At 37.4% G+C, this 110,165-nt stretch overlaps 2 protein-coding genes across 10 annotated transcripts; one reads left to right on the top strand and one right to left on the bottom strand.

Annotated features, from left to right (window-relative positions):
• Positions 1-13,074: 13,074 nt before the first annotated feature.
• On the top strand, positions 13,075-53,615 carry LOC108708387. Its single transcript, XM_018247042.2, has 12 exons — positions 13,075-13,309; positions 25,986-26,826; positions 33,001-33,186; positions 33,744-33,831; positions 35,984-36,159; positions 43,022-43,226; positions 43,541-43,631; positions 45,040-45,131; positions 46,584-46,709; positions 47,558-47,696; positions 50,627-50,857; positions 52,571-53,615. Exons 2-12 carry the CDS (start codon positions 26,044-26,046, stop codon positions 52,626-52,628), a joined length of 2,175 nt encoding a protein of 724 aa, XP_018102531.1. The 5' UTR covers positions 13,075-13,309; positions 25,986-26,043; the 3' UTR covers positions 52,629-53,615.
• A 3,860-nt stretch (positions 53,616-57,475) lies between these two features.
• On the bottom strand, positions 57,476-79,198 carry tab3.L (TGF-beta activated kinase 1 (MAP3K7) binding protein 3 L homeolog). 9 transcript variants are annotated; one of them, XM_018244757.2, is made up of 8 exons: positions 79,114-79,198; positions 72,220-72,420; positions 67,295-68,678; positions 66,096-66,256; positions 65,050-65,143; positions 63,306-63,395; positions 61,266-61,373; positions 57,476-59,908 (listed from the first exon to the last, which is right to left on the bottom strand). In XM_018244757.2, exons 2-8 carry the CDS (start codon positions 72,319-72,321, stop codon positions 59,769-59,771), a joined length of 2,079 nt encoding a protein of 692 aa, XP_018100246.1. In that variant the 5' UTR covers positions 72,322-72,420; positions 79,114-79,198; the 3' UTR covers positions 57,476-59,768.
• Positions 79,199-110,165: the final 30,967 nt, after the last annotated feature.

Here is a 110,165-nt window from a genome sequence, read left to right as displayed (position 1 = left end):
AGGTAAGTTAAATCAAAATAAAAACATTGAGTTGATTTTTTTCTGAATTTCCATAACATTTTATTACAAAGGCTAACTTTATTAAAGCATTGTAGTTTGGGAAATTTGGAGTAGAAAGACATATTTTGGATTCCATTGCCCTAAGTAAAGATACCCCTTGTCACCAACAGTGCCCCTTTGGGAATAGTTCATTCTTGTATGTGATTTAACTGCAATAAACAAACAAGAAAAGCAGGGCTGTCCGGCACTCAGAGGAATCCACAGGGCCAAAAGGATAAGTTAAAAAATGTTGTCTTTATTAGTCAAAGTTTAAAAATATATTCTAACATCTGGTTTAACTGCCCTGCAAGTATGAGTCAATTTATTTGACTAGAGGCTGCATAAAATAGTCCAAAAAGGAGTCATTGACTGCAACATTTAATCTATTCCTGAAACATCATGGTGGTCAGTCCATGGATTTGTATATCCTTGGTATGATATAGATTGAAGGTTTTTGTTGGGACCTCAGTGATTTAGAAAATGAGATTTGCATTGTGCTGTAGGATTGAAGGCAAGTTTCCTGTAGGTGTTAGTATCACCCAGTTGAGCTAGAGACTATGTAAAATACGACGGTGCTATTTCTCCATCCATATACACTGATTTAATATTCAGATTGGGGTCTGCTTTTAAGTTTTTATTGCTTCTTGCTCTTCCTTTGTGAGGTTCATATAGGATTTATTTGCTTAATTAAAGGGATACTGTTATGGAAAAACATGGGTTTTTTTTTCAAAAAAAAAATTCTGCACTAAAATCCGTTTCTCAAAAGAGCAAAAAGATTTTTTTATATTTAAGTTTGAAATCTGACATGGGGCTAGACATATTGTCAGTTGTCAGTTTCCTAGCTGCCCCCAGTAATGTGATTTGTGCTCTGATAAAAAGGACTTTTGCAGGCTCTCACTAAAAAAGGGAAAATTGCCAGCGTTTTTTTGGACTTTTTCCACTAAAAAATATGATGTAAGTAACAGAAGAATGAGGAAGATCTATGTACTCCAGTACACTTCGCCTGGTCTGAGCTGGCGAAGGCAAGTCTGGCGAAAGAGGTAACATTCAGTAAAATTCGCATCTTAGTAAATTTGCAGGGTAACGTCTATTCGCCAGAGTGAGAATTCACTTGGCGATAGAGTGCAAATCACCACTAGCGTCTATCTCCTTCGCTAGCGAAGTAACACCTGCACCCTTTAGTAAATCGGCAAAGTCCCTGAAAACGGTAACACTGGGGAATCTTCACCAGCGTGAGTCACTTCACCCTTTAGTAAATCTGCCCCCTAAAGTGCTGGCTCTTTCTGAAATCACATGACCAGGCAAAATGACCTGAGATGGCTGCGTACATACCAATATTATGAATTAAAAAAAAAAATACACTTGCTGGTTCAGGAATGACATTTTATGTGCTAGAGTGAATTATTTGTAGTGTAAACAATGTCATTTAGAAATAAAAATGACACCATAAAAATCATGACAAAATCCCTTTAGCAAAAATTTGCAGACCTTCAATACAGGGCTAAAAGCCAAAAAACATGTAGCAAATGTGTGTGGGATATACTTCTAGGTTGAAAAAGAAGTCCATACCTTTGAAAGGAATTTATGTCATAATATGGAAAATAAAAAATGCACTGACCTGCAGAAATTGTTTGAATAAACACTCCAGTGACTCCATGTCTATGTGTACATCAAAGAGCTATGATAGTTCACAGAAACGATGAGCATTGCAATATTGGATGACTGGTTAAAAATGATATATTCAATTTCTGAGCACTCACTGTTGAGTGTGTTTGAGAGAGGCCATAACCCATAACAAGTTGTCTATCCTCCTACACCGCTATTTATATTTACAGTGCATAAGTAACAAATCAACAAAAATGACTGAAGCATGGTGTTTTCAGGATAAGGGATCACTCTATAATTTGGATCTCCATACCTTAAGTCTACTAAAAAATAATTTAGATACTGATTAAACACAGGATTGTTTTGCCAGCAATAAAGATTAATTATATCTTAGTTTGGATCAAGTACAAGGTACTGTTTTATTATTACAGAGAAAAAGGAAATTATTTTTGAACACTTTAATTTTTTGATTAAAATGGAGTCTAAGGGAGATCATTCTGGATAATGGGTTTCCAGATAATGGATCCTATCCCTGTATTTGCAAACTTGATTTTAAAGTCATTTGAAAATATATATATTTAATAAATTTAACCATATGAAGAACAAGATTTATTTTGGTAGAAATACATTTAGGGGCACATTTACTAAGGGTCAAAGTGAATTTTTGAATGAAAAAACTTTGAATTGCGAAGTATTTTTTGGGTACTTCGACCATCGAATAGGCCAAATTCGACTTTGATTCGAATTGAAAATACTTACAATATTCGACCATTCGAAAATCGAAGTACTGTCTCTTTAAAAAACTTCAACTTCGACACTTCGCCACTTCGCCACCTTAAACCTGCCGAATTGCTATGTTAGCCTATGGGGACCTCCTAGAACCTATAGGCAAAATTTAAAAAGTCAAAGTATTTTTTTTTTGAAAATTGTTCGATTCGAACGATTTCTAGGATCGATCGAACGATTTTAATTCAACCGAAAACGGCCAAAAAAATCCAAAAAGAAAAGTTCGACTATCGAATTTGGCCAATTCGATGGTCGAATTTCGAAGTTTTTTAATAAAAAAGAAATCTGCCCCTTAGTGAAAAGCTTATAAGGCAAGGCATCGTGCAGTTTTGCAGATTCACATTTTCCTAACTATGCCATTAAGGACATATCAGCCATGTTTGATGAGCCAAGAATTAATGATGTGAGTAACTGCTGTGCCAGCACTAATGATGGGTGCCGGTGTGGTAACTGCTAAGTGATGAATTCTGAAGATAAGTCACTAGGCTGAGCAGAAACGTAAAATGTAGTGAAACAGTAGAATGCCTTATTGCCCTTATTAAGGGGCAGATTTACTAAGGTTCGATTGAATTTTCGAAGTAAAAAAAGTTCGAATTTTAAAGTAACTTTTTGGATACTTCGACCATCAAATAGGATACTACGACTTCGAATTTACTGCGACTTCGATTCAAAGTTAAAATCGTTCGAATATTCAACCATTCGATAATCTTCGAATTCGATATTCGAAGTTTTTAAATTCGATGGTCGAATTTCGAAGTTTTTTTGTACTTCGAAATTCGACTCTTGATAAATCTGCCCCTAAATGTACTGTGATAAAAGAAAGTTTAATGTATTTCAGATGTCCTTTCATCACCAGCAAATTAGTACATTTTGATAAATATAACTACAGGTATTTAGATTCTTTTAAATTAATAAGTTTAGTTTGGTCCAAATGTACCTGAAGTCTAGATTTAATACAATACAGAGTAAGGTTACCAGACCCCGTGAAAATCCATTTCTCACTGTTACTCAACCTGCATGCTCAGTGCTTCTTATACTTCAAAATTATGTTTGTAGTTTGCCATCTAAAAAGAAGTGTGTCATAAGGGCTTAATATTCAGCTACTATGAGCTTTATTGATTTGTTCAGATTATTAACTATTACCTTTTAAATAGGAATGCACACAATCCACAATTTAGACTTGGATCAGATTTTGGATTTCGCTGGATTTGGGGAGGCCAATTTTTTTAAAAAACAGAATTCCTGAAAAACAAATCTGTGACCACATTTGAGTGACTTCTTCCATGATCACTTAAATTCTTACACTTAAGTAAAAACATGAATGGGTTAATTGCTTGAATGCTCAGATACACTTCTCCAATGAATTTTGAAGAAATTCAATTTGTTTTTAACATGTTTCATTCCAGTTTTTTAGATTTTTTTCATTTGCTGAAGCTCGAGATTTGAGTTTGAAAAATTTAAATTTCGAACATATATTAAAGATTACATTTTATTGCCATAGAAATAAGGTCATCTGAAATTTGCCTAACTGTTCACAGATTATGCAATTTTTTACACCATTCATGGTCAAACTCCATCCTTAGTGTGTAGTCCCTTTGTCTATATGAGGTTGTGAGGGGTGTTACTACTAAACACTCATACAGCCCTGTTTGAAAATGGATGAAGATGAAGATTTCAAAGGGAGAAATTTGTTGAGCTTTTGGACCATTTAGGGGGTGTTATGAAGTATTCCACTAGGGAAGTATGCGGTATCATTTTAGCAGCCTGCATTTTACATAATAATGCAGTGGACATGGGGAATCTCCAGTTACCTGAAGCTATTGAAGGTGATCAACAACATGAAAATCCTCCTGTTCATCCTGCAGATGCAGATCAACATGGAAACCAGGTCCGGCAGAAAATCATTTGTTCACACTTCTCTTGTAAGTTCATTTAAAATGCTATCACACATGAAATTCTGATTGGTTAGTTTACAAAAGTCATGCTGCCTCATCTATGAACATGCTATTTTTCATTTGCTGTAGTTTATATCACACTGCATACTCTTGCCAGTTCCAAAAAGATCATTATATCTTTCGATGATAGCTGTGAGTAGTGCAACATTTTCTTCAGAGCTAAACCTGCAGCCTCGTTGCCTATCATCATCATCATCATCCACCGGACATTCGTGTGGTCTTACTGGATGTTGTCTTCTGACCTTGGTGGATTGACTTGGCTTGAAGAGCTCCTTGTTCATGGTTGTCTTGTGGGCTGTTAGAATGCACATGCAGGGCAGCGATCAGGGGGGGACAGGGGGGAGAGTTGTAGGGGGCCCCGATGGTTAGGGGGGGCCGGCCACGCCACGCATGGACGTTTAAGGGTCCCTGGCCACCAATTTTCTCATAATGTGGGGGAGGGGGCCCTGGCAACCAATTTTTTTTTTCACATGTGGGGTCCTAGCCACCAATATTTTTTAATGGGGGAGGCCCTGGCCACAAATGTTTTTTTTATGGGGGGCCCTGACCACCAATATCTTTTTATTTTTTATTAACATGTGGGAACCCTACCCACCAATATAGTTTTTTTGTTTTTTTACTTTGTGGTGGGGGGCGGACCTGTAGGTGGTACTCGCGGTGGGAGCAGCCCAGGGGGCCCAGGAAATTTTGTCGTATGGGGCCCTGCGATGTATACTTAGAAGGCAAAACATACCTGAAATAGCGGACTTGGAGCACAAAAGCACCTAAAGCATGGAGGGCAAAGGCGGTCCCATGAATCTTCCAGAACAGCAACTCCTTTTTATAGGGTTGCTATGTCTGGGTGTGGTGTATGCGTAATAAGCTTTGATTGGTTGGGATGAGCCAATAAAAGTGTTACATTTTAGAGGATAACCAGAAGATATTTTTCATCCAACAAATGAAAAAGTTAGGAACTTGACATATGTTGTATTTATGCGATTCTAAACGGAGGTTGAATTCCTCATGTTAAGTTGCGACATGATTTGCAAAAAAAGAGCAATAACACAAAATGGAAGACTAAATCGCAAACTGTGATAACACAGCACCGCTAAATTGAATATTTTTCACATTCACTAAATTCCATATAGTAATGAATTGAATTAGGTACAATAGCACATTATTTATTGCAGGTAAACACATCTTTTCTTTGTGCCGCATTGAATTGAATCTTGCCTATTGTAAGTAAGCAGAAGTCTACTTTTAGAAATAATGTATTTGCTATGTAAACAAAATTCTCTCCACTTGGAACATAGTGTTCACTTTTTCGAAGTCTATTTAGTTATGTCAACGAAATCCAATTTTATCCATTTTCTCCTAGTACATTGTTTACATTTTCCGCTCTCCAGGGCAGATGTTCTGCTTTAGCTGGTATTTCAATTATAATGGTAAAAAAATGCCCTTCCAGTGACCTTGGGCTTCATACAGTGCCAACTTTATGTTTGCAATATAGTTCTAAAGGCTTAATGACCAAATGCCAAGCCTCTGTTTATGTCTCTCTCAGGACACATCTTGGGTAATTGTCAAATGTTAATATTGCTTCATAACCGAACGAAAGAATATCTGAAAAAATACAGAAATATGTAATAAAATCTGTAATATGAAAAAAGGTTGTTTTGGTTCAAATTTTTTTTCTTACTTGCTCTTTTTCTGCCCTATCTATTAAATAAAACACCCTCGCGAAATAAGTAAGAAGCAACCCATTGAGCAGGACAATGCTTAAAGGAACAGTAACATAAAAAATAAAAGTGTAATACAAATATAATGCAGTGTTGCCCTGTACTGGTAAAACTGCCGTGTTTGCTTCAGAAACACTACTATTGTTTATATAAATAAGCTGCTGTGTAGCGATGGGGGCAGCCATTCAAAGAAGAAAAATCTCAAGTTACAAAGCAGATAGCAGATAAACTCTGTAGAACATAATGTTATCTGTTATCCATTATTTATCCTGTGCCGTGTTGCCATTTTTCAATTACACAGCAGCTTGTTTATATGAACTAGAGTAGTGTTTCTGAAGCAAACAGGTCTGTTTTACCAGTGCAGAGAAATAGTACATGATATTTTCATTACTTTAAAACACTTTAATTTTTTGGTGTTAGTGTTCCTTTAAAAGAGACCTACAGCCTGTAAGCTACAAATGATTTGGCTATTTTGCACTGTGATATTTTTCCTTGTAAATGTGACAGGAGAACCTTGAATAGTAAACCTCTCTTTCAAGTGTTAACAGTGCAATCATTGTTACTTCTACTACTTCTAGGCCTCCACTACTGCTTCCTGTAATATGCATCTACTTTCCACCCTCTATTTGTCCATGCAGATACATGGCATGTTAGCAAAATCATTATATAATGTAAACCATATTTGCAACCTTCCAGTTTCTGTTAACAATGAGTCTCCATGAAATTAAAGGGGTGGTTTAATTTGTTTTTAATAAAATCCCTGTTGCCAAAATAAGAATTGCAAATATATTATGTTCAGAGAGACAGATTATCTAGCCAAAGGGGCAAATGCTCTCAAAGAAGAATGTTTCAGGAAGACTCAATGCAGCAAGATCTTCTCTAACTGCTCATAACCTGGCTCTTCCTTGCTCATTAGTATGGCGTAAATCATATTGGTTGGCAATACCATTAATACTGTGCAGATGAATAAGGGATATGTGCAGTAGCAGTAGAAGCTTGTGTTGTGGTGTCAACTCTCGTTTTGCTAAAAAGTCACAGGAAAATCAATTGATGATAATCTGATCAGAGTTAATCTTTTAGACTTGACAGTCCCAAATATGTCAGTACATATGAGTGATCCTGTACTGTCTGGAGTGGAAAGTGTGGTGTTTCTTGCTTCCTCTGGCACCTGAATTGGTGCAACTTGACTATATGCTTTTGGGTCATTGCTTAGTCTGTCTTTGCCCGGCAGACTTAAGTGGTTGTAGATAATTGCTCTTTTGGAATATAGAGAGAACCTAGTAAGATTCTGAAGATCGTCTTCCTCCTAATAAACCTACTGTTCCCGGCTGGCTGCCTTGTTTATACAGAATGGCTGTAAGGGTCACTTGATGCAGCTAAAAACCTAGATTGATTCCATGCATATATGAATACCAAAACATCCATTGTCCCTTTAACATGCCCATAATATAAAAGTTCTCTAGCGGCTTCCTTAAACTGCATACTGACTATAGTATTCAAAGTAAATAACTTACAAACCAATGTCTATTTAATCACTATAGGAAAAGGCTTATTATTGTTTTTAAGAAGCATGTGGTCTAATGCTCAAGCTTTTTCCTAAATGTCTTATGGTATAAACCCTAGTAAATAATAATCAGGAATAGAAAGTAGTCTCATACGGACACATTTTTGCCATAAAATGATCATCTGGGGAGTGTTCCTTACATTCTTATGTGTTCTGCTAAGCTTTCAAGCTACAATTGCTGAAATCAAAATAAGTGCATCTAAGTAAACGAGGAATAAATGCATTCTGTAGATGCTTTGAATGTGACCTACAGTGCAAAGGAAAATACATACAGTGATTCTGTTTCATTCAACTTGTGGACTAAAGTAATTCAGGGTAATTGATTCCCCGCAGTACTACCTTCCTTTTTAGTTTGCTTGACTGAAATTCTCATTTGGTGAAGGTTTTGTGAAGTTGTGAACTGACTGCATCATTGTTTGGAATTTACGTTTTTTTTCCCCTACGGAGAATTCAATTTGGATTTTAAATGTAATTTCAGAGGAGAACATGAATGGTTGAAAGTAATGGTTTAAAGAAGCCATCATAGGTGAGAAATTATGATGGCGTAATGGTAAGTTACTTGCTTTACTATTTGTACTGTCTCTTTTTTATCTTTTGCACATGAAAGTATTAAGGGCTTCTTGGATCACAGGTGCACAACTAGCTTACAATATGTTCTGGAACGCATGCTCCTCATTTCGTTAATCTGCCTGAGAGGAATGGCTCATTACTGAAAAAAACTACAACACAGAGCACTAGTGTTACATGAATTAGTTCCAGGGAGGGTCTAAAGCACCACAGAGAGTCTGCCAGTTCATATCAATATAAGATCCTTTTATAAGGGCCAGACATGATCCAAAACATTTCAACAGAAAAGATAATAGGTAAGGGATCCGTTATCGGAAACCCGTTATCCAGAAATCTCAGAATTACAGAAAGGCCATCTCCCATAGACTCCTTTTCATCCAAATAATCCAGATTTTTAAAAATGATTTCCTTTTCCTCTGTAATAATAAACCAGTACCTTGTACTTGATCCAAACTAAGATATAATTAATCTTTATTGGAAGCAAAACCAGCCTATTGGGTTTATTTAATGTTTCCATGATTTTCTAATAGACTTAAGGTATGAAGATCCAAATTAGGAAGGATCCATTATCTGGAAAATTCAAGGTCCCAGGCATACTGGATAACAGGTCCCATACCTGTATATATATTTAGATGTAGCAAAAAAGTCCCAAATGAGTTGCACCACATTGCAAGAAATTATGTTGCTTTTTATAGAAACTATAATGTTATTTATACCTGACAAATGACTACCCTTGCTAAAAGTAGAACACAATCAGTTTCACAATTTACACAGTCAGCACCCTCACCTCCAAAAAAACTTTAGTATGATGCACGTCCAACGGTTTCCAGCCTCAATCCGTTCATCAATTCAAATTGCTGTTTGGGGTCAGAGCCTATGTCCCAATAAAGGCATTTTAAGACAACAAATTGATGATTGGTGCCGTCTATTACTGCAATTTAAAAGTAGAACACAACTCAGCACAAGACAGTGAAGTTTAAGAATAGGTCAAAGTAAATCTGTTTTTAGACTTCAAAATTAAAATATGTCAACGGGTCCCATACCTGTGTGTGTGTGTGTGTGTGTGTATGTGTATATATATATATATATATATATATATATATATATATATATATATATATATATATATATATATATATATATATATATATATATATATGTGTGTGTGTGTGTGTGTGTGTGTGTGTACATATATATGTATGTATGTATATATGTATATATATGTATATGTATATATATGTATATATGTATGTGTGTATGTGTGTGTGTGTGTGTATATATATATATGTGTGTATATACAAATAATTAGGGTGCAGACAACAAGCAATACCTTCTGCATTCTGCAGCCAATGTTGTACATTATTATTAAGAAGAAGAGAAATGCTGAAGCACTACGAGAAAACAACAGCATAATGTAAAGCACCTTTTTCCAACATAAAGTACAGTGGAGTCATTGCCTTTGAGATGTTACTTTGCATGCAATCAGTTTGTGATGAAAAATTCTGTATTTTTGGCAAAAATATTTTTGGGGGGGTCAGGACTATGTTACATGTTCCAGATCACCCTGACATTACACTGCAGCCCCTGAACCAAGAATAACAGGAATAATTTATTACAACTGATGTCCACTATTAATTCTAACTAATATCATTTAGGGAAGATTTCCCCAGGGGCATAATCAGTAGGTCTTAGAGGGATGCAGCATATTATTTGGTTAATTGTTATTAAAACAACACTGTTTTTAAGTTATGGTCTGTAATGGGATCCATGGGCTTGCAGATCTCATTGGTTTTAATAAAATATTTACATAGTGATATATAAATAATTATTGTGCTAGACAATGAATGAAGGCATAAACTTTTATTTTGTTTAATGCTGAGCACAACTAGTTTTCATTATAAAATAGTTTTGTTTCCTAAAGTTTAATGGGTCCTCAGCAAAACTGCCGGCACCACATAGAATAGAGTCTAATGCAAATATTTACTGATGGCAATATTTTATGCTTCTAAACAAGCAAATACTGTAGATCTACTTCATCTTGAAATAGTGAGGTGTGAATTTTACTGTGGCTGAATACTTTACAGTTTGTACTGTCCAACAATTAAACAAGATTAGGGACTATACTGAATAGGCTACTAGGTTCAGAATGAATTGTGAAAATTGATTTAAATAGGGAAGAAATTTGATAAAACTGAGGTGCAGATATTTGGCTGATCCTTTAACATGTACAATATTAATAAATAATTATACTAATTAATTAGCCTTTTACATGCATAAAAACCCAGCATGATGGGCGAAAATTAATTTCTGAAATGAAAAATGCTAATTTATTCGCTGAATGCTTTCATAATAACGGCATGCAGTCCCAAAGATCACGACTGAAAATGAACAATAGTTTCTTTAATTAATGCGCAATGTATCTTTACTTTAACTCATTTTTAATCTGCCAGATTGAGGAAGCATTAGCATATCAATGTTAATGCAGATATGCTTCTTAAATCTATAACCCAGAAAAATGACAAAAAAAAAAGATATATATATATATATATTGCTTATAAGCATTCAAAAAACGATTAAGCAATGTATGTAAGTGTCTGTATTTCATGGTTTTAATTAAAATCTATTCAAAGAAATAGTAATTCATAAAAACTGATAATTTAACAATGACAGATGGAGCTTAATAGGAAAGTACCCGTGCCTGATATATACATAAATTATTTAACATTACACAACAGGCCTTTAAGCTGATTTTCTCTGGATGGTTGGAGAATGTAAAACTTTAGATTGTCAGAATATATGACAGCTGTATTGCCCTGAAAGAGCAACTTTTATTGATAGGGAGAAATTAATAAAATACATTCATAGCGAGAGGAAGCCAACAACCACAGTGCACAGTATACTTAGCAGTGGATACTTGTGAACACTTGTTATGTGGTACATGGAGGATGTAAATTGAAATGCCTTGTTCAGGCAGAGAGTTAAACATCAAAACCCACTGATATAAGACCTGTTATACAGAATTCTTGGGACCTGGAGCTTTCCAGATAACAGAACTTTACATAATTTGGATCTTTATACCTTACTCAACTAGAAAATCATGTAAACATAAAATAAACCCAATAGGCTGTTTTTTCTTCCAATAAGGATTCATTATATCTTAGTCTGGATCAAGTACAAGGTAATAGTTTATTTTTAAACAGAAAAAGGACATCATTTTTAAAAAATTTGGATTATTTGGATAAAATGGAGTCTATGGGAGACAGCCTTTCAGGTTTGCAGCTAATAGAACCCATACTTGTACAGTACAATGGGCCAGTTGGTATCAATCTGTTCCTATTCTGTGCTATAGGAGCAATGCATTGTGTATTCCTGGAGGTCACTAAATGGAAGCACCCTAACCCTCACCAAAGATGATTTTTCCATCTGCGGATGGTGCTTCCAGATGAAACAAAAATAGACTAAATAGAAAAGAAACAAGAACTGGATAGTAGCACTCTGGATCTGTGTGTGATAAGCAATAAAAAGCAAAGCAACACATTCTGTTCCAGTGAGTCAGACACAATCATGAAGACACCCAGAATTGTTCCAACTGTGCCAGTAGGTATATTAATTGCAAGTATACAAGTACTACAATGTTGTGTGGAGCACAATGCAAGGATTCAAGAGCCCCTTGTTAAAAAGTAAAATTTGTTTGGGGATTGATGTAAATATGCAGACTCTGGGGGTCATTTATCAACACTGGGCAAATTGCCCATGGGCAGTAACCCATGGCAACCAATCAAATTGCTGCATTCATGGTCCTACTTGCAGCTGGCTTTAAAAAGCTAATCACTGATTGGTTGCTATAGGTAGCTGCCCATGGGCAAATTTGCCCAGTGTTGATAAATGAGCCCCAGTGATAAACTATGGTTTGTTGTTTCCTTCCACCACCCAATTTGCAGCCAAATGACATTGAATAACTGCATGCAGTCCCTCTTGCTCATGTAGGGGGTGTATATATATATATATATATATATATATATATATATATATATATATTAGCATTATAGTTACTACAGTTATGGGATCTGTTAACTGGAAACCTGTTATCCAGAAATCTCCAAATCATGGGAAGGCCATCTTCTAAAGACTCCATTGTAAACAAATAATTCACCTTTGTAAAAATGATTTACTTTTTTTCTGTAATAATAAAACAGTACCGTGTGCTTGATCCTAACTATAATAATAGGGATATATAATAATATATATATAATAGGGATTAATCTATAGAGAATGGACTAGGGGCTGTGGGTTTGCTATTGTAAATTTCACTGCTAATTATGTTGATGAGGTTCAAAATAACCTTATCTTATTAGGCAAACGGACTATCATTAGCATTTTGGTGTCTATATAAAATGTACAGGTTTAATTATTAGTAAATAATATGTTGTTATAGTTTAATTATAGCAGTATAGTAACTACTAATGTAATCTCTGTGGAAAACTGACTCCTGTATGTTATTGTTAATGGTCACCTCCAGTGTTAAGTCTTCATCTTATTCAGTGCTAAAAGACTGCTGCTATTCTACTTTTATTTTTTAAAAAAGCTTTCATTCCACACCCTAAAGTATTGGTATCTTGGGAAAATGGCAGCAAGTGAACGATAAATGCCAGTATACGGAATTGGGAATAAGTGGCTCCAGCAGTGCTTGGTGCCTGAGGGAGTTTGCCTTTGCTTATGCTGTTGCCTGGTTCTTTGTCAATACTGGCTCATGTAAACTTGTGTTACCGCTTGGATTTCAGTTATTTCCCTTGTGTTTGTGTGAGTGCTTTCTGATAGAAACCTGAGCCTGTAGGCAGGGCCTTCTCACTTTCTTTTGTACCTGCTTCATAGATAGGAGCTTTTTAGTTGTACGGAGTGAGGCGCACAGCCAACTGGTTAGTTACGTGTCAAACATCACAGCAGAAGTGACTCAAGAGTGTATTCCTCAGCAGGGCTTTATAGAAACCAGTGGATATAGATATAATGCCTACAGCAGGATCAGCTGATTCAATTTAACTTCCTCCACCTTGAAACCAAAGGGATACACAAGCACATAGGTATGGTGGCTATGGCTTTCATTCATTTTCCCATATATTCCCATAATCAATTTTCACACACCTTCTAATTGTGCAATTTAGTCAGTTGGAACATATTTTGCATTCAGTTGTACAGTTGAGGATTATATTTTGTTTTGCCTTTAAGTGAGCTGCATTCCAATGAGGAAAAAAAGTCTTCTGGTTTATCTCATGAAAACTCCTGTGAACTGGTATAAACTTGTTCAGAGTAGTCTGATCTCTGTTTTTAGTTTTTCTGAGATATAAGCAGTTGTATCAGTTTTATATTGCTAGGCTGGCTTGGCTCAACAGCTCTCTTTGAAGGCCCAGAGTGTCAGTGACACAAACTATGCATTTCCAGGATTCAGTTAACCCTTTGGTTGCTGACTTCCAGTTCAGCCAAAAGCCTGGTTTTAGCAGCCTAAAATATATGAATGTAATTTCCAGAAGCACTCTGATTCAGTTCACATCAATTAAGTTTTTGGGTTTAGATCCCCCTTTAATTGTAAGATGGCCAGACACATTAAGATCCAATTTGGTGAAACCCGGTTTGTCTACCTATGTGCAGGGCCAAATTGGGGCTGAAATTATCATTTTGTCCCAATTCAAGAATGGGATCATAACAGAGGCTTTTGCATGTCCATCAGAAGAGGATCTCAACAATGGGTTGATTTTTTGCCAGATAAAAAAGTTGGCAACCCTAGTTATGAAGAGTGTTGGAAAGGGCCCAAACACGAGCAGAAAAGCCAATGACTTGGTCTGAATCAGCATCTTAAATCTGCCTGTGTATGGATAGCTTTACTTTCCTGGTATAGTGCTTGTAATCACTGGATCCTGTTTTCCATGGGATACTGCCAGGATATCTGATCACCGTGTGGATCACATATTGTGTTATAGGGGTTCTACAAGTGGATTTATAGAATTCACTGACCTGACCAATCGGCCAGGCACTCTATTCTCTATTCTGGTTTGGCAAATCAAGATAACTGGCTGTTTCCATCTGGCAATCACTCCCACACAATAACCAGTGCTCTCCCAAATGCACAGATGTGGTCAGATTGTTAACGCTCATTCATTTTTGAGGATTCTGTGGGGTGTTAGGCTTCAGAACTGCCACTTATCACTAATGTTGCATAACACAGGATAGAGTTTAACTGCCCAAAGCAGCTGAACACATTCACACCTTCCTGACTTTTGCAATGTGGAAAAATATCAAAAACTACTGGGAAAGTCTCTAGATTCCTCAGTATTAGTAAATCTGTTAATTAGTCCCTTTACTTATCACTCCTGGATTTCCCAGCAGACAGCCCTAAGAGATATATTGAAGGAATGGCACAAGGGTGAAACTCATAAAGGTGTATTTACAAACACAAGGGTAAGTGCAAAACTTGGCACTTAAACATTATTAACAAAGGTACCCCCAATACTTACTTCTTACAGCTTGCATATACTGTAGCACTGGTGTTTGCCAGTTTAGATGAATTGTGTAATTGCATGCTAGTGTAAAATACAAGATGCAGAAACTCCTGCCTCCACAGGGTGTCACTTTCAGGGTCCCTTAGTGCAGTGTTCTCAAAACTGTGTGTATGGCTCACATGGGGGTGTATGACAGTTAGGGTAAGACTTTCTGTCCTAGATTCACCAAAGGCACAGTTTTAATACAATTTAGGGTGAGATTTGGGGTGAAAATGGGTTTCCAAGGGTTGGAATTCCAAGAGGGGTTTGGAAAATTCCAGCAACCACTTTCTTAATATGATGAACCTACACAAGCAACTGATAACTTAATGCTAATGATGTCACCAGAAGTGATTTGCACATAAATTCAGTAAGAGAAACATATGGTTTACCAGAATGACACCAATACGGATCCCTATTGGTAAATCCCAAGCAAATTGTAACTTAATATTTTGTGGTGACCACAATAACTCTGGACATGTTGGAATATGTGGTACTGTAGAGCCCATGACTGAGTGCCCTGAGTGGGTGCGAAATGCGTAGGGCGGATGAAGATGATATACATATTTCAACTTTGTATAAATAAAAATATTGTTTAACTAATTTTCTCTGGTCCTGTGGATCCGTTTGAGTGCTGGTCGGCACTCAAACTATTGTACTGTAGGTAAAAACATGGCAATTTGCATCCTTTTTTTCTTTTGACTGGATGAGTCCAGTTTTTAAAAAAATGACACTATATTGACTAGAAGGAAGGAGGATATTTATTTATATATAATATTTGTTATGAGTGCACCACCTGTTTTATATATATATATATATATATATATATATATCTCCGCACTCAATCTTAGGTAGAGTAGAGGTGCAGGATCAATATTCATAATATTTAGTGATAAAAGAAGTGTTTTTTATTGGTAACACAGCATTGTATCCGATGTTTCGGTCCCACCTGGAAATAAGAAGATACAACTTTAAACCAAGACAAGGCTGTTTTACAGTCTAATCCAGCTGCCATACTGATTACTCAGGATAAATTGTTTTATTTACAAAGAGAAAGTAGAGTCAGCTTTGAATGTGTGTTTTGCCTTCCTAAATAGAAATTATTCAGCAGCTATCCGCTGCAGTTCATCCACTCAAATATTCTCTAGTCTTATCAGCATTAAGAGTATATGCATACACACATGCACATTTATAAACACTTATTATTTGCTTGTTTGGCTTCTGTTTATGCCAATGTCTTTTCAGTTACAAAGAAAGGAAGCAATGAATTGACAGAATTGGTATTCATAATTCTTGATCCTAATTTTTTGTGATTTTAATCAGAGCTTTGCAAAGGATCCACAAACAATAATACTAATTAGGAAAGTGACAGTTATTCCATTGTATTTATAAATGAGGCAGTGGGTGTCTGTTACAGCTACACGTAGCAACAAGTCTTCTGTTTGGAAGGCTGATGTGTTTATCTTTAGAGCACCTAGAGACATGTCACAAAGTACTGCATTATGTATCCCATGCTTAGCTCAGTCAATCACCAGTTACTCATTAATCCAGGAAATATGTCTCCATCCATAAAATACATATTTCATTCCAAGCGAGAATCTACTGAATACAGCTTGAAGCCCATTATTTCTAGCTTATTTATTCAGTTAGAAAATACAGATATAGTTAATTAATCAGGATCATGATTTTGGCTTTTAACTAGGGATGATGGGAAAAAGAATTTAGAATTAAAAATGTTAAATGTGCCTTAAGGAAAAAATGTACATGTAGCCTGCAGGGTAAACAGAGGGATACAGAATTTAGGTAGAACTTTTTGAATTTACAGTGTACTATATATAGGGATCAGTTCAAGGGCAATTATAACACACGAAGGACTGTGGGAGATTAATAAGACTGTTGGGACCAACCTTAGTTTAGCTAAACTCACTGAGAAGCCCCAATATAAGCAATAGGATCAAAAGCTAGAAAGAAGCCCAGAGCTCTCGATGTTGTTAGATGAAGAATTATCTCTGCCATTCCAGCTGTCCATTCTCCAGCCACTTTCTGTCTGTTTGTTTGCCCAACTGAATGTGTCTCTAGGTCCACAATATGTTTATCTTTGTGTAATAGGGGCTTTATTCAATACAGCTTGGCTACAGTATCTGCTCTTCTAATTAGCCCTTGGTAAGACTGCCTATTCATACCCTAGTCTAGATTTCTATTTGTGGCCTGAGGTTGTAAATTGAAATAAAAAACTGAAAAAGGTGCCAGAAATAGCTGATATGGGTACACTCACTAAGTTGAAACGGTGGTCTAGTTGCACCAGACCCTCAGCTCAGGAGTTGGAATAAACCAACAGCAATACACTTAAAAGGGGCTTCAGTCACACTGGAAAAATCATGGGGCCACAAATGTAAAGTAAAAAAATCTCAGTTTACATTAAAAAATAAAATCTCCTTAAAGCCACTTAGGGTCTGGCCACACGGGCAGATTCGGGAAGATTAGTCGACAGGCAACAAATCTCTTCTTCTTCGCAGTGACTAATCTCCCCGATCTGCCTTCCCCTGCCTTCCGACGGCTAAAATGTAAATCACCTGGGGGCAGGCACACGGATCGCTTCATTTTCCAAAGTCGCTCGAAGTTTCCTCGTGAGGCATTTACGGGCGACTTCGGAAAACGAAGCGATCCGTGTGCCTGACTCCAGGCGATTTACATTTTAGCCAGCGGAAGGCAGGGAAAGGCAGATCGGGGAGATTAGTGACTGCGACGAAGAGGAGATTTGTCGACTGGCGACTAATCTCACCGAATCTTCTCGTGTGGCCAGACCTTTAGTTATAGGCTTTATTTGCTGAGGTTGCACAGATATTTCTGTGATCTACAATACTGGGTACCTGGACTTTCCCACTATTCTTATGCTAAGCATGAATGGATGGCATCTGGCAATATACCTCCAGGGCAATTTGGAATGAGGTGTTTATGTACAAATATAGTGGCTAGCAGACATCTTTGGTATCTGTTTGGGTTTGCATAACAGACATGATTAGCATCTGTTTGTGCCTCTTTTATATTATTATTTTGAGTATTGTTTGTGAACACAACATATTAAATCTTAGTACATCGAGACATGAAAATATTAGTAATTAATGTTCTTGAAAAACAGACATTAAACCAAATATTAAATGACATTGTATGGGCATGATTGCATTTAAATGCTATTTAAAGCATATCATAAGCCCTAAGAAATAATCCAAATACAGCACTCATACATGCAGCCATTTTTATATGAGACCCAGAGGAGCGTGTTTGCCTAGGGAAGATATTGGGGGAGCTTTGGGGGCATATGCTTCTGGTCTCATACAGCTAAATGTAACTATACCTCTTGAAATAAATAACACAATGAACAAAATGCAGAACAATATCTGTCATTTTCAGCAAATGACTTGTACTCCCTTGTGTGGCAGAAAAACCAACTTTCACCCAGCATTTGCATCTCATTAACTTGCTGTACATTTGAGAAACAAAGAACATAAACTGCACTTATCCCAGCAGTAAGCGCTCATTATGTCACAATTTCTACACTTTTTTGTGTTTATGCCTCAAAATCGCTGGAATTCATTTAAAGCGTATCCATTAGCTCTTATGCTAAAATGGTTCTGAACTGTGGCGACAAATAGAAATTGCCAGAGCCTGCTGTGTATGGAATACACTGAAGTGTTAAAGGGCACTTATAGTGACAACATACACTCTTCTGTACCTTTCTATTTCTTTATGTTTGGCTGGCTTTGCGCTGCATGCAGCTCCATATCTCCTTTATTTTATTTCTGACTCCTGCTTAACATCCCATGTGTTTGTGTTAGTCCTTATTAGCTTCACAGCTTATGCTTCCCAACAACTCCCTCCAATTTTTCAATTGCTGCGGCGGATCTCAGTAAATACTGGAAGCATAGTAATTTGCTGGAATTGACATTGTCTGTGTTAATGTAATGCAGGAAACAAGCCATGCTGGCAATAAAATGATCTTTCTGATAGAGACAGATATAAAACATATGCAAATATTTGGACACTGGATATGTTTAATTGTCATGAAAAAATGTTATCACAATTAACACCAGGGGTCCCCAAATTTTATTCAGACGAGCCACATTCAGATGTAAAAAAAGTTGGCAACCAGGCAAGCTTAGTGGCGCAAAATAAGGGCTGTGATTGGCCATTTGGTAGCCCCATGTGGACCTGCAGCCTACACGAGGATCTGCTTGGCAGTAAATCAGTTTTTTTTTTTTAAACAAAACAGGAATTCAAAAATAAGCACTTGCTTTGAAAAACTGGGAGCAACATCCAAGGGGTTGGTGCGCAACATGTTGCTTACGAGCAACTGGTTGTGATCACTGACTTACACCATGAATATTCCAAACAACTCTATGACCATGAAAAAGTGATTGAAAAGCACAAGTCAGGGGATGCATACAAGAACATTTCCAAGTCACTGAGAATCCCTTGGAATACAGGCCAATCATGTATTAAGAAATGGAAAGAGCATTGCACAGCTGTAAATCTGCCAAAAATAGGTGTCCTCCAAAAAGTGAGTGGCTAAGCAAGAAGGAGATTAATGAAGGGGTCAACGTGAGTTCTAGCACAACTCTGAATGAGTTACAAGCCTCAGTGGCTTAGATTGAGACTATGCATACAATAACAGTTGCATGGGTACTTCTCCCAATTTATGGGAGAGTGGCAAAAAGAAAGCCACTGTTGACTAAAACACACCTGACTGTTTGGTAGAAGACACATGGGAGATTCTGAAGTTAGTTGGAAGAATGTTATTTGCTCTTATGAGACCATACCTTTCTTTAGCCATCATCACTCACATCATAAATTCACCATCACCACCCTGAAGCATAGTGGTGGCACCAGCATCATGCCGGGGGGATATTTCTCTGCAGCAGGCCCTGCTTGTGCGGGCAGAGGGTAGAACAAATGCCACAAAATACAGTGAATTCCTGGAAGAAACCTGCATTTTTCTATTTCAAATAAGCCTTATTTGTCTTCCAGTGAGACAATGAGCCCAAGCATAAAGCCAAAGCTACACAAGAATGACTCAAAAACAACATTGCTATTGTAATGGCCAGATCTTAATTCAATAGAGTTTGTGGCACAGTAAGAACAAGCTCCTAGCAGGTAGTATCTTGGTGGAAATTGAACCTAGAACTCGAACACTGCAAGACAGCAATGTCAAGAAATATATGCCCAGAACTGAAGATCTGGAGGCCGAAGATTCCAGGCTGTCAGATCTTCCCTCATGCTCTTATCATTGTTGAGTAGAAAATCCCTAGCTTTCCCAGTCCAGTCCTGCCCTATCAGTAAGTGTGTGTCTAAATAGTAATCCCCATCCAGTAGCTCGTGAGCAACATGTTGCTCTACAACCCCTAGGATGTTGCTCCCAGTGGCCTCAAAGCAGCTGCTTATTTTTGAATTCCAGGCTTGGAGGCATATTTTGGTTGTATAAAAACCAGGTGTACTGCCAAACAGAGCCTCAATGTAGATTGACCATTGTCCATAGGGGATAAAAATGGCCAATCACAGCACTTATTTGGCACCCCAAGAACATTTTTCATGCTAGTGTTGCTCCCCAACTCCTTTAACTTCTGAATGTTGCTCACGGGTTCAAAAGGTTGGAGATCCCCTAAAGAGTGCAACAATGGTGAAGCTGCTGTGGTGGAGCTCTCTCCGGCGTGCAGCGTTCTCTTCCTGGTCGCAGCTATGACGAGACTTCAGGTGCTAGCCCCATACACTCTAGTCAAACTGAAAATGATCCTCGCTTGCAGCGCTGGCCATACAATGAAGGGAACACCAATGATAATATCTATCCGGCTTTATTTTGTCACACAGTGCAGAGTCATAATCACAGTGGGTGTGGTAATTCAAAACCTACGCGTTTCATGCCTCCGTGATCGGCACTTCCAAGTGCGATTGCTTCATTCACACAAATGTAATGCAGAATCATTAAAGGGTTGGTTCACCTTTCAGATAACTTTTAATATGTTAATCAACTTTTCAATTAGTCTTCATTTCTTATTTATTATAGTTGTTAAATTATTTGCATTTTTCTTCTTTCCAGATTTGAAATGGGGGTCACTGACCCCAAATAAAAACAATTGCTCTGCAAAGCTACACATGTATTGTTATTGCTACTTTATTACTCATCTTTCTATGCAGGTGATCTCCTATTAATATTCCAGTTACTTATTCAAATCAGTGCATGGTTGCTAGGATAATTTGGACCCAAGCAACCAGATTGCTGAAATTGCAAACTGGAGAGCTGCTGAATAAAAGGCTAAATAACCAGTGTTGGACTGGCCCACAGGTATAAAAGGAAAACTTCCCGGTGGGCCCAGGTGTCAGTGGGCCCTCCTGCTTCAAAACATTTGGCCTATTTCATGGTCATTCCTTATTTATATGAGAACAAAAAGACTAAATAGATTGAATAATAGATTATAGTATAAAAAGAGCAGACTAGCATAATAGAGGTTGCTTGAGGAGTGGAAGAATAATAGTACTGAGAGTGGAACCCTGATCTAAGGTCTTTTGGTGGGCCCCTGATCTAAGATTTTTGGGTGGGCCCCTGGTGTCCCAGTCCGACACTGTAAATAACTCAAAAAGCACAAATAATAGAAAATTAAAACCAATTTCAAATTGTCTCAGAATATCACTCTCTACATCATACTAAAGGTTAACCCAAGGGGTTTGTGGTTTTTGTTGCAAACCCTTTGGCAGCTCTGAATGCTTTAACATAAATATTTTAAATATAGATTATAGATACAGTATATATATATATAGATTATAACAAAATATAGTAATAAAGATGTTTTCATAGCAAGTTTGCACTCCGTGAGGACTTTCCTTATAGCGTTGCTCTGACATTGGCCCTGTACAATACATTAGATGGTTCATTGGCACTATTTGTTACATCGCTAATGAAATGTTCCAACACAATGAACTTGCTCAAATGGATTTTTTACATAAAATGACATCATGCCTTCAGTAACCCAATCAAAGTAACAAATGTGCTGTTTAAATATAGTGGTGTGTATGAACTCCGAAGAGACTGCTTCTTTATCAGTATGCGCTCCATGCAGAATACTGGAACTGAGACAGAACGTTTTCTATTCTAACAATATGGAAGGGCTGAATCTAATCAGTTCCGAAGAGGTTAAGCAGCTAATGAATTTTTATGCCTTGTTTTATTTCAGGGGAGTTGGGACATGCTAAATTACATCTCACCAAATTTAATGCAGCCTTGTGAAGCTTTCCATTTTGGGGACATACCATTATGTGGGTTACATTTCATTACCTGCACCATTACATTCCCACAATGTGGACAAATCAATTAGTAAGTGCTGTTCAGTTGCAGCCTTGACTCATTGACTCCCCTGACACTGCAGAAGAAAAATTGACATGAGGGGACGGTAGAACCATTTATTGGAAGACATGGAGGAGTTGATGTACATTGAGCAAATTAAGTCGTGCTGTCAGAAGGACCCAGGAATGTTAAATGAGAAGGAAAGGTTAAAACGAAGTAAGCATTATCAGAAAGGTCTGTATGAATACACTATTAAACACTCAACGTAATGCTGCTCTGAGTCCTCTGTCAAAAGAAACACCACATGTTATTACTTCTATTGTGTACACATGGGCTTCTGTATCAGACTTCCTGTTTTCAGCTTAAACTTCCAGGGCTTGGGCTTGAGCATGCTCAGTTTGCTTCTCTCCCCCTCCCTCCTCCCAAGGCAAATATGGCAGCTGCTATCCTAAACAAACAGAGACACTGTCTAGAGCTGTTTACTCAGGTATGGTAAAGTATTCTAAAGAATAAAATTGTGTTCTAGCTTGTACTGTTGTGGCTAATCTATTGACAATAAACCACCTTGAATCTTTTCTTCTCCTTTAAAGTATGATATAAAGTGCAATTGAAATATTCATTGTCACATGCTCAGTATTGTGAAACTTGGCTTAACCCCCCCCCCCATAATCTTGTAGACAGCAGTATATGTATTAGATCTGTTATCTGAAACCCATTATCCAGAAAGCTTTGAATTACAGAAAGGCTATCTCTGATATCCAAATCCGAATTTTTACAAATTATTTCCTTTTTTCTGTAATAATAAAATAGTATAAACCAACCTATTTATTTAATGTTTTCATGATTTCCTAATAGACTTAAGATCCAAATTACGGAAAGATCTGTTACCCGGAAAACACCAGGTCCTGAGCATTCTGGGTAACAGGTCCCATACCTGTAGATGAAGACATACAATATTCAATAGACCTCATAACGTATAGCTAAAATGCTAATTCTGGCTATACACTTAAAGATCTGCACATTTAGGGGCAAATTTACTGAAGAGCAAAAGTGTTTTTAGCAAAAATTCACCAAAATGCCAATTCAAAGGGACATTGCCAATCTACTAAAAGGCGAATAAAACTATTTGCTAACAAAACAGTTCAGCACTAGAGAAACTTTCACACCGTTTCGCCAGATGAAAGATCATTAATCTGCAAATTTATCAAAGTGTGAACCCTATTCTCCCTAGTCTGTTTCTCCAGGTTCTGCTTGGCAAATTGATGAGATAAAACTACGTCCTCAACATTATTATGTCAGTGACATCATAGCTTGTATTCCAAAAAAGTCATTGAAAAAGACAAAACAATGGTGTTTTGTTCATATTTTAATGTGGGATTATGTTTACAAGTGAAATAGTTGTTTGTTACACTTTTTTAACCATTTGAAGATCATGCTAGGACAATAGAGGAAATTGTCTTTATTTTGCTTCCTTGGACATTTTTAATATGAAGTGGCCACTTCCAGCTATTTCACTAATTAATTATCACTAATATATACATATATATGACCTTTAAGTACCCGCCATATTAAAAAATTAAGAAACATTTGCGCTGACGTATTTTCACTGGTGAAAGCACTCCAGTGTCCATTTGCTGAGACAATTAATAATGTCTGATGTAGTTGCATGAAGTATGGCAGAGCCCCTTGGTGAGATTGCCAAATAAGCAAGTTTGCCTAATTTTGCCACCTGTATGCTGGGTCAAATTGAGGTGGTGCAATCATTTGGCCCCAGGCCAATGATCGGATCATAATAGAAGCCAATGCAGGCCTGCTGGGACAGAAATGCAGACAGGATTTTCAAATCTGCCTTATGGATATTTGGCCATCACAAATGGCCCATACATGGGCAGATAAGATGTCAACCTGGTCTGAAGGGGTCAAATTGGCAGCTTAAATCTGACAGTTTAACTTTAAAGGTTCAGGGGGATCTGAAACAGAATCAAGGGGGGCTCGTCTGAAGGGAAATTAGGGTGGGATACAGGAACAGTGTCTATCTGAGCTTCTAGATAATCCTAGAACCTTAGTATGAAGGTTAAGTAAAGTGTTATGTAGGTGTGAGCACTTAATATTGTAAAATAAAGGCTGAATGGCGGATAAAGTAAAGTATTTTTATATCTGTAACCTTGTTATGAGCTAAGGGGTTCCCTTGCCAAAGATTCAACCCCCTTGGGGAGTTGATCCAAAAAAAGTCCTATAACCACAGCGGTATGACAGTGTAGAACCCTTGAATAGTCTACCGCGATACCTTGAATTTAATGATAATCCAGCAATGACAGGCCCAGATATTCGCCTTACAGAATGTTCTTGGCTAAATCATTTCTGTGACAAACCACTGCTTCTGCTTTTGCCTCTCTCTCTCTCTCTGTAATGCAAATAAGCTCTATTTATAGATGCAGAATTGCTACCTGTTTTTCTCCCCTGACACAAGCCAAATAAGAATATGCCATCTTTCTTAATGAAAAACCTTTATATACCTTTGTAGACAACTTTTGATGGTATTTGTGTCATAGCAGGCAACAGCATCATTAGTCATCAAAGCGGATCCAGTGAAGCACGAATAAAAGTTTGATCAATATTTGCTCCTAAGCTAGAAAAAAAGAGGGGAAAAAACATATCCAGGAATTAAACTAGGTAAACAGCCCAATATCTAAGCATCTGCCTGCGTATACACTGTATACAATACAAATAAGCTTATCAGTGGCTCATTTATTTTAGCTGTCATATCTTTGGTCAAGAAATATTCCTTTTTATGCTCTGTTTAATAAAAAAAAAAGTGTTATTTGATAAATAACCTTCATCAATGAATAGCTCTATGTTTCATTTATTGATAATATATCTACAACACCCTGCTAGATAATAACATGCATATTGTGCAAAACAAAAACTACCTATAAAATATATCTATAAAGTTTTATCATACAGAGATTTGCAAGTATCGATAATGAATAAATCTTTACCACATATGTACAATTGATAGAAACAAGTACTGCATATGAAGAGCTCATGGATTATGGAGTGCTGGTGGGTGCAAAGGAGCACAAAGGAGATTAATTGTGCACTTATTATAAAGACCTCAAAAACAAGATTTTATAAAAACGTGCAAACTCATATTCTGCCCTTTGTATTCAATGAGCCTGCCAAAAATATTACACTTGCTAACACAACTCCTTTGGAATTCTCCATGGAAGTGCCAGCTCTGAAATGGCAAAATTGTCAGCGTTTTTAAAGTTTTTTGCCCTCAATAAAAATCGAACATTTGCTTATCAGAAACTTGAATTTGAATTTATTTTTGCCGCAAAAATACTCGCGGTAAAAACTCAAGTTTGAATGTAAATAATTATGCCGCTAAGAGGAAAGCTTTTCTGTTTAGTGCTCTAGTATTTGTCTCTGGTCTTCGCAAGATTGACTGCAATATTGCAACTGCACTCTTGCACTGCTGTTCATGTAATACTTGAGCCTAAACTACAATGCCCCCATTTGTGCATCAAAGTACAGAGTGCAGTAAAATAGAGCTTTCCACTTAGTACCTACCTTAGGCAGCTGATAAACAGAGGGCTGCCTTAGTGTATTTGTGCCCATAGACAAACTTTGAAAATGCACATGAACTTGCATGGGCTCTTACATGGTAGGTGCCACTTGTGCCCACATGTACGCAATACATTACAATTCATAAATTATTGTGCCTCCAGAATCTGTCTTAAAATTAGGTCCGGTCGTTGGGTGCACAATTACGATTGAGGGTTAGGTAAACTATGTATTGTGGGCAAAATAACAGTTTGCTCAAGTCTTTGTTAAACTTTTTCCATTCTTTAAAATATAATATTATTAATAACTTTGTTGTAATTTCAGCATCTCAAGATTCATGAGATTCATGCTCTAATTTATACACTCAGCTTGGTAGTTGGAAATGGATTCTGCACAAGGTACGTCTCCTGAAGAACTTCAGTCTGTGCCATCATCAAGCTGGCCTCATGTCTCAGAGAAGAACAAGACTCCCAATGTGAGTTTGGTTGGAATCCAAAAATACAAAGCACAAGGTTTGGGACTGGATAAAGCAGGAACAAGCTGGAGACAAAATCAAGATGAGGAGATTTGGTCACTGGCATATTCAAAATACAAAATTGGAGGTTCAGTTGAAAGTATATTTTCAACGACTTCACTTCAGCAACCAGAATGGTCAATATTAAAATCTTCCAGGTCTCAAGATGTGCTCAGTCAAACTTCAGCTTCTAGATTTTTTCAGGAACCTGCAGAAGGACAGCCTGGTCAAAAGGGAAATCCTGATGTTGTTGATGATGTAGTGGGAGATGAAGTTATCTTTCCACCACTCTGGCAACAATTAAACAAACAAAAGAAAGTGGATTTTAACCTCAGCCAATCAGAACAAGCAGATTCAACATACATAGGCTCAACCCAAATTAGTCTGGCTGGAACCATATTGACAACATCACACTCCTTGCCAGAACAAGAGACTACAGAGACCAATGAAATTTCTCGACAATCACCAACAGAGGATATAACAGAACAAGATAATCTAAACAAAGAGCAGACAGGCTCCTATTTATTTCATTCATATCAGAAAATATATGAGAACGACATTTCTGGGAGGGAACAAGACTTTGAACATGCTACGCACACACAACATTCTTATTCTTCCACTTCTGAAGAAACAGAGTCAGGCTCTTCACAGGTAATACTTGATGCAATATTCTGTGGCACTAATGCACAAAGATGAGAAAAATTTGACCAGACCATGTGACCCACAGCGAGCAATCATATTTGTGGTTTATTATTGTAGCTGCGATATAACAATAAATGCTTTCCCCTGATTGGTTTCCGTGGGGCAAACATTTCTGATCTGAAAATGATTTTCGGTCATTTTGTATAGTTTGATATTCTCCCAAAAAGGCCCTTTTAGAGTATAGAGAATGTTTCTCATTATCTTCAGTGGTATAAAATAAAAACATTCTGTCTTTACTGCAGAGAATAACACCTGATGTGCCACTGATGTGAAATTCTAATTAGAAAAGGTTAATGATACAGACAGAATCTAAAATCTCCCACAGATAGAAATCTTTTTTGTGGCTGCTAAGGCTTTTATCTTACAGTCAGTGCAACACTTATGCAATGATTATTATTACTAGGCCCCAGCCAGTCATTCTCATATGCAGACTCCACCATCTGCACAAAGCTCTTTGTGAGAAGTCTTTGCACAATCAGGCAGGCACATCCACGGCAGAAGGACAGTCACACAGAACAAAGGCACTGGATGCATGCTGATACGCAGCCATTTAGGCACACAATGAAGGTAACGTAAAGGGATAAAAACGCTAACTGGAAAGCATGAAGCTGACCTACTCTCCAGACTAAATCTACTTTGCAATGAGACACACAATTCAAATGGAATGTCGGACTGACATTCTCTGTACAAGAACCCGTAATTCCAAGGCTGCTTTAGGAATGTGTGATTTAGTCATTTTAATGTATACACAGTCTCCATGTAAATGAGCCATACTTTTTTGTTCTTATAATGTACTGTATACTAGGGTGATGGTAAAAATAGGATGCTCTCCCTAAACAGAGATATATAATGGTGTAATATTTTTGTACTTTCTTCTTTGCAGATTTTTTTTATTCTACAGGTTGTGAGTATAGGTACCCCCACTATTGGGCAGAACATCAATTCTGCCAAATATTTTGCAGGGTAACAGTATTGTAGACCTTCAAATCAAATGATTACTGGGGGGTATAGTGGTAGAAAGAGCTATACTGCAAGGGGAGGCAATATAGAAGTAAGATGGATAGTACTAGGAGAGAAAATGAGGAAGAATTTTCACAAGGGAAGGCATAGGAAATTACAGCTGTATAGTGCTTAGGAGACATAAAAGTAGGAAGATGGATAGTGTTAGGAGCCACAGTGGTGGAAAACTAGGGATGGCATGAAGAAGATGGATAGTGCTTGGAGGAAAGTTGAGCAGGGCTAGGGTAGCCATGGTAGCAGAAATGAGAGAGTGTTGGGAGGACTGCAAGTGGGATATTACAAACAGTAACAATCATGGTGGAGGAAAATTGTGCACTTATTGTGAATCAAAAGCAAAAGTGATTCTGTTGTAAGGGAATTTGGAAAGGAGGTTCCACCTCCCACATTGTCATCCCTTACGCCTCACAGGTTGCATGAAGTTCTTAGTTATTAATCCATCCAAATGCCAATTTTATTAATATATATATTATAGAATTCAACTGGTCATTGTTTCTCAAGAAACAAATTACAATATTCTTTATAGTTCTGAGTTTAAAGTACAAAAGAAAGCATTCTGAATTAATAATAGCCTGCTGCACAATCTATTATTTTTATAAATGTTTATTAAGTTAATGTGGCAAAAGTGGTCACTGATACAGTAGTATTCACTTTATCCTTCACTTTTAGCCTAATAAAGCCAGACCAAAGGTGTGATATTTGGTCATTCAAAAATACACACATGTAAAAAAAAATTTTTAAATAGTATTATTTTACCATTTAAGTTCTGTGCCTGCATTTATGCCTTTATTGAGGTTTACTAAATTGTCTTGTAGATTCTAATATTGTAAAAAGAAATGTTTTCAGTGCATTTAACAGTATTCTGCACAGAAACATCTTTCTCTACTTTCCAAATGTTCTGCTGGTTTTTTTTGCCAATAGATTGCTGCCTCAAAGTATGTTTGTAACCATTTTTCTGAAAAACTATGCATGTAAGCTCTTTCTTTTTCAGTTATGGGTATCCTTAAAAATATAGTGCAACCATTTTGACGCCCCTTTGTCGGTGTTACACTCCACTTATGGCGCTTACCTGATGGCACGGGACAAACCTTAGCCACTCCGCAGTGGTATTGGGAGAGACTGGGTACCTGGCACTTACTAGCACAGTGCCTTCACCTAGTGGGATCCAGGAATGCACCTAGGGGTGGCCCCACTAGGAACACAGTAATAAACCACACACTATTGATCTTCGAGTGCACCTTTAATATGCTGTCACTTGAAATATCAATACTCACTCCAAATCCTCTTTGGATGCTTTACAGTTTCTCTTTGGCGAGTTCAGCACATTCAGACATACAGTGCAACTACCAGCCCCTTTAGCTGCTCAGATAGGAATCTCCTTCTGGTTGTTCCTCCAGTCTGTATTCCTTTCACACTCTTTATCCCTCCAGGCACAGTATCTGGCTTCCCTGTGCCAACTCAATCCAAATGTCTGCTTTTGCTGGAGCCTCTCAGCACTCTGGGGCCCACCGGCAGCTCTCTGTTCTCTCTTTCATTCTGTCCACCGCATGGTTTTCTCTGCCAGGCTTTTCTCTTCTGCCAGGATCTGCAACTCTCTTCTGCCAGGATTGGGCAACTAATTTAAAGCCCAGGCTACTTTTTGGACCTTTGGCTGATTTGTACTTTGGAAACCAGCCAAAGTTTTTTCTTGCCCTAATGTGCCAAGCCTGTGCCTCCCAGTGCATGTTGGGTAATGTTGTTTTTGTTTAACAATTTGCCGACTGCTAAGTCTAATGTAAGACTACAATACCCAGCATGCAATGGGACTGACTTGTGTAGAAGTCAGGAGTTACCAGAATTTGGGCTCTGTACCCCAGTCTCCTGTCACCCTTAAGCATTTTCGCATTCTCGCCCTTATACCTCTTGGGCCCCACTCTGTAGTTACGCCCCTGATGACAGGCAACTCTGTCCTATTTTGCTTCATAGAAAAATATGCAAAACAGTGAAAATTTTAAAAAGGCGTATTTTCACATATATTTATTTATTTTTTAGACTTACTTTTTTTCACTGCACATATTGTGCTAATTTTGGGCTACTTTTGAAGTGCCTCTTGGCTACTTTTGGGCTGGTTTAGAAAATTAAACCTGGCAACCCTGCTCACTAGCTGCTGTGTAAAGCTGGCCATAGATGTTGAGATTTCTAAAAGATCCGATCCTCATCCTGAGATCACAATTTTCTCAGAACGATTGTACGAATTGACCTTCAACTTAAAAGACCAATTTGCCAGGAAAACAAAGGGGAGCTGCCTGCCTGGCCCTGCAAACATAGATAGATTGCACTGGGACCGATAAAGATTTTTTGACCTGGCCGATCGATTTCCTGACAGATGTCGGCCGAAAAATCGTAAGATGTACGATCGTTCGAATCCCACTAACCGATAATTTCGAAGGATTGGTCGGACTTCTCTAAAATTGGTCGTTCGGCAAGAAGAATAGTCGCGTCTATGGGGAGCTGAGATCACTGAACAGCTGGTTGCTAGGTGACAGCTTACAGCACACAGACACAGGCTTTGTGCCTGATCCCTTACAGGATAAGTGCAAGGGTTTTGCACTAATTCCCTACAATAGTAACACATCCCTCTCACTAAATACTTTGGTTAATAGTGCTCCTCCAACAAAATCCTGTGCTGAGCAAATTGATTTTAGATATTTCAATTTGAAAAAATTATTTTCTCATGTTCCCGAGTCCCCTAAACTGTGCTTTGATAATCGGCTACCTCTCTTAAAAGGGATCTAAACCCCAAAAATTTGTTTAAAGGAGAACTAAACCATAAAGTTAAAAAACCCCTACCCCCCTACCCTACATAGACCCCCTCCCTCCTCCCCCCCAGCCTCCGTGCAGATTCTGTCCAGCGGAGTTCACGGGCGCTATCTTCAGCCACTTCGGTAATCTTCAGAATGAGACCAGCGTATCGGCGCATGCGCAGTTGGAGCAATTTTCTGTTTCGCGACAACTGCGCATGTGCTGAAACTCACGGAAATTGCCGAAGTGCCAGTCTCATACCGGACCAGCTGAAGATGGCCATGAACTCCGCTGGACAGAATCTGCACGAAGGGGTAAGTAAAGATTTGCATTTGCCGGGGTTGCAGCTAAGCTGTGGGGGTGGAGGGAGGGGGGTCTATGTAGAGTAGGGGGGTAGGGCATACCTCCCAACATCTTGGAAACAGAAAGAGGGACAAAAAGATTTAGGACAAAAAGGTCCACGCCCCATTTGTGACCACACCCCCTAATTACCACGCCCATTTTACGAAATTTGGCAAGTTATGAAAGTTTGAACACATTTCTGTGGTTTTTATGTTATTACAGTTTTGCTAATGAAGGTGAATTGCCCTTTAAGCTGTAAATCATGTTTTTTATCTTATCTAAAACAAAAGTTACAAAAGTATCTTAAGTATCTATTCTGGACTCTCTGCCAAGAGCCAATTAAGTTAGAAACTTTGTATCTTTTTCTGGCTGTTCAGAGAAACTCAGGACATATCAGTACAAATCCAGGACTGCGGGTTGAGCTGTCAAAAGTGGGACTGTCCTGCTCAAAACAGTACAGATGGGAGGTATGGGTAGGGGTTTTTTAACTTTAGGGTTTAGTTCTTCTTTAAATGGCGTAAACTTATTCAGAGTGGTCCTCTGCGCACTTTTGCAATTTTCATTTACAGTTTCTGTTTTAAATGGTTAGATATTAGCAACTTCAAAGAGTTTGATACTGCTAAGCAGGCATCAGCTCAGAAGCTCTTTGGAAAGGCCCAGGGTGTCAATGACCCTAACTGCCTATTCGTTTTCAGTGTTAAAATAACTTGGAAAGTATGGTATTAGCAGTCTGAAAATGCAAAGAAACAAAACAAAATATAAGTTACAAAAGTGTCCAGAGAAGCACTCTAAGTAAGTTTACATCAAGTATTTTTTTGGGTTTAAATCTCCATTAACAATGGCACTACAAGTTAATAGTTCTGTATGTCACCACTCATTAAGCGATCCACTGCCTTTAATTTATAGCACCTCTCTGTCAACCTGCTGATATTAATGTCTTACTTCATAGTCTCTTACAGTCACAATCAGCAGTTTGGCTTAAAAGAGCATTATATTTTTTACGTTGATGTGTGTGTATTTTTTGAATAAATTAAATATAGTTGTTGTATACTTTTACTGTGCTGTTTTTTTATAATTTCAATTATTTTACCGAAGCGAGGGGTGCATGATTTGGTAAAGGGGTGTACAAGGTATAAAAGGGAGACATACGCATAGAGCATAGGGTGTGAGGTAAAGGTGGACATAGAGATAAGGTGAGTGAGCAAAGACAAGGAAAACAAATGTGGAATGCGGAGAGACAGTTATACACTGGGATCTGGGTGTAGAAAGGGCAATGGTTGTCAGTAAAAAATATAGAAGCAACAGTAAAAAAATTGTAGCGCATTGTGGATGAGGCTCACATAATGTACAGGATGGGAGAAAAGTATGTACTAGGAGTATAAATTGGAAAGGAAAGGGAGGAAAATGGCAGAGAAGACGAAAGAGTGATAAAAGAGAATGTAGGCACAAATTGTGGGAGAAAAGAGGTAGGGGCCTAAGATGGTTCAGAGAAGATTAAATAATTAAACAATTAGAGAATAATGTGATCAATAATGAAGTAACATTTTGTGAATGTGTTTGTTCTTAATTTTCAAGTTATATGGACAACAAATACAGTATGTAAAAAACTGGTGCATAATAGTAAGAACTGTTGGCCCTCTTTTGCAGCTTTTTTATGTAATACAAGCACATGTAATAATTGGCTATTATGTGGTAGCTTACTTTAGCTTTTTGGATTCATGTAGCAGAAAAACATTTGTATTTATTAGTCTGGGGTAGCAAGCCTTCTATGCACTCACATACACTGGCAATATCGCTGTAATAAATTACATCTGTTGCTCTTTCACATGCATATAAATGTGAATTTGGAAATAACCATGTCTGGAGCACAGCACAATAAATATAAATTGTATTTTCCTCACTGATTTCATCTAGCCTGCCATGTCTTCAAAGGTACATGCATAGCACAACGCTGATTAAAAGATTAATTTTCTTTGATTCCAGGGTGCGGATTCCAATGGATCGCAGAATATCTCTGTGTCACTGCTAAAATCAATACTCATGAAAAGGGAAGAGAAAATAAATGACCTTAGTAAAGAACTCAGGAGAATACAAGCTGAAAATCTGCGCTTGAAAGAAGAGAAACAACATATTCTTTCTGAAAACCTAACACTTAAAAAAGAACTGGAGGTGCGTTAAACCCTTTTCAGTTAACCGTTCCTTTTAAAAATAATGTTATTCATTCCCTTTATTAAGAGATTATTACAAAATATGTTGGGGTTTACAAAAAATGTGGTTCCTTAAATCCAGCGGTTGGCCTTTACTGATTGAATAATATATTGGGCCACGTCTAAGCCAATGGCTTGGTAATGAGTGGAGCCTGTTTTTTTCTCCTTTTACCTACAGGCTCATTTACGTTTGAATTAAAATTCATTGTCATATATAGTTTCTAAGTGGAAGACATTGTCATTTCACTCCATACATTTTATCCCCACTTATGAAGTGAAATCGTCCATGCATAACAGAAGGTAATTCAATTCTACTTGACATGTACTTAACCTATTTTACTGTATCACAAAAGAAACCTCTCATGCAATGTCATTCTATTCATCCTGCCTTCTACTAGCTCTTGAGAACAGTGTGCAGAAAGTCAAAGTCAGATGAATGAGACTAGCACTGTAAGGATTGTTTTTTCTGCCAGCTCTACACAAATAAACATCATAGTTTGTATACTGATTTATTTCCAGACACTTGCATTTGATAAGAAGAGAAAACAACAGGACTTCCTTCATACATTTGACCCCAGTTCTCCAGCATCCATTCAGCAACAAATAGGTAATGAGTTTAATAACATAGTCTTTTTGCATTAACTGAAATTTGGTGAATTGATGGTATCGCTCAAAACATTGGGCCAGATTAATTTCAGTGAGAGAAAGTCATTTCATGGTTTATCATATTTTTTCCCCATAGACTTTGATAGAGTTTTCACATGATAAACATTGAGATGTTTGTGAATTGAAAAGCATCTCAAATTGAATCTCATCCATAAATTTTCACATGATGATTTTTTTTCTCACTGAATTAAATCTGGCCTATTGTTTGGGAATGTGCATAGCCTTAGGCAGTGATCCCCAACCAGTGGCTCATGAGCAAAATGTTGCTCACTAACCCCTTGGATGTTTCTTCCAGTGGCCTCAAAGCAGGTGCTTATTTTTGATTTCCTGGTTTGGAGGCAAGTTTTGGTTGCATAAAAACTGCCAAATTAAGCCTCCTATAGGCAGCCAATCCACATAAAGGCTACCAATAGCCAATCACTGCACCTATTTTGCACCACCAAAGCATTTTTTATGCTTGAATTGCTCCTCAACTCTTTTTACTTCTAAATGTGACTCACAGGTAAAAAACATTGGGGACCCTCGGCTTTAGGTAACGCTGAATAAAATCCATAGTATTATATCAGAAGTTGTATAAATATTTAAAGTTGTATATGTTTTTGAGGTGACGTATGGCCTTGAACACAGGATTAAACAACCTACATTGGCTACGTAAGCAAGAGCAGGGTAGTCTTCTGACCACCAGTACTATTTCTTATTTTTCCACTTACACATTATGTATTTGAATGACAAGTGGATATATGCAGGAACCCTGCTAATGCAAATTGAACAAGTGATACATTGTGCAAGGTGGGACATAAAGGCTGTAAGAAGTAGATAAGGAAAACATCAATAAATGATTAACAAAGGCAGATATCGCTAATTATTGAGCAGTGAAAATGGAGGGGTGCAAGTAAGATGGTAGAGACCTGGACAAAGTTAAGGACTGTATTCAATGTAAAATAATAGTAAGAGTGAACACAACATTTAATTTAGTTAACATTTGAATTTAGTCTGAAAATACTTTTATATACATACATATATAAAATAGAGATAAACAACTGGTCAGTAGGCAGCATATAGCACAATTTAACCCGAGTAATTATTATAGTGTGCTGACAAGCAAACATATGGGGCTCATTTGTGTTCCATCTGTAATAAGCATTCCTGGTTCACTTATGAAACCTTTGCACAAGGCATATACAGTATATTGTATATCACCAATAATTTGAGACTTCTGATCCCACGGCTGGTATTGGTTTGTTTAATACCCAAAGGGAATCATTGCACTAGGACCAGTGTTTCCTATTCCTTTACAGATCACCTTCAATGACTTCTCCACAAACCAGTTAGAAAGACTCTTTATTACTATTACTATCTTCTTTTCCAGTGTTTACGTTGCAGAATCCATTTAAATATGAATTGTAGGGGCAGATTTATCAAGGGTCGAATTGAAAATTTTAATTTTCAAATTCAAATTTTGAGTTTATTTTAGTGTAATTTGACTAGGGAATAGTCCAAATTTGATTTGAGTTAAAAAAAAAATCGAATTTCAAAATTTATCATGTATTGTCCCTTGAAGAATTTGAATTTGACTATTCGCCATCTAAAACCTGCCGAATTGATGTTTAATCCCATGGGGGACCTCCTACAATCAATTTGGAGTCGTTTGGTGGACTTTTGTAAAAAAAATATATATTTTTTTAAAAATGAAAAAAATTTTTTTTGGTGAAAAAACTCGAATCAAATTAGATTCGAATTCAATTTGAGTTTGCAGGTTGATCCTATTCACCCGAATTTAAAAAATTCTATTTTTTTTTCAAAATTTCGAGTGGTCGTTTTTTTTCTTAGAATTTCGTGTTAATGGGAGTTGATGGAAGTTTTTATAAACTCCCATAAACTTTAAATTTGACCCTTTATAATTATGCCCGTAGTGTTTTGCATATATTTATTTATTTAATATCTAGTTGGTTAATAATGATACCATTAGCTTTAGCTAAGATCAGAATACTAGCCAATTATAAAGCCCCACACGCCTACACTAAGCAATGTACTGTAGATTTCTACAATGTTTACACATTTCTGATTGTTACATATGTTTCTCTGCATCTTAGTGAATCTTAAGAACCAAATCAGTGACCTGCAGGAAGCTAATGAAAATGCCGTCTTGGAACTAGCTAAAGCAGACGAGGAAATTTCACAGGAAAAAAAAGCTGTTGCTATACTCAAGGCAGAATATAACCAGAAATTACAAGATTCACAAGAAGAAATAAAACTGCTGAAGCAAAAGGTAAAATAATTTTAACAGGCAAATGAAATTATCTAGCTCTTTGGTTCACATTGACCAACTGGACTGTATTTAAAAAGAGAATGGACTAGAATATTCAAAATGGCAGGGTCAGTTTTTAGTCCCTATGCTGGTGGCTGACACTCAGGATATTAACACTGCTCTGCTTGTTGAAGCCTCTGGCTGATTTGCTAACTGCCCTCAACTGACTGTCACTCCTAGAGTGAGCTATTACAGAATCTAAGACAGCCAGAACAGATAGAACCTCTCTGTGCCTCCACTTTAAAAGACTAGGACAGGGTCGGACTGGGTCAACGGGACACTAGGAAAAACCCGGTGGGCCCCGGGTTACTCAGACCTGATCCATGCCAGAAACTTTCAACGCTGCACCCTAATCACAGCCAAAAGGAGGTAAAAGGTATGCAGTGTGTAATGCACGGGGTGGACGTGGACCTGTCGGCAGTTCACAACTAGAGTGAGGGGCCCCTAAGTTGGCAGCCCTGGTGGGCCCCAGACACCCCAGATTGACACTGGACTAGTTACACCTCTAGACAATAATTGCGTTCCGTATCCTGGAAAGGTAAATTGTTCCCTCCCTTTTCCCTTCTCCTAAAATCTGAACACAGGAGACACACAGAAAAGTTCCCCTTTTGTCTGTATATGTGGATTGCTTAGTATAGGAAAATACCATAGTTTATGGTGTTAGTAGAGGTTATTTCCAATGCAGAGTCACAGTGTGCCAAGTGCAAAAATCGTAATTGGACATTTTTTCATGTTTTGTTCTGCATTGTGTATCTGCATGCCTCTGAGCACAGGGAGCTGTCACTCTGGGGGCACCAATGGGTAACTGAAATAGCCCGTACTATGTTCCTAGAATCATGAAAGACTAAAAAGCCAAAATGCCTGTATTTTGAAAAGACAATTTAAAAAAAATGTAAATATGGTAGGTTCACATTTAGGGGCAGATTTATCAGGGTCAAATAGTAAGTTCAAATTTGAATTTTCGAGTTTAAAAATTCACACATTCAAATTTTAATCCTCCTATTGGAATGCAAATTTGATTGTGAAATTTATCATACCTTCGACCATGGAAACAGTCCTAATTCGAATATTCAGTACCTGAAACCTTCAGAGTTCATGTACAAGTCAATGGCAGAGGTCTGTTGAGCCACTTGGAGATGTTTATAGCCTTCCTGACATTCAAAGGTTTTTTTTTGGAGAAAAAGTTGATTCATACGAATCGAAATACGATTCGAATTTAGTGTCAGAAACATTAAATCGAATATTAGCCATTCAAATCTTTTCTTAAATAACTTCCCAGTCGAATTGTGAGTATATTTGAATTAAAAAAAAACCCTGGGCCGGTGCGGTTTTCTGCTGATCGGAGCACCGGCCCTGGGGTGTCAGGTAAGTAAAAATAGTCACTTGGGGGTGCCTAACAACCCAATTGTAAAATGCTATTCCTTCTCCTTTAAAGTCAATTAAAGACCACCAAAAATAAAGCTACCAGATTATGTGAAAGGAGTGCTTTTAATAAATCCATTTTGTTGGGCTTGATTGCATTTAAAATGAAAGTTTAGTACTGTACAACCATCCTAGATTATCTGATGCTATATTTTAAATAACATGTAAACATTAAACTAAAACACAGGGTTTAGCCTGCAGCTAGGAATTGTTGTAGGTACAAGTATTTCCCCTAAGTCTGAATATGATAGTGTTATTACAGATAAATATATTAAATATAGATCATGTAAATACAATGTACAAATGTAAGAATTTCGTCAAAACAACAAAAAGTTGTGTTGTTGAAATATATTAATTGTGCTGTTGCTATCAATATATATCCTGTGATAAGGTAATGGATACTGATATTCATCCTGCTGCACAACAATTGTCTTTTTTTTCCTTCAGCTGCAGTGCGAATATACACTCATAGAAAATCAAAGACAAATCTAGTGTGAATGTATGTGCAGAATATTAAGTCTGCTGAGATATTCATTATGTAGCCACACAAAGCAAGGCAGTACAATATTTCATTGTGAAGTGGGAGGCAGCAACCCCCCAACACGAGGTGCACGAGCATTTCATATCCTATGTGCTCACTGGTGCATTTACAGAGAGGACCATCTCCAGCCAGTCTCTAGATGCATGTGCAACCAACTAGAACCTGATCTGAAGTTAGATTCCTCAAGTTTCATACACATAGATGGATATCTTAAATAATCTACTGGTCTGTGGCAGGAGAAAAAGAAAGTTTCAGCTCTTTCTTAAGCTAATGATTCCCTGATACAGCCTGGGGTCACCAACACTCCCTAGCTTTGACACCATTCAAATGAGATGAGGATGGGAGGGGGGATTCTTAGATACACTTTTCCCCCCAACATGCTTAATTATTAAGTGACAATCATTTTTTTTAATTGCAGTATTACATAACACTAAGCACATTTAATGCTAATGACTCTTTAAATTATATTATACATTTTAGATGTTCATTGTATTTGTGCCAAGAACATCCAGTCTCAGTCCAAATTTTAGTCCAAAAAGAGCTGAAGTTCATTAGGTTGGACTTCCTTGACCAACATTTATGTAATTTCTTACTAAAGCTGAAGGACCCTTGATTTCCCCGTAAAAGCCTGTTTCCCAAATGTCGGCTTTCCTATTTACCTTAATATGGGGATGCTCCTATATATATATATTTGGGCCACTCGGGGTTAATTCACCAGCTAGAACACTAGAGCATGGGTTACACGCCACTTACACCCAGGGCAGGGCCTTCGCTAAGTGGAAGTGTTCCCTCTATGGTGTAGTGCAACTACATCCCCCCAGGCTACTGTGCACACAAAAACAACTTGGGCGCCAGGAGGTTCTTAACAATCAGGAACGGTTTATTATGCCAAAAAGGGCAAATGACCACAGGTTTCAGTACTCACGCAGGAGTTGAGGAAAACAGCATATTGAGAGTTCACACAGAACAAGGCAGGCTCACACAGAGAGTACACAGGCAATTGCAGTACAACCTTTCCCTCCTGGAAGTTGTCAGGAAAGCAGCTTCTACCATACAGTCCCTCTTCAATGAGGTCCCTGACTGGAGGCAACACACAGAGCCTCTGGGAAGCTACTCCCTTTCTGCAAATCCTTGTTGGAGCTTCAGCTGCTCTTTCTCTCTATCCTATCTGCCTTTCTCTCCTAGAGAGACTATGACAAGTCTGCCCTAGTATATCTGTTCCTCATTCACGGGGTTACCTGGTCCCCGACTTGGACACATGCCTTCTTCAGGGCCTATTGCACTCAGTCCCCCTGAGCACATCCAGCTGGAATCACATCCAGAGGCAAAAGAGGAAGAGGCCACTCCCTGCACACACTATATAGGAGTGAGTCAGAGCAGTGTCACCAAATCTCTCAGCCTATCACTGTAAAGGTTATTCTGTAACAGGGATTCTACCCAATAACCCAAGGAATGGTGAAAAGATTAACTCTATAGGGCCTGTATCCCTATAGGGCCCTATATATATATATATATATATATATATATATATATATATATATATATATATATATATATATATATATATATATGCTTGTTTAAATGACATGTGCCATTTAAATGCTCCATTTTGCAACCCTTTTAAGGTTAGGAGAAAAACATATTCAGTAGAGAAAATTATATGTTTATAAAGAGCAATTTTCTGTCATATAAGTAGGATTGTCACAGAAAACAATATGAATTAACCATTTGTAAATGGTGGAATCTGATGGACTAAAGCCTTTTTCAGCATCAATCTCTATGTAACAAATCAGAATACTGGCCACAAATGCGTTTTGAAACAGTCTATAAAACCATTTATCCTAATTCTCGTGGCTTTTAGTTTTCAGCCAAGCCCTGTGCTGTCCTCATATTAAAGATCTCTTTCCCCAAGCAGGTTAAGCCACTTTACTATTAATGCTGGGAAGCTAATGAAAAACATACTCCTTTAACATTTACAGGCTTATAAAAGTTAATGAAAGCTTGATCAAAAGCAACAGCATGGTGACTATACTTGAGATTAAATTAGTTTTCAATAACCCCATTACTACATAATAAAATACAGCTAAAAGATTGTAATTGCTACTGGGGAGGACCCTCTTTACCTTTTGTATTGGTTGTATTTTTGCATGTAATGTAATGTTCAGTGTATACAGCCATCTATTTTCAGTGTTGCAGAACATGTTTGCACCTTGACAATGCATGTTAATTATATTACTACTACTACTTCTACTAATAATAATAATAATAATCATAATAATAATGGCATGCTGGATTTGACAATTCAGAAAAGTATTTTCTGCTCTCAGATTATTTTTCCAGCATGGAAAATAAATTGTTAAACCCTAAACTCTGTCTATCTTTTTACACATTGATACTGCTCGTAAAAAATTAACGAGATTAAAAAAAGCAAGCCCTTGGTTTGGAAATGATAAACTTATCAAGATCTTTCTTGAAACTCAGCCAATATATTTTATAGTTCTTCCAAAATAGTACATCAAGTCATTGCAGTATTTATCATCAACCAGACACTGTGTATTTTCACTTGTTTGAGGCTGTTTTGTTTGACATTGCTGAGAATATGAAAATGTTTTTTTATTTACATTTTTCGACTAATGCACTAGATCAGAAGTTAAAAAAAGGGCTATGGGTCTTTCCTCCCCAAGGAAGGCCAAAGCTATTCTGAGGCTTGGCAAGGGGGCAATTAGGTTAAGTGTTTTGCAGTCTTGGCTATTTCTGGACCATAGCTGAAGTATTATTAACACTAAAATAATGGGCTGCTCTTAGTAAATTTTGGAGGGGCATTTTAAGTGAAAATAGCTGAAAACCTATACACTATGGAAAGCAGATGAGTCTACATTTTGCCTTCTAGATGAGTGAAATTTACCACAAGCAAAAAAATGAGCACAGAAGTGTTTGCGACCAAAGAGGGTAATGCAACATGGGATGCAAGGATTGCCACTGGTCTAGTAACCAATCAGCATATATACCTCTATGCCTTTCCCTATTCTATGTGTAGAGACCCTGAGACGTTTGCTCATGCAGTTTCTCCTATATTTGGACACGTAAGGGTCCCCTTGTTCCAACGAGGAGGAATAGTGGGGTTAGGTGGCGTGTTGTAAGGAACTTACCCTGGTGGTCTAGCGGCAGCGGGGTCCGCGGCGTGGACGCCCTTCGCACTGCTTCCTTCTCCTGTGCTGGCTTCCTCTAGGGTGCGTGCACGTTCGTCATTTAAAGGCGCAGCCGTGCTTGCGTCATCACGCCAGCGCGCAATTGGCGCGATATTCAAATGTATATAAAGCTCATTTAGATTACAAGACCTTGCCCGCTGTTAGGTTCAATTAGCTTGTTCCTGGGTGTTGTTCTGTGTGATTCCTGTTTGATCTACTGTGTTTGACCCTTGCCTGCCTGCTAACTACTCTGACCTCTCCAATCTTGACCTTGCCTGATTAAAACTATGTTGTTCTCTCCAATCCTGAAACCTTGCCTGTTCTCCAACTATTCTACGATCTCTAATCCTGATTCTGGCCTGTTTGACTACTCTAACTGCTTGTGCTGGCCGAGACCGAGAATAGTGTGCTTGGCATCTGTTCTGGTGTTGGGTGCCGACCGTGACAGTTACTGTAAGGTACTTACCCTGGTCTCGGCTCGTACTTCACCAGTTAAGTGACCGCCTTTGGCCTCGGGAGGAGCCCTCGGCTTACTCAGATGCCACCTGGACTTAACCAGAGCTGCAAGGTGTAAGTTCTGGCAGGCAATGGGGCACGACTGTTTACAAGGATGCTGGAAGATAGGAAGCCACCAGGAACAGGCAGGCCGGGCCAGTACAAGCAGTTAGAGTAGTTAGAGTAGTCAGACAGGCCAGAATCAGGATTAGAGATCGTAGGGTCAAACACAGTAGATCAAATAGGAATCACACAGAATAACACCCAGGAACAAGCTAATTGAACCTAACAACGGGCAAGGTCCTGTAATCTAAATGGGCTTTATATTCATTTGAATGCCGTGATGACGCCAGCGAAACTGCGCCTTTAAATGACGAACGTGCACGCGGCGCGCGCCCTAGAGGAAGCCGGCACAGGAGAAGGAATCAGCGCGACGGGCGTCCACGCCGAGGACACGGCGTGGACCCCGCTGCCACTAGACCACCAGGGTAAGTTCCTTACATGTGTAAGCCACTAGTGCAGGGATTTCAGTTGGTGAGTTTAGGACCAGGTAGGGTGCCAAGATACAAGACCCCAGACCAAGGATCCCTAAGATCAGTGCACTACTCTCAGGGAGGAGTTGCCTCAGGAGTGTGCTAACTTATACTTTTGCGTATTTCACCTCTGGGAGGGATCTGTCCCTATGGTATTTGAATTGCATTAAACAAAGCGACTGCCAATCTCATTATTAAAGTGTTCATTGTTAATAAACCAGTTTTTGTTGAAAGAAACCTCTCTGTGATTGGGATCCTTTAAAGATAAAGAGGAGCACACAAGGTACAGGGAGTTGCTGGGGTACAGGTGGGTCAGTGGCACAACACAAACAGCATAGTTCTGTTCACACACCCCAATTGCACACTTCTCAGGCCCACCCACAGGTGTGCTACATATATAATGTCAACCATTTGACATCAGTGTACAAAATTTATGTAGGAAATGGATCTTCTCATCAACTATATGCTCGTACAGCATCTAATACTTAAATGCTTCTTGGCTGTAACCAGACAAACTTCTATGTACAATATTTATTCTACTGAACTATTTTGCTACTGAATAAGTGAGGGTTTGTTCTTACCTATACTAGAACATTTATTTTAGCAAAATACTTGTATTCACATAGTCAATACTTTCTTCACAGATTAGCTCAATGTCAGCCACATTTACCCAAGAGGAGAATTATGAGCCAGGCCTACACAAGGAAATCTCCTATCTGAGAAGTGAATGTAGAAGACTAAGAATCCACAATCACCAACTCAATGAAGAAAACCATAGTCTGAAGGAAGAGTTGTGGGATATTAGAAGGCAACATGAATGTTTTGGGACAAGGGCAAGGCACACAGCAAGTAAGTCATAAACCAAATGTCACAGATCATCAGTCCATCATCTGAATTACTAGACAATTGCAACATATAGTTGTTAATATGACTTTGTACAGCATATTCAACTTCTAAATAACTTGCACTAATTGCAATATTATAGGCTTAAAACAGCTGTACCATCATTGTTTTTGTCAAGCAGCAACACTAGGCTAAACCTTGATATAGTGTTTCCGTTTTACTCCATGCCTTACCCGAAAATGATATGCAATGGAATTAATTTGCAATGTAATGCAAGAATACAAGCATTCTTTTTTTTTGTTTTTATTTTATTTTTACAGGTGCTTGTGCAGATATAGAAGCAGATAGACACTGGATGGATTCTTTGAAGAATGAACTTCCCCAAAAAAGTTGGCACTCAATGAATGGCAGGTGAGATTCTGTAGAGACAGAGATATAAATTGTGTTAAATTATCTGATCTGGTTTTTTCTCAAAATAAATGGAAGATACGGGTTCCTTGCGGAATGCCTTATTATGATTAATCAAATGCTAGCAGAACCTTATAGGATAGATTACTCTTTAGATGAATAGTAAATTCTATTATCCATGTAAGGTCATAATAGCATCAAATCAAATCATTATGTGCACAAATCATTATCAACCATGTTGCCACTTAATACTAGCAGAACTCCCAAACTGTTCCCTCCTTTCTAGTGTCTTGTTTCTCATTAATTCTGTTCAGGCACCTTACATAGGCTTAGTTTTCTACATAGTCTGTACAGGAACAGGAGGAAGAGAAGATGTGACCACCTGCTGTCCCAACTATCTGCTCCAAAAATCTAGGCCATATATTGTATGAAATATTCTATTCTATATACATGACAGAAGCTATACAGAGCCAATCCTCCTTCATGTAATGGACAGTATACAGTCCACAGCCAGGAAGAAAGTAATAGATCAGATGGAAGGGCTTGCAACTTCTTGCAGTTTATTTCTTTGAGGAAGTACACCTATCTGTGGATTCAAAGAATAATCTTGCTTATATTCATGCTCATGTTTTCACTGCAGTTTTTTTTTGAGAATCAAGGAAAAAAATGCAAACTCGTATTTTGATAAATTGGCCCTGTAGTGTTACTGTACATGATAGAATAAATTCATGACGCTTCAGATCAGCTAGTTCTTTTCGTCTTAAGTTTCTCTTTCTTGAATAATATGCAATAAGCCATTTAAAACTTTATAACTTGGACAACACAGTTACTGTTTTACATTCTTTTACCTACCCGAGTTTAAATATGCAGCTGAAATATGAATTGCAGTTAGATAAGGGCAGATCTAATAACTGGAAAAGGGTACATTGTTTCCAGAAATAGTTAGTAGATACGTGTATGGCTTTTTTACAGTTGAAACATTAATATCCTATGCTCTGGTTAATAAAGGCCATTGTTTTTGGCTCCCACCCCAGTGTAAGACTGTTCTCGTATACCTCCTGGCTATAAAGCTTTATGGAAGCTATTTTACGGAAAACTAGCTTCTCCCATTGCTTTTTTATAAGATTCAAGCAGACCAGTCTTTGCTTAGGATTCTGCATTAAAAACCATGTTTAATGTCGCCTGATTTCTGTATTCATATTCCGATAACATGTTTAATGATTTGACCTCTCATTGTTGGAGGTGCAAAGCTTCTCTTATGGTGGTGTTGGTCTTTTCAAAATTCAGCGCTTATGCGAAGAATTGATTAAAATGCTAATTTACCTTTCACTGTACATATCAGCCACCAAGAATAGCTTTATTTAAACCTCATAACAAAGTGCCACTTTGACTCTCATCTCTCAATTTATAGTTTTTACAGGAATGATGCCTTTAAACATGATGGAGCCTTTTCAAGATGCAAAGCAGCCTTAGGTCCCATGAACATAAAAGAACCCTGGGAAAGTAAGTAGTCAGAGCAATTTTCTTTTACATGCAACAGTGATTAAAGAAGGGGCACAGGTCTCAGACTGCTGCCTTTTCTAATTATTTTACTCTACCTATGCAAAATAAACTCATTACACAACTGACCTGAGAAGTGCTAACCTTTGCATACTATCTACTACATAAACGAATTAAATTATTGAAATGTGGCAGTTCAATGCCTTTTACAGTAAATGATCTACATACATGATTTTTCAGTTGTTGCTAAATTCTAGTTTAGAAAGAACAAAACTGGACTTTTTTTTTAATAAATTGACAGGGACATTGAAGAAACTTTATGGCCGGACACTTAGAAATAGAAGGGTACTAAATTTAGATGCTATTTTAAGTGTTAATTTCCAGATTTATCACATCTTCTTATGTATTAATTAATCCTAATTACTATTTATTTGTGCTTTCCTTAACTACTTTGCATTAATCTTTTTAGCCCAGCACATCCTTAAATAAATCAGTTGCTAATTTTTCTTTTTGTTGGCCTGATGGTCGTTTAATGCTTTCTCCCCCCTTTTTAGGATGAAATCTGTGAGATCACTTTGATGCAGTAATACACTCAGCCTGGTGAAATATGGGCTTTCTTGTTCTGCAAGTTATAAATCCTGCAATGCTCAACAAACATGCACATTTTATCCTTTCCATTCTGTACTTTTACACTCTGCTCATTTAGAACTGTAATTTTTCATGGAAATAGTTCAATGGCCTCCTTTTAGTGCTGTTTTATTGATCGTGATCAGGACTTTTGTGACTTAGTAAGGTCAGCACTTTAGAGATGATGAAACAGATAGAGGGACCTTCCATTCTACTTTCCAAAACCTCCTGTTGTGCTCAGCACAGGTTTAAATTCTGGCATTGCCCTAGCCACGCCTTTCCTCCTACATGATTGGTTCATGGTCAGTACAGTTAAAGAAGAACTACCCTAGCCCATCCTCAGACCCCTTCCAAGCTTTTTCCCTACAACATCTATTCTGTTGAAAGGTTTCCCGTCTTTGTTGTGTCTTGCCAATGGAGGGGGATCAGGATGGGATAGGGTTTAGTTCTCCTTCAATGCACATGTGCCCATCAGTTAAGAGGCTCACCTCAGCTCTAGCACTGGATTTAGCTTAAGCATTTGGAGGGTTTGGGAAAAAAAGTGCATATGTATTTTTTCTATGTAGGCATGGCCATGGCTATGGCTATAAATAAGCTTCCTCATTAAACACTTCAGCATTGAAGAGTAGCCTTGTCTTTAAAGGAGAACTAAACCCAAACGTTAAAAAACCCTTACCCCCTACCCTACATAGACTGGAGTAATGTCACGGAATACAAAAAATGGCCAAAATTGTGGACAATGATATCCCATTTTTTGTTTTCTCCTATTTTACCCCATTATTTTATGTTTTTCTTTATTTTCTAAAAAAAAAACAATTTTTGTTTCAGAGAACTTTGAGGAACGGGCTAAAACAACAGCTTCTCCAGTTTCACTGCACAGTAATAACACAGACGTTCTAATGATGGGCTATCAGGAAGAGACACCTTCCGTTCTTTCTGAAATAGACATCTATGGTGAGACTGCAATGCTTTTATACATTTTATACATAACATATTTGGAGAGTACAAAAAAATTTGCAAAACACATTGAAGTCAATGGTATATCAGCAATACTTTTTCTGTGCAAAATATATTGAAGTAAATGGGCATACTTTTTCTGGGCATAAGACATTGAAGTCAATTGGTAGTCTTTCAGGAATTTTTTTGTGCATAATACATTGAAGTCGATGAGCATTTTTTCACAGTTACTTTTTTCACGCAAAATACAACAGGGTCACTTTTCCCGTGAAATTTTGTAGCGGTCTTTCAAGAATATCTGCTAATGCCAAAATGCTACATTTTGACACAAATCCATGCCTGGTGAAAATTGTGGCACATTTTTTTGCTTTTGCATATACTATGGCGTGCTTAATTTACCATTTTCGTACTGACCTAATGAAAATGGCATGTTTCTTTGCACCCATAATAATATATGTACCATATATGTTTTTAAAATGGAATATGAAAAAGTAATTTTCTATGAGTGCCCTCTTTACTTTAGATAAGGGATCTTTCTGTAATTTGGCTCTCCATAACTTAAATCTACTAAAAAATTATTTAATCATTAAATAAACCCTAGTTGGATTGTTTGCCTCTAGTAAGGATTAACTATATCTTGGCTAGGACCACAGGGTATGGTTTCATTATTACAGAGAAAAAATTAATTATTAAAACAAAATTGTGTGTGTGTGTATATATATAATTATGTAGTTATTTGTAGCTGTAAAATGTTTTGGAGTTAGAACAGTGTAATGAGCGTATTGTTAACTATATCCTGTGTATCTTTATAGCAATAAAATATTGACATACCTCTTTCCATTAAGGTGGCAAATATGATGAAATCCAGGAGCTGAGTGATGATGACTTTAGTTATATCACTCAAAACAGGGCCAATGTTCATTGTGACTCTGCACATCACAGCTATTCTCCTGAAACCTTCTGTAAAACTACAAGCAGCACAAGGTATTGTAAATATTTGCTTTAGGTAAAAAACCCTAAAGCTGGCCATAGACGCAAAGATCCGATGATTTTCGGAACGTGTGGAGAGTCCCGACATGTTTCGTCCGGCGGAGATCGGTTGTTTTGATCAGACAGGTTAAAAGATTTCTGTCGGCTGCTGATAATTTCTCTTCATGTATTGACGATTATACGATTTTCAGAGGGAGACTGTCAGTAGCATTGTCTATTGTACGATTGCTGTCAGGGGCAGAACATCGGCTGATCTGTTCTTTAACTAATTTATTTGGTCGGAATGGTTAGACTTTGATCTGAATGGTTAGTGGCAGGTCGGGAGATGGGCAAGTCCCATCTTTCGAGGATTCGAACGATCGGATCTTTGCATCTATGGCCAGCTTTAGCACAGGACGTAATGAGTGACTCGTTCCACCAAATATCCCCCCAAGATCTACTTTATGTGAGTATATAGCTCTGGTTCACCAGCTCCCTGCCTTCTGTGCCAGTAAAACACACACTTCTAACCACTACATCCAAGCAGTAATTATTCACAGGTCTGGAACTAGCAATCGCCAGAAGAGGTATATACCCCAATGCCCCTCTCCCCATTGCAGTCTCCCCTATTGATCCCTGGAACGCCTATCCCATGAGCACTACATACATGTCTATAGCCAGATATCACAGAAAGTTGCTGATGAATATTACGATTAGGATGCTGATCAATTAATATTATTATATCTGTGTAGTCATTATCTCCATATCTCCAATCTATTTTGGTATTTTTATTTAAAGATAGTCTTTGCCTTCCCACTTTTTCTGCAGCACCTTGAACTAGTATTCATCCTGACCCCTCATTTATTTTATGCTGATCTGACTAGGAAAGGAGACAAAACATTCCTTCTTCTGATGAGAAACATTAGAGTTTTGCATAATCCCAAACCCACTGTACATTTATTTTCATCACGGAGCGCACATGCTTTGTATGCGTGAAGCACAATTTCACCTGGATGGCATGTATTCTTTCATATTCCCTTTTTCTTATAATGAGCTTGTCCTATAACCCAATACGATTATTTTTTATAGAACCCTGTGTAGCTTATATCTTGAACAATTCTTAGCAGCTCTCATTGTTTTTTTGTACTTTCAGTTTTCTAACATATCTTGGATCTGCTAAAACTTTTGTTAAGCACCCACAATGCGCTCACACTGTGCTCACTAGAAAAAAGTACTGTGCATAAATAGATTATAGTAAAGGTATCTGGTTATATACACAGGTTATTGTAATCATACTGTATATTTTAATATGTCAATAGTATATATTTCCCTATAGTCAAAGCATACATTTATACCTAGCATACGGTTACCCCAGTGCCAGTCATAATTAAGCAAATTCAAGTGACTGGTTGAGTGACTTAGACCACCAGCCTGTAATTTTATTCAAATTCCTAATTACGGAAAGCCATCTCCCATAGTCTCTATTTTATCCAAAAAATCCACATTTTTAAAGGAGAAGGAAAGTCTTCTTCCACTTGGGGGTGCCAAATGTTAGGCACCCCCAAGTTATTGTAGTGGCTTACCCCGGGGTTAGTGCAGCGAGCAGCACGGATCGATCCTCTTCCGGCTTCTTCTCACTGCTGCGCAATAAAGTGAAAAGCTGAACTTTAACTAAAAAGTCGTCTATTTCGTTCTACTGATTTGAAGAAAGAAAACCCGTCCATTCTGTATAAGTCCTATACCTGTACTAACCTGTTTCTCAGCTTCAGAATTCAAGAGGGTGGTCTATTTGGCAATAAAATACAGGAAAAGTTTGGTAGAAATTTTAGCATTATTATATACTAAGGGTATTGTTATATTTATACTTATGAGTATAAATCATATTTAATTTTACCTTAAATCCATGTTTACTAATATATTCTTGCATGTTCTTTCTGATAATAAGAGCAAACTGATCTTGCTTTATGTAATGGAAAACTATATAGACATTTAAAGAAGAACTAAAGCTTAACCAAAGAAGTAGGCTAGATGTTATACATTATGTTTTGCCCTTTAGCAGAGAAGTTCTGTGCCTCCAAAGATGCCCCAGTAGCTCCCTATCTTCTTTCCTGCTGATTCACTGCACATGCTCTGTGCTGCTGTCAGTTACTCAGCTTAAGGACCCACTCACAATACACTGTATATACAGAATAGAAATGTCACAATATACTGTAAGACTGATTAGTAATTAATACAGATAATTAGTACACGTCAGCACAGAAACCAGTGCAATTAGTACCAGCAGCTAATAATCAGCCCTGTAGCATCAGCTTATATTATAGGACAACCTCATTTTCTGTTTTATAAATTGCGACAACCCCTAAGCTTAGCTTCTCAACAGCTGCTCAGAGCCTCAGAGTGTTGCAGACACTTTCCAAGATGGTGACCCCCTGAAACAAGTTTGAAGTCCTGGATCATTGCTGCTATTGGAAAGCAATAAACATATATAAAATAAGGCATTTTTAGCTATATTCATTTTTAGGGTTTAGTTCCCCTTGTCGCCTTTTTAAACGCAAACTATTGAAATAGCCTGCTACAAATGGGCAGACTTTGCATCTTTTGTTGGAGTTACAGTTAAAATCACAGCAAGGTTAATTAATATCATTGCTGCTTAGAAATTGCTGTAATTTGTTAAGCTGTTATATGGAAGAGATAAAATAGATCAGCCGAGGCAGAACACACAAAATTATGTAAATGTGAATTATTCATATGGTTGGTGACATCTGGCAGAATATCCAGTGTTTTCCTTGTAGTGACCCAACCTGTTTAGAGTTTGTATACATTATGTACAGTATCATAGAAGAGGGCCTCTAAGACACCTTTTCATAGAGTATAGTTAATATAATGGCCATTATTCATGTTAGAGAAACTAGTTGTCGGCTGACATTTTATATATTCTTTTATAGACCTTCTGCATCTGTATTACCACGGCGGCCCTTCGCTCCAAAAAGTATTTCTGATTTGAAAGTGGGAAATCTTGTGAAGTTCTCCCGACCAGCAGGAAAAATAAGTAAAGGTACCATCCAATACAAAGGTCACCTTCCCGGCAGAGAAGAGGTTTACCTTGGAGTTGAACTTGAAGGCAGTGAGGTTGGAAAGCATGATGGGATTTTTCAAGGAACACGCTTCTTTCTTTGGTGAGGAGTTGTCTTTTCCGCAAAAGTATCTGTAAATTATGGCTTTTGATTATAAGATCTTGTTCTTAGAGCCACTGAAACCTCTAAACTAAGGACGCACTGTTATTTATAGGTTTTCCTGGTCTAAGTGTACGACATTTGAAGGCAACATTAGCAAATTTGAAAAATGATTCTCAACTGAGACTTTTTATTTTTATTTTATCCTTTCAATTCTCTTGAGAAAGGTGCAAGAAAAATGGATAAACATCTAAAAGAATCTTGTTCTTGGAAACAAGGGTAGAGCATCTTTAAAAAGAAGCTGGAAATGTGGGCATTTCGGAGTGAGATGAGATTCTGTGACAAATATAGAGATATGGATTCCGTGTATAAAATAAGAATGTTTGTACTTATTACAAGACCTACTGTATACTAGCATACTTATATTATATATCCCTGTAAAGGCAGATACCCTAGGGCCAGTAAAATGAATTTTATTTGACTTTAGGAATAAAACCTTGACCTATTTATAGTTGCAGAGTTAAATCAAGTTGAAAAAAAGACCAAAGTCCATCAAGTTCAACTCTTCCAAATAAAATTTAGCATCCATACACTGACAATGACCTCTCCATACACTCACATTATATATATACCAATATCTATACTAATTGTAGATTCCATTCCAAAATAAATGCTCACGCAACAGAAAATGCATTGCTGTTGACCATCATTTTTACTGAATTAGTCAACTTAAAGGGGATAATTCACTAAAGGGCGAATTTTCGCCACACTTTGCACCAATTAGCCAGACGAAAATTCGCTACCACTATGCTAATTCAGTAAAATGCAAAGTTGTGTCTGGGCAGCCGAATGCTGGTCAAAGTTTTGCTACAGTTAATTCGTCAGCACAAGCATTTCATAGCGATCTTTCAATAGCGTTCATTTCTGTCTAGAGATACTATGTTAGTACACTTACGCTTAGGTCAATTTGAATAGTGCGTGTACATATCCAGTAGGTCATGTTTATGTCTTATTTTAGAGATGTCGGTGCAAATGCTTGAAGTGGCCACTTATTATTACAAATGTCCGAGGAAACTAAATTAAGAAAAAAAGAGATCCTCTAATTTCCTAGACATGAGCCCACCCCATGAGCCCACCCTAAAAAAATTGTGGCATGCCCCCCAAATGGTTGGGAAAGAAATTTTAACACAAAATAATTCAATAGTTAGGATTTTTGAAGGCAAAACCACTTTAAAAAATGAAAAAACGCCAGCATTTTTCACAACTTTTATGACTTCCGGCATACAGGATATGATGTCACTGACATAAGATTAAGGAGGATGTAGCTTCATCTTAACAGTTCGCCTGGTCTAAGGTGGCGAAGGAAACTTGCGAAAGAGGTAATGTTCTGTAAAATTTGCACTTTAGGAATTTGTGGAGTAACGTGAAAATTCGTCTGGTGATAGGGATAGAAACTGTGCTAGCGATCGTCTCTTTAGCTAGCGAATTGTCCTCTATGTCTGTTAGTAAACAAATGTCCCTGTGGATGAGATTTCTGGAGAATTTTCTCTAGCGAAGGCCACTTCACCCTTTAGTAAATCTGCCCCAGAGAGTGTATCATTCTTATATATTATTATTTAGTACATGTATTTCCAGTATAAATGATAATATGCAACATACAACCACTTATGGTCTTTTCTTAGCACACTGTTTATTGTTTTCATCTTTATTTTACAGTAAACCAAACAAAGGTGTGTTTGTCAACTTCAGTAAAGTTATAATGGCATGGGAATGAAAATATGAAATAACAAGATCATTTGGAAGAGACTCTGCAAGAGGTGGCCAGCAACTGTGAACACTGTTACTATGAAGATGTCTGTGTAAACATAACATAACTATTATGGGTCTGTTTAAATAAACATTAGCTTTTATGGATCTGTGTTTTTTTTTTTTTGACAAATGGGAAAATAATATAAAGGAATATACTACATGTGAATTACCTACTAAAAAGGCAGTTTGAGAAAGACTGAAGTTGTTGGGATTTTTTCAGTCTCAGAAATAATGTACTATAGTGTAGTGCAGCGGTCTCCAACCTGTTTTGCACCACGGACCAGTTTTAAGCAAGACAACTGGGGATGTCGATTTGTGGGTGAATTTCAGGCTTACCAAATAAACTGTCCAAATAGTATTTTGGTCCTTATCGTGATCAGTAGAAAGCTTCCTGGGCTATTTTTGATTTTTTTTTAATAGCAATTGGGCTTTCTAATCAGACTCATGCTGGAAAATGTATTTACCCAATGCACCATATCAGCAAATGTATTGAGAAAAGGCAGATGAGGAAGTGAAAGGGAGTCACTGTTAACTATGGGGCATGTTTATAAAGGTGTGTAAAATGTTTTACACCTTTAATTAAATTTTTTTATAGAAGGCTGTATATAATGAATGATGTAGTTATGAAGCTTTGATGTCCTTATAATGACATGACCGTGAAGCCAATTCTTTATAAACAGTTGCTCAGGTTATTAAATAAGTTATTTTTTACACCAGACCAACTCCTGAAATTAAGTTGTTATTTGAAATCACTTTAGACCATGACCTAGTTAAATCAAAGGAGAAAGATCAGGTGTAAGAATTGTTACTGCTGTCGCTTTTTTTGCCACAAATTACTACTTCGATTTATTCAGTTACAAGACATATTGGGGCAAATTCACTAAGAATCGTAGTTGCGCCAGGCGTAGTTTCGCCAGCGCTTCGCAAATTCACTAAAATCCGAAGTTGCGCTCAGGGTTAGCGTAAGGTTGCGAAGTTGCGCTAGCGTTGATTCGCTAAGCGAAGCTACGCTAGCGATGGTTAATTTGGATACGGCGCCAAATTCAAATTTCAATGGAGGAATACGTAGCAGCACTACAAATGCCTAGAAAACCTTCAAAACATCAAATAAAAATTTTATTTTGCCCTACACATGTGCCCACTGTCTAGGTAAGTTGCCATGAGTCAGGAAATGTAGGGGGGAAGGAGGGGAGCCCCAAAAAAAATTTCGATCTTTTTCAGCCTATCACCCATAATGTAGAAAACACGACAGCGTTTTTTGGGACTTAGAAAAAATTTTGACTTTTTTTGAAGCAATCCCTATCTACTCTATTGCGCTTCGCCAGGTCTGAGGTGGCGAAGGAAGTCTAGCGTAAAAGGTAGCGTTCAGTACACTGTGCGCGTTAGTGAATTTGCGTAGTTACGTCCGGAGCGATAATTCGCCAGGCGTAAGGGTGCGAAGTAACACTAGCGAATCTACGCCAGTGTTCGTTAGTGAATTTGCGCAGTAACGAAAATGACCAACGCTAGCGAAGTAACGCTAGCGTTCGGCGCTTAGTGAATTTGCCCCATTATGTTGTTAAGTTTGGTATTTCAATATTATTTGCTATGGACATTTACTGAAAGATAAATTTAAGGTTAACATTACCCTGAAAGGTATTTTTTCAGGGCAGTTCAACATTTTGGGGCCGATTCATCAAGGGTCAAATATCGAGGGTTAATTAACCCTCGATATTCGTCTAGGAACTAAAATCCTTCGACTTCGAATATCGAAGTCGAAGGATTTAGCGCAAATGCTACGATCGAACGATCGAAGGATTATTCCTTCGATCGAACGATTAAATCCTTCGAATCGAACGATTCGAAGGATTTAAATCCAACGATCGAAGGAATATCCTTCGATCAAAAAAACTTAGGCAAGCCTATGGGGACCTTCCCCATAGGCTAACATTGACTTCGGTAGCTTTTAGCTGCTGAAGCAGGGGGTCGAAGTTTTTTTTAAAGAGGCAGTACTTCGACTATCGAATGGTCGAATAGTCAAACGATTTTTAGTTCGAATCCTTCGATTCGAAGTCGTAGTCGAAAGTCGAAGTAGCCCAAAAAACACTTCGAAATTCGAAGTTTTTTTACTTCGAATCCTTCACTCGAGCTTGATGAATCGGCCCCTTTGTATGATGATGAAGAAAGTTTTTAACTATTCTGCCTTTCTCCAACCTAAAATGTAGAATGCTATGTAATTGTTGGGGTCCAATGGCCAACTAGATAGGAGATTCATTTTAAAGTTTGATTCCTTACTGTTAATGTATCTTTCTATTTAGTTTCTCTCCTCTTGATTCTGCCTTTTTGTTCGATAGGGTCATTTTTATCTAAAGTTCAAGCTAGAGAACAAAAAGTTGAATATTAAACAAAAAAAACAATTCGATTGAAACCACGCAAATAAAAAAGGCCAGTTGCAAATAATCATAAAATACCACAATCCTGTACTACACTTTTAATTCAAGGTGAAATGGCCCTTTAATAGACAAAACACATATTTCTAGTATAACATTTGCAGTTGGAGAAATAAGGAGAAGTTGTTTTTTTAAGCAGAGTAAATCAGGGAGCTAAGAGACCCTATAGCGGAGGTCTTCTTCCTTGGGGTGCCCTCTAGATTAAGTGACTTTTTCTACGGCACCAGATACCGGCTCTGATGGCATAATGATTCAAAATGACCAGTTAAGTAGATCCATACATGTCCTTTGTATCTGCTTTTACTATTGTACAACAAGTGTGTACCCCTGTTTATTGGACCTTGCACTAGTAATAAATAAAACTTTGAAAAAAAAAAAGTAGATCCATACATGCTTGTCAACTGTGGAGAAAAATGTACTCTTTAAAATCCATCAAAAGAATAATTAAAAAGAAGCAAAACCAAAATAAAAATGTATTTATTTCTCAATTTAAGAGAATATACTGTATTTTTTTTTCAGTGTTACACTAATGGGCATATAGCAAGCAATCACATTGTTACATTCTATCATACTAGGAGTGACACTTTTGTGCAACTGAACAAAATGATGTTAAAGGAATTGTTCAGTGTAAAAATAAAAACTGGGTAAATAGATAGGCTGTGCAAAATAAAAAATGTTTCTAATATAGTTAGTTAGCCAAAAATGTAATGTAGAAAGGCTGGAGTGATTTGATGTATAACATGTCAGTCAGAACTCTACTTCCTGCTTTTCAGCTCTCTTGGTTTCCACTGACTGGTTACCCTGGCTACCAGGCAGTAACCAATCAGAGACTTAAGGGGGGGCCACATGGGTCATATCTGTTGCTTTTGAATCTGAGCTGAATGTTGAGGATCAGCTCAGATTTTATTTTCACACTGAACTATTCCTTTAAGGGGATTCCTTTACTTGCTAAGATGAGAATAATTTGATGCTTTCAAAACATTCCATTCAAAGTGCTACCTGTATGTGAAATCACGTAATTGCCCTAGGTCATACATTCTGTTTTGCAGGATCTGTGTGATTGCTTAAATGCGTTTGGATGTTGTCAGTTTTGTTGATGTTTTAATGTAAATGCTTGCAATATAAGCAGCAACTGGTCACATAAAATATTCAACACAGTCCGACTTCTGCACACCACTTACTTGTAGACACCCACACTCCTCAATCCCTGGCTGCTCTAAGCCCAGTATACTCACGACAAAAGGCACACAAAATTTTCAGTTGGCTATTGCCCTACATCATTTATTGCGAATGAGAAACCAAAGGTAGAACACACACTCCCTAATCAACTTAACGGGTGAATATGGAAAATGTTTTCTTTATAAAATTAATGAAAAGAAAACCAAAAGCTCTCACATCAGTTATGTATCCCTCGAATTTTAGAGTAATGTGTATATTTTTTTAAACTCTAATAAATTCTTTTTTTTTTTTTGATGCACAACATTTTTTTTCTCCCATTGGATTCTATCATTCTCAAAGCCAAACTTTTTAGAACTGTTTCCAAGGCCGAAGGTGTAATAAATCTCACGTTCTACTTCGAATTCGAAATTGTGAGTTTTGAATCCAAATATGTGTGATAGACCTAGTTATGTTTATTAAATTTATTTAGGACATAGTAGCCTGACTCGTTTCGTACCAAGCGGGCACTTACTCATAGGCTAATGGTCCTAACACTGTACAGACATTTTGTTGGTCAAATAGAGTGTCTTTGTGATGTAACTGTCTGAGTGATGTAACTGTGTTTGATATATAAATTTGCTTCATTATAGATCCCGGTTTTCAAAATAGTTGGGACACTGTGAAAAATGCAAATACAAAGATAATGGAATGATTTGCAATTCATTTAACCCTATATTTATTTGCAAACAGTACAAAGACAACATATCAAATTTTGAAAGTGAGAAATGTTGTTTTCTGAAAAATGACCCTTGCAAAATATCTGCAGGTTGATCAATAAGATAAATGTTATTTTGGCTATTTAGTGGAAAGTAAACATGCCTTAGTATAAATCTAGAGGGTCATCTATTAACTGTTCTAGCCACCCCACCTGAATGTACAATGCTGCCTTTTTACAAGCAGCATTCCAGTTCTCCTTTAAGGCTGGATCTATGGAATCTCTCTCCATCCTCATGTGAGTAGGGTATTTGTTTCCCCCCACCAAACAGTCCTTCTTCCAGAACAGGGACAAGTGCACAATAAGAGAAAGTGACAAACAACAGTAAAATATAAAATGAAAGAAAAAACCAATGAAGGGTATAGTAAAAGTAATTAGTAGCTTACACAACAATGCTGCACAATAGTCATTTCTAAGAATTCACAACAAAAACACAGAAGGCAAAAAAACCCACTTTCATTATTGTTTAATGGTATGATATTGCACTTTCATGATTTGCATAGCACTAGCACTTCATGTATTTTGTGTAATTTGTAGATAGTCTAAAAGCGCTACACGGAAAAGTGTTACCTTACTGTAACTTTTTTAATCTGAAACTACATATATGTAAAGGTTGACAAGAGCAGAGATTGATTCAGTGCTTACAAATAGATAAGAAGCAGAAACAGAAAGAAAAAAAATGCACATTCACAGCAAGATCCCAGCTGGGAAACTGGGACACATTGGTTTTTCACAAGTGTGCACTCCGATTCTTCTGTATTGAATAATCCTGGTATACTAAAGTGTCCAAAGAGAATTTTGCTAAATGGAAAGTGATCTTTTTGGTTCATTGTCCACAGTACACAATGGGAAAAGCACAAATACACACTATTGCAAATGGCTCTTAATATGTACCCTATGCTTATTCCTGGTCCTGTAACCCATATCATTCACTATTAAGCTTCTTCTGGTCTCACACATGTAAAATGATCTCCTTGGCTCTGTAGCCTTCAAGAAGTTCCGGGTGCAGGTATAGATGCGGGTCAGCGTTTCTGCGGGTTGGCCTGCGTGTCTTCTCAATAGTGATTTTTACTCCTTTTTTCTGACCACGCCTACTTTTGATGATGTCACTTCCGGTTTACAATGACAGCACTTCCTGGTTTACTCCTTTTTTCTGATCACGCCTACTTCCAACGATGTCACATCCGGTTTACAATGACAGCACTTCCTGAATCTTTATGGTCAGCGGGTCGCGGGTCTGGGTTACGGCTAAGGTACTTGCGGGTTGGGTCGGGTGGCGAGTCCAAGCAGGTAAGAATGTGGGTTGCGGGTCTGGGCTGTGGATTGCAGGTATGGGTTCAAAAAATGGACCTGCGCAGGACTCTACTTCAAGCACAATAATACAAGTTTAATCAACCCTCCTCCCACTGTTTTCTACAGATTTCAGCTACAGAATAATGGAGTTCTCCGTTTCACAAAACAATCGGATGCTTTATTACGTCAGCAACTTGCAGGATGCAAACCAATCACCTTCACAATAAAGGAATTTCGATGCATTAGAAGTACCAACATGATTTCAAAACAATATATGCGTTTCGATTTGTTTTTTTTTTTGCTAAAAAAAAAAGAAAAATTAAAAACAATTCTTTAAAAAATGCAGTGCGCAAAATTTCTATTTTCTTGCCTTCATTTGTATAAGCAGGCGTATTAACAATGTGCAAATAACACAGCTATATTGAATCTTAGACTGGATCTTCAGCTCTTGTAGATATTATGTCAAGTGGGTCTGTAGGGGCACAAAGTACCTTCTGTGCTGTAAACATCAAGCATGATTCACAGAATGGGAAGCTCACACACAGAATGCGTATCTATGCATGTATGGTGAATATATATATATATCTAGCTATCTACGCATGAATAACATGTTATTAGTGTGTATATTCCAAATACCAGTACATCAGTGTTGGGCAACTTTGCCCTATGCTCCTCCTGAGCAATCATACATAAAGATTGTGTCTTAGGTGCCTACAAAGATTTTGGCTATAACTTGAATATGGTGGGAAGAAAGGATAAGTACATGCAGCAGTATCTCCATTTTCAGCTTTTTATAGTAAGATTGTTAACATAACCAGTAGTTTCATGACACAGCTTGCTAGACGCAGCGTAAACCAAAGGGACAGCATTATCACTTTTATAATATGTTCTAGAAAGGTATGGCTAAAACCTCAATTTCACACCCGCAATTCTTTTAATAACAGCATTTCTCATTTCATATGGACACAATTACCCTGAATAAAGCAGCAATTCATTTTTTTTTGTTTTTTTTTTAAGTAGGCTTCATAAATTTGTGTTATACTACAACACCAGTTCCACAACTAAAGTCTTCATTCAGTAGGATGCTTACAAGAAGCAGAATAGAGCATTTTAGTCCATTTCTCCTGTGTTTTTCCAATATGTCCAGATAATTGGTCAGCAACATCACTTCATTTGCCTCTATACAATCTTGGCGTATCTTCTGTCTTCTGGAGGAACAAATGACCAGCATCTTGAGACCTCCATCATTCATGGACAAGATTGTAGAGAGCATTCTGCCACATCATCAGCACAGTTCTTCCATTATTGGTTTTATAACCAATATTCCTAGTCCTTCTCTGGATCTGGCCTCAGCTTGTTGATCCATCTGACTTAAGTAAGGTACCTTACTTGCATGCTAGATAGAATCTGTATAAAAACTTCAAGCAAAATGAAGGCTTTTACAGTGAAGTCATGTGAATCGTGGCATCTCGCACTGTTCACAGCGGTTTAGTGCTGGGTGATTGAGGAAAGTACAGCTATTGCAGTTCCAGGGAGACCCTTCAAAATCTTCATCTCTTCCTGGTCTTGGGCTGGCCCTCTGCCAGGGACCTAAAAAAAAAAAAAAAATGACATTTATGTGCATCTTCAGGAATAATATGTCCCTAACCCTAGCACAGCTATTGTGTATATCTGGAAGGGGGCCTATACAATTCCAAGGGATTATGTAAGATTACTATGGTGTAGTTTTTATTTTTAAATTACACGGTTTACATTACAAATAATACACTATTTTCTAGCTGTACTACTGGTGTGCAGGTCATTTTGCCTGATCCTGTGCATTCAGAAATGGAACTGCTTTTAGATAGGTTACTGTTTAACTGTAAGAGTCACAGTGGGATTTTTACTATTAAGTGCAATTCTCATATCTACCAGGCAGCTGTTGTGTTGTGTCAGGGGCCGATTATCTTGTTGCATTCTCATTATTCTGCTGATGGGCTGCTGGGGGGGGGGAGATATCACGCTAACATACAGTGCAGCAGCAAAGAATGACTAAAGTCACAAGTCACATGACTGAAGCCACCTGGGAAACTAAGAACATGTCAGATTTCAACATTAAATATAAAAAAAATATGTTTGCGTATTTCAAAACAGGATTATGCTAGTGCTAGTAACTGGTGTTAAGTGGTAGTAGCTGGTGTTTTCCCCCTTTAAAGGTGTTGTTCATCTTTTGAAGTTAACTTTTAGTAAGTACAGAGCATTTGTTTTTAGATGGGCAAAGTTCTATTTTTCCCCCATATAGTAATTCCATGCAGATGTCTCTGCATGAGTTAAAATCTAAGTAGTGTCAAATAAAACTAGTTTAGGATGGCTTTATCTTCCTTCTTAACAGGTTGATCAACTTTCATATACTGAATGCTGTGATTCACTCATATAAAGACTTTATAATCGGAATCATAATTATATTTCAAATCAACAGAGCTTGTCAAAACTGCAGGAATACCGTATTTGTTATAATGATATTTATATACATATTTATAGCAATCTGAATATTCTGGGGGATTCCAAAGTGAATAAAGACTTCACACACACGACACTCTTGAGATTTTCTGTTTGTTTTTCAATCTGTTATTACCACATCATTTGATGGTTTGCAGTAAATTAGAGATTATGCATGCATTGTATAACTCATCATTTATATTTTTCCTATAAAGAAGCTCCAAGGCTATTGGCACACTATGGAAAGCCCACTGTGTGTGCAGTAAGTGACAAGAAGGGTTCCACCTGTCACTAACAGAGAAGTTGCCATTCATGTGACTTACAACACACATGGGACAGCATCTGCCTTTTCTTGGTCGGTAGAGAAAACACACAGTGCAACAATAGCATAAGCACTGGCAGTTTTACGTGCACATAGTCTGCTTCTCTATCAAGCCACTAGATCATCAATAAATATTAATATACATACCAATATCCAAACTACTGGGAGCCTGTAAATCAGGAGGATCAGATTTAATTTTGGAGGTTACACTTATTCGTCTGGCTTTTCTCTCTCCTGAAGTGGTTTCGGACGACTCTGATAAAGACAATACAAAACCACTAATCTCAACATTTGCTTTACAGTAGAAGCAAGAAAGTGACCATACAGTATATTGGTTTCCTGGTCTTGATATGTATAGGCTTAGAAAAAAAAGGAAAAATGGTCTCAGAATTCAACGATTACTGGGATGGACCCTGCTTGGTGGGGAAAAAGTGCTACAGGTATGGAAACCCTTTATCCAGAAGAAAAAGGAACGGCTCTCTTCATTTTATTGTCCGCAGCTCCTCGATCGTGCATGGTGCATGTACATGATGATGATGCTCTAACAGGCATCAAGGGGACTACTGTATATCCACCACTATCTTCCAATTACAATACTGTGTGCTGAATATTATTATCTTTTGTACTGCACAAGTGTCATAATAAGAAGTATGTCAATTTGTATAAAGTGTACACAAAATTCAGAGCTATTGGTGCAACATTATCTTTATTGTCTACTTGCCATGAGAACATACATCTTAGTAAAATGTACATTATAGACACACACGCATAGAGCTGCTTGGCTGTCAGAATATCTGTAAAGGTAAATCTACAGTTTATTGGCATACTGTATACATACTGTTAATGGGTTATTCATAATGCTTGTTGAGCTTGAATGATGGAAATATCTCAGGAATGTATTGCTGTTGTGACATACAAGGTGCCACTTCTTAAATACAAGTAGAGGGCACTGAACAAGCAAATTACTTGCAAAATAATTTTATTGAAGTGCTGTACACGTGATCTTTCAAGCCCCTATAATAATAAAAGGCACAAGAGGGGCCAGAAACAGATTTGCTGTTTGTGAATTGCAAATCCATTAAACAGAGGTTGATGCATTGAGTCTGGGGAAGGCTGTGCAATAAACTGCAATTCCGAGTAGGTTACTTTACAGTGGACCTGTCACCCAGACACAAAAACCTGTATAATAAAAGTCCTTTTCAAATTAAACATGAAATCCAATTTTTATTTTTTATTAAAGCATTCATAGCTGTTGTAAGCTCATTTAAAAATCTCAGCTGTCAATCAAAAATTGTCTGACCCTCCTTTGTGCCTTAGGTGGGGCAGACAATCAATTTCACTTTCCATTCAGCACTTCCTAGATGTCACTGCACTCCTCATACTCTCCCATTCTCTTTACCATTTTAATTGTGTAACCAGTGCATGGGGATGGACATCGGGTCCCCCATTCTGGTGCACAAACAAGATTCTGAGATGATGCAAAGCTTGCCTTAATAACAGTGTGCACAAAATGGCTGCTGCCTGCTTGCTATAATTTTGAAATCCCAGACTGAAGGAAGCAAGATTCAAATAATTTATATAGTGTAATTAAAGTTCATTTTGCTTGACTAATATCATAAAATAGGATTTTGAATAATTTTTTTGGATGACGGGGCCCCTTTAAGTACATCTGCACAGTTACAAAAAATAGTTTTCAACTCCTGTCATATCTGTAGAAATAAGTCAAATCAACTGGACTTGCTGTGTTTTTTCTTGAAGACGTTTCACCAACTGGCTTTGTCAATTTAGAATGACTCATAAATACAATCTTTCAGGAATCAATACCCTGGAATGTTGTTTCAATCAGCATAATCTGTTTATCATAATCCACCATAATTTTGGCACCTCTCCCTGGAAGGTTTAATAACACCTCAAAGCTCCAATCTTGCTAATACAATCAGCACCTAACTTCATGGCATTCTTGCTGATTGTAATAAACAGATTATGCTGATTGGAGCAACATTCCAGCATATGTATTCCCGAAAGATTTTATTTACGAGTCATTCTGAATTGAGAAAGTTGATTCGACTTATTGCTGATGAATGAGAATCTTCACAAAACATTTAACTCCTGTCATTGTCCAAAGAAGCTCTTTCAATTTATATAGAAATGCTTTCCTAATCGCTACACAATTAAGTAACAACTTACCCTTTTTACAAGTATTAGGTGGAACAGCAGGACCAGGTGACAAGTTGTCATAAAAGTTACTCATTGCTTTTACATCAAGCTTTGCCATTCCTAGCAAGACAAGAGTATTACTATATCATCAAGGCACGCTACAGGGAACAAGAAGTTGCCATAATATTATTTATTTAAACATTCCAAGTTTCAACTAATTCACACCAACAAATAAATTGGATTAAATGCATTATAGCAAAAAGCTTAGTTGGAAAAAACTACTTACAGCAGTTGCAGCTAAAACGGTTTGTGTAAAGTATGGGAGACTGGATTATCTATCAAGTCAAAGGCTTACCATTGCATAAACTTCTATTGTTTCTCAGGACAGCTACACACAGGCTTCTTTATCAATACCCTTACTCCACCCCTTGAATAACATAAAGAGATTGTACAATAGGAAGACAATGCAGTGGGGACTGGTTTGATGTCACTGTATCAATGGCCAAAGAAAGTCAATAGATTGTACTCGTATTAATAGAGACCACGCCTTTGATTATTGTCATAGGATATACTAAAACTCTGCAAACTGTTTTTTTACCTGTACAAAGTACAAGTCTGTATGAGAGTATAGAGGCACTTTGATTTGAAATCTGCCTGGTTTGCCTATTTCATGATGGAGGACACAGGTACAGTCTCCTTATGCTCGTTAACACTTTAATACTGAAAGAGAGCACTAATGCATATGGCATTTTGACCACTGCTACCCACCTGAAGAGAACAGGTGCAGTCAAAAGAACCTTTTCTGACACTAATGTTATTAACAATGTCTTGTGTGGAGCACTCAGTAGTGACACACAGGGGCTCATTTATAAACACTGGGCAAATTTGCACCTGGGCAGTAACCCATAGCAACCAATCAGTGATTAGATTTTTCCAGCCAGCTACAAGGAGAACAATGAAAGCAAACATCTGATTGGTTGCTGTGGGAAACTGCCCAGGTGCAAATTTGCCCAGTGTTTATAAATGAACCTCAGTGACTTCCAATCAAAAAGCTTTTGACTGCTGCTGTTTTCTGTCATATTTTTCTGTCATACGCCAACTGCAGTCAAAACTCTATCCAGAAGCTTCCTGAGGACATTTATTAAAGGTTGAATTTCGAATTCAGATGAGTTTTATTGCATTCGAATATACTCAAAATTCGACTGTATAAAAAAAATGTAATATCTAAAACTCAGAGGAATTTTCCGACCCGAAAACTGGAATCAATTTCAAATAGAAATTGAGTTAAGATAATTCACAATTCGAGAGTTTTGACAAAAAAAAAAAAAAAAAAATTTCGACCCTTAATAAATCTTCCCCTTAATGTGTGAAGCGTTAATTGTATTACCTGAACTTAAGAGGGTTCTGAGTCTCTCCCTCTGTGCCTTCTCAAGTATTTTTTCAACAAATTACAGCCTTCTGACCAGGAAGCAAACATTTACATTTAATATAACTTACTTAAGGCTAGGGTCAAATGGGGAAAGTTTAAAGAAGCGGCATTATTGTGAAAGCCACATGAAATGGTTGGATGATTCAGAAAACAAGTAGTCATAATGTGGTGTTCAAGAGCCTAGGAAAGCAAACTGCTGAAAAAAACCCCCCAATAAAGCTTCTCTCAATACTTGATGTTTTCATGTTAAATTGAGTTATTTTACTTTAACAATACCATTAATCAGTCAATGATTTAAAAAATATTAAGTAAATTCACTAACATGAAAATCTATAAATCTTTTACCTCGGGACTGAAGCAGATCAATTTCTTTCTGTGTACAGTCAACATTTATTTGAAGTTGCCTGTTTAGACCTCTCAGTCTGGTCATTTCTTCTGGCTAGCAAAAAACAACACAAGAGAAGTTAGCGAATGCAAATAGCCCATGACATTAAGCAATGGTTCCGCTGTATGCTTCAGGCTAATGTTTTACTTTTTTAATTAGCAGCAAATTAGAGAAATGACAGAAAGGTTTAGCGGTGAAAAGTAGTTGGGCTAGGGCATATGGAAGCATTGGATTCACTCCCTTCCCCATAATATACAAAAGTGAAGAAAGAAACCAGTGGGCCCAAGTGCACGTGCTGTTTCTTTGTTTACCTGGATTAGGATGAATTATAAACACTGCAGTGTGTTAGCAGAAGTACTTAATTGCATGGGCTGCCATTAATATTTGCACGTGACCAAATACTTTTACAGGCACACCCCTGCAATTTCATGCAGGAGACCAAATAACTTGTATACCATGAAAGAGTCATTGTACTATGGCACATTTTAAAGTATACCACCATTTTCAACATTATTTCAATGAACAGGCCTTGCTCGAACATACATTTCACCTACTGTTTTAATCACTTACTTTTTGAAACAGAACAAAATTTGCAACTGAAAGTACAGTCACCTACATACAAAAACAAGCAAAACAAATCACCAGTTCACGGAGAAGCTCTGTGTATAAACAAACCCAATCTCCAGCTGCAACTTGCTACATTTTGAGATGAGGAGCAGCCCATTATACAGAGAGCTTCTCAGTGCACTGGTTTGTATTAATTATGTTTGGAAGAAAAGGAAATAGAACCTGGTTATACTATTACTATACTTTCAGTTTTTTGCCCAGATAAATGCCAGAAATAACAAGAACCCTACACATTTCATAATTGAAACATCAGGAAATAAGTATTGGTTCAAAAGAAGCCCCATTTATTAAGCTAATGTTGAAATAAAGGGGTATACTGGCCTTTCAATATGGAGGTTTTTCACTTTGTAGCCATATGTAAATGTGGTCTAAAGCTTACAGTTGGAATTGCTGTTGTACAGCTCACTCTCCGGAGGCGGCGCTGCATTAGATCATGCTCCATGCCATTCACTTCTGCTTTCAGTCTTTCCAGCTCCTCTTTTTCATGTTTCAGCTCTTTAGCCAACCGCTCCATTCTTGCCCTCTGATGCAGTAATAAGGCTATGAAAGGTAAAGAAGACGTGAGAAAAATCATCAGTTCTTAGTCCTCAACCATTGGAACACTGATACAATTCTTAAATTCATCTAAATTTCGAACTGATTTATTCCATAACTTTTCAAATTAACAATATTAATCTAAAAAATTTCAACGTTAAGGGGATTCTGTCATGATTTTTATGATGTCATTTTTATTTCTAAATTACACTGAAAATAATTCACAATATCGAAAAAGGTCCCAATAGGGGCCGAAACGTCGGATACGCATCTGTGCATAAAAACAAGACTATTTTCACAATATCTCTTGGAGTGCGGGTCCATTTGTCTTGATGTATTAATCTTTTGACCTACGCACCCACTTTCATCAAATCCGGTAAGAGTGCGTACACCTATATGGACATTATATATATATATTATATATATCTCTATCTATATAGGTACTATATATCTATCTATATAGGTACTATATATCCATCTATATAGGTACTATATATCTATCTTTATCTATCTATATAGTACCCTATGAGGATATTAGAAGTCACCTCAGAGTTCCATGACCTGTATTTATCTTTTATTAACTACACACAAATATATACAGCTACAGCCATTTTTTTGAAGCATTGAAACTCTACATTATTACCAAGACCAAATAGTCTTTTAAGCTACACAAATTTGCAGGAAATAAACACTGTACTAAACAGCCGTTTAGGGGGGAGATTTATAATGTGATTTATTGCGTGGAATAATTCACCACATATCCCCAGGCATAATTTTTTTACGTGCTTTTTCTTTCAGAAACTTCTGCTGGAACTTAATTACAAAGGTCTGAAGCAGTATAAAATAACATGGCGTAAAATATCAAACACCTTGATAAATTCTCTTTTTATTTTACACAGCTTTTTACACTATTTTTCCAACAAATTTCATTTCACACAGCATACTTAATAAGCCCCTGTGTATATACACAACTCCTGCCAAACGCCTTAATTATATTAACTTAAATATTATTACAATCAGTAATTTACGGCCAGTTTTTATTACCTTGGGTATATGCATAATCATCTGACCCAGAGCTGGAACTTCTGTGATATTTATGGATTCCTTTGTCTCCACCCGAAACTGGCAATAAGGAAATGGGCTGTATAGGCTCTGGTGTGCTGGGATGCTGCTCTTGGTCCACTATATTTAATAGATTTTCAGTTGGGGCACGTCCAACGGTGATTTTAAACACGGTCGGATTAGACGGAGACATCACAACACGTGAAGAAGGGGTAGGAGACCCAGTGGTTGTAGGTGGTTGTGAATATGTAATAAATAATGGGCTGCCACTATATGAAGCCTTTGGTTGGGTAGGTATTCCCCTTGAAGGTGACCCTGAACGTGCATTTGATACATAAACAGGATGTTGTTGGCTTCTTTGGGCAGACTGGTTATTTATTGGTGACGGACTTCTATTCAAGGTGGGTCCAGGTCTTTGTTGTGATTCAACTGTGATTTCTATCTTGTTCATAGGTCCCTTGTTCAGACCAGGTCCATAGGGAAGATACCCAAGAGAACTTTGCTTAGGATAGGGAGGAGGTGCCTGCTGGTATAGATGAGGTGACACTGTTGATGGGCTGGGTGGCAAAAACACATGCGAAGTTTGGTGGCTCAGTTGGTTGGTCTGCACTTGATGTTGAGGAGAACTATAGGGAGAAGTGCATTGTGAAGTTGGCGGGGATCGAAACGCAGACTGTGGAATCTGAGGCTGTTTTGGAGAATACTGTGTAGGTTGAAAACTTTGAGGATAAGGAGGACATGGATTATAATGGGGAAGAACAGCCTGTGGTGAAGGAGGCCATGCGGTGTTCTGTTGGGTTTGCCTGCCTGGAGAATTCTGTGATGGATGTCTTATGTAAATAGGTGTTCCATAAGGATTGTTCTGAACTTGAGGAACTATCTGTAAAGCTCTGGGAACATTGTGGCCTGAAGGCGATACTGTTACAGTTATAGGATTTGCACTATAACGAGGTACATGCATATATGTAGGCAGAGAAGCTTGCATAGCAGACGTGCCGACACCTGGCTGCTGAACGGGCTGTGGAGGGGGTGTTGGTGAATTTCGATTCTGGTCATTCAAGAAGAATTGGTTGTAATTTTGTGCCACAACTGCTGGAGCAGATTGGGGTTCTGGAACAAGACACAAAAGCTTGCCTGGAGAGCGCTGTGGATCAATGTGACCATCACTGGAACTGTGAACCAGTGGACGCCCATTAACCTGTGCCCCATCTCCTGTATGATATGTGCTACTTGGATGAATGCCAAGGTTGATGTGCAAAAGATTACTGTTCATTCGTGTTTCATCCAAATTGTGATAATCCATATACAGGTATTTGCAACTCTCTTGTGTAAGAGCTCTATAACAAGCATCAAGATTGCTGTTGTTCTTCAAAGAAAGAAAAATAGTGTCAACTTTTAAATTAACAGCTAAATGAAACACCTATTGTGAAGTGTTAGAACTTGATTTTTACAACAGCTATCACAACCAAACAATCCCAGAATACATGCGCTGCAAATAGAACGCTGTACGGATTAAATAAACATGTTTGACTAAATAGCCCTTGAACTTAAGTTTTATCATTTTCAGCAGTCAACACCATATAATGGAATATGGCAAGCTCAAATATTTTCTCTTAAAGGAGAAGGAAAGGTACCGAAGCAGTTTATTGTTAATAGATTAGCCACAATAGTGCAAGCTATAACACTAGTTATTCTGTGGAATGCTTTACCATACCAAACAGCTCTAGACACTCTCTCTGTTTGTTTAGGATAGCAGCTGCTATATTCACTCGGTATGACATCACTGAAGGGAGGGGGAGAGGAGCAAACTGAGCATGCTCAAGCCCTGCCCTGGAGGTTTATGCTGAAAACAGGAAGTCTGATACAGAAGCCCATGTGTACAAAATAGAAGAAAAGAAATGCAGTGTTTCTTTTGACAGAGGGCTCAGAGCGGCATTACTGGTTGATTTATTCTGATAAAGCTTACTTAATTTTAACCTTTCCTTCTCCTTTAAATAGTAATAAGCACCCTTGAAGTCTTATAATGTGTGCATTTGTAATGTGGAGGAGATCTAAAGGATACCTGCTATTGCAATATACAAGTATTTTAAAAGTCACCAAGGAGTTCCACAATCATATAAAGCACATGGCCCAAGGTTAAGGCTGATATAAAGGTCACAAAATTTGAACTCTGAATTATCTACATATCAAACTATAAATTAAATTTTTTTGGGTTTATACAAGTTATTTGCGTTTGAAGAAAAAAATGCTGTGAAAAAGCTGTGTACCTACATCTAAAGGGGAAAAAGACTGCCAAGTCTGTGAACAGGGAGGACTGGTTCAAAAGAGGAGTTAAAGGGGAGGTAAAGTCAAAAAATGAAATTCCTTTAACTGGTTCACTGTCTAAAATAAACATATCATCAATATACTTCCATTAAAAATTCTGTACCTTTTTCATAAAAATCATGATTTTCTGTGCTCCAGCTCCCCTTTCTCTCTATGTGCACGGACTTCAGCCTGCATGAATTCCTCAACAAGGCGAGCCGGCCCGCCACTGCTTTACTTCAAGATAAGAGAGTTAATTTATCTTTTCGTTCCTAAAGATGACCTCCATGACAGCTACACACGCTTTCCCTGACACTATAGAACTCGGAGGAGGGGAGATTGTTTTGAAGTAAAGCAGCCACAGGCCGGCCCGCCATGTTGAGCAGTTCATGCAGGCTGAAGTCCATGCGCATAGAGAGAAGGGGGAGCTGGAGCACAGAATTTTTAATGGAAGTATATTGACGATAGGTTTATTTTTAGACAGTAGACCCGTTAAAGGAATTTCATTTTTTCACTTTACATCCCCTTTAAAGAAGCCATATATGTGAAAACAGAAAAACCAAGTTTGAATTGTCTCAGATTATCACTCTCTACATCATATTAAAAGTGGATTTAATTTAAAGGTGAACAACTCCAACGCAAAATGGCTTATCTGAAAATACACCAGATATACTGAAAACTCCAAATTATGGTATAGCCATCTGCTTCGAGCACGAAGAATTTTATATTAATTATTTTGTGGCTGTTTAATGGAACACAAGTTACATTCTGTGATACAGAAAAAACAGCCGATGCCAGATACAGATTAAATATTGAATGTAATATTACAAAACAAAAACTACAACCATTATATTTGTATTATATGTATCAATTGACACCTGCACTGTTTTTAACAGCAAATTGACTGTCAAATAAAAAAATCCTTACTTTCAGGTGAATTAAATTAGAAGAGAAAACAATCATTTAAGAAAAGCAGCATATCTTGAAACAGGTCTGTTTTTATTATGTAACAAATGGTTTTCTGTAGCAAAAAAAGGATTTGGGATTTGACCACTTAAGCAAAGTGGAGTGTGGCAAAAAATGGTACAGGCATAGGATCCGTTATCTGGAAACCAGTTATCAAGAACGCTCCGAATTACGGAAAGGCCGTCTCTCATAAACCCCATTTTATCCAAATAATCCAGATTTTTAAAAAATTATTTCACTTCTCTCTGTAATAATAAAACAGTCCCTTATACTTGATCCAAACTAAGATATAATTAATCCCTATTGGAAGCAAAACCAGGCTGTTGGGTTTATTTAATGTTCACATGATTTTGTAATAGACTTAAGATATGAAGATCCAAATTACGGAAAGATCCATTACCCGGAAAACCCTAGGTCCCGAGCATTCTGTATAACAGGTCTCATACCTGTACATATAAATGAAGTTGCTTAGATTATTTATTTCTATTTTACTAGGCACTGATGTAGAAAGTAAATTACAACAGAGATATACAAGAATAAAGCCATCCATAAATGGGCTGATCAGGCAAACTCCGCGACCGTTCAGCACATAGGCTCAAGAGATGGAGAGCGTATTAAAAGCCACACCCATCATGGACTTCTTCCTATTGTTACAATCATTTCTGCGAATTAGCCAGACAATCAAACACCAGGAAGTGAGGATGAGCCATTATATACATACCAATTACAGTACAAAACATTGTACTTTATCATTGGTATATGTATGGTCCACTTAAATGAACGGTTCAGTGTTAAAATAAAAACTGGGTAAATAGATAGGCTGTGCAAAATAAAAAATAATATTTCTAATATAGTTAGACAAAAATGTCATCTATAAAGGCTGGAGCACCTGGATGTCTACCATAATGGCCAGTACTTCTTCTTGCTTTTCAGCTCTCGAACTCTGAGTTAGTCAGCGACTTTAAGGGGGCCACATGGGACATAACTGTTCAGTGAGTTTGCAATTGATCCTCAGCATTCAGCTCAAATTCAAAAGCAAATAGTTATGACCCATATGGCCCCCTTCAAGTCCCTGGTTAAGAAGCAGTAACCAATCAGAGGAAACCAAGAGAGCTGGAAGTAGTGTTCTGGCTATTATATTAGACATCCAGTCACTCCAGCCTTTTTACATTACATTTTTGGCTGACCAACTATATTGAAAACATTTTTTATTTTGCACAGCCTATTTACCCAGTTTTTATTTTTATACTGAACAATTCCTTTAAAACTAACCTCACATGGGCAAACATTGTCTGATGACTTGACCACTCTGGAGCCAAATGAACAGATCAAACCAGATCTGATATACGACCCGTTTTGTCAAATTGAAGAAAGATTGTTGTTTGCACCTCACCAAATGAGATCAATCTTAAACACACATAAATACTACAGGCTAGTTGTATACTTCTTATGGTATTAAATAATAATAGATACCATTCTATCCATACCTACAGGTTTAAAAAAAGAGTTTGAAGACATTTCTACAGGATTTGGTAGATTCAATGTTATCACAAGAAGCATAACAACGAATTAAACACATTTACAAAAAAATACACAAGGTCTGTGGTACTATTAAGATTCATCACACTACAACATACCTGCAGCATGCACTGAGAAACCACATCCCGTGGAATCTCAGGGAAGCGTTGCTGAAGATCATTTAATACCTGTATGTCGAGCTGCGGACTGCTCTGCGCCATCACAGGGCCCGATGGCAGACTAATACTCAGAAAAGACACGACAGGACTCAAAAAGTCCTCCGGTGGTTATGATCTTCTGACCCTTCCTGCATTTTGTATCTAGAAGTAAAGAAAATATGACGTTTTAAAATGAGCAAAACAGGATTTCTAATCATTACAGAAAAACAGTTTTGGTACATTTTTCAAAAGATATGAACTTTGACAACTCACTCCAGAAACATGTGTCGCAAAGGAGTGTTCTTCAGTGGGACTTCATGATAGAGTGAAAAATGAAACATGTCAATATTTTGGTCCCACTGGGGGACCTTTCTCAAGACCTTTATTATGAAGTCCCTAAATGAATCACTGTACTGATATATGTACTGTATAGATAAATATTTATAGTGACCTATTGGGTTGACAATCCCCCATGGCTTTAAAACCACTTTATCTAATTACTTACTAGGTAGATACCCATGCATCTAATTTCTCACATTTAAATGACATGTCACTGGCTTATAGGCTTACTATAAATAGTCACTATTGTCAAACTTCATTGTAGTTACTAGACAGGGGTGGAACTTTCCCTTTGGTCTTCCTGTGTTCCTTCCAACACAGCTGGATGTGTCTGTGGAACCTGGGATCAACAAGGCCAGTAAAGCTGTTCTGCCCTAGAGAGACAATCCTTCTAGTTAAAGGGATACAGTCATGGGAAAACATGTTTTTTTCAAAATACATCAGTTAATAGTACTGCTCCAGCAGAATTCTGCACTGAAATCCATTTCTTAAAAGAGCAAACAGATTTTTATATATTCAACTTTGAAATCTGACATGGGGCTAGACATATTGTCAGTTTCCCAGCTGTCCCCAGTCAGGACCATGTGGAGAGCAGCTTCAGACCTGTAAACAATTGAAGGCTCCTATCAGCTGATTAAATAGTCATTTTCTACAGCAAGTGCCGGATATTTTTTCATTTTCCATATTCAAGTCCAATTATGTTTAAGCTTTTCTAAGGGAACCGAGGGGTGCCGTCACTCCTGTTTAGCTATAGATGGTTTAGTGTCACTGGCAGAAACAAATGGTAGTATAAAATGTGGGTTTGCCTAGTCATGTGTTTTTTAATTTTAATTTAGTCTCAGCTGAAGCCTTTAAAAAAAGAACCTATATGGCCCATATTGTCTTTAGCGTCGCAGCCTCTTAAATGTTTAGAATGTTAAATTTAAGCAAGGGTTAAATACCAATGAAAAAGAACCCTGTAACTGCATGAAAATGAGGCATTAAGATAGAATCTTCTCATGGCTGGTCAGCCATAACTAAAAGTGCAACACGTATTAAATAAATAAGCTTTTTTACTGTCATTAGCTTTTAATTACAAGCTGCAGCTTCTGGCAGAATTTAGAATCTATTAATTCAACATTTCCACAAAGTGGGCAGATCTAACATTCTACAACTATAAGGGGTTTTTATCGCAGTTGGCAGACATAATAACCCTGGCTGTTTTAATGAATAAATATAAATTACCAAAAAAAAAATAACAAAAAAGTGAAGACATTAAGAAATGTAAATAAGGAATTGGAATTCTAGATGAGCAACAATGGTTGCACAAACTATGGAATTCATATTCCTAATTGTCATTAATGCCATACACACCGCAGCCAAAGATTCCAAGGAGTGATTTTAACTAGCATTAAAGGAAAAGTAACATTAAAATCACTGGGGGTGCTAAAATGTTATGCACTCCCAATCGATTAAAATCGACTACCTTATGCCCTGGGCTGGTGCTCCTGTATGCTAAAAATTGCACAGACCCAGGGTATTTTCTGTACAGGAATAACATTGGCACTGGTAAAATCAGTATGGCATTACCAAGTTCCCATAGAGGAATTATTTCATTAGTTATTTAGCATTAGGAATCAACAAGCTGTTAAAGGTTTTGTAATTTGCAAATACACTATTGTCTAATTAGCCCTTTTGCACACAGTAAAACATGAAAAATTAATGTCTCCGATGCAGTTTCAATAATTTATAAGGCCATATGTCAGCTCTTCACTGCTAAACGGATAGCACTGGAGATAAATTAAAATTCATAAATGAAGGGGAGTGATTCACATATTACAGAGAGAATATAGTTAATGCAGCAACACCCTTCCACCCTCTGCAGCAAGCAACCTTCACAGGAAGTTCTGGGAAAAAAGAGATTATAGCTAAAACATAACGGCAGCCTACTTTGCATATAACACAGCAAATCACAGACTTTAATTGCAAATGTATATGCTTACAGTGTACAAAATATGTTGTGTAGAACATAAATTGAGAAATGCTTTAATAGGGAACTGAAAGTCACAATGCAGGGTTTAATAGGTAGCTACATTCCCGTTTAAAAATGGAGGTGTCTGAGATGCTCTCAACTGTTATCGGGAATACAAATTGCTCCCTGAAGTTATCTAGACTCAAAGGGGCTACAGATTTTTATATTTTTTATAGTTTTGAGCTAGTTAAAGGGGTTGTTCACCTTTGAGTTAACTTTTTGTATAAATGTAGAGAGTGATATTCTGAGACAAATTGCAATTGGTTTTCATTTTTTATTATTTGTGTTTTTTTTAGTAATTTCACTTTTTATTCAGCAGCCCTAGGAGACGGCCTGAATCGAAAGACGACTAATAAAAAGTAGCAATAGCAACACATTTGTAGCCTTAGGGTAAGGGCACACTGGGCGGTTCGGGGAGATTTAGTCGCCTGGCTACTAATCGCCACGACTTTGCGGCAACCAAATTTCCCCAAACGCCTTCCCTCACTCTGCGCCTGGCTAAAATGAAAAATCGCCGGCACTAATCACACACGGCAATTCGTTTTCCAAAGTCGCCCGAAGTTGCCTCACGAGGAAACTTCGGGCGACTTCGGAAAACGAATTGCCGCATATGATTAACGCCAGCGATTGTTTCAGTCTGCCAGCTCAATAATTCAGGTGCAGACTCTAAACTATTACAATTTTGCAACATTTAGTTGATAAATTTCTCTGGAGTATTAGTAGCTATTGTATCAATTCCAGCAGCTGCCTGTAATGAAACCCAGAGATTCTGCTCAGCAGGAACAAAGTTAAGAAATGTATCAATTAAATGTATCAATTTAGAACAGTTTACAGGGTCGGTAACCCGCCCTCCCAGAGCTGATTTAGTAGGTGAAAAAAAGACACTTTACACTTCAATATTAGAAAAACGGTGACACATAGAAAATAGAAAGTAATTTGAAAAAGTCGTTATTTCTGGTGATCTATCTGAAAACAACTAGTTGTTATAATTAGATTGCCCTTGCGTGGGTGATAAGCAGTGTTGTTAAAACCATCACATATACAAATTTATACTCAAAATTATTTATAAAAATGTTTGCATAGGATGGGGCCACATTGGACCCCATTTCTGTACCCCTTAACTGCATATAGAGCTGATCTTGGAACATAAAATAGTTGTTATAAAGGACCAATTCAAGACACTGCATTGTAATATTTCAGTAACTTGAAAAAAGGCTGTGCCTAGACTTTAAATACCGTCTGAGATTTAAGCCGTGATACCAATAAAGGCTTTTTAAATTATATTTGTGGATGGTGTGGACTCCAATTACAATTATTTCTTAAGGTGACACGTCCCCTTTAAATATTAGAATTACATCAGCTTTCCTCTAATCCATTGGTACCACATACTAGATAGAAAGTGAGCTTTAATATATTTTGTGCAACCAAATTCTATGCTGTACAACAAGAACTACATTAATTATTTTGGAGTTTGCACAACGCTTGGGACTGATTCTTACAAACAGATTTTGCTTTAGGCTGTTCAGGTCAGCTGGATGACACTTGTATTCGTCAATTTGCACATATGCAAAACCGGTACATAGTTAATTTTAAAACAAAAAACACATGATAAAATACGATTGTAAGTGCCATTGAGGAAGCTTTGTAAAAGCACTGCTGAATATGTTGGTGCTATATTAATAAAATATAATAAAAATGGTAATTAAAATATAATGCTGGTTGGCCAAGTTGTCCATATTAGTAAAACTGCCCATCGATTAAAAGGCTAACATTCATATACACGTAGGCTATAAAATGTTAGAGCTCAATTTTTTGGAAAACTTAACTCTTCAAAAAATCGGGTAATTAAGTTTTTTTTAAATGAGGATTTTCAAAGTATTGGCATAGAGACCAAAGTATTTCAGATTTTGTTAACTATATCTGATTTCCTATAAATATTATACACTTTTATATGTAGACTGCTAGTATTTAGTGGCATTGCCTTTTCATTGAACTGGGATGAAATGCTCAGGGTAGCTTTGCACCAGCTTCTCAAAATATGTCGACGGGATTTTTGCCTATTCCTTCTAACAGAACTGGTGTTTGTGTAGTGCACATGTACAACAGAGGGATAACCTCTTATAAACAAAATCAGGTTTTATATATATATATATATATATATATATATATATATATATATATATATATATATATATATATATATATATATATATATATATATATATATATATATAACAAGGGAAAGTTGTGCTCACCACTATTTTTAAAACCATTAGGCGGGGGTGCAATGAGGGTGTGACCACAAAATACATATAGTCAAATACAAGAGTCCTCTGCACTCAACCCATTATCAATATATTTAAGACAGAGACATTTTGTGCATACTGCTACTAAAAAATGCCTTACCCTTTAAACAACACAGGGATTGTTTGTCCATATATTGCAATATATTTAAGCTGGCCAACTACGTCAGAGTCATCCCATATCTGGCCAGTCCTATGCTTAATTTTCATCTGATTCATTAAGAATTCAATTGCTTAATTATACATTTTACAAAGGGACTAAGTTTTACCTGCAACTTACTAGCTGCTTTCAAAGTAATACTCCCAAACTTGGCTGCCCTTTTATTAGACACCAGTGGGATCACCTGACTATAGTTGGGAAGGGTGGGAGCTACAACATGGAGCTGGTCACTGCTCCTGTATAACTATAACAAACAAGGGAAAGTTGTGCTCACCACTATTTTTTTTAAAACCATTAGGCGGGGGTGTATTTTGTGGTCACACCCTCATTGCACCCCTGCCTAATGGTTTTAAAAAATAGTGGTACTGAACAACTTTTCAGAGGGTTTGCACCTCCCTTCATGAGGTTGACGGTGCAAACCCCCGAAACGCTGTTCTGTACTTGGAGTGGTAAAACTGGCTAAATTAAAGGATTATTTGTACAGCAAGAAGTGCTGAAGTGCTTACCATTCCTGTAAAATTTTGCTGAATGTGGACGTGGCCGTACGTCTAAGGAATAGCACCACCGTATGCAACAACACCTGAAGAATATAAGTAGTGCTCCCCATATCTCTTATGTCTCACTCTATTCATACTACCATCTGAACTTGGTGTGCCAAAAATCAAGAAGTAAGATATGTACAGAACACATGTGGAGGTATTATGATTCCAATACCATCACTTATTCACCTTAGCTTAGGTTGCCCATGTATGGATACATATTAAAAGGTGGAAGTGAGCCCGATATGGCCTACTACATGGGTGGCAAACGGTTTGTTTAAAAAAATTATCAAATAAATGTATTGCTATGCAACTGCCAACTGAAATGTCACATGCAGGTATTTCGGAGACTGTTCACATGGCATTTACTCAAACCACTCAATAAAAAACAGAAACATACAAAAAATGTTGGCCTTGATAATGACACAATGATTTTTGCAGTTCAGTTATTATTACTGAATCCTGGAGGGATCATAACTGCGCTGCACAAGTGTAAAATATTAAGTCCGCATCAAATTTAGACAGGCTGCCATTTATTTTTTTTTGAGACCACGGTTCTGGGGATAATCTTCCCACATTAAAAAAACATAAAAACGTTGCTTTTTGGCTTTTATAAAAACATAATGGCATTACAAAACACTGTTGCTTTCTTTGTTTCTATACAATACAGGCCGCATATTTCGCAAGACGTGCTCTTTGGAAGATAATGGTAGCCGGCCAGCTTTGCTCGAGTATCGTATGTTTTGTTAGGCAACAAGCACGCACAACATTCCACCAGTTCTAAGCATAGCCATTATGCTATAACTATTCGGGAGTCTCTCAGTCTAAGGCCAGAGAGAAGAAATATAATTAGAACTGAGTCAGACTAATAAATCTACTTTCGCACAGTTGGGTGAAATTGACCCTTGCATTAAAAGGGAAACTATACCCCTAAGCATCTCAGGTCTATAAAATAAAACATCCACCTGTAAAACACTTGCACATACAAATATACTTGTCATTTTTAAGTCCCCCCCTGAAGCCCAGTGCTCACACACAAACAAGGGCACACATCCATGTTAAATGACATGAGCCAATGAATGGGCAGTTCTGTCTTCTACTCACACACTTCTTCCTGTTACAGTTCCAGCTGCATTATTTCCTGTCAGCTGATCGCCCAGAGAAGAACACAGAAGCTTTCAAAATGGTGGCTTAAGAGAAGAGTTGTAAATGGGCAATATTTACGGATATGGTCATGGCAGATTAGTAAGATTTTTTTTTTTTTTAATCGAGCGCTTATTACAATATAAATTGTCCGCGGGGAGGGGGGAAGTGTTCGTTCTGAAGGTATCGGTTTCCTTTCAATGGCTAGCATAAACCATAAAACAACAAATGACCTTATAACGTCATACCGCCCGACAGTCCCGCTTTTCATAACAAAGCCCGCAGTCCCGGATCGCTATTTAAAAGTCCCGCAACGTCGTTTAAATCTCCAGCTCCTGGACCCCCTTCAGGCCAGCTCACCCAGCGTATCGTCAGAGTCTCGCGAGATGAGACCGTGATGTCACGCCCACAAATCACATGAGCGTAGTGACGCTGCACGCTCCCGTTTAGAGGGAGTGTCAAGCAAAGGCGAAGCGTGTTATCGGTTCACAATACTAAAACTGCGTTGTAATTAGTGAAGGCTGTGGCGTCTCTTGTTGTGAGGGGACAGTTTACGGGTTGTTTTTTTTTGCTTCAAATAGACTTATGTGCGGTTGTTTTTTTTTTCGAAAAGGTCTCTCAATAGTTACAATTATTACTTTTTTTCTCTGCTGACTAGTGTCCCTACTTGTGCTAGGGACTGGCTAAAAGTCAGCAATACTCACTGCGCTCCGAATATTTAATCGAATAAACGTAATTTTTCCTGGCTTAAAGGGGTTGTTCACCTTTGAGATAACTTTTAGTATGATGCAGAGACTGATATTCTGAGATAATTTGCAATTGGTTTTCATTTTTTTATTCAATGGCTCTTCAATTTGCATTTTAAGCAATCTGGTAACTAGGGGCCAAATTACCCCAGCAACCATGCATTGAATTGAATAAAAAATATGAAGAGTAATGAATAGAACACCCAATTTAGAAAAATAAGTAAATTTATTGCAAAAAAGAAGAAAGAAAAAATTATATACAGAAAATATAAATATAAAGGGATGAGCCCAACGCGTTTCTACCTTAAGGGTCTTCCTCAGGGGCACAAAAAAATCAAAAAGGCATTTTTTTATTTTTTTTTAATTTATTTGTGCCCCTGAGGAAGACTGTTAGGGGCAGATTTATCAAGGGTCGAAGTGAATTAGAGGGAATTTTCAAAGTTAAGAAATTCGAAGTAATTTTTTTGGATACTTTGACCATCGAATAGGATACTACGACTTTGAAATTATTTAGAATTAGATTCGAAGTAAAAATAGTTCGAATATTCGACCATTCGATAATCGAAGTACTGTCTCTTTAAAAAAACTGTGACTTCAATACTTCTGCAGGTTTACAAATTAAACCTGCCGAAGTGCTATGTTAGCCTATGGGGACCTACAACCATTTTCTAAAGCTGGCCATAGACGAAACGATCCGATCGTACGAATCGTGGATTCGTACGATTTTCGGACCGTGTGTGGAGAGTCCCGGCATTTTTCAACCGGCGGAGATCGGTCGTTTGGTCAATTGGACAGGTTAGAACATTTCTGTCGCCTGACAATAATATCTCTGCGTGTATTGCCGATCGTACGATTTTCAGTGGGAGACTGTCACTACCTTTGTCAGACATAATTTTCGTACGATTGTTGTCAGAGGTAGAACATTGGCTGATCTGTTCTTTTACTATTTTATTTGATTGGGATGGTTAGTGGCTGGTCAGGAGATGGGAAAGTCCCATCGTACGTTGATTCGTAGAATCGGATCTTTGCGTCTATGGCCAGCTTAAGTCTTTACACATCGACGTAAAATCGTCGATTGTACGCTAAAATCGTTCGATTCGATCTAATCGTTCGATCAAACGATTTTACTTCGATCGCAGGATGTCCAAATTCGGTGAAAAATCATATACTTATTCAAAATAGTAACACACTTAACAGAAGGGCCTGTGATGGGGTCTGAATTACCTTAATAGAGCATATATGTGCCCCAACATAGCCACTTGAACCAGGAGCTCCCTACCGGTGTGGGTGTCCTAGCACTGGCAGAGGGGCAAATTTAAAAAAAACTGCTGTTACCCTGCCTGACTATTCAGAACTCTACGTTTAATGACTCCGGCCTGCCTGACTATTCTTGAACTCTGCCTGCACCAACCCCGGCCTGCATAACTTCTTAAAATCTGCCTGTACAGACCCCGGCCTTCCTGACCACTATTTATTGTCTACTCCTTAAGCTGTTGTTGCCTTCCATCCTAAACCTTGGTAATGAATGTGCCCCTTTACTCGTTCAGAACGCTTGCTTTGCTCCTCTCCAGTTAAGACCTGACGGCATCTGAGTAGGTGAGGGCTCCTCCCGAGGCCAAAGGCAGCTGCTACAGGCAGAAGATTGAGCCATGACCGGGAGATTAGCACTTGTTCTGAATTTAGGGAGCCGTATGTGTGTGACATATATCTTTAGATGGAAGTCTTTTTGAATAAACAGTGACCTACTCTGTGTGTAACAAGCAATTTTACTTTGTGCAAATTCCACAATTTCTAGAAGTACCCACCTGTATCTATAAGATTTGTCCTAAATATAAAAAAATATTTCTGTCTATCACTATACTATTATTGACCTGGAGGTGGGCATTGAAAGTGTTGTTTCTATTTTTGCAGATGATACTAAATTGTGCAGAACTATAGGTTCCATGCAGGATGCTGCCACTTTGCAGAGTGATTTGTCTAAGTTGGGAAACTGAGCAGTAAACTGGAAAATGAGGTTCAATGTTGATAAATGCAAGGTTATGCACTTTGGCAAAAATAATATAAATGCAAGTTATACACTAAATGGCATTAATTCAAGGGATGAAAACATAATTGTATCTCTTTATAGGTCCCTGGTAAGGCCTTGCCTGGAGTATGCAGTGCAGTTTTGGACTTCAGTCCTTAAGAGGGATAAACTGGTTAGAGGGATGGAAGACTTAAATGACGAGGATAGACTGCCAAGGTTGAGGTTGTTTTCTCTGGAAAAAAGGCGCTTGCGAGGGGACATGATTACACTTTACAAGTACATTAGAGGACATTATAGACAAATAGCAGTGCTTCTTCATTCCAACAAATTTACAGGTGGCCTGTTCAATGATAATCCTTAAGTCACTTATACAAGAGTTTGAGAATATCATAGACTGCAGTTAATTACAAATTAAATGAACACTTAAGTTACTTTAATAAGTTAATACTTTACCATATCTTCTGTCATGCCTTCTGTCCTGTGAAGTGGATGCTTTTTCAGAAGGGTTTGTTTCCGTTAAGGTACCAGGGGTTCGCATTGACTCTGTTAGGCGGAAGCTGAATTGCCAGCACTATCCGTCAATAAAGAGACCCAAGAGGACATTCGGTTGTTATGGTCATCTGGAACAGCTCCCAGTACAGGGTTTGAGCCTTTGCGGTAGTTGCCTTTTTATTGGGCTACATCAATGAGTAACCAATATTTACAGTTTGGTAAAGCACCAAAAGTTGCCTTCTCTAATCAGCTTCTCAAATGTTTTTTTTTCAAGCTATCTTCAGAACCCTGTCTTTGTTAAAGAATTTACCAAGGTCAACTGTAAGCTGATGCAAGTCGCCAGTGCTGGCACTGCCAGTCAATGAAGAGGCCCAAGAGGATATTCGGTTACTATGGTCATCTGGAATAGCCCGCAGCAGGATTAGGCTCTGTGGCGCAGCAGCTAGAGTGGCAGGTCGTCTGCTTGTAGAGACCCCAGGGTGATTTCCTGGACATTTCAGGGTTGTTTATGCCTGTACAGAGACATTTTCTTCAGGCTGCATTCAAGAGTGACTGCTACTTTAGAGTCGGCAAAAACCGTCATCACCACATGTCTGTTCTATGGCGCATGGAGCAAATTGGTTCTTGGTTCTTTGCCCCAAAGCTTCCTGGGTTCGAGCCTCGGCGGAAGTTGCCTTTTTTTTCAGGCTACTTTAATGAGTAACCAATATTTACGGTTTGGTAAAGTGCCAAAAGCTGCCTTTGGAGTCCCGAGTTCAAATCCCGGGCGGATGATTTCCCAGACATTTTAGGGTTGTTTATGCCTGTGCCAAGCTGTTTTCTTTAGTCTGCATTCACGAGTGAATGCTACTTTAGAGTCGGCAAACTGGCCTCCCCACATGTCTGTGTAATGACGCATGCAGCAAATTGCATGGTTTCTTCCTACAAGTGGGTCGGGGTCCGAGCCTCTGCGGAAGTTGCCTTATTTTCTGGCTACATTAATGAGTAACCGATATTTACGGTTCGGTAAAGCGCCAAAACCTTCCTTCACTAATCAGCTTCTCAAATGTTTTTTCTCAAGCTATCTACAGAAGCCTGTCCGTTAAAAAATTTACCAAGGTACCCAGGGTTCGTCTGACCTAAGTCAATAGTCAATACGAACCCCAGGTACCTCATGAAAGGCAGGCTCCCGAATGGCCAAGTGGTTAAGGGGTTGCCGGTAAGAACCCCCCCGCTGCCCTTTTTGGGGCATGCCTTGCATCAGCTCGCAGTTGACCTTGGTTCATTTTTTAACGAAGACTGGGTTCTGTAGATAGCTTGAAAAAAAAAAAAATTTTGAGAATCTGATTAGTCAAGGTAGCTTTTGGTGCTTTACCGAACCGTAAATATTGGTTCCTCATTAATGTAGCCCGAAAAAAAGGCAATTTCCTCAAATGCTCTAACCCCAGGCCATTTGGGGGAAGAAACCAGGCAATTTGCAGCCATGTGGGGAGGCCGGTTCTTAAAGACTCTAAAGTATCAGTCACTCTTGAATGCAGCCTGAAGAAAATGACAACCCTGAGAGGTCCGGAGAGGCATCCACCCGGGATTTGAACTCCGGACTCCATGGGCAAACAACCATCATTTTAGCTGCTGCACCACACAGTTTGTTCCTGATGATTGTAGCAACCGAATGTCCTCTTAAAGCCATCACTATCATGGGGTATTCTTTGCAAAAACACTTCCCTTCACCTTGCAAAAAAAGGAAAAGGGAAGGCATGATAGGAAGAGGGCATATGTGTAATATGTGTTTAATGTGTGCTGTTTTTGTTCATTTAAAATCAGAGGAAGGAAGAAAACATAAAAACAGAGAGAGAGATGGTAGGGAACCAAGCGGCTCTAGAGGAGACCAAGAATCTCATGATGGTCATGACCATAGGGAAGTATGAGAAAATCATGACTACAGGGAACCTAAAAACTCAAGACATTATCACATTATAGGAGAATGCATATTGTCCTTGTATTACACTTGATGGCCTTGATAATAATACCCCCAGTGAATTTCACTTTACCTTTCCATTAAATTTGCTGAAACCCAGTTGTGTGCATTTATTCAGAGGCCACATCTCATATGCTTTTTTTTTTTTTTATTATTATATCTGCGATTAGTAGGAGCAGGCCTTTCTAAGATGGCAGATTTTTTCTTGAAATCCATTTGAATGCATTTAGACGAAATGATGAAACCTAAGGATTTCATAGATTCTCTCTCAAATTCACACTTCCCCAACTTAACACATAACTGATGGGCTCTAAGATGAGTAAATACTTTCCTCATGTGAATTTGATGCTTCTGTAGAGACTGAAAGAATATGAGAATATAATTGAAATAGACAATTACAAAGATATTGAGGAAATCCTGAAAGTCATTGTTTGCAAAGAAAAGAAGCCGGAGCACTGCAAAGTCGAATAGCATAACTAAATACTCAAAATTTCCGTAACAAGTGAGAAAAGAAGTTTTCTACTCGTCCCCCTTATGGATCTTTAAAAGATTACCTGCACTGCTGATTCTGACTCTTGAAGCAAGGTAGCAGAAGCCAACTTTCCTTCAACCAAGACTCCATATCCCACAATACCGTGCAAGCTTTTTCACAGGTTTGCCTGAACTAGGAGTACTGAGAACAGAAAGGGACAGACAAATGCTACTTTTAATAGCAATAGGACAAACGATTTTTATGAAAACACCATACAACAACATACAACTGACAATTACATTTTCTTTTATTCTGCAGTATTTAGTATGATGTTCTCCCCAACAGAAATTGGATGCCTTTTAGTAAGAACAGACAACCGCAGTTGTGAACATTAAGAAACAGAGGCATCCACAGAGAATTTTCCAGGGGGTGCATGAAGGAACACATTTTAAGACATCTCCAGGAGAACAAACGATCCTGCGTGCACTCTGATAACGAAGAAGTATGCAGGCTCGCCTCTTATAAGGAGGTAGGACTGAGCCAAGAGGGGGACATTGCAACAACAAGTGTGGGCAGCACAGAGTTGTAAATGCAGCCTCTTTGGATCAGTGAGTATGATAATAGGCGAGTCTGCATACTTCTTCGTTATAAGAGTGCACGCAGGAGCGTTTGTGCTCCTGATGATGTCCCAAAATCTGATCCCAGAGTCTCCCCCGCTCACTCCTACTCCTTCCTCTCTCTGCTTCACACAATAAAGTTGTGTCCGGGGGGGGGGGCAAGTGCCCCCCTTGCCCCTATGTGCGGACACCCATGTTAAGAAACAACAGTAGTAATTGGTTATCTAATTATGTTATAGTCAGAACTGTATTTTAAACCATTAATTGGCAGCTGACTAAAGAAACACATTAGCTTAGCTCCAAGAGACAAACTAACAAAACAAAATCCTTACTGTATATATATTTACATTTATTTTACATTTTGCTTATTTTTTCCCAGTACATTAACCTAAGAACGAATAGGGTGTTTCACTAAATCGGCTATGAATAGAGGATTGGGTTTTCTTGTTTTTCCTTCTCACTTTGATTATAATTTATTGGGCTTGGCTCACAATACCCTAGCTCTAAAGTTATGGGTAGCATCCCTTAGTTATTGTAGAACCAGATTTTAGGTTTCTGATTAGGTGCCCTGCTGACTTAAGAAACTTGTTGGAAAGTGTTTATGAGTTAGCCACACATCAGCAGTCAGATTGCCTATTCCTGCTCTGTTGCTGTTTAAAACAGTTTGCTCATTTTCATGAATATTGGAAAGAAATTTTGCAGCTCAGTTTGATAAGGCAATACAGTATCTATAAGACAATAAGGGCTACCATTGACACTTGATGAAACATCATGGCACTATTGCAGAATTGAACCATGGCAGCTGGTGGTTCAACATGGATAACTGGAAAACACATTTTTAGGTTGTATTAAATAAGTTATCTATAGATTCAAAGGTAATTAATGAAATAAACTACACTGGTCAAAGAATTCAAAAAGAGCTTTGGGAATATACAGAAAGCTGGAAATTGAACCACTTACTGTTTGAGCATGCTACTCTGTCTTTGGGAGATCTCATCCACTCATTTAGATTTAAATATTATATGTAGGCTAATGATATCCAAAATATATTTATCAACCCCTTTGTTAACAGCTGAAACTGAGACTCAATTATCTGTCAGCTTTCTTCTAGCAATCTCCAACTGCTTCCATTTAGAGATTGCTAGGAGATAGCAGACCATATCAAACTCAACCTAACAAAAATGAAACTGATAATGTTTCCACCTAAACCTGGTCCTTCTCCCCCCTCTTACTATTTCTACTTATGGCATGCTTATTAACTCTTTAAACTCACTATGTTGTTTAGGGGTAGTCTTTATCTCCTACCTCTGCACAGATAAATAATCATTTTCAAGAAAACTAGCCTGGTTAACTAAACCAAAAGCCTAATTGAAGAAGTAGGCTAGAAATGTTATGTTTTGGGCTTCTATACCAGTCCAAGGCAACCATAACCATTTAGCAGTGAAGATCTTTGCCTTTGAAGTTGCCCCCAGTAGCTCCCCATCTTCTTTCCTGCTGATTCACTGCACATGCTCAGTGTTGTTGTCACTAGGGTTCCCCAGCATGAATAGGTGCACAATTCGCAAAAGGAGGCACGTTTGGAAACAAGTACATTTAGAGTAACGGTATACTAGGAAATTAGTCACCCACAACAAATCTCCAAATCCAAATGTTTTTCCACTTGCAATAAAGTAAATTGTCATTGGTAAAACATGCGTTATTTTGGATTTCCAAACTTGGCCAAACTTTCAGAAAATATGTTTCTATATGCCAAATCACAGAACCCCATCCATATATTATATTAATACTCACACAACTCTGCAGTTGACACAACCTTGTTAAGTTAAAAAAAAATCTCTTTTTATTGCACAATATGTGCACTCAGACAGAAAAAATCTTAATGCTATCCTCAAATGTGGTTTTGTGGCATATAATGATGAATATGAGGAAGTCTAGAAATAAAATATTCTAATAGCTTTTGAATCAGTGTCAATGATTTGAATTTCTATTCAATATGTTATGTAATTGAACAATATACAAGCAAGGGGCATTAGCTACATGATGCATCACCTGAGCTGTGCAATTGATTCTTTAGCTTGTTGCTCTTTCATCAAGTGGCACAATCAGAGAGCAGACTAAAAAAGATGAACACTTGCAAGGCGCAATACAATGAAACTGATGCTTATGGCCCTACGTCTCAGAGCCAGAAAAGTTGGTAACGATGTATGCTTGTTGACTTTGTTTAATGATATCTACAAAATTCTGGAAAATATTTTAAAATATTGTAATATATGGAGTTTGTGATTCCCAGAGTAATTGACAAAGAGATGCAAATTAAACTGCAAACTCATTTTGTGGGGCTCAGGATTAAAATCTGCATTTGTGTGAATCTTTGAATCATTTTTTTATCTGCTTTATTGTTTATGCTGATGTTTGCAAATTGCAGCCTACCTAGCAATTCACATTATTTAATTTAAATGGAAATTGGAAATATCAGAGGATGAAATGCATACATTTTAAAGATACTGGTTTTAAAAGAAAAGCTGCTTTAAATCTGAGGCATCCCTTGACAGAAAGCAACAGTCACAATATATTTATCATGGGCATGTCTAATAATTTGTATTTATTATACAGGTAGCATATTAATAAAAGAAATTTGCAGTGCAATGCAAGGAATTATAACTTGTAACTGACAATATAAAAGTAAACCTGTTCTTTTCAACAATAAGGGGCCCATTTACTTAGTTCGAGTGAAGGAATAGAGGAAAAATAGTTCGAATTTCGAATATGGCTACTTCGACCATCGAATGGGCTACTTCTACCTTCGACCTTCGAATCGAACGTTTCGAACTAAAAATCGTTCGACTATTCGACCATTCGAAGTACTGTCTCTTTAAAAAATTCTTCGACCCCCTAGTTTGCCACCTAAAACCTACCGAAGCCAATGTTAGCCTATGGGGAAGGTTTCTGATCGAAGGAATATCCTTACGATTATTCCTTCGATCGTAGGAATAGCGGTAAATCCTTCGACTTCGATATTCCAAGTCGAAGGATTTTACTTCGCCTGTCGAATATCGAGGGTTAATTAACCCTCGATATTCAACCCTAAGTAAATGTGCCCCTAAATGACGTTTCTAAATAGATACCCCCACCAAAAGGACACGTTTAATTGCTTCTGGTTCTTGCAATGCAGTTACAAAACAGTACAATTCTTTTATTTTACTAAATAAATACCCTACAATTAAATTCTGTTCTTCTGGAGCATGTATGTTCACTATTTGGAGTTCATTTTCGCCCATTCCTTTAGGCTGTTCAGGTTAGTCAGATGATGTTTGTGTGCCTCGATTTATAAACAGATCTTAATCTGATTGAAATTTGGCCATTGCCGGGTCTTTTGTAGGACATTCACCTTTATGCCATTGAGACACTTCAGTGTTGCTTTGGCCTTTTGTTTTGAATATATATGTCTTGCTTTTCTTGAGCAAGGACTGTACAGCTTGTTTAAATAGAAAATTCAGTGGAGCAAAAATACAGTGAAATGCTGCATGATAATCCATTTCAAACTCCTAAATAGCTAAAGCTTAAGAAAAAGTTCATCTTTCAGAAGGAAAGAACACAAAACCACTCTCTGGAGTGGCTCAAACACAAAAAGTAAATGTCCTCAAATGGCCCAGTCAAAGCCCTGATCCCAAAATACTTATATTTTAAAATGGATTTGTAGTTCAGTAAAATGTTTGAATCGGTGGACGGAGAAGAATTCTTTTGCAAGGCATTGTATTTGCTTAGCACCCTGAGATACAAGTCTTTGTCTCACAGCCTCATCAAAGGAAATGTTCACAGGAACAAAACCTGTGTTTTGGATATTGTCCAGATCTTGTAATTTCCTTAGTTCACACATAAATAATATAATCCTGTATTTCATATAACTCAAAGAGAAGAAAAGATAAAATAACTGGGGGTTTTAGGCACCGCCTTCAAAGAACTCGCCAGCCTAGGGTACTCTTTCCTGAGCGCCATGCCGCCCTCTTCTCTCATACTTCCTGGACTCCTTCACCAGTTCTAAGAGGGAATGTGTGCAGTACAGAAGTCTCAAAAAAAATGTGTCCTATGCATGTGCATGCCCAAGTCGGGTGGGGGATTGATGGAAAGACCAAAAAAGGATGGTGGTGTGGCACTTACCAAACAGTGCCTATGGGTCTCCATTTTTTGAAGAAGAGTTGAACCAGCTCAAGGTTATAACTCAATGGATGGTGCTTAACTTAACTTGGCATTACATCAGCCATTTTTTATTTCCAGCATGGGCTTTTAAAACCTCTTTATCAGCATATATAAAGAATATACTCTATCTCATCAATATTTTCTCCCCCAATTTGTGTCTCCTGAGAATAATGGGAATGCTACCTATGAATAATTATACTAAATTCTAAATGTTTTACTTTGCTAAGAAAACTTACTTCAATGGAAATTGGTGTCTCCCCCCCACGCTGGGTTTCTGGAAAAAACTAGTGAACGATTCGTTGGCCAAACAAAAACAGGTGTACAAAGCAAGTGGGTGCCCTGGAAAATTGGAAGGGATATGGGGTCACTGGCTGGAACATAATACTCCAGGGCCTGAACGATTACCCACACCTAGTTAGACATCTTGGGATTGGTTTACTAAGGCCAAATGGACTCTTCCCCCTTCCTTGCCTTTTTTTTCCTTTTTCTCTTTGTCCTTCTACTTATTCTGTTATGTAATGTAATGTAATTGTTAAATAGAAACTTTATACAATTTTGTAGTATTGTCCAAGATTTGCTAACTACCTTGACTACACTGTTTCTAATAAACTGCTATACTTGTATTCTCTTTCTTTAAATTTTTGCCATCACGTTAACCTCAGTTTAATTTGGGTTGCTTTTGCTAAAAGGTACAATTTGTTATGAGAAATGGAAATTTTATAAATGGACATGCCTGTGGGTTTAATGCCCATTTACAAGTCATCCTGGCCCTAAAAGAGAGACATGCAAAGAAATAGTGCTAGGGGTGTCATCACAAACTCTGTTTTGTTAATGATTTAATGTCCCCATTTGGCACTTGTATAAAATTACATAATAATTAACTCTACTCAATTAGAACATCGTGTCTACCAACTGAGAACATTAATCTGAAAAGTTGCAAAGTGTACATTGCGATCCTGTAGATGAAAAGACGATTACTGAGAAGTTTCTGTATATTTTCAAATGGTGTGAAAATCGTGTACAGCAGCAGTTTACATGCAATGGTCTCTACTGTATGTAGCAGACAAAGGGCACTTTGGTTTCTTATGGGCTGCGTGAGCAAATATGTTTTGTGTGTAAACCATGAAGGGTGGGTCAGACAATATGATTTGTGTGCGCTGATGAAACAATGAACAATGGCTTCCTAGGTTCTAGCCACCTACAGCCTGAGGAAAGAGGTCAGACCCAATGCATAATGTTTGGCATCTCCATAGTAAAGGATTCAGACCAAAGTCTTAAGCAAACTTTTAGTCAGAATCATGCAAACTAGCTCTCAAGGGGGCAGATTTACTAAAGGGTGAATTGTCACCAGCGACCGCTTCACAGACTTTGCCAGGGGCAAATTTGTTACCACTACCCTAATTCACTAAAATGCAAAGTTGCGCCAAATGCTCGTTTTTTCTTGAATGCATTTTCATCAGACAGGATATGATGTAAGTGATGTAAGATTGGGGAAGATCTAGCTTAATTTTAGCAGTTTGCCTGGTCTGAGGTGGTGAAGTCAACTCTGGCGAAAGAGGTAACGGTCAGTAAAATCCGCCTGAGTGAAAATTTTCCTGGCGATAGAGTGTGAACAAACAATATCGACGGTCTCTTTTGCTAGCGAATTGTCATCTGCGCCTGTTAGTGAATTGGCGATGTCCCTGCGGATGTGATTTCTGGTCGCTAGCGCTAGCCACTTTGCCTTTAGTAAATCTGCCCCAAGGAATCTATACATACCTGTATGATGTGTGACACTACAACCAAAGCATGTTGCCTAGATGATCTCTCTGAGCTATTTGAAGAGCTATAGAAATTAGACCTTATATTTTTTGTGGTGATTCTACTAGCAGGGTAAACCCTTGCTGGTTTATTAAATAATTTGCAGCAAATTATTGAATAAATCAGCAAGGGTTTACCCTGCTAGTAGTACCTGTGTGCCATTGAATTTCGTTTGATCCGTTGCTACAAGGTGGGACGCCGATTCCTCCATTGCTGTGCACCAGGGATTATCATAATTGAATGCCAGGGTGTGCGAGTGCAACTCGATTACTTTCCATTCTCTGCTTGCCCAGTGCTGCTTGTGTGTGACATTTTCTGCTTGCCCAGTGCTGCCTGTGTGTGCCATTCTCTGCTTGCCCAGTGCTGCTTGTTTGTGCCATTCTTTGATTGCCCTACGCTACCTGTGGAATGTAAGCCTGTAGGGGTTTGTTCTTGGGGTTTGTTAGCATTTGGAAATTGTTGTTAAGGCCCCTAAGGTGTTTAATCATGTGTTGGGGGGCTGTTGTATTATCCACAAGGAGAGGATGAGGCATATGGATTTTAGGTTAGGTTTTAACATGACTTAAATTTTCCACATATAAGTGATGAGGGATTTCCCTGCAGTGAGCACCAACCATTTGGTTTTTTGGTGTGCTACCACCGTTAATGTGGATATGATCTTAAAAGTGGTAACATGGGTGTGGTTTACAGTGGGTGTGGCCAACACTGACTTCTATTATCGGCCCTCCACCACATAGGCCAGTAAAATTTTGGCCCTCGGTACCACAGAAGTTGGACAGCACTGCTCTATATGATTATCAGTCCCTTGTTTCCTGTTATATATTCTGTATGGGCAATGGTTGTGCTGATATTCAGTATATAATGGTGGCTAGGTTTGTGGTTTCTGCATTTTATGACAAAAGTTTCTTCAATTATATACACATCATGTTATGATCAAGTTGATGGTTATACTTAATATTTCCATTAGTGATGGGCGAATAAATTCGCCAAGTTCTGCCGCAAACAAATGAATTCGCAAATCCTCTGCATCAAAATTGTTGCGCATAAAAATTGTTGCGCATAAAAATTGTTGCGCATAAAAATTGTTGCGCTTTAAAATTATTCGGATGCCCATTGTCTTTAATACATCTGGACCAAATTGTTGCGCGTATAAAAATTGATTTTGACGCCCACTGACTTTGTGTTTCGATTTTTTTCTCATAGATTTGCCCATTACTAATTACAAATTACAATTAAAGTAATTTTTTTACATGCTACAAAGAATGGGCAGTTTTGTGGTCCATATTATGTAGGCTGCATGCTATTGCCAATCATTATTTTATGCTAATTTGAACATACATTACAGTATAACAAACAATATGCAACTTTTTATATAGCTTTTTACAAATTGTTACTCTGGAAATGTTTTGCTGCCATAATTTGTCCCATTGACATAAATGGCAGACTGTTGTGAAATGCATTAATTTTACCTTTAGTCTCATCTAAAAAATATAAACAATTAGCTCCTAATTTTTCAAGAGCATGGTGCATGGCACTAATTTACATGTGATGACTAGAGAGGAGGTTTTTTTATTTTATTATTACACAATTTATTTTAGACCTGTTTTTTTATAATTTATGGTGTTAATTGTTATATACTCCTTTATAAAAAATACCCCTTGGTAACTTTTGTGTTGCTGAATATTTACATTCAGGTATGAAAACCTCCAGGAAATGTGCAGTAGGAGCAACCAAAAGTTCTAGATCTATTTCATGTTGAAGTAGATTATATAGGTGCAGCAATACAGTTTCTTAGAGATTGTGCATGTTAATTTTCTAAATGCTGCTTTCTATAGGAAGGTGCCCCATGTTTCATAATTGAACTAATCCCCCATATTTTGTTGAGATGTCTCTGTAAGATGCACTCCAACACAGTTTAAAAGTATTTTCTTTCTCAATGGATACTGGCATTCTTTGCAGTTAAAAGACATCAGCCACAAGCAGAACTCCTCTCCTGTCTATGAGAAGGAACACTGCTCTATTAGCAAGAACAATTTCTTTAAGCGGTAGACAAATTTTCTCATTTATAGCATTTTACAATCCTTGGTACATAAAACGCCTCATAAAGACCATACTGGGTATTTTTAACCATGAAACACTTTTTTTTTTTGTCTGAATGTATTTACTAGGCACCATTTTTCTTTACTCGGGGGTGATAAATTAAAAAAAAAAAAAGAATACATGCTTCAACAATTTGTTATGAATTTTTTTTTCAGTTAGAGAACTAAATCTTGTAAGAATGAATTTAGTTACAAATAATTTCTGTAAACAGTATTAAATTCTGTTAATCAGCTACCTTAAAACACACTTCTTCAGCGTAGCCTACCCTCATTCTATTTAGCTACCAAATGCAATACCATATGCTACATCACTCATTTGCTTATTTCTCATCATGCCCACACCTTGGGGGCTATTTATCAAAGTCCAAATTTATCTCAATATTTTCTGAAAAAAATGAAAATTTTGTTTGCGGGGAATAAAACAAAAAATCATGAAAAATACTATTACGAATTCTATGGATTTTCCAGCCGAAAACTCAGATTTTTTTAAATTTTTGCCCGAAAACTCTGAAATCTTCGGGTTATTGCACGAAACCCAGCACAAATCAAAAAATCTTTGGTACTTCGGCAGGTTTTAGATAGGGGATTTTCGGATTCTAACTTTTTCCATCCTCAGGATATAATAAATCCCTGAAAATTTGTGGGTTTTTTTCCACAAAAAAAGAAAAAATTAATTTTTCGGGTTTTTTGGCATTCAGAGTGTAGTAAATAACCGCCCATTGTGTTTCATTCACTTCCCCTTTCGATTGTAAGCTCTTTTGCACAGGGTTTTCCTCACCTTTTGTACTGGTACTGGTCATTATGTACAATTAGGTCCATAAATATTTGGACAGACAACTTTTTTTTCTAATTTTGCTTCTGTACATTACTACAATGAATTTTAACATAATCTTTTTATTATTTTATACACAATATTCAGCAGTTTACAGTTGTTAATCAAACAAACATGCAATAAGTTACAATAGTGTCATATATACAGTAATGCCAGTATTTTTACATATTAACATTGTTGTGTAAATGCAAAGACGCTAGATGTGTACAAAGCCATTTCTTTTACCACAATGAATTTTAAATGAAACAACTCAGATGCAGTTGGACTGCAGACTTTCAGCTTTAATTCAGTGGGTTGAACAAAAAGATTGCATAAAAAATGTGAGGAACTAAAGTCTTTTTTTTTAACATAATCACCTAATTTCAGGGGCTCAAAAGTAATTGGACAAATTAAAAAACTGAAAATAAAATGTTAATTTCTAATACTTGGTTGAAAACCCTTTGCTGGCAATGACAGCCTGAAGTCTTGAACTCATGGACATCACCAGATTCTGGGTTTCCTCCTTTTTAATGCTCTGCCAGGCCTTTACTGCAGCGGCTTTCAGTTGCTGTTTGTTTGTGGGACTTTCTGTCCGAAGTTTAGTCTTCAATAAGTGAAACGCATGCTCAATTGGGTTCAGATCAGATGACTGACTTGGCCATTCAAGAATATTCCAATTCTTTGCTTTAATAAACTCCTGCGTTGCTTTGGCTGTATGTTTTGGGTCATTGTCCATCTGTATTATGAAACGCCTCCCAATCAATTTGACTGCATTTAGCTGGATTTGAGCAGACAGTGTCTCTGAACACCTCTGAATTCATTTGGCTGCTTCTGTCCTGTGTCACATCATGGATAAACACTAGTGTCCCAGTGCCACTGGCAGCCATGCACGCCCAAGCCATCACACTGCCTCCGCCATGTTTTATAGAGATGTGGTATGCTTTGGATTATGAGCTGATCCACGCCTTCCCCATACTTTTTTCTTGTCATCATTTTGGTAGAGGTTGATCTTGGTTTCATCTGTCCAAAGAATGTTTTCCAGAACTGTGCTGGCTTTTTTAGATGTTTTTCTTTTTAGCAAAGTCCAATCTAGCCTTTCTATTCTTGATGCTTATGACTGGCTTGCACCTTACATTGCACCCTCTGTATTTACTTTCATGCAGTCTTCTCTTTAAGGTATACTTGAATATCGATATGCCGACCTCCTGAAAAGTGTTGTTCACTTGTTTGGCTGTTGTGTCTCTTCACCATGGAAATGATTCTGCGATCATCCACCACTGTTGTCTTCCGTGGACATCCAGGTCTTTCTCCGGATGTACCAAACTGTAGATTTTGCCACTCCTACTATTGTAGCAATTGTTTTTTTTGTTCCACCTGCATGTATCTTCCACATACAAGCACCCCCCATCATCAACTCCAGGGCTTTTATCTGCTTCATTGATGGACATAACAAAGGAATTGCCCACACCTGCCCATGAAATAGCCTTTGAGTCAATTGTACAATTACTTTTGAACCCCTGGTCCAATTACTTTTGAGCCCCTGAAATGAAATGATTGTTTTTTTGTTTTTTTTTAAAAAGGCTTTAATTCCACATTTTTTTGTAATCTTTTTGTTTTACCCACTGAAGTAAAGCTGAAAGTCTGCAGTTCAACTGCATCTGAGTTGTTTCATTTAAAATTCATTGTGGTAATGTACGGAACCAAAATTAGAAAAAAAAGTTGTCTGTCCAAATATTTATGGACCTAACTGTATGTAACTCTGTATGCTCTATGTATGTAATTCATGTGATTTCTTTGTATAAGCACATTTATTTTACAGTGCTGCGCAATATGTTGGCATGTCACAGTTGCCTTGTTTTTTTCTGGACATAAAAAAGCAGTAACCACTTTACCCGTGCAAACCATTTCCAAGCAATAAACAGAGAATGCTTGTGATTTATGGATCAGAAAAGTATGTGACACACCTGATCAGTTATTGCAATTGCTAGAATTACAAACCCCCAACAGGAAAGCTACCTCGCTAAAATATGACAGTGCCTACAAGGTGCCAATAGATGGCATTCATCCACTGTAAAAGTAACTCCATAAATCTTCTTAGCCTGAGTGAGCATGATGCTTATCAGAACAGCTAAATCCAAGGTGGACCACAGGACGCAATTTTGGATTCATGGTAAAAAGCCAGGTTTAGCATTTTATGTGAGTCACTGACAGGAAGAACTGCTGGAAAACATTAACATTTTATTCTAAGTGAATGAGAATATAATTTCAGCTCTATAGCCTATGCCTTCTAACAGAAATCTAATAAAAGTAAATGACGCTCTGCCAAGGGAGGTGTGGAATCTAATTGTCGAAGCTCACACACAGTAATGAAATTGTTGCCATTTCCCTTAGTAACTAAAATATTAAAACATCCCATCTAAAAATGTTCTGGTCCAGCAGAGCTCGAATACTAATGAGTGCATTAGAAGAGAGTAGTTACTAGCATCTGGGTTTATTAATCACGTCAACATGTAACGCTCTTAGATTACTTCTAGCAAGAACTAATGATACAATATCCCATCAGGATTTTATATTTTAACTATCTGAGCTGCTTGTTTACCAAGTATTCGCTCAGTTGCTGAGCTGTATTGCTGGAGAGGAAAGAAAATAACAGCATTGTAAAATAGATCATCAAATCTTGTTGTAGTCTAAATGGCTAGGGGTGTTTTTTAAATAATTGCATATAAAACATGGAATTATGATTATGTTCTCTAATCCTCATTCTCATTATACATTTACAGTTCTGTTCGAATAGAACGATTCAAAGGATTTTAATTCATCGATCGAAGGATTATCCTTCGATCAGAAAATTGTTAGCAAGCCTATGGGGACCTTCCCCATAGGCTAACATTGGCCTCGGTAGGTTTTAGGTGGCGAACTAGGGGGTCGAAGAAATTTCTAAAGAGACAGTACTTCGATTATCGTATGGTCGTATATTCGAACAATTTTTAGTTTGAATCGTTCGATTCAAAGTCGAAGGTCGTAGTCGAAGGTCGAAGTAGCCAATTCGATGGTCGGAGTAGCCAAAAAAAACATTTCGAAATTCGAACTATTTTTCCTCTATTCCTTCACTCGAACTTAGTGAATGGGCCCCTATGTCTTCAAATTTAGGGGCAGATTTACATAGTTAATTAACCCTCGATATTCGACTGGCGAATGTAAATCCTTCGACTTTGAATATCGAAGTCGAAGGATTTACCGCAAATAGTTCGATAGAACAAAAAATCGTTGGATCGAATGATTAAATCCTTCAAATCGTTCGATTCAAAAGATTTTAATCCATCGATCGAACGATTTTTCTTAGACAACAAAATTGATAGAAAGCCTATAGGGACCTTCCCCATAGGCTAACATGGCACCTCAGTAGGTTTTAGGTGGCGAAGTAGGGGGTTGAAGTTTTTTTTAAAGAGACAGTACTTCGACTATCGAATGGTCGAATAGTCAAATGATTTTTAGTTTGAATCGTTCGATTCGAAGTCGTAGTCGAAGGTTGAAGTAGCCAATTTGATGGTCAAAGTAGCCAAAAAAAACATTCGAAATTCGAAGTTTTTTTTATTCTATTCCTTCACTCGAGCTAAGTAAATGGGCCCCTATGTGTACATCTACATACAAATGTAAACAATATTACAGTGTCAATCATAGTATTATGCCTCCCTTCAACAAAAGATAACCACAATTTTTACAGTCCACAATTTCCACATTGAGTAAACATCCATACAAAGAATAAATAAGATAAAAAAAAATTACAATCAAATTAAAACAAATTACTGATAAATAGTGCTAAAGTCATACTATTTAGGCCATGGGGTACTAATGTTTCTAACTGGCAGATCCATCCTCTTTTTCTTAAACTAATTGAACCTTATCACCACTCCCACATGTGTTGGTAACACCATCAATAATTTGAAACTTTAAGGGGCACATTTACAAAGCTCGAGTGAAGGATTCTAATTAAAAAAACTTCGAATTTCGAATGGGCTACTTCAACCTTCGACTACGACTTCGACTACGAATCTAACTAAAAATCGTTCGACTATTCGACCATTCGATAATCGAAGTACTGTCTCTTTAAGAAAAACTTCGACCCACTAGTTCGGCAGCTAAAAGCTACCGAACTCAATGTTAGCCTATGGGGAAGGTCCCCATAGGCTTGCCTGTGTTTTTTTGATCGAAGGATATTCCTTCGATCGTTGGATTAAAATCCTTCGAATCGTTCGATTCGAAGGATTTAATCGTTCGATCGTAGGATTAGCGCTAAATCGTTCGACTTCGATATTCGAAGTCGAACGATTTTAGTTCCTAGTCGAATATCGAGGGTTAATTAACCCTCGATATTCTACCCTTAGTAAATCTGCCCCTAATTGTTATACTGCTGCTTGACAGAAGATCCTGGTGTTGATTGGGGATTTATGTTCCAGGACACTTTGGGGCAAATTCACTAAAGGGTGAATTGTCGCCTGTGAAGGCTCCGCCACACTTCACGCCACTTTGCCAGTCGTAAATTCACTGCCACTACGCTAATTCACTAAAATGCAAAGTTGCTTCTCGGCAGCCGAAGTTTCACTAGTGTAAATTTTGTCAGCGCGAGCATTTCATAGCGAACTTTCGCTAACGTTTGTTTCTGCCTAGTGAAACTTCGTAATACACTTACACTTAGTACACTTATAGGTCGTATAGACGTCTTTATTAGTGATGTTGGTGCAAATGCTTTAGGTGGCCACTTTTTATTACAAAATAAAGACAAAAGAGATCTTCTAATGCCCTAAACATGAGTCCATCCTAAAACAAATGTGGCATGCCCCTCAAATGGTAGGGAAAGAAATGTTAACACAAAAATCTTTAATAGTTAGAACTTTTGAAGACAATCCCGCTTTAAAATATGAATAAACTCCACCATTTTTGTCAATTGGTTTAACCTAATTATCCAAGGACAGTATACCAGCCTTTCTACTAATAGTAGTATCCAAAAAAGGAATACTTTCATAATCTGTATGCATGGTGAGATTAATATGTGGTCAAGCACAATTGATCTCTCCATAATGTGACTTGTCCATAATGCAAAACATTGTGGATAAACCAGTACCAACGTGTATGTATATATATATATATATATATATATATATATATATATATATAGACATTCACTTTATAAAGGCCCTAATGTGGGCCGAAACGTTGGACACATGAGTGATGTTGAAATAACAAAAAAATTTTTACTACTCAACTGCTGCAGTCTATACAGGCCTGTCGAAAAAGGGCCAAAATGCTGGAATATAGCCCCCAACTCCAAAGGGCACTCCAATCAAAAATTCAAAAATATATTTCCAGTCAATTCTTAAAGTTAAAAAATCACTCTTTATTTATCATAAATATTAAAAAGTAGGCATACAGACCAATTGATGCTCCGCCAATTGAGGCGGAGCTCAATTGGTCTGTATGCCTACTTTTTAATATTTATGATAAATAAAGAGTGATTTTTTAAGTTTAAGAATTGACTGGAAATATATTTTTGAATTTTTGATGTTGAAATAAACCTCTTTTGATTGAAGATTTGGTGTGCTGGTCCACTTTAAACATTATATATATATATATATATATATATATATATATATATATATATATATATATATATATATATATATATATATATATATATATATATACAGTGACATTTTTTACCAACAGTTCTTTAGTGTGCCTACAATTCTTTAGTGTAATTTATAATTCACATTTATGTTAACTATCCTATACTAATTTTAATACATTTTTTTGCAGCACATGAAAAATGTATGTTCTGTCCTGGGTGAGATTTTTCAGATTCAGCCATTACAATACAATGAGAAGAAAATGTATCTTTGTGCAAAAAGTGTTTGCAATTGAATTGTTTTTCTAAAAACTTGCCAGTGTCCCACAGTAAAAAAATGGCTTACACTATTTCAGAACAGATGAATACTCACATTTGCATACAAAAAATTGTGAAAAAAAAACAACATTTTGTTGTAAACTCAACTTTAATTTAAAAAAATATTTGGACTTTGGATAACATAATGTAATGTAATTTGTCAGTGTAAACAGTTTAAAATTCTACTATATAAGCTCCCTTATACTTGATAGAACTGTGGAACTGTGACAGAGTTATGTCACTTAAATAAATTTTTCTTTTTTTTATTGTTGAGATATGTGTGGAGGACAGTACTTTTTTTCTTCTCTGTCTTTTCTACCTCTGCTGGCCAGCGCAAACTCTCTTTCTTAATCTGTCTTTCATTACTTCTTGTGTCTGTCCTACACCATTCTCAGCCTTGAAGCCATGTGAAAGCAGTCTGTTTTGCAGCTCTATAAAGTTAGAACATTTAAACATTAGTTTTTCCTCTTAGAAAAGCAACTTGCCACTAAAATATACCCTTTATTTATATGAGTTCAAACTTTAACATTTAAAGTTTAAAATACTTACCTGAGTTTCCCAAGTTGATCAGTCTGCACAGGGTTTGGTGAAACACATGGGTGTAGCCTGATTGTTGTCAGCTGTGCACAGACATTTCACAGCTTGAAATTCAAACTTTGTTTAAATGTGAGTTTCTTTTTACCTTTTTTATGTTGTAATCTATGAAGGATAATATGTAAATGTATATGTAGAAATTGCAATTATTGTTAAAATTTAAAATTTGTTTAATGTGAGATGCATTAAATGCATTGAGGTCTATGGTCAAAATGTTTTTTTTTGGGTATAAAATGCCGCTCCCAGTTTTTTTTTGGGTATAAAATGCCGCTCCCAGTCAGCAAGAGTCTCTCTGTCTGATGTTGGCTCTCTTCAAGGAAAGACCTAGAGAAACTGCTCGGCTGTTCTGATGCCATGCTGAAATTGAGCTGTGTAATACTTTTCCTTCTGCTTTAAAGAAATAAAGCTACCTTTTTCATTGCCAAGCAAGCTTCAGCAACCTCTGTTAAAGGGCCCACACCACAGGAACATTATATGGACTCCAGATATAAGATTTGCAGGGGCTGTGAACATAACATTTGGCAGCTTAGTCTGCTCATTGGTCAAAGAAATTATAAAAGAGCTAAAGAAATGCAGTTTAAACAAGGAATTTGTTGGCTACAAACTGTGAAATTTAAAAAGGGTTCTCATTTGTGTATTGGGAATCAAAAAGTTAACCCAAATTTACACCATTGCTTGTTATGTATCATGTATACAGAGTAAATTATGCTCTTGTTCCTTAACTGTATGCAGTCAGCTCTACCCAGAGAGGTGCATAGATAGTACCCTGTACTGAAATTTGATATCAGCCCACCAGGCACTAGCCTATTAGATGACTTTGACCATCGTATAGCAAATTTTCTCCACACTGACATGCGCTATATACAGTATTTGAAGAGTAGCATGAGCTTGTCAAACCAGGCACAACATTATTATGTATTGTAGCTGAAGTTGAATTAATTGCTGTATATAAGGTTGACATTAGTGATGGCCGACCCGTTTTGCTTTGCCGAAAATTTGTGAAACAGCGAAAAGTTTACTAAATGCATTGAGGTCTATGGTCAAAATGTTTTTTTTTGACATTCAACAAATTGCGTGACAAATGTTTTCACCCGTTGGAGTCTATCGGCATTATTTTCGCATCACTAGTTGCCATATTAAGGTGTTTATTAAGGTGTTTTGTATACACACTTATATTTACAGTAGGTGCTTGATATATGGAGTTGGACCTTTGCTTTAGATATCTAGCAATATGAATTGTACATAAGATTTCTGGATCCATGGCATAAGAAATCAATAAGGCCATAAGCCAGAAAAAGACTAGTGAGGTCATTGTTATGTGCCTCGGAATTAAACTCCATTTCTAGTTATAGATTTTGACCAGGTTTGGGGCATTCTTTATTTTTATATTGGCCTACTTTCATAACAAATGTGAATTTCCCAGGAAAATTTGAACTCCAACAACCACAAAAAAACAAACAAAAGAAAAAGATAGATGTCTTCACAGGCAAAATTATGGAATTTCTTTTTTCAAAGTATACAGTTGTCATAGGTATGTTTATTGCACAAATGATCTCTTTGAATCAGAAATAGACACTTGTTCACTACATAAAAAGAAAGATACAGGTGTATGAGGCAGACAAAGGCAAATGTTGTTTAGATAAATGCAGTAAAAAAATGTTACTTATAAATCAGAATACATTTAGGCAAATCAAAGACTGCAAGGAATTCTGAAGCAACAGTAAAAAAGCAATCAAACTGGTTCTGTTTAGTCCTGTAAAACCTTTCTATCTTGCAGGATAGCGTGTAAAAGAACCTAATCAGTATGCCTTGTGTCATTCATTACTTTAAATTGGGCTGTAAGAGAGCGAGCAAGGAAGAGAAAGGGTGTACAGAGATCCAGGGTTGGGGTTATGATGAGGTAATTTTTTGCATGAAGAATCTGGTGCTGTCACAGTTTTATGAAATATGTTTTAGTTCCCTGTTTTATAAAAACCCTTGAGAGATGGCCCAGTTTGTGCAGAATTTCCTTGAGGCTTAAGTTTTGTTCAGTTTTATTTCAGTATCTAGAGGTGTGATTAGTATTGTAATAGTGGTACAGAGTATTTCTGAATCCGTATATTATAGATTTTCTATAAAGGTTACATAATGTGTGATAATTTGTATTTTCTTATCTTAGTGTCTTTTAGACAGCCTAGACATAGAGTCCCTTTACATGATTATCCATAATATTATTATTTGTTAAGACAGTCTTTGATTTTTGTAAAAAAGATTTCAAAGAGGCAGTTTACAGATGACATTTTTTTTACATTTGCAGGGGTTTATATGTCCTTTAAGATTAATGGATGATTACTTTGTGCAGAAGCAAGACACAAGAGCCATCGGTATCCTGTAAATTATATCCATATAATATTATAAACGGAGCTAAGTGATGTCTGTATATATATTTTTATTTTATATATAGCCCTCCTTGAGAAAGAAGCACTGTACAGCAGATTACACTTATAATAAATACAATGTACAGTTACAATAAAGATAATGGGGCAAATTTAATAAAGGGCGAAGTGACTAAAGCTGGCGAATGATGTCATTCTGGAACTTCGCAGATTTACTAACGGTCGCGTAACTTCACTAGCAAAGGAGATAGACTCTAGCGATACTTCGCTCCCTAACGCCAGGCTTATTTTCACTCTGGCGAATGGACGTAACTACGCAAATTCACTAAGATGCAGATTTTACTGAACGTTACCTCTTGCGCCAGACTTGCCTTCGCCACCTCAGACCAGGCGAAGTACAATAGAATAGATAGGAGTTCCTCAAAAAATAGTTGAAAACACTAGCGTCTTTCGGAGGTTAGTAAATTTGCCCCTCAGAGTTTAGTGTAAAGAAGACAAGAGGCTGGATGACCCTGCCCCGTAGAGCTTACATTCTAAATGAAATTTCTGTTACATGATTTCTTGAAAGTTGTGCATTATAATAATGTACTCCCTTGTTTGTCTTTAATATGATCATGGAACTCTTCAGTGACTTATAATATCCTTATACAGGTATAGGACGAAAACGGGTTATCCAGAAAGTTCCAGGAGGCACATTATTCAATACATACAGATATGGGATCTGTTACCCAGAAAGCTCCGAATGATGGAAAGGTTATCTCCCATAAACTCCATTAAAATCAAATAATCCAGATTTTTCAAAATGATTTTCTTTTTTTTCTGTAGTAATAAAACAGCACCTTGTACTTGATCCAAACTAAGATATAATTAATACTAATGGGAAACAAAACAAGCCAATTGAGTTGATTTAACATTTACATAATTTTCTAGTAGACTTAAGGTATGCAAATCCAACTTACCTAAAGATCCATTATACAGAAAACTCCAGGTCCCAAGCATTCTGGATAACAGGTCCCAAACCTGTATACTATAATTTAACAATTATGTGAAGAGCTTTAAGGCATGTGCAACTTTATTGTCTGCAAATATTGATAGGCAGGCTTTTCCTTCTGGTCAATCAGTTGTGGTGTGGTTAAACTTCATTTAGTCAAATTGATAAGCATAGGTCAATGATCATAAGGTTAGGTCCTTGCATATAAAGCTTTAGCATTAGAACCAACCCAACAGATGTTTTTCAAAGGATAAGCATTAAATGGAAAATGTACTAAACATACCTTTCTTTGTGTACTTTACTTGTAACTACAGTTGCCATAAATCTGATCTTACCACTGCTAAAGGAGCAAACCCCTTATTAAAAAAAAACCTACCCCACATAGACCCCCCCTCCCTCCTCTCCCATACTAGCTGCTACCCTGGGCAAATGCCCCTACATTTTTATGGGGGGGGGGTTTACATGTCCTTTAAACAATACAAAAACTATAAAATCCACATTAGATGACATGACAACACAGGACCCAGTGCAGTCTGTATATTCCGATTATTAATCAGTCTTGCTGTATCGGCTTCTGGCAGTTATTATTTGACTTGTGCTGTTTTGATAATTTATGAAGATTCCTAAGCAGCCCAGACCACACTGAGCATGTGCACAGTCTTGTCTTGCAAAGATGTTTAACAAAGTTACAAGATGGTGACCCCCTGTGGCCAACTTTGAAAGCATAAATCATTTGTTTCATTAGGCTTTGTGCTGCAGTAAGTTCATGCTTATGTTTAGTATACAAAATACAGCATTTCTAGCCTTATTCTATTTTTGACGTTCCTCGTCCTTTAAGCTAAACTAAAAGTAGCAGTCTTTGAACATTGTTTCTGATGAAACTGTATAAAGGTAATTATAAAGACAAGAACTCTGTGAGTACAATAGGCTGTGATTAGTTCTAACCCATTCACTGCCCTTTGTTATCATAAGGTGTTGTACATAGAAACTTCATGCCTAGAAATGGCAATTAAAATGTATTCAGTCAAATCATTTTAAAAATGATTCTGTCTGCTAATTCATGTATCGTTACAAAATAACCTGTAAGCGGGCAATGAAGCCTGCTTACTGCTGGACTGAAAGCATAGTGGGTTTTCAAAATTATCTACTTCAGATAAGTAATATATTAAGGTTGATGGATTTTAACATTGATTTTGTAATTTTAATAGCATAATGACTTATGACACCAATATTGTGTTTAGTGAAATTTATTGAACTCTCCAGAGCTGGGCTGAGAGCAGTTTCTTTATATGATGTGTAAATAATGCAAAAACCATCTTAGAATCTCCCTGGATACTAAACACCAGATACAATTGCACATTATTAACAAATGTGCATGCGGTCCTGAAAAAAACAGAATGACATTTTAATTTGACTAACATAGAATTGTATTTTGTTGACTTTGTATAAAGCCTTAACGGGGAGTGTACAATTATAGTAAGGGTTCAGAAAGGGTGGAATCTTACCCTGACTGATATGTGTGGCACTCTGGGTTAAATATATTGCAATATATGGACAAACAATCCCTGTTTTGTTTAAAGGGTAAGGCATTTTTTAGTAGCAGTATGCACAAAATGTCTGTGTCTTAAATATATTGATAATGGGTTGAGTGCAGAGGACTCTTGTATTTGACTATATGTATTTTGTGGTCACAGCCTCATTGCACCCCCGCCAAATGGTTTTAAAAAATAGTGGTGAGCACAACTTTCCCTTGTTTGTTATAGTTATACAGGAGCAGTGACCAGCTCCATGTTGTAGCTCCCACCCCTCCCAGCTATAGTCAGGTGATCCCACTGGTGTCTAATAAAAGGGCAGCCAAGTTTGGGAGTTTTACTTTGAAAGCAGCAAGTAAGTTGCAGGTAAAACTTAGTCCCTTTGTAAAATGTATAATGAAGCAATAGAATTCTTAATGAATCAGATGAAAATTAAGCGTAGGACTGGCCAGATATGGGATGACTTTGACGTAGTTGGCCAGCTTAAATATATTGCAATATATGGACAAACAATCCCTGTGTTGTTTAAAGGGTAAGGCATTTTTCAGTAGCAGTATGCACAAAATGTCGCTGTCTTAAATATATTGATAATGGGTTGAGTGCAGAGGACTCTTGTATTTGACATTAGCATTCTATCGCCAGGTGACTTTTCGCTCAGGTGAATAGTCGTTGATCCGCAAATTCAGTAAAGTGCAGATTTGACCAGTTGAATTGCTAAAATGAAGCTACATCTTCCTCAATCGTATGTCACTTACATCATATCCTGTCTGCCGAAAAAGCTTTAAAGTTTAAAAAACGCTGGCGACTTTTTCTATTTGTAAGCGGGATTGGCTTCGGGGGCGTTTCCCCTTCGTCACCTTATGAAGGGGGAACACTCCCGAAACGTTGTGACGCAATAAACGTACCAAGGGTTGCACCCCGGTTTGAATCGCTCTGTGTGCCAGCCTGTATTGCTTTTTATAGGTCTACAGCATTCAGCAGAATCAAGCTTAGAGGTCAAAGGTATTCCTTCTATCCTTAGAATCACCATACACTTAGAACTAGAGGTGCTTTCCTATTTTCTTTTTGCTCAGTAACTGTTTGAGCTGATGTTTTTGAATGGTCACTTGGTTTCACCCTTTCTACTAGATACTTGTAATACTCTCATCTACTCTCAATTTAGCATTTAAAGCCATGTCTTTTGCATTATCTATCATAGCCTATGATTAAACATGGTGTACAAAATGCAAGACTACATTTACTAAACAAACATTTTTATCAGGAGTGGATTTTTTTTATCTCTTTTTGTTGGGTGAAGTCATGGGAACCTGGGCAAGTGTGACTTTTATTTGACTCTGGAGATGTGACTTATTGGGTTTGGGGGGGGGGAGCAAACAGAAAATATAACCTTTCATAAAAAGGGTGAAAACTGGTCAAATTGAAAGTATTCTACTCTTGTATTCTGTGTCTTAGCAATTAGTGTTGCTGATAATCAAGGATCATTTATGATAATTGTAAAATTTGAATGTACTGTTAAAAGAAGTATTTTTGGAGCCATGACAAATTCTAATTAGCAATTCTGACAAGAATAACTATTCAAATTGAAGGAAGGGATGAAAGAGAGTTGGTTATCTGCTTCTGTATTTCCCACCCTTGTGCAATCCTGTCTTCCTTTGGGTCTGGTAACCATAGAAACAAATACCGTTGGCCATATCCCTAGAGCTCCGCAATGCCAATCACACCATTTATCCAGCTGTGCTTCTTAAAAAAAGCATTTCAAAGTGTTTCAATTTAAAAATAAAAAAGTCCAAGGATAAAACACAGAATGTATTAAGAACTATTCCTGAAGCTTACGCGGGGAATATACAGTTTTAATCAGGTTCTGAGTGCGCTTTTCTTACCATTTCTGATTATTAAGTTGGAGAATGAGGTACATTAGCTGGAGGCTAGTACATTTTCTCCAAAGCTCAGGGAGTTGCAGATATAAACTACAGTACATGTGTGGACGTACATGTATCTAGAGCTGGCAGTTGGCCCATTTCAGTAAGTACAAAGTACTCTCAGCACCTGCTGTTATATAAGAGACATTTATTGTCAGTTACACTTAGCCAAATTGATACTTTTTACTGGCATGCCCAAAATCAAAACTGCCTGACAGGCCTCAGACATCACAATGGCTGCTATTTCCAGAACAATAATAATTTCATTTGGATAACGGAAAATGCAATTGTACAGCTGAAATGTTTCCTACTAATAGAGTAATGATACAGTTGTTAAACGTAATGGCATTTACATTTTTATTTTGTAAGCTTTGTTCAGTTTCAAGTTACCCCTTACATAAGTATTTTACTCTCATATGACTTTCAATTAGGGATGGGCGAATTTGACCCGTTTCAAAAAATTCGCCGCACACATGGTGGCATGTGACTATGCATACACACTGTTTTGCTAGTTTTGGTTCGCTAAAAATGTATCTTCAAATAAAAATGAAAGAGGAACTATCTTGAAAATGAAAATTGAATATAAACTGCATCCACGGGAATAAAAAACTTTCTATAATCAATTAAATACAATTTAATTGATTATAGAATCAAGTTACTCTTCACTCTCCCACTCTCGGCATCCCTCTCTTTTTGGAACAAATCGTGCATGTAGAGAGACAGGATTTCTAGTGGTTTTGACCCCTCCCCAAACTGTCAATCCAAATCAGAATCCGGCTGTACAGGAAGAGATGGGGATAGGGCAGAATATTTCATTTTCAGAATAGTTCACCTTTAAAAGTTTTAATTGAAAGCCATTTTGCTAATTAACTTTTTTTTTTTAATAAATCATTAGTTTAATACAAAATTCCAGATTACATTATTGATATATTAATGGTTAAAAATTGCCCACTTCCAAATCTATATACAATTGGATGGAATCAAAGTGGAACAATAATTGTACAGACAGGCTGAAAAGAAAGATGTGTAGGTCTTTCTGTGACTAAATACTGCAGAAATGTCAACTTTTTAAAAAAATAAATAAAACAATTACATATTGTTAGTATACAATAATTACTCTTGACATGTTCTTCACCCCTTCGCTTTGGGTTACATGCAGATGACATTAGATGGTGTCAGATGACTCCCATAAGGGAGTGTGCCGGGTCTACCCATAAATAGGGAAAAACTTTGGGAATGGCAACTGTAGATAAGTAGTTCAAAGCCAAGGCTTGGAGAACTCAAACAGGTCAAATGTTAGTGCAGGCAGCAAGAATCAGACAAATAGTGTGAAACAATATATAATCTAGAACAACTATACTGTCACACCAGGGAGACCAGACCAATAAGGGACACACCCAGGGACTAGCAGAACTACATCAATGATTAGACAGTGAAGGAAATGGACAGCAATTCAAACAATAGTCAGCAGCACTTACTTTCTGCCGAAGGATTCATACAGTGTTTATTTGCCATATGTGCTCTCTGTTTGGCCCCTCAGCAAATTACTACTGGTTAAATAAACTTATCATGGCATTTTAATAAGGCCTGCAGTTTTTTTTTAATCTATATGATAAGATGAAGCAGGCTTTTTAGGGTGTAATATATCTCACCTTGGGGTAAATGATACACAGGGGCACTATTCACTTTAATGAAAAACAGGGGTGGGTGTCATTGAGGGTGTCAGTGTGAAAGCAATAAATATAAAAATAATTGCAATGCAAAGATTACATGCCAGGTTGCCTAATGGCTTTCACAAAAAGTATAATACTCAAGTTAAAATACAGGTATAGGATCTGTTACCTGGAAACCTGTTAGGCCATCTCCCATTGACTCCAATTTAATCAAATAATTAGAATTTTTAAAAATTATTTCCTTTTTCTCTGTAATATGTACAGATATAAAAAAACATTATTGGTGGGAAAATAATCCTATTGGGTTTCTTTAATATTTAAATTATTTTTTAGCAGACTTAAGGTATCTACGGATAAAAACCCTTTTCCTGAAAACCCCAGGTTCTGAGCAGTCTGAATAGGTCCCATACCGGTACTTAGTAACCATTTTTCAGAGTCATATAAATGGACTTTTGCAAGGAAATACAGTGTATCTGTATATATTGCAATATAATTGTCCTGAATGATTAAGACAAAGGGAAGCATACAGCCCAGAGCATGATCCATGTTAGAGAATATTTAGAGGCTCAGTGATATAGAGAGTTTATATTGTGTTTGTGAGGTACAGCTAGAGCACCATACGCATAATATGAACAGAGAAATCTACAAGCTTCATGCAGATTAAAAAAAAACACAATTTGCATAATAACAAAGCTGCAAAGGGTGCATCCTTTTCAAATGAAGGTTGTTTGTGTTTCAGTTTTCATATCAACTGATCAGCAACCTCCTGCTAGCAGCAATGTGAACTCTTTGTGTATACAATTCCTCTTTCGCTTGATACAAAACTCATTAAAATAAACAAGCAGTCCCCCCAAATGAGATTTTATTCCGAACTGAGCTCATTGAAATTTCATTTAAGTTAAATCTGGGCCAACTAATATTTCATATCGTGGCATTGATTTGTTTCAGCGCAATCCAATTTCTGAATTGTAAGCAAAACAAAGCAAAAGCAGGTGACCGGCAAGTTACAATAAATGGGCATTAAAATCTCACATGCATCACTTATGTTTTTTCATTTGTAGGACATTGTATGTGTATTCTATTTCACTGTCTGTACAGAAAAATAAAAATTTATGGTGTATGAAGATTAAAGCTGTTTATATGCGGCCCGATAAAAGTGGCCAACCAATT

Source organism: Xenopus laevis, chromosome 2L, assembly GCF_017654675.1.
Source record: "Xenopus laevis strain J_2021 chromosome 2L, Xenopus_laevis_v10.1, whole genome shotgun sequence".
Lineage (NCBI taxonomy): Eukaryota > Metazoa > Chordata > Amphibia > Anura > Pipidae > Xenopus > Xenopus laevis.
The sequence above is the reverse complement of the archived record's forward strand: the minus strand, read 5'-3'. Positions and strand labels throughout refer to the sequence as shown.

Bases quoted from the DNA above. Each gene is read 5' to 3' on its own strand.
- LOC108708387 (XM_018247042.2), top strand. From the start codon at position 26,044: ATGGATTCTGCACAAGGTACGTCTCCTGAAGAACTTCAGTCTGTGCCA. The intron at 43,227-43,540 runs GTAAGTCATAAA...TTATTTTTACAG, and splicing joins AAGGGCAAGGCACACAGCAA to GTGCTTGTGCAGATATAGAA. The intron at 45,132-46,583 runs GTAAGTAGTCAG...TTTTTGTTTCAG, and splicing joins CATAAAAGAACCCTGGGAAA to AGAACTTTGAGGAACGGGCT.
- tab3.L (XM_018244757.2), bottom strand. From the start codon at position 72,321: ATGGCGCAGAGCAGTCCGCAGCTCGACATACAGGTATTAAATGATCTT. The intron at 68,679-72,219 runs GTATGTTGTAGT...CTTTCTTTGAAG, and splicing joins TTTCTCAGTGCATGCTGCAG to AACAACAGCAATCTTGATGC. The intron at 61,374-63,305 runs GTAAGTTGTTAC...TGTCTTTATCAG, and splicing joins ACCTAATACTTGTAAAAAGG to AGTCGTCCGAAACCACTTCA.